The 144,179-nt window shown below is 44.2% G+C and overlaps 4 protein-coding genes across 5 annotated transcripts; 1 reads left to right on the forward strand and 3 right to left on the reverse strand.

Annotated features, from left to right (window-relative positions):
- Window positions 1–16,349: 16,349 nt before the first annotated feature.
- agpat3 (1-acylglycerol-3-phosphate O-acyltransferase 3) lies at window positions 16,350–30,221 on the reverse strand. The gene is made up of 10 exons (XM_037488373.2): window positions 30,009–30,221; window positions 23,023–23,080; window positions 22,677–22,906; window positions 22,069–22,238; window positions 21,784–21,945; window positions 20,589–20,742; window positions 20,406–20,508; window positions 19,945–20,020; window positions 19,558–19,756; window positions 16,350–19,424 (listed from the first exon to the last, which is right to left on the reverse strand). The coding sequence occupies exons 3-10, from the start codon at window positions 22,852–22,854 to the stop codon at window positions 19,333–19,335; spliced, it is 1,134 nt and encodes a 377-aa protein (XP_037344270.1). The 5' UTR covers window positions 22,855–22,906; window positions 23,023–23,080; window positions 30,009–30,221; the 3' UTR covers window positions 16,350–19,332.
- Window positions 30,222–30,941: 720 nt separating this feature from the next.
- On the reverse strand, window positions 30,942–37,164 carry LOC119228601 (pyridoxal kinase-like). The gene is made up of 11 exons (XM_037488375.2): window positions 36,890–37,164; window positions 36,138–36,192; window positions 34,115–34,219; window positions 33,694–33,777; window positions 33,339–33,373; window positions 33,068–33,153; window positions 32,902–32,947; window positions 32,710–32,821; window positions 32,471–32,607; window positions 32,278–32,344; window positions 30,942–32,098 (listed from the first exon to the last, which is right to left on the reverse strand). Exons 1-11 carry the CDS (start codon window positions 36,968–36,970, stop codon window positions 31,971–31,973), a joined length of 936 nt encoding a protein of 311 aa, XP_037344272.2. The 5' UTR covers window positions 36,971–37,164; the 3' UTR covers window positions 30,942–31,970.
- A 2,384-nt stretch (window positions 37,165–39,548) lies between these two features.
- Window positions 39,549–46,769, forward strand: chpfa (chondroitin polymerizing factor a). Its single transcript, XM_037488370.2, has 4 exons — window positions 39,549–40,334; window positions 41,084–41,648; window positions 43,077–43,259; window positions 43,370–46,769. The coding sequence occupies exons 1-4, from the start codon at window positions 40,045–40,047 to the stop codon at window positions 44,630–44,632; spliced, it is 2,301 nt and encodes a 766-aa protein (XP_037344267.1). The 5' UTR covers window positions 39,549–40,044; the 3' UTR covers window positions 44,633–46,769.
- Window positions 46,770–48,279: 1,510 nt separating this feature from the next.
- asic4a (acid-sensing (proton-gated) ion channel family member 4a) lies at window positions 48,280–111,209 on the reverse strand. Of its 2 annotated transcripts, none has more exons than XM_037488372.2 (10): window positions 110,171–111,209; window positions 58,907–59,051; window positions 58,449–58,576; window positions 58,173–58,326; window positions 55,526–55,579; window positions 53,452–53,605; window positions 52,473–52,564; window positions 52,244–52,323; window positions 51,878–51,994; window positions 48,280–51,158 (listed from the first exon to the last, which is right to left on the reverse strand). In XM_037488372.2, the coding sequence occupies exons 1-10, from the start codon at window positions 110,744–110,746 to the stop codon at window positions 50,973–50,975; spliced, it is 1,686 nt and encodes a 561-aa protein (XP_037344269.1). In that variant the 5' UTR covers window positions 110,747–111,209; the 3' UTR covers window positions 48,280–50,972. The 2 variants fall into 2 exon arrangements, with proteins under 2 accessions (XP_037344269.1, XP_037344268.1); XM_037488371.2 differs by having other exon boundaries at window positions 48,281–51,161; window positions 110,171–111,208.
- Between the last annotated feature and the right edge of the window lie 32,970 nt (window positions 111,210–144,179).

A 144,179-nucleotide genomic window follows, 5' to 3' on the forward strand; every position in this document is an offset into this window, starting at 1 on the left:
CCCACAAGACACTTAAAAACAACCCCTCCCACAAGACACTTAAAAACAACCCCTCCCACAAGACACTTAAAAACAACCCCTCCCACAAGACACTTAAAACAACCCCTCCCACAAGACACTTAAAAACAACCCCTCCCACAAGACACTTAAAAACAACCCCTCCCACAAGACACTTAAAAACAACCCTCCCACAAGACACTTAAAAACAACCCCTCCCACAAGACACTTAAAAACAACCCCTCCCACAAGACACTTAAAAACAACCCCCTCCACAAGACACTTAAAAACAACCCCTCCCACAAGACACTTAAAAACAACCCCTCCCACAAGACACTTAAAAACAACCCCTCCCACAAGACACTTAAAAACAACCCCTCCACAAGGACACTTAAACCCAACACTTAACACCCCTCCCACAAGACATTAAACCCGACTTAAAAACAAACCCCTCCCACAAGACACTTAAAAACAACCCCTCCCACAAGACACTTAAAAACAACCCCTCCCACAAGACACTTAAAAACAACCCTCCCACAAGACACTTAAAAACAACCCCTCCCACAAGACACTTAAAAACAACCCCTCCCACAAGACACTTAAAAACAACCCCTCCCACAGCACTTAAAACAACCCCTCCCACAAGACACTTAAAAACAACCCCTCCCACAAGACACTTAAAAACAACCCCTCCCACAAGACACTAAAAACAACACTTAAAAACAACCCCTCCCACAAGACACTTAAAAACAACCCCTCCCACAAGACACTTAAAAACAACCCCTCCCACAAGACACTTAAAAACAACCCCTCCCACAAGACACTTAAAAACAACCCCTCCCACAAGACACTTAAAAACAACCCCTCCCACAAGACACTTAAAAACAACCCCTCCCACAAGACACTTAAAAACAACCCCTCCCACAAGACACTTAAAAACAACCCCTCCCACAAGACACTTAAAAACAACCCCTCCCACAAGACACTTAAAAACAACCCCTCCCACAAGACACTTAAAAACAACCCCTCCCACAAGACACTTAAAAACAACCCCTCCCACAAGACACTTAAAAACAACCCCTCCCACAAGACACTTAAAAACAACCCCTCCCACAAGACACTTAAAAACAACCCCTCCCACAAGACACTTAAAAACAACCCCTCCCACAAGACACTTAAAAACAACCCCTCCCACAAGACACTTAAAAACAACCCCTCCCACAAGACACTTAAAAACAACCCCTCCCACAAGACACTTAAAAACAACCCCTCCCACAAGACACTTAAAAACAACCCCTCCCACAAGACACTTAAAAACAACCCCTCCCACAAGACACTTAAAAACAACCCCTCCCACAAGACACTTAAAAACAACCCCTCCCACAAGACACTTAAAAACAACCCCTCCCACAAGACACTTAAAAACAACCCCTCCCACAAGACACTTAAAAACAACCCCTCCCACAAGACACTTAAAAACAACCCCTCCCACAAGACACTTAAAAACAACCCCTCCCACAAGACACTTAAAAACAACCCCTCCCACAAGACACTTAAAAACAACCCCTCCCACAAGACACTTAAAAACAACCCCTCCCACAAGACACTTAAAAACAACCCCTCCCACAAGACACTTAAAAACAACCCCTCCCACAAGACACTTAAAAACAACCCCTCCCACAAGACACTTAAAAACAACCCCTCCCACAAGACACTTAAAAACAACCCCTCCCACAAGACACTTAAAAACAACCCCTCCCACAAGACACTTAAAAACAACCCCTCCCACAAGACACTTAAAAACAACCCCTCCCACAAGACACTTAAAAACAACCCCTCCCACAAGACACTTAAAAACAACCCCTCCCACAAGACACTTAAAAACAACCCCTCCCACAAGACACTTAAAAACAACCCCTCCCACAAGACACTTAAAAACAACCCCTCCCACAAGACACTTAAAAACAACCCCTCCCACAAGACACTTAAAAACAACCCCTCCCACAAGACACTTAAAAACAACCCCTCCCACAAGACACTTAAAAACAACCCCTCCCACAAGACACTTAAAAACAACCCCTCCCACAAGACACTTAAAAACAACCCCTCCCACAAGACACTTAAAAACAACCCCTCCCACAAGACACTTAAAAACAACCCCTCCCACAAGACACTTAAAAACAACCCCTCCCACAAGACACTTAAAAACAACCCCTCCCACAAGACACTTAAAAACAACCCCTCCCACAAGACACTTAAAAACAACCCCTCCCACAAGACACTTAAAAACAACCCCTCCCACAAGACACTTAAAAACAACCCCTCCCACAAGACACTTAAAAACAACCCCTCCCACAAGACACTTAAAAACAACCCCTCCCACAAGACACTTAAAAACAACCCCTCCCACAAGACACTTAAAAACAACCCCTCCCACAAGACACTTAAAAACAACCCCTCCCACAAGACACTTAAAAACAACCCCTCCCACAAGACACTTAAAAACAACCCCTCCCACAAGACACTTAAAAACAACCCCTCCCACAAGACACTTAAAAACAACCCCTCCCACAAGACACTTAAAAACAACCCCTCCCACAAGACACTTAAAAACAACCCCTCCCACAAGACACTTAAAAACAACCCCTCCCACAAGACACTTAAAAACAACCCCTCCCACAAGACACTTAAAAACAACCCCTCCCACAAGACACTTAAAAACAACCCCTCCCACAAGACACTTAAAAACAACCCCTCCCACAAGACACTTAAAAACAACCCCTCCCACAAGACACTTAAAAACAACCCCTCCCACAAGACACTTAAAAACAACCCCTCCCACAAGACACTTAAAAACAACCCCTCCCACAAGACACTTAAAAACAACCCCTCCCACAAGACACTTAAAAACAACCCCTCCCACAAGACACTTAAAAACAACCCCTCCCACAAGACACTTAAAAACAACCCCTCCCACAAGACACTTAAAAACAACCCCTCCCACAAGACACTTAAAAACAACCCCTCCCACAAGACACTTAAAAACAACCCCTCCCACAAGACACTTAAAAACAACCCCTCCCACAAGACACTTAAAAACAACCCCTCCCACAAGACACTTAAAAACAACCCCTCCCACAAGACACTTAAAAACAACCCCTCCCACAAGACACTTAAAAACAACCCCTCCCACAAGACACTTAAAAACAACCCCTCCCACAAGACACTTAAAAACAACCCCTCCCACAAGACACTTAAAAACAACCCCTCCCACAAGACACTTAAAAACAACCCCTCCCACAAGACACTTAAAAACAACCCCTCCCACAAGACACTTAAAAACAACCCCTCCCACAAGACACTTAAAAACAACCCCTCCCACAAGACACTTAAAAACAACCCCTCCCACAAGACACTTAAAAACAACCCCTCCCACAAGACACTTAAAAACAACCCCTCCCACAAGACACTTAAAAACAACCCCTCCCACAAGACACTTAAAAACAACCCCTCCCACAAGACACTTAAAAACAACCCCTCCCACAAGACACTTAAAAACAACCCCTCCCACAAGACACTTAAAAACAACCCCTCCCACAAGACACTTAAAAACAACCCCTCCCACAAGACACTTAAAAACAACCCCTCCCACAAGACACTTAAAAACAACCCCTCCCACAAGACACTTAAAAACAACCCCTCCCACAAGACACTTAAAAACAACCCCTCCCACAAGACACTTAAAAACAACCCCTCCCACAAGACACTTAAAAACAACCCCTCCCACAAGACACTTAAAAACAACCCCTCCCACAAGACACTTAAAAACAACCCCTCCCACAAGACACTTAAAAACAACCCCTCCCACAAGACACTTAAAAACAACCCCTCCCACAAGACACTTAAAAACAACCCCTCCCACAAGACACTTAAAAACAACCCCTCCCACAAGACACTTAAAAACAACCCCTCCCACAAGACACTTAAAAACAACCCCTCCCACAAGACACTTAAAAACAACCCCTCCCACAAGACACTTAAAAACAACCCCTCCCACAAGACACTTAAAAACAACCCCTCCCACAAGACACTTAAAAACAACCCCTCCCACAAGACACTTAAAAACAACCCCTCCCACAAGACACTTAAAAACAACCCCTCCCACAAGACACTTAAAAACAACCCCTCCCACAAGACACTTAAAAACAACCCCTCCCACAAGACACTTAAAAACAACCCCTCCCACAAGACACTTAAAAACAACCCCTCCCACAAGACACTTAAAAACAACCCCTCCCACAAGACACTTAAAAACAACCCCTCCCACAAGACACTTAAAAACAACCCCTCCCACAAGACACTTAAAAACAACCCCTCCCACAAGACACTTAAAAACAACCCCTCCCACAAGACACTTAAAAACAACCCCTCCCACAAGACACTTAAAAACAACCCCTCCCACAAGACACTTAAAAACAACCCCTCCCACAAGACACTTAAAAACAACCCCTCCCACAAGACACTTAAAAACAACCCCTCCCACAAGACACTTAAAAACAACCCCTCCCACAAGACACTTAAAAACAACCCCTCCCACAAGACACTTAAAAACAACCCCTCCCACAAGACACTTAAAAACAACCCCTCCCACAAGACACTTAAAAACAACCCCTCCCACAAGACACTTAAAAACAACCCCTCCCACAAGACACTTAAAAACAACCCCTCCCACAAGACACTTAAAAACAACCCCTCCCACAAGACACTTAAAAACAACCCCTCCCACAAGACACTTAAAAACAACCCCTCCCACAAGACACTTAAAAACAACCCCTCCCACAAGACACTTAAAAACAACCCCTCCCACAAGACACTTAAAAACAACCCCTCCCACAAGACACTTAAAAACAACCCCTCCCACAAGACACTTAAAAACAACCCCTCCCACAAGACACTTAAAAACAACCCCTCCCACAAGACACTTAAAAACAACCCCTCCCACAAGACACTTAAAAACAACCCCTCCCACAAGACACTTAAAAACAACCCCTCCCACAAGACACTTAAAAACAACCCCTCCCACAAGACACTTAAAAACAACCCCTCCCACAAGACACTTAAAAACAACCCCTCCCACAAGACACTTAAAAACAACCCCTCCCACAAGACACTTAAAAACAACCCCTCCCACAAGACACTTAAAAACAACCCCTCCCACAAGACACTTAAAAACAACCCCTCCCACAAGACACTTAAAAACAACCCCTCCCACAAGACACTTAAAAACAACCCCTCCCACAAGACACTTAAAAACAACCCCTCCCACAAGACACTTAAAAACAACCCCTCCCACAAGACACTTAAAAACAACCCCTCCCACAAGACACTTAAAAACAACCCCTCCCACAAGACACTTAAAAACAACCCCTCCCACAAGACACTTAAAAACAACCCCTCCCACAAGACACTTAAAAACAACCCCTCCCACAAGACACTTAAAAACAACCCCTCCCACAAGACACTTAAAAACAACCCCTCCCACAAGACACTTAAAAACAACCCCTCCCACAAGACACTTAAAAACAACCCCTCCCACAAGACACTTAAAAACAACCCCTCCCACAAGACACTTAAAAACAACCCCTCCCACAAGACACTTAAAAACAACCCCTCCCACAAGACACTTAAAAACAACCCCTCCCACAAGACACTTAAAAACAACCCCTCCCACAAGACACTTAAAAACAACCCCTCCCACAAGACACTTAAAAACAACCCCTCCCACAAGACACTTAAAAACAACCCCTCCCACAAGACACTTAAAAACAACCCCTCCCACAAGACACTTAAAAACAACCCCTCCCACAAGACACTTAAAAACAACCCCTCCCACAAGACACTTAAAAACAACCCCTCCCACAAGACACTTAAAAACAACCCCTCCCACAAGACACTTAAAAACAACCCCTCCCACAAGACACTTAAAAACAACCCCTCCCACAAGACACTTAAAAACAACCCCTCCCACAAGACACTTAAAAACAACCCCTCCCACAAGACACTTAAAAACAACCCCTCCCACAAGACACTTAAAAACAACCCCTCCCACAAGACACTTAAAAACAACCCCTCCCACAAGACACTTAAAAACAACCCCTCCCACAAGACACTTAAAAACAACCCCTCCCACAAGACACTTAAAAACAACCCCTCCCACAAGACACTTAAAAACAACCCCTCCCACAAGACACTTAAAAACAACCCCTCCCACAAGACACTTAAAAACAACCCCTCCCACAAGACACTTAAAAACAACCCCTCCCACAAGACACTTAAAAACAACCCCTCCCACAAGACACTTAAAAACAACCCCTCCCACAAGACACTTAAAAACAACCCCTCCCACAAGACACTTAAAAACAACCCCTCCCACAAGACACTTAAAAACAACCCCTCCCACAAGACACTTAAAAACAACCCCTCCCACAAGACACTTAAAAACAACCCCTCCCACAAGACACTTAAAAACAACCCCTCCCACAAGACACTTAAAAACAACCCCTCCCACAAGACACTTAAAAACAACCCCTCCCACAAGACACTTAAAAACAACCCCTCCCACAAGACACTTAAAAACAACCCCTCCCACAAGACACTTAAAAACAACCCCTCCCACAAGACACTTAAAAACAACCCCTCCCACAAGACACTTAAAAACAACCCCTCCCACAAGACACTTAAAAACAACCCCTCCCACAAGACACTTAAAAACAACCCCTCCCACAAGACACTTAAAAACAACCCCTCCCACAAGACACTTAAAAACAACCCCTCCCACAAGACACTTAAAAACAACCCCTCCCACAAGACACTTAAAAACAACCCCTCCCACAAGACACTTAAAAACAACCCCTCCCACAAGACACTTAAAAACAACCCCTCCCACAAGACACTTAAAAACAACCCCTCCCACAAGACACTTAAAAACAACCCCTCCCACAAGACACTTAAAAACAACCCCTCCCACAAGACACTTAAAAACAACCCCTCCCACAAGACACTTAAAAACAACCCCTCCCACAAGACACTTAAAAACAACCCCTCCCACAAGACACTTAAAAACAACCCCTCCCACAAGACACTTAAAAACAACCCCTCCCACAAGACACTTAAAAACAACCCCTCCCACAAGACACTTAAAAACAACCCCTCCCACAAGACACTTAAAAACAACCCCTCCCACAAGACACTTAAAAACAACCCCTCCCACAAGACACTTAAAAACAACCCCTCCCACAAGACACTTAAAAACAACCCCTCCCACAAGACACTTAAAAACAACCCCTCCCACAAGACACTTAAAAACAACCCCTCCCACAAGACACTTAAAAACAACCCCTCCCACAAGACACTTAAAAACAACCCCTCCCACAAGACACTTAAAAACAACCCCTCCCACAAGACACTTAAAAACAACCCCTCCCACAAGACACTTAAAAACAACCCCTCCCACAAGACACTTAAAAACAACCCCTCCCACAAGACACTTAAAAACAACCCCTCCCACAAGACACTTAAAAACAACCCCTCCCACAAGACACTTAAAAACAACCCCTCCCACAAGACACTTAAAAACAACCCCTCCCACAAGACACTTAAAAACAACCCCTCCCACAAGACACTTAAAAACAACCCCTCCCACAAGACACTTAAAAACAACCCCTCCCACAAGACACTTAAAAACAACCCCTCCCACAAGACACTTAAAAACAACCCCTCCCACAAGACACTTAAAAACAACCCCTCCCACAAGACACTTAAAAACAACCCCTCCCACAAGACACTTAAAAACAACCCCTCCCACAAGACACTTAAAAACAACCCCTCCCACAAGACACTTAAAAACAACCCCTCCCACAAGACACTTAAAAACAACCCCTCCCACAAGACACTTAAAAACAACCCCTCCCACAAGACACTTAAAAACAACCCCTCCCACAAGACACTTAAAAACAACCCCTCCCACAAGACACTTAAAAACAACCCCTCCCACAAGACACTTAAAAACAACCCCTCCCACAAGACACTTAAAAACAACCCCTCCCACAAGACACTTAAAAACAACCCCTCCCACAAGACACTTAAAAACAACCCCTCCCACAAGACACTTAAAAACAACCCCTCCCACAAGACACTTAAAAACAACCCCTCCCACAAGACACTTAAAAACAACCCCTCCCACAAGACACTTAAAAACAACCCCTCCCACAAGACACTTAAAAACAACCCCTCCCACAAGACACTTAAAAACAACCCCTCCCACAAGACACTTAAAAACAACCCCTCCCACAAGACACTTAAAAACAACCCCTCCCACAAGACACTTAAAAACAACCCCTCCCACAAGACACTTAAAAACAACCCCTCCCACAAGACACTTAAAAACAACCCCTCCCACAAGACACTTAAAAACAACCCCTCCCACAAGACACTTAAAAACAACCCCTCCCACAAGACACTTAAAAACAACCCCTCCCACAAGACACTTAAAAAAGAAAAAAAAATCAACAAGTTTGCAACTTCTTACAGTCAAATGCTTTTATTCTTGGACATTAAGTTAATACATGTACTACACTAAAAGAAACAGGTCTTACCGTGAGCTAATTCCCATCGGTTGCAGTGCAATGGCAATTTTCTCACAAGGCTACTTCTGCCCAAGGCATCCTGCAAGTAATAAGACATTACAAAAAACATTCAGAAAAATTTGTGAAACATTGACATCATCACCTTGCACCCTGGCTTGTATTCACACAGGAAAAACTTCCAAATAAATTCTTCAATGGGGGGGAAAGACCTTAATGAGACCATCTGGAAAGATCCCTCTTCCAGGATAGAAATCCTGCAATGAATGTCATGTGTATAGAATTAACATTGTAAAGGATGTACAATACATTCAAATCCTGTAACAGAATTGATACAAATAATTGCAAGTAGCAGGCCAAGTCTACAGCAGGACCACTCCAGTGGCAACCACCATCAAAACCACCATCCACAGAAGCTTCTGTGGAGAGGAAGAGCAAAGACTTTAGGAAAGGGTAATGTTGGCATATGATGACAGTAATATGAATTTCATTTAAAATAATGGTGGCAGCAGCTGGTGTCAGGAAGAGACAGAATTATGATCTATAGAGACCTGCTAGGCGAGAAAACAAAACTCCTGGAAAGAAGCTGAACTAGTGATGTGCATTTAAACATTGGTTTATTGTGGAAGGTGGAAGATGGGCTTGGTGTGTCCTAAGAAGTCCCCAGGCAGTCTGCCTACAACAGCTTAACCAAGGGCTGGTCCTGGCTAACTTGAGTCAGGCCTAACTAAGTGATAAAGAGTAAAGTTTTAATAGCACCAAGTGAAACATTATATCGCATATTAAAGGTTACTAAATTGCTAAACTGATAACTGGGAATATTTCCTGATGAGGTTGCTCCTTTCAAAATCATGCGTTACACTACCATAGACAAAAATAAAAACCATTTATACCGAATTCAAGCGTTAGCTGGAAGATTGACGAATATCATTGAACCTGCTATTAAGCATGCAGTTTGCTGAAAGGCAATTTATATTTAATGTTATTTTAGAGGATTCCATGTGTGACAGTCTAGCCGTTAACATTCAAGCTAGACTTTAAAAACAAGTTCACCGCAAACAGTTAAAGACTGGCAAATTGCAGAGTAAGTTTGCTAAATCAACTAACATTTTATCGTGCAAGGGTAGCTGAAACTTACCTTCTGGACTGAGCAGCGCTTTCTTCACACTTCTAGCATCCGCCTCAACGGAAATCACGTCTGCGGCGGTAAAATGCGCATACGTGCAGCGGAGTATCTTTGGGAAGTTTCTCCTCCCTCATCGTTGCAAGTAAAAGTTTCTTGAAATGATTAGCTTCATAAATTTGCGCAGCAGAAAGTTCTTTACTAATTTTCATTCAGTATGGGCAACAAATTCAGCAGAAATGACTTTAGTGTACCAATTTTTTGCCATTTACTATTTCATGTTACAGTGCAAAGAGCCAAAATAGTTCTTTGGGCCATACAATAGAATCAAAGTTGTGCCACAACTTTAATGACACAAAGACTGAGGGAAAAAAAAAAAGTCTTAACTTTTGCTCAAACGGCTCAGTCCACAGGAGGCTGAAGCTGCTGGACCACTTCTTGGAGGCCCTGAAGCACGAGCCGTTTAGGTTGATGTAGGACCATCCAGAGAACACAACAGTACTTTGCCTGAAAGCATAACAAAGGCAGTACTGAGGAGTCAGTTAGAGGCACATGTTATTAGAGCCATCAAACAGCCTGCCCAACAAGTGTTACAAAACAGTACTGAGGAAAAGATACTAACCTCACCAAAACCCCAAGTCAACTGGAGGGCAGAGGTCATTTCGACACTTCTCACAGGAGGCAGAATTAGCTTGACTTCAGGGAGCCCGTTATGTTCTCTTGACCACCCTGTTTCAAGTCACAACATAAATAAGGAACGCAGCAAGAAAAATCTTGGCAACACTGAGAGCTCCTTACACAGCCCAACATTAATCAGCAATACACACATTCTTAAAACATTGAACAGCAAATAGTTAAACAGCAGATAAAGGGAGCCCAAAAAGTTAAAGACAGACAAGGACATACTGGAAGCAGACAGTTAAGGTTGAAAGACATTTTAACAAGCATTACATAAATACCTGGATGAAGAGCCTAAGCCTCGCCCATCTGCTACCCAAGATCCATAAGCTTCCTTTAACCTTGATGGTTCCGTCATTTGAGGTCGACCACCCATAATCAGCAATCGCAGGTGGTTCCTACAAGATTCCAGAATACATTAACTATTAATCTACAGTCAAAATTAAAGTACAATTGTAAAAAAGGAATACATTTTAACACCAAGGCCCTAACATAGAGGGTGGGGGTTACATTGAAGTGTTCGAATTTCAGAGTCAATATTCCAACAACAGCACTACATTGTACAATTTTGAATATCCATTAAAATGAATCTTTAGAACACTCCCATTTGTCATTGTGGAACAAAAATCATTTTCAGTCAAGATGACGGTTCTTTAAAGCGGTTTTAATTACTGTCCACAGACATGTGCATTTACAGTGCATTTTTACAGGGTACGCACATACAATTCAAGCAATTTACACTACAGAACATACAGCACCATCATTTTAGACTACCAAGCCATTCAAATCATTAAAAGCTTTCCGTTGGCGATAAGAGCTGCGTCCCTGTGGTAGTGTTGTTAATAACCCAAGTCTCTGACGTTTTTGTACTCCACCACTAAGTTTCTTGCCCAAAGCATATGGAACAAACAGAAATGAGTAAAAAAAAAAAAAAAAACTACAATATTAAAAAAAATGAATGGTTACTTTGCCCCCTCACCTAACGGGGTGACTCCACAAAAGGAAGGTCAAACATGTTACACCTGGTTGGCATCTTAATATTCCCCAAATCCTGAAGTTCAGTAATTGAATTGAAATTTAAAGAAGGGAATAGCAAAAATCTTGGTCCGTGTATCGCAGTCAGGGGTTCGCCTTGCTTTTTTAAAATCCATTTTGCATTGCCGTTTCCATTTTTGGGGCCATCTACTTCACCTAAATAAGAGAATGGGGGAGAAATCTGTTTAATTTAACTGAAATGTAAGTAAATACTTTTGGCTAATGCATTGTGTGTATATTGAATGAGAAGTTGATTAACTGTAGGAAAGACATTTATAACTACTGGTAGCACAGGGTGGATTTCCTCATAAAATTCATTATTGAACAAACACGGAGCAACGGGTGACCAAAGTCCCAGAATAACCGAATGGGCATCTAACAAATTGAATTCTACTGGTGACTAGGCCACAGGGCCCTCGCTGGCTTGGATGCGCCACACAAATACAGCTCAAACTAAGGAATATACTGAAGAATTATGTAAAAAATATACCATCAAACTACTGATAATGTGAAGTGCAGGTGAGAGGCCCAATCACCACACTCACCACCACCTGGGTAGCCACACTGTTGAGCCTCAAGCGCTCCTAATAAGAAGCAATTTTAACAATAAGTATCTTCTGGAATTTAACTAATACTACAAAAAGAAAGACAAAACCAGAAAAGAATATAGCAAAAACAGCAGTGGCTTACAATCGCAGCCTGGACTTTGAGCCTCCTGCACCTGGGCCCTGACGAGCTGGGAGACAAACCAGAAGGATCACCAACAGCCAAATCATTTGCTCAAGAACTGAGAATAAAACCACCTACCTGCTCTTGGAATTCTCAAGCCAGAGTGCAACAGCGAAAGAGACAAGCATGCTGACACAGCTTCATTACGTGAAGCTTTTACAGCCTGTCTAATTGGTGAACCAGGAAGTAGGAGGTGCCAAGGCTGACCTGAATCTATAGTAGCTCAGGAGGGACATTTCCTCACTGGCTACACAAAAAAATGATTTATAATGGCAATAATTGATTTATAATCTTACAGGCTGAGCTTCTTCACAAACAAAGATGATCTTGTTTTGCAGTATCACCATTTAGATGATTTTATCAAACGCACCCAGTAACTCGTAGATTAAATCATCACACACAGGTAGTTTAGTCCATTATATCAAAAAAATCTAAAAAAATATTTCTTCAATAATGAATAATTAAATGTTGACCTGCATCTGTATAAGCTTAAAATTCTGTAAGGAGACTGAAATAAGTGTCACTCAGAGGAGTAGGAAGATTGGACCAAATTTCTTGGGGAGAAAAGGAGCTTTAATACACTTCAGAGAAGTTTGTGTTTTCCAATCAGAAGCGCAAAGGAAACACTTATGTCCCAGGCAATCGTGTTTTTACAGACAGAAGGAAAAACAGCAAATTATCAAAAAAGCACATAATTGATTCCAGCTGGGTCACAGGTTTCCCAAGAAAGGTCACCCTAACCCGAGTCCCTGAGACTCACAAATGCAGATCGACCATCTCTCCTCCAATATTTATGATGCTGGAATTCAAAAGTTCTCACAAGACTACCTGTTACTAAAATAATCTGCATTAGAGACATTTCTGCATGATGCTTTTATTACAACTGCTTTCAAATCATTTCAAACATTTAGTCATGACTGCTCTGGTCTTCATCAGTTAGTTTTATAAATCATAGACAAAATGCCCATTTTGGGTATACTTATACACGGTTACAATTATTAGAAATATTTAATGTTGATAACTGTTCTCCTTCTCAAAATGCTAGTCCTCTTTATCTTCAAATATATTAATGACCCAATAAATATTATGAGGGTTAGGGTTTAACAGCAGCCCAATCTAAAAATCAGGAAAAAAAATCAGAAATCAGACACTATAACATTCATTAAGGTATGATTCATTGCAGGACTCCTGTATTAGACTGATTTAGTTTCATTGTTGTGAACTGACATATTTAGAGTTTTTCTCAATTGCTAAGACACAATTCTCACATTTACTGAACTAAATTTTCAGTGACTTTTACGAATGACGCACTCTTTTGGCTATACTCTAAACACAATCTCATTCTCTAAAAACATAAGGCACTGTATGTGCACTTGTGCTCTAAAGCACTGGTGTGATTAGTTTTTTCTGAAGGCTTAAATCCGAATCGTGATTGTCGTACCACAATTTCTAAAACTATTAATACTTGTAGCAAAACCACTCACTGATTTTGCCAATTTTGCAATCAGTTTGCAATTTTCTAACACCCAATCCACCGCACAGCACTCTTTTTGCAGAACTGTAAACACAACTCACTGCTTTACACTCATTTTCTAAATGAACAATACACTCCTAGCAAAAACACACATGTATGGCTATTATTTACACTATTTTCCCAAATGTTTGGCACACTGTCACATAGCAAAACCTTACGCTCAAGAAGCAAAACATTATAAGCACATTGTGAACCTCACACTTGTTGCAAAACTCTACATACAGTGATTTGCAAACACTAAACACACTTGACATACAGGTGAAATTCAAAAAAAGTAAGATATTTCAAGCCTTTATTTGATATAATTTTGGATGATTATGGCATACAGCTTATGAAAACCCCAAATTCAGTACCACTTCATGCTCCATTGCCCAAGAGTCACTCAAAAGCTCAGACCATTGAGTCAGTTCTGGGCAATGAGATTTGAAGCTCAACATGGATTTTTCAACCAGGTTTGCCATGTCATCTGCAAAAGTCACATACACCAACAACAAAGCTTGTTTTAAAGAAGTGGAAAACACAGTGGTTTGATAAACATTTATTTGCATACAGTGTGATTCACACTCAAGTTTTCGTAGCTGTAGATCTGAGAGAGCTGCTTGATCACCATCCCCGCCATGCAGTCAGGTCTTACAAAGAGGATGATGACAGTTAATACATTTCCCTGCACTATAGACTTTTTTTTAGATAATCAGCTGACTGCCACCAGGTGTGTGTTTGGTGTGTATATGATGAGATACCAACAGTGCTAACTCTATACCTTCTATTTCCATTGTGACGTCTGAAGGAGAGCTTTGCTATAGTAGATTGTAAGTGGCAGCCAGTTATCTTATCCTTTTTAAGAGATTAACACAGATTGTAAACAAACTAAATTATTTATTTCCTCATCAAGATAGAAAGGGTCTGCCGTTCATAACGGCGTACTTGGATCTCTCCTACTCCATCTCTACCTATAAAAATATATTAAAATGCCTAGAAACAACCGGTAAATACAATTTAAAAATCCATCCTGATTCTGACACACATTGTGCAAACTTCAGGCAACAAAGACGACTTTACAAGATGACGGCCGTCTGACCGTGAGGGAATAGAAGCATTAATTACTCTCTGGCTAGATGTATGGCTTAACTGCACATCCAAATCCCAACAAGATTTTGAACAAAAGGTCAATACCTTTTTTTCAAAATCTTGTTGAGATTTTTAGTTGCCCCTTTAAATTATTTCAGTGTGAGTATATGCGAAGCGAAAGGGGTCAGGCTCACTCTCATTACGCCTGACGAAGTTTAACTACGACTGAAACACTTTGGCCGTGATCACCATTTGTTTTATGGGCGAAAAAAAACACCACTTTTACACACCTCCTTATGTGGCAGCATCATCTAACACGATCGCCTTGTTCTTCTGTCTCTGTAAATGAAAGGTACATTAAGTCCCATTTACTTCTACGCACACACCAGGGTGATGACACCCAGGATCTGTGTTGCTGATGACTTTGTACTCACTGGGTTTAGCTTCTTCTTCCTCTTCTTCATGGCAGCTCAGTCGCACTGCGAGCGGCCGGTCGCGGTTTGACCTTTTGTTGACGTCCAAAGGTTCTCGTTGCGCTTCTTTCTTCTGATAGTGCCGATGGACCCCTACGACTGGCCTTCAAAACCTTCTTGGCCTCCTTTTTGCTCCTCTCGCCGTTTCATTTTCTAATTTTCTAACCCTCTCTTTGAGCTCCTTGATTCTCTTTTCCGATTCATCATCATTCGATCAAGGGCCGTTTCCTTCTCCGCACACTTTTCCTTAAAGGCTGCCATCTCTTTGTTCCTGGACCCTTTCTTTCACCGCTTCCTTTTCCGTCTCGCTGCTTTGCCTCGTGGCTTCCAGGACGTCCTCTTTCACAACACTTCTTTCACGCAGGCTGTTTGTCATTCCCTCTTTTCGCATGACAACATGTTGGAGCTGCTTGTTCTCCCTCTTGGCCTCCTCTAATCCATGGCCAAGACAGGGTTTGTTCCCCAGAGGAGATATTTGATCCGAGTGTGTCATAAATGGCAACTAGATCCTAAAAGCATGCCGTGAACAGCTTGTTTTTATTTCAGAAATTTGAACATAAAAGCTGGGCACACTAAATGGCGAGAACCCTTGGAAGGACAAATACACAGCTTCCCCAGAGATTCTCTATTCAGGTCGGTGATCTTTCTAGAGAGGCACACAAATTAGAAAACTGTGAATGACCAAATGAAAGACACAAAGCTTCTAATTAATACTCAAGTCAAAACAAATTGACAGCATACCTTTCCCTGTCCTCGTTTCTGCTCCGCAGCCTGTTGGAACCATTCCCTCCATCTCTTATTCCGGACGATAGTCCTACATGTAGAGCTGCGCTTTCATGTTTGACCACTTACACTATACAGACCAGCCAGATCTGATCTGTTCAAACAAGAGCCGCAGTCCTCATGAGCTTATCTACAGCAGACACGTGTTGCTTATTCATGCAGCAATGTTGGATTATAAAACAAAACTTTTGACTGAAAAAATTAGTTTCTCTGGGTCTTTTAAGAAGATAGATCAAGATGTTTGAACAGCAAGTAGCATTCACAAAAGCAAGAGTCACACACTCCGCTTCCTCAGAAAGCATCTTTATTCAGGTTCAAATTCAGAGTTGATGCCACAGCTACTGCATTGCCAGTCTTAAAAAAGAAAAAAAGGAGGAAAAAAAAGCGTCCCTGAGTTAGAATTAACTCGATTCAGTGACCATGCAAAAAGAAACCACAGATAATTACAATGTTGGAAATATGCTGTGTAAGCATCACCTGTGCTGAACTACAGCGTTCTGCCTGTGGCTTTCATCTCAAAGAGTCACTGAAGGGAACTACAGCTCCGAACGTTTGACATCTTCTTACGCTGCAGCTTTTTCCACCGGGGGAAACATTTGGTTGTAGCCTGAACTCCAGGCTCGTCATTCAAAAGAACTACTGCCAAAGAAAAGAATAAAAGAAAAAGGCATTGTTGCCTTTTCTAAAAGTGATCATAATCCTTTACATTATGTACACAATTATACAATCTCTTAACATCCTCTCATACGCCATGTGACTATACACTAAATCTTTCTGACAATTGATTGACAGTTGGGACATTGTGTCAGTCAAAAGGTCTACTACTAAATAACCACCACTGAAATCTCTGCAATTTGACGTCACCATCAGGCTTTTGTAAACGGGTCTAGTTCACACGTCTCACCGTCCTACTGAAAAAATGTGGATGTGTTATTATTAATGACTGAGGATGGATGTAAATGTGACAACGGCTCTGTTGATGGATGAGATGCACTGAGGAAGAAGTTGACTAAAGGTTGATTAAACTTCCCCTGGACTCGCAGTGTGCAAACAGAGAAACTCACAAATACAAAAAGTCAAAAAGAATAAGAGTTGCTGTGATTAAATCCTTTAATTTTATCAAGGGTATTAATTTGAAGAAAACATAAAAATAGCTTTAGAAAACAAAGATGACACAAGTGCCATTAACTCAAATATCCTTGAGCTAAAAGGAAAATCATTAAATTTGTTATGTTTTTTGATTCCATTAGACCACAAATTATATTAATATTTCTTTACAGAATAGAAAACATTCCGTGAAAAATGAATGGTTTTGAATACTTTTAACTTCTCAGCATTCTTGTTGCTTCTGAATGACGCGAAGAATTGGATTGCATTGGTATCTGATCAGATCTCTGGAGGAAAGAAGATGGCAGGCCAAGATACTGAAGCTGTAAACAAACAAGTGAAGCAACTGAACAACCTGAACGGATACAAACGGAGCTTTTTGTGCACAAGAGCAGAATTCATCTCGCCTATTTTCTTTTTAATTCCGAATTAACTCTAGAACAAGCTGCTTGGCAACTAATTCCAGCAACTTGCTTGCGATACAGGAGGACACTACAGGGGCTCAGTTAGCGTCTACATTTCCACAAGTTGAAGCAGCACTGTCTATTAAGGCTTATATGATATCGGTCTGATCTGACAACGCCACACTGAGGGGATGAACACAACAAACTGCTGCTGAGTGAGGAACATTCAAACAAACAAAATGCATGATTAACACCACATGTGGCTGAGGGGGGGGGGGGGGTCTTGCTACCATCGTTTGCATTTTGGACTGGCCATCAACTGGATAAGACCATTGAGCCGGTACTGCAGGAGCCGAGTGAGATGTATGGACAACCAACTGGGACGAGAATACAAAAGACCACAAAGAAGCAACACACAGACAACTTGAAATAGAAATGGCTTTCAATTATTCATTTGCTTTGGTAATCTAACCGAATCAATGCACACTGCTCCTCTATGCCCTGTAGGGGGCAGAGAGTGAACCTTTAAACAAAGTGGACACGGTTTCAAAGTGTATATGGGGGGGGGGGGGGGGGGGGACCCCTTAAGGCAGAGGTTTAAACATCACTACCAGTCTACGCCAGGAAAGAAAACTGATCCGCGGACAGCTGCGAGGCCGCATGGAGACGCTCGTGACCCGATTCTGGAATCGGGCCCCACTGAACGTCAGACACAAAAGCAGAGCAGTGTGCACAGCATTCCAACGCATCGGGGGAGGAGGAGGGAGGCAAGTGGAACAGCGCCAGTGTTTGGACCGAAACACACCAATGCTTTGAAATAATGAATGACAATATGTGAAGAAAAAATAAAATAATAAATCAACCAATCAAATCAATCAATGAGTGCGAGTTGGTAGTGCGAGCTACAAAGGAGACCTGTAACAGATGGTAGGAGTCCTTGATGAGGACCGGTTTTACATTCAGAGCCCTTGCTTTAGTTCAGCAGACACTGGCCTAGCCGAGACGTTAAGGGGCCATGTCACAGAATATGGAGAATTATTTATTTATTAATTTTTTTAAAAAGGACCTTTCCACCCTTGCATTATCTTAAGCATGGGAATGATGCAGGAGTTGTTTGGAGATATCTACCATGACTTCTGGCTGCTACCCAAATACAATGCAGCCGGACTGGATGTCAGTGCTGCTGCTCAAATTATTTTAAATGATACCTGAAATGACGAATTTCATAAAACCATCCTACTTTGATAATCCAATGATCTCAATGTGGTCGGTTTTTACAACATGAAACTGATAAGTAATCAGTCTCAAATGTACATTTCCAGAATAGTCAACATTCCACTCACCACCGTTGTATTGGAGGAGCAGAAGAAGTGTCAGCGGTGTCTCAGACTCAGCGCACATTAAATTAAATCTGCCGGGTACCCAGATTTCTTCTCTTCTGAGACCGGTGAGAAGCTTAACCTCGCGTGTTACCGGGATTTAACAGAACTTGGATGAAGGCGGTGGGATTAACGAAGAAGGATGGAAGGGAATCCAGTGGTGCATCCCCTCTCCCCCCTTTACATGTTTATATACAACAGAGGCTTTGAACCCAGGCCCTCTTTGCTCACTCACAATCTAGTGCCATTAGTATTTTTAATGTACAACAGCTGCATCTCCTCCCCTGAGCACCAGCTGACTCAACGGTAAAAGGGATTTGGGAAAGGGAGAGATACCGAAGAGTGGCCGCATGTGGGGGGAGGGGGGGGGGGGGCACACTTCAGTTTTGTTTCTTGGCCTCCGGGTTGCCGTAACTGGAGCCCGTTTTCTTCACCTCTGTGACCCCTATGAGGCGGCGGATAGCTATTGAGGCTGGGGAGAAGCAAACGGGGAAAAGAGTGAATGAGAACAGCTTTAACACATCATACAAAGCTGTGCATTCACCCATTTTTTATTTTAGCGTTTTCTTTACTGGTCACACCACAAGAGGACGCGGTTTACCTACCTATGATGAGGAAAATGACAAAGCCAATGATGAGGAGAGGGGAGCCGCTGACGACCACTCCACAAGCAAAGTTGATGAGGGGCGAGAGCAGCAGGGTGGCCCAAAACAGGAAGTTCAACAGCGTCCACGGCCTGCGACGGGGGATTATTGTGGGTCCGGGGTACTTGCCTTCCTTTTTGTAGTTTTCCTGCAGGGCATCCTGAGGAGGACGGAAAAGAATAATTGTTTTTGCTTCTGGGGAGATTAAGAACATTTGTCCAGTGCCCAGCTGGAAGAGGTACTAGTCATCAGAGTAGTGTCTGTTCAGGAGTCAACCAGCAAGTTACAGTAACTGAAAGTGTTCCCTGAGGTTAATTAAGGCCGCCTTTAGATTTTGAAATGTTCTACCTTCTCCTGGTAGAGCTTGTGCAGCCAGATTGCACACTCCTTCTCATCAGTTGGTATGTCCTCCACAGGAAAGCGCCTGGTTGTGAAAGACAGAAAACCTTGAGATTTAAATCATACCCTCACTGCAACTAATGAGAGCCTTCAGCTAAAATGTCATGGGACTGAATACAAAAAAAGGACTTGAAGGTGTAACATTGCAACAGAAAATAGATTGTCAAACCACTTGTTGACACTTTCCCACCACTAGAGGGCTCCCTCGCCCAATACTCCTTTACACAGAGGATCATTGAAAGATTTATTTGCAAAGCACTCAAACCCCCTCTAAAGGTCACGGGACAAAATGCAGCTGGTAAGAGGCAAAAAGGCTTAAAATACATTCGTTTCATTTAAAGAAACTGGGTTCAGTTGGCGCTCTGATGCATTATTATTATTATTATTACCACTAGGACGGCGGAACTCACCTCACACACAGGTCAGCTTTGTACTTCTTGCCATTGACGATGCCCAGGAGGGTCGGAGTTTGGTTGTCTTTGAAGTTCAAAGTCACGTCGTACACGGCACTCACTGTAAGAAAGGGGAGCACGGCGTGAGAATAAACGAGTGGTTTGTGAGTGTGGGGAACTTTGTGTGTCTGTACGAGCTACCTGTGCCCTTGAGACACTGCATGGTGGTGGTGAAGCCTTTGGTTCGGGGTAGTAGGTGGTATTTGAGCTTGGGCAGGCCTTTGCTCTCTGCGACCTGCATACTGATTTGGTGCTTTGCCTCTGTGAAGCGGGTTCCCTCGCAGTACAGCAGAAACTGTTATGGGGGGGGGGGGGGGGGGGGGGTAAAGGAGGAGATGAGCTCTTTTTTTCCCTTTGTCCCTCACTTTACACATGTCGATTTGACCAAATGCCAAAATTAAGTCCCCATCTCGCCTCAGTAGGTCTGAGGAAAGAAGCTCCAGAGACTGTGCCATCAGCAGCGGCCTAACGCTCGACTTAAGTTAATTAGATAAGCAGCTGATCTGCCTAATCTAAGGCTGGTAGTCTGGTTGAGTCAAGGAGAAAATCTGGAGACACAGAAAGCGTAACACCTCCAGTAAAAGGTGCTCAACAAAGAGCAGCACCTGCCGCAGCACAAGCCACGCACTCGGTTCAACAGAAAAGAGCAATTGTGCCAGGGGCTGTTTGTACAAAGACGACAGCTCAGTTCATGAAGCTTCGGAGGAAAGGAAGAAAAAAGAAACACGCCCTCCTGTTGAGAGCTTTCACACACACACAGCCGATGTGTGAATATGGAGAAACACAAAGTAGAGCAGAGAAAAACTGTGTCAAAGGGCAACGTCCGCATTTCCTCCCAAAGAAATGACTCAATTACGGTTTATCTTAACGTAGATCTTATTTATTTTTACTACAAAAATTGCACTCTCCAAGTTTAGAGCTGAATATATGAACAATGTTTAAAAAGGGTTAGTTTTTGACAGTCCCAGGTCCTTGGTAGAAAAAAGACCAACGGTAACATACTCAAATGACTTCATGGTTGACCTTTGACCTGCTATCCTCTGTGCAAAGGGGAATTATTACTTTATGTACTGCTTTTGAGAGATCTAATAGACTAATAACAACCAAGTTCTCCTACATATCACTGACAGGATATAGTCCATATAACCACATGTCTGTCTGTTACTGGGTAAGTGTTTGGGGGTTGAAAAGGCACATGATATGGTGTTTTTATTTAACACAATGATAAAGCAGGTTTCAGGACTGGAGGCAAACAGCTGAGCCTCACACACAGCTTTCTACCAACACGTCCACGCTCACCAGAGAAAACAGAGTGTGTCTGCCGCCGTGTACCTACCCACATAAACTCAGGATAGTCTCGGAGCTGGCCCAGTCCCTTGAAGACAGTCTTACGGTCCTCCTCCCACTTTCTTTTGCAGAAGACTATTTCCAGGAAGTACCAAGTCCACCCAATCAAAGGAACCTTCAGAAGCTCGTGCTTGGCAAGCACCTTTGAACTCTAGAGAGGGAGGATAAATATATCTGAAGAGGTTTGGGGGGGGGGGGGGGGGTGTACTAGTAATCCATATTAAGTCTGACAACAAATATTTAGTCTGGACTCATTTATTCGTCTAGTACGAACCCCTAGGATGCCAAATCTTTCGCACATGGTCCAGCCACACAGGAAGTCGATCTCATAGTTGTGGTTGAGGATGACGATGACGTGCTCTTTGCCGAACTTGTCCACCGTAGCCTGTTCAGTGTAGAGGGTGCATTCTGTGCCGGACCACCACTCCAGCAGCATCACCAGCTCTGCTCAAACACAACAACACACATTGTGTGCACTGGGAATGTAAAGAACATTTTAGTATTCATCATGTTGATAAGGGGAACTACCACGTCAGGTTAGTTCCACAGTTTGCTGATTAATACAACATTAACATGCCCCAAATGAGTTGCTCAGAGTTATCACCTGCAGCTGAATGGAGCTATTTTTATGTAAATGCCTGTCTGTTTGAGCCTCGGCTGCTCTCAATTATCCACAGGCAACAACTGCTCACCAAATCGATTCATGCACTTAAATCTACTCCGAGCTAAAAGGGAAATGTAATAATTGACATTAATACAGCAGGTACCAAGTGTGACAACAACCCACCTAGTGGCTTTTCTTCCTCATTCTTTTCTTTTAAATATGAATGCATGTATTGCGTTGAAGTAGAGCCGAAACATATAAAGTTATAATGTACTCACGACTCCAGAGGGAGTAGGACAGCCGGCAGTTGATCTTGCGATAGAGCTGCCTGTTTATCGGCCAGAGGACGCAGGTGCAGAGCTGAATGAAGTTTATGATGAGGCCGCTCACCACAAACACAAAGCCCATCAGCAGCTGCAGGATGAACAGGCTCTTCACGCAGGCCACCAGACCCATAGCTGAGGAGCCTGGAGAGAGGAGTAGGCTCCTTTCTGTACACTATGACGACCTTGGGGGGGACGGACAATGATTGTGTCAACAATCGAGGTGATCGATTTATGTCTTGTTCTGCAGGCTTTCAGCTTTCAGTCATTACAGAAAAATAAAAAATAAACAGCTTCTCACCACGGTGGGATCCTTTTACAAGCCGCGCTTACACGGCCCTTCAGCCAATAATACGGACCTGGTGGAGACAGAAGAAAACAGGTTGAGCCAAATGGTGGAATTCTGTTGGCCAATAGCAGAATGATTCATTATTAAACATGTAGAATAATTAGACATTGAAGACAAAGAGCATGGTTAAAAGATTAGATTTTTAGTGCTTGTCCACGTAATGACCCGAGCACGGCCCTTTACACAAGATGCAGCGCGCACACACACGCACTTGTATATATTGCATGATTCTAGTACAAAATGTACATCTATAGTTTGGTTCATTTGGTAGAAGGGAGCCATGGGGCCAACGTGAGGTTAGACAACCCAAAAGGTCCATCCTTCATTAAAGCGTTTTGCTGATGAAATGGATTATCAAGACTGATTATGACCGGTTCGGTGCGACAGCAGCCCTCATTTCCCATTTCTATGCTACACACTTTACTTTAAACCGATACGCTTTACTACAAGAAAATTCATCCGAAGAATGAAGAGCACAGCAATGACCAATGCTTCTGATGTCCTCATGTGTTCATTGGGGTTATAACAATGAGATATCTGAATGTACAGTGCCAATCAATGACCGGTGATCAACTTTATGCCAGCGACAAAAAACAAATGAAAAAACATCATCGTTAATTCCATCAAAGGCTTTTGAAAGTCAACTTTGGGAGCTCCAGTTTTTCTGCAACAGGTCGAACACATTTATCCTGTTCTGACTAGTCGCACAGCAACAGACTGTAATTCTGCAAAGCATGCTGGGAAAGGCTCCACCTCTTTATGATGCTGAATGGAAAAGGGTTGAGGATCTATATTTGGCATTGGCCACATGTTTAAAACACTTGCATATGGACAAAAAAAGACTGGGTGGCCATTACATCAGCTATTCTTAACCACCATGGGTCATCTAGTGGAGTTACTGCAAGGTACACACAGAGCAGGTTATCTTCAGATTTAGGTTTATCGAAACATCCGCCCAATCAACACACGTCGATAACAGGTAGATAAACAGGTTATTACCCTGTTTGCCAAGAGCATTTCTTTCAAAAGAGATCGTTCGTGGAAAAGAAGGATTGTTCTTGGAAAAGAGTGATGTGTGACAAGTGACAACTTTACACCACTTAAAGTGTGGATCCTACATTTAAATTGGAACTTAACAGACATATGGCCTGCTTTGTTTTTGTTTTTATTCGTTTTATTTTGGAAATCTGAAGTGGGGCTGAAGTTACTGTTTTTGAACTCCTGCATCAGACGAGGTTTGATTTTGATTGTCTGACGTGACGCATGGTTCTGGCCACAGGAGAGCGGATTGCATACCAGCAACTTCTCTCCATCAGGCTTCATTTCACAGGCCACCTAGACACCAACTAACTGTGACCACATCTGCACCAAAGCCCATTAAAGTGTAGGTCAAGCCAGTGTAAAGCTGTTCTCAGAAACTTTTCTAATCCAAGTTGACCCGTTTCAGATCTCTATAGCGATAAGTGGACACCCAATCCATTTCTACCAAGTGGGCCTTCACCTGCTTTGCTTTATGGACACCATCAACTATCAGCGTATGGCTAAAGGAAATCAGAGCTACATGCCGAAAAAGCACAGCAGCTTTGTCTAAATATACTTCAAATGAAACAAATTCAGTAGTATATGAAGTGTAAAAACACATGCCCAAGACCAAGATTGCATAAAATAGTTCATTGAACTATTTCACTGTAGATGGGAAGCGCTTGATTTGATTCACATGAACAAGCACTTTGAAAGTATCAAAATTCTATTCATTCAGTAAAGGAAATTAAACCATACATGCTTTTCCACAGGGCAACAGCTCCTGGGCAAGCAAACATAAGATGTTTCTTAAGCTGTGTGGTTTGTCGACACTCTCACTCGTGCATCATATCCACCACCTGATGGATCTGCTCATCGGTACAAACATCCACAGTTGTGTCTGTAAATCCTGTTACAGATATGACCTTTGTTCGTACTGGGAGAGAGTGGCTTGAAGGGGCAAAGTCACACTGGTGCATATTTATCCTGCGGCTCCTGTGACATATTTAGGAAGGGAGGGGGGGGGGGGGGGGGGGGGAAGCTACAAGACTGAACAAGCAAAGAGGGGAGCGTGACATAAATGCAAAAGCAGATAGGTGACATTTTGTTTTGTTCAGGTCAGTCTCATAGTGAGGAACTGAGCAAGCTAAATGCAAAATACCATTCAATATTCATCTGCATTCATCTCAGCTTTGAGAGAGATTCCCAAACATAATAATATGAACTATGTGCAAATTTCCCCCCACGTTGCCTTCTTTCAGCCTTTTTACAACCGCCACACATTTTCACTCCGGATGAAATGAGGCTTTAATTCACAGTGCTGAGGGCATAGTGGCTCACGCATTCACGCCGCCCCCAAACATAACTTCCCTTTGTAAAATGCAAGTAACCTGCAGCACTCAACACATTTGCTTGGATGATTATGGTTGAATGGTAAAACCATGTCTTGGGGGAATGTGGCATTCTTATCTTCTTTGGCTTCATTTCAATGAGGGATGATTCGAGGATACAGAAAAGGCGGCTCAAAGTCCATTGGAGTTTGGCTTTTTACAGACTAAAAAAATGACACCAACTGTGATGCAAGGTATGAAAGGTCATGAAGGGGAAGCAGAGCCTCTCGTAGCTTTAAACCAGTCAGTAAAGCAAGTCACGAGCACCATCCAACATTTGGTTGACAGTTGTAACAAAGACAGACAGTAAATAGAAACTCATCAGGGGTGCCTCCTTTTGAAAAAGTATGGTTAAAACAATCTCAAAATCGTTGTAATTTATGCACACCAAATTATTTTTACTTTTGGGCTTTTACTTTTACTGAAATAACACTAAACTAAATTGACAATACCTAAACAACTCTGCGGTGGTTAACGTGACTGATTGGATCAGTGCTCTGCTATGGGTAGCCGTTTAATACGAGTGAACAGTAAAAACCTATTTCGCTAAAAAACACCATTAACATTAGGATCACCACTACTGAGCATCACCAACATTATCACACAAACATCAACTTTCTCTGTGCTGCGGCAGAAAAAACAGACTTTAGTGTTGCACATTCGTTTCCGGTGAGGTTTTGAGGAGCTCATAACAAAAGAAGGAATAAATCACTTTAAAAAAAAAACTAAACATTTGATTTGACCATTTAAAAACAAGCGAAAGGAGATCACTGCCTTTGTGGGCCCACCTGGAACCACAAAGATTAGAGACGCTGGCTGGGTTAAAGCTGCTTACGTTTGGACAGCTGCTTCTGCTAAAACCGTAATAAAAGCAAAACTTAGCTCATCTTGGCAGGCACTGCGCCCTGTCAAATCATTTCAATCCTAAAAACGTAATTTGGCTCGCTAAAGGTCTCCCCTATTCTTGCCAATGAGAGTCCTGTGCTGACTTCCACCTCTTTTTTAGAAGTTCTGTAGAAGCCGTCGTGGCCTGGCTGAACAAACTAACTTACCAGTAGACGTAGTAGGCCATCGCCATGATGACCAATGCCCCACAAATCCCAGTGAAGATCATCACAGCACTCTGGTTCAGCATTTTGGCTCCTGGTATTTCACCAAATTAAAGCCAGTATGATAAAAGAGAACATAAAGGAAAGTCCTCAAAGAGCTGTGAATAGTCACAGGCAGTACTGCTTCATCTCCATGATAATCCCACGGAAGGAGAGTCGCGGATTATGAGGAACACAGCCAGATCCCAGATTCCCTTTGGGCGGGTCGACTCTTCAGCGTCAGAGTTCACGACGAGGAAAATGACCAATAAGCATGGATCTTCATTGAGAGCGAGGGCAGTAACCGACCACAGAGACTGAGAGGTTCAGGAAGCGGTGAAACACATGTACTGTAACAGTGTCTTACATGCAGTCGCATCCTCTAATCCAATGGACCAGATTAGGGCTGATTAGCAAGCTATGGGCACCCTGGATATGTCACATGTCATTACAATGAACAAAGCAAAAAAGAAAGCGCTCCCCAACAAGAGGTTGAGTTAGTGGAAGGTGGACGCATCTGTCACGCTAAAGGAACCAATCCTAACTTAGCATTTCTCACCTCACCATAGGCCAACTGTTAGTGACACCCCACCAGGCAGGAGGGCAGGCCAACAGTTTCCTTAAGTGACCTCCTCATGCGTGTTGCCAACTGTGCTGTTTCTTTCTGGTCAAGTGTGATGAGAATGAAATAACCAAAAGCCTGGACATCAGTGATGTTCATTCAACATCTGCTCTCAGTCCATCTGTCTGTCTTGTTGGCCAAACCTTGGGACCAGGGCATAGTGTACAACAGATCTTTACAGCTGAGCCACACGGACATGGCAGGCAGGACTAGCGGGCACGCCTTGGGGCGCCGAGCCAGAGTTAATGTCACATGTAGTTCAGACAAGCCAGCACGGAGATGCAGAAATGGACTCCAGCGTTTACTGAAACAAATGGGTCAAAAAGGTTAGAGTACAGACCTGAGGCCTTATCACCAAATTTAAATGGGATAAAAATAAATGATGGCAGTTCGACAATGAATGTCAGCCATGGTTCAAAGTATTGAGCGATTTCATCATGGCCACAGAAACAGCGTAATGATGAGCACTCAATGGCAATGTCAGTTGTTTGTTTGACCAAGTGTGATATCTTTAAGCCACACTCCTGACTATCACTACAGCCAAAAGGGACTCGACATCAGGGATGGCCAATAGGTTGATTGCAAACGACTGGTGGATCGCCTGCCAAAAAAAATCTAAAAACAAATAATGTAAATTGCTGGCTGACCTAAAATTAGCCTTGCATCACTTTAGCAAGGTTACACCCCCTCCATAGCTCTCTCTGGACTGTGGAGATAGCTAAAGTAAGAGGTGATCACTGATACGGCTCAAGGAGAGAAAGGTGGTGCTTCTTGTTGTAGTTGAGCGATTGCAAAAGGAGCAGGGTCAAGTTAAGTCAACTGCTTGATGTGGACATTTAAAGTTTCTTTGACGTTAAACAGTCCCAAAAATTACATTACGTGTCATTTGGCTGACGCTTTAATCCAAAGTGACTTAAATTGCATTGTAACCCATGCGTTACATTTTGCCTGGGGAGCAATTAGGGGTCAGGTGTCTTGCTCAGAGACCCTTTGACATGGCACACGGGGCAGCCGAGATTCAAACCACCAACCTTGCGCCACCAAACATGATTACAAGGCTAATAAAAACATAGACTGCTAGTGTAGGATTACCTTTTAAAATGGCAAAGGTATTTGCATATGGACGTCTCAAAGTCCTATGGGGCAACACTTGATTACTTGATAAGAGTTAAATAGGTTACTAGGAGCCAACACATCCTTGGGCTTTGAACCAACAATTTCTTAATTGACCAAGTGTTTTATTATGACATCTAAAAGTCAAATAGACACTCTGAGCGGTTTCAAAGTATTTGGGGCCATTTGGTTACTATTGCAATAGGGAACACATTCTAATGTTATTTCATAGTAAACAGTTTCTGTTTGCACTTGGGTTTATGTGGCCCAAAAAGTTGCATGATATTCGAATGACACTGTTTGACATTTTGGGGTATGCGCAGTCCTGTGCACTCCATACAAAGCCAGACAGACTAAAATGCTGTGGACTATGAAGTGATAATAAACGCTATGCTCCTCATTAATAGAACCTGAGCGAGCATTTGATAATTTGGTATGCACGTTAAGTAAAATAAGAAGCTAATGAGCGCATGTTGGCCAGAAGGATTTTTAACATGTTGAAACCTGTGGGTATAGATGTCTGCAGTCTTCTAATTTACAGTACATCATAATCAACATTTTCTGCAGGTTGTATCCGATTAAAAAGAAATGGCCAATGCGCGTGTCTGGTCAGCAGGATAAAAGTGTTATTACCTCCAATACTGAAAATTCACATTTACACATTCACACTTAATGTTGACTGCACTGACAAGCAAGACAAAAAGCATGGATGGGCCAAACATTTAAGGTTATAGTCTAACTTAAGCCAAGAAGACCGTATTGTTAGAACACAGCTGCATCGTGCAAAAACAATATTCAAAAGCATTTTATGATCACTATTTACTAATTAAATACATTTAGACCCATAGACCAATAATCAAAGTAGCATTACTTGCCTGTCACCCACACACACAGACTGCTCACAGACTGCGGACCTAGTTGCTTGAAGTTAAACTAACGCCTGAAGTTGCCACTTGCTAAAATAGTCGCGGACTGGAATGAACTCCAGTGACCTCACGTCGGATGTTGTGGTACGACATCGTAACGCGGGTCAACCCGAAGCCTCCCGTGACGTCACACAGCGGGTGCACAAACGGTTCTCAGCGCGTTATGTGGGTGTTTTTTTTTAAACGAGCCCAACATTTAAGTTAGTCCGACAGGCCTCACGGTTTGATACCTCCGTGTGAAACGTGGCCCGGCTCAGGTGAGCTAATGTGACGAGCTAGCCGGCGTGCACCCTTCTGTCCAACCAGCGACACATGCTGTGACCGCGCCGGCGGGTGGTTGGGGGACAAATTAAGCTAGCTGCGCGGTGAAGTCAAAGTTGCACAAAACGCAATTTTCACCTCCATGCGTCACACCATGAAAACCAGCCACGCGGCCCCGCTCTTGCTTTCAGAGAGAACGAATACGTTGGCGTCAGGTGGCGGAAGCTTTTCACCTGAGCTTAGTGCGCAACTCGCAGCCCGGCAGCACAAGGGCAGAGTGGGCTGCGAATGGCACGGGCTAGCATGCTAAGTTAGCAAACCCGGGGTAGCGAAGTTAACAACTGGATTTCCTCAGGTGGGGGGAGTACGCCGGCGGGTATTTGGACATCCGATAGCAACTTGAACGAAATTGGTCCTTTACAGTACGTGTCATTGGCCTCCTCACCTGTGTCACTTCATGTATGCTAGTTAGGCGGCTAACGTTAGCGGTCAGTAACGGTACTCAGTAACGTCTTACCGGATTATTCACTTGGGAGTCGGTAGGTTCTCGAATAACTTGCTCGCTGCTTCCTCGGCTTCGGGTGCGTAAAATAACTCAGTTAAGTACTTATTTTTCACTTTGCCAGTTTCCCTTAAACGCACTAAAATGGACTTGAAGCGAGTGGCAGGGGCGCTATTGTTTGTGTGTCAAAGCGTCACGTTTCCTCCTCAAAGCCCGTCTGAAGGTGGCATGTCCTACATCCGGTCCGCCCCCGATTCCTTCTCATTATTATTCAAGTAAAATGCGCAATCTTTTTTAAAATAACGGGCGATCTCAAAACGCTGATTAAAAAAAGGAGTTTCATAGTACAAGTATATTTGGTGAAATGATGTATTTTGTGTATGTTACTGATTCATTGTGATTAGATAGTTCAGTTTATAGATTAAGCAAATATATACCAAATATTTTAGTAACACATTTCCACCTGACACGGCCATTAACATGCAATTAGAGTGATATAATTTCCCAGAATAGGTATTGATTGACCTTACAGAGCCCTGGAGTTTAGCCTACACTGTAGACAAAGGGAACACCAACCAGGCTTCCTTCTACTTTTGCGTGCTGTGTTCAGGTTGCAGTTGAGCAGACACATTGGCCTGCCTGGTTATTTGGGTCAATGCCTGCTATTCATACTGTGGATTAGCGTTGACAAAACCACTCTTCACCTGGCCCTAATCACACAATATAGTTGTACACAGTATACTTTCGAGTCATATTCAGCCTCAACCTAATTTAGTGATTATGGGTCTGTACAATGCAAAAAAGTTATTTGTATGGAAGACGTGTGCTTTTATCCAGTTAATAGACTGAAAATGTGTCAAGTAAAAAGAAATATCACAAATGCCCGGGGGACTCATGTCAAAATCTAGCAAGAAATAACAAATTAATAAAATCAAAACACAGCTTCGGTAAAATATGAATCATTTATTTCTGTTGTTATATTCTTTTTTTTCTGTCAGAGCAGCAGCTCGAGGTTTGGCACTTCAATTTTTAACATCCTTGAGGATCAATTATTACATTGGTACATGAAAACAGTCAAAACCAATGTTGTTGTTCTTCTAACATCTTCTAACCCCCATTAAGGCTATAAACAGGATGGTGACTCCTACAGACTCTTTCGTTAAGACATGACAACAGGAAAAGAACAAGACAATGATCATTAGGAAATATATTAAGATTATCTGTGCAAATACCTCAATTTGAGATGATTAAGACATGGATCTAACATGTTATACATCAGCTAGTTCAAGACATCAATGCATAATTAAAAAAGCCGCTGAAAAACATTTTCAGAAAGTTGATTAATGGAATAATTTTAGTCAAAAACTATTCTGATGATTATCATTAAATTGCAATTGCAGTGAAACAACTTGGGCTAAGGAAACTGTAGAGAATACATGTTATTTGCATTAAATGTTTGTCATTTTGTGTGAATCACAATACACATCCAATACAAGTCATCCATTGCAATGCATGTAGAAGGTGATAACACACACAATTGGATGATAAACGGACTCGTCCTTACTTACAGTCATAGCCAAAGCAAGTAGAGGCATGGTCATGCATGCATCTTTTTAAGGGTTGTTTTACACCATTTAATGACGTCAAGGATTGAAGTACACTTAAACTATCTTCAGACCTAAAGCTAGTTGTCTAATGGTGTGTTTTTTTCTATTAAATGGCAGATGCGGTCTACGCAGACCATAGTACACAAACATGGCAGTGATTCCCACTGTTTTTGTGAGCAGAATGTACATATAATCACAGCCCTGCTGAAGGCGCACATGAAAAAAGTAGTTGTACTTCCTCAGAGTTTCTGTCAGACAGAGACACAAAAGTCTTTAATGTGACAATCCTAAATGTGTGTGGCGGCCCGCTCAGATTTGAAGTTGATTTTTTACCAGCAAGATGTCAACGTGCAGGGAAACGCTACCGTCTTCAGCGGGAAGACTTGTGTAAAACGGTAGCGTTCAGCACAACGGCAGGGTTCTCGATGTCGGCTTTGCTCTGAACCATCCTCAGCTCCAGTTGTGCAGGGCTGGGCCTTTTCCCCGGGCCGGCCATCTCTGAAACACCAAAAGAGCAGCTTTGAGAACTCGGGAAATAACGGTCAGCCGCGCAGTACAAAGGGTCATTCTTATCTCGGTGAATGTCCTCTAAATATAATCAACTTATTCTAATACCTAACTATATTGAAAACCTGTGAGATAGCCGAGGAGTTCAAGATAACACGCACGCCCCCTACCGTTGGCATACGTCATGGTCCTCCTAATAACGTGGTGCATGACAGAAGCAGTCTTTTCACAGGCAGTCTGTGGGGAAAAAAAAGATAAGTTGAAAAGCTCAGTGGCGCCTATTCACCGTCAGCATTGCAGTGTAAGGGAAGCGAGACCACATCGCATCACTTTTTGGATTAAACGGCGGCGTGTGCCGCTGACCTTCAGGTCTTCAGGGTGATGGTGGGTCCAGGCCAGCAACATGGCAGCAAACAGGTCTCCTGTCCCCACAAACACAGCATCCACTTTGGGCATGTCCATGCAGATCTTCTGACTGCTTTTGGTCCCATCTGCTTTCACTGCAGTGAGCACACATCCGAATGGAGAGTCGGATCCAGTTCTAGCTCATAAATAGCACAAAGTGGACGTTGAGTCTGGAGAAAGGGGTCCTGGTACTTTACCTATGTTTTGGCTCCCGAGGGCCACCAGGAACTGGTCCCCACGTTTTGATGGCAGGTCCGTACTGGTGAGGACTACGGTCTCTGGGCCCATTTTGTGAAGCAATTCCATCACCTGGAGAGCAGGGGGGTCCCGTTTTAACAATCTTGCTTTTTTGTGTCGACTAAGAGCAGAGCGAGGAAGATGATGCTCACCTCAACAGCATCTTCCTCTGTGGTGATTTTCCTCCCAGTTAGTAGCCTGTGTAAAAAAAGCATACAAATCAGGTATTTACCTGCATTGAATCATGAACAAATGAGTCATGTAATCTTCCTCCATATTAGCTAATAATTCATTGAGGAGGACTGCGAGCGAACTCACTCTGCTTCAAACTGGTTGGGGGTCAAGATATCGGCCAAAGGCACTACTTTGTCCCTGTAGACTGGCAGCAGATACTCTGGAACGTACTGAAACAGAAACATTTACAGATGATGAATTAATTCAAATGAAAAATTTATGAAAAATATGAATGAAATTGCCACGATTTGTTGCGTGTATAGACTTCTTTTAAAAAGGTAACTTTCAAGTACAAAAAGAGTACGACATAGAGTTTTAAATAAAGAAGGAGGAGCATTCCCTGTGAGATGCTCACCATGGCCCCGTGGTCTCCCATGACAGGGTCACAAACTGCGGAAAAGAAGACTTCGAGTCAAGCTTTGGACGACGTTGAGGACAAAGGATAATATTTCAGTTATGGCTGTCGCTAATAATTAATGCTCAGCACAGCAGTAACATTCAGCTGTAAATAATAAATATTCCAAGTGTTTGATTCATGAACAGATCAGTTGTTTGGTTTGTATCCATCATCGACAGCTAGAAGCCCGAAGCTGTGTAACTGCAAATTGCCATTTTAGCTTGAAACAATTATGGATTATCAAACCAGATGGATCAGTATCGGTTAGTCAAACTTGAAATGTGAACAATGTTAAAAAAAATAAGATACTGACCGTACACTAGCTTGGGATTGGCCTTCTTCAGCTCCTGAATAATGTCCACCACCGTCTCCAGGAAGGACGAGTCTCTGCTGTACCCTTGAGGACGAAAGTGTGATGAGGACAAAATGACCCATGGATGCAAGTCTGCTTCACCTCGCTGTTCCATCCAAGTACGATTAGGATTGGATCAATCTGTCTGTGGTACCGCTTAAAGTCAAATCTAGCATAGGGTGACACTGCTACACTGCTGTTAGCACGTCGATAAATGTAGTGCGAGCTGTGCTCCTCCACTCAAAGTGCAGCACTACATCAAGGCTTCCTGCGGCTGCTGCTGAAGGACAATGTGGTACTTCTAGTCTTCTAGTAAAGGGGAGGGAGAAAGAAAAGGCTGAAGACTCACATTTGTATCTCCAGTGATGTACTGTGGACTCACCTGTGAGGATGTAGTCATAGCGGTTGACCTCGTTGAGCTTAATGCCCTCATACAGCACATTCAGCTCTTCTGCTGTCAGTACTTGCCCTTTCCAGTGGGCATAGCCTAGGATTCAAGAGGGAGACATACAATGGGGATCCACGTGGACCATGACACACATTTGCAATATTACATGAACCGCGGTGTGAATCATCTCATGTGTTTTTCAGTTTCTCTGGTCCCCCCCCCCTCCCCCATCTCCGCTGAGGCTCCTCTTCCCTCTCCCAGGACGACCCCAGGGGGGCCTCCACATCGACTGAATGAGATGCCTGTATCCCAGGCCGTCAGCTCGCTTTGTTCCCTCTTTCTCCGCTGACCTAGAATAACCCCCCCCCCCCAAAAGCTGTCCTGACTGCAAAGGATTGGACGGAGAACGGAGACAAAACAACACTTGTGCGTTCTCCATGCTGTTCACGTGGAGGCCAAACTTGACCCTGATGCCGGCAGACTTAGCAAAAAGCTCGAGGCGAAGCAGAGGCAATGTGCTGAGGTTTGGAGGGAAACTTGTGTAATGAAGACTCCATTAGGAAGTGAACTTCTCTGAAAGTATGTTAGAATTAGGCTTACAGTCAGCACCGTTATGTAATTTACTCCACGCTGACTGTGTTGCTCTCAAACAAGAGCAGGTGTTTGGATTTAAGTGGGGAGAATTGGCAAAAGTACATTCTTCACATACTTTGGCACATGGACCTCAGATTATTGTTGTGGAAATAACTAGATTTCCATTTATTTAAACAGAGTAACAATTCTCCGGTGGGGTTTGGGAGAGAAGATGCGTACATGATCAGCAGGAGAAGAAAAAGTACAAAGGTTTGTTTAACAGAAAGTGGGAGGAAAAACCAGGTCTGTGTTAGCAGCATCAGGTCCATGAAGAAGAAAACAATCTGGGAAAAAAGTTCTTTAGGACTTTCCATTGTTAACATAAATTTACCTTTTTTTATTTTTATAAAGGTGTCAAGTGTTTTAACCGCCCTGTTTCACAGAATAACCACAAAAAAGGCCACACTGTGTGTGGGATAACGACATCATATTTAACATTCTGTTTACTGGCATCTTCTTCTGTGCGGTTATCTGAATAAAATACCTTGAAACAACACTGTGTAGAAGTTTCAAACAGAACGCTGAATGCACACAAATGATAAATCATGCCCTGCGTGTCGTCATTATGCTTGAGAGGTTTGGCCTCTACAGCTCCGCATGGTCTGGTTGCACATGACCAGTAGCTTATGGGGTCTAACTTTAGATTACTGCTGTGTAACTGACCTCTCTTAGTGGGTTTGCTGAGTTCTCAGTCAGGTCACCTCGATTCAAACAGTCAAACTGATTAGCGAAAATGATGGAAATCCAATCTTCTTTTGACTACTTGTGCATTTGTAATAGATGTAGTGTAAGCATTCTTCTGTCCACCCCTTGTTGGTTGTTTGGACTCTCTGGTTGTGTGGGTGTGTTTGAGTAGCTTTGGGCAGTGATTAACTTGCTTGGGTTTATCGCTAAATGACCTCGACCAAAAAACATAACTAACCCAGTGAATAAATCACAAAGCCAAAAATCCTTCCTCTTTTAGCGTGTGTTCTAAGAAGCAACAAAAACCCATTTAGTCGCTACATGTTCAAATAAAAAGACGGGATTTTTTTTTTTAAATAGTGGATAATAACTCAATATACTTTGTGCACTGAAGACACTTACACACTGTACAATTTGTTTGCACTCTCAAGTCAATATGCACGAAATATTTGCACCAGTTTAACAACCCTAGATAGTTTCTGTTTATATCTCTGCATTATTTAATGTTAATTTCATCTGTCTGTTTTTTATTTGTTTATTACCAATAGTACCAGGTCAGGCCTTAAGCCATCCTCTGTATAAACTGTTATTTATTATACTTTCTGGTTGGATGCCAAACTGCATTCCGTTGCTCTGTACTTGTACACGAGTAATGACAACCAAGTTTAATCTAATTCAATCTAAAAAGCACTCAGCCAACCTGTGTGGTTGGAGAACTGAACGGAGTTGATGGAGTCCACTTCAAAGCCCAGCACCTGAGAAAAGAGAAAAAAAGCATCTTTAAATACAGAACCATTATGTTTACAACTCTGAGAATTTCAGCCACAGACACCGTATGTTGTGATGGCTGAAGTGTTTTTGTATTTAGTTCACTTCTAATAAAACACATCACATTCTAATAGAGTTGCACAATGCATTCGTTTCTGGGGGGGGGTTCCCTCTGCACTTAAATGACCCCAAAGAGCTTCTGTAGGAAACCTGTGTGGAAAAAAGACCGTGAAATGGGAATGTTTTGGAATCGATCCATCCCATCATTAAACAAAACACTGACATCCTTTGAATGATGCAACCCAATCATGCGAGCAATTGTTCACATGTATGCACATGTGAACATACAGTTTGACCTGATTGATCCCTGTAGACCTGTGCATGGAAACTATTGACTAAATCTCATATATTGGCTTGAAAACCAGCTTTTGGAAGGTTCTAAAACATCGTTTTAATGTAGATTTTAGTGATATTTCTTATCTTATAAATGAATAAAACGGTCAAATAGAGGAAGGTTCCCATGAAGACAAGAAGTCTCACGATCAGGAAGTCCCGCTCTGCGCCACCTGCATTCTCCATATCTATTTATCTCCCGCTTTAGACCCCTTTTTCACGTGTTGTCGCACACGCAGACAGCGCGTAGTCCGGTGGAGCCGCTTGGACGTGTCCTGCAATAATTCTCACCTGCAGAGGGAACGTTGCAGACTTGTTCCCGACGTATCCCCTGACAACATGACTCTGGATGGACAACACGCGACACTCCATTGCCGAGGTGGACTGGACCCGAGAAAACACCGAACGGAGAAGTAAGACGAGAAGAACCCTAAAGCCGCATCAAAAGCCGCCTAACAAACTCTGACACGATGGTATTTTAGCATGTGGAGAACAACTGATGCCGTTGAAGGGCAGAAGCGGCGCAGTGACGTTTTCCGTCAGGCAGCTATAGAGACACCTAAAGGCGGTGCATTCAGCGGCCTGTGAGGAATGTGGGAGCAACTAGTTCTCTCTCTGCAAAAGTGTTCAGCTAGTTGCATTTCGAATTTGAGTGGTTAAAGTTCTTAAAGTTCACATTTCGATTCTGAAAGGAAGTGTGCACTGTTAGGAGTGATCATATTATATTAATGCATATATATGTTTTAGTAATTCATTATAATTGTGTTTTGATCCTTGCAATTATTTGTTTCTACACTAGTTCAGAACAGACAACCCAAACAGAATCTATATTGAGAAATTACATTTTAGTTTCCCGTTGTTCTCCTACACTCTTGGAACACGTTTTGGAGTTCTAGTTGGTTGGGTTCTGCTACCTCACTTCTAAATACATCCAAATCCTATTAAATAAAACATTTCAATTTTGTTTAATGAAATCGGGATCTGCATAAATATACACTTTTTAAAGTTATGGTGATTCAAAGTCAGGGCCTATGACTTTTGACTTTGACAGTCAAAGGTTTTCTATGAGGTTGGATTGTGTATATGCACAAAAAGAAAAACATTTGTCAGTTTCTGTTTAACAGGCATTGTCGCAGTCTCTGTGAATTAGTCCACACATAAAATAATTTGGAAATCCAATATGGGAGCGTGACAAAATGTCGTTCTTGGTTTCTAAAAGATGAAACAAAACCCAAACATTAAGTTTCTTTCTTAGTCGACCATTGTGAAAAATACTCACTCAACGTAGATTAGATTGCAATATTGTACATTGACTGATAGAAAAGACAATATAACATTGTCAAATTAGGAACATAATAATATTTATTCACTCATTGATTTAAATTAATTCCAAATGTTGAATACCATTGTTTATTCGGTTCTCCTTGAATAACCCTGATAGACATTCAGATTAACAAGGCAAGTATCTTAACTTCCACCAGGGGGCACAAGAGAGCTAAAATACAATTTGTGCCTGACTAAGTGCATAAACCGAAGAGGCACTACAGAGGATGTAAACTAAAGCACAGAGACAATATTCCAAGAGAGCACACCTTTCATATTTTCATTACATGTTAGGTGGAGGATGGAGGTCTCAGTAAGATCAGTGGCAGCAAACTTCAGATAAGGACTCAAAAAGATGCAGTTGAAGGATCAACTGCCAAAAAGCATGATTGCCCTGACATCTGGCTGAGGAGAACAGAGACCAGATAGAAAACCGCGGGGGCCAGGTGGGTGAGCTCTAAGCTGAGCTAATCACTAAAATACACAAGAAGCAGCTGCTGAGAGAAACCAAGACATCTGGTACACACTGATTACTTATCTTGTGGATTCTTAGTGATTATTGTTTGGGGAAACTTCAGGTGGGTCAGTGCACTATTGTTCTAATTCGAAGCCCTGGATAAATCATTGAATAAAGTAGTGTGGTGTCAATTGGGTATAGGGAAAAACATAAAAAGAAAACATCACTTCATTGCGTTGTAAAAAGCATAGCACTGCAATCCATGGAGGCTAAACCGCTGAGGCAAGAACAAAACAATTGAATAGAATACACTCACACAAATTATTCAAAGTATATATTGTAAACATACATTGAATGTTTGCTTCGAAATGTATCATATATACAAGCCTATTTTATTGTCATCGTTGCTATATTTATATATATTAGATCCTACAAGACAAAAGTTCAAATTCAAAGAATGAGCTAAAAGCAGCGGTAGTTTGAAGTTCCATCAGTCGTTTCTTAGTGTGGTCTAGACCAGTGATTATCAACTGGTGGGACCCGTTTTTAATGGGTCCTGGGCCTTTGCATGGGAAAATAAAAATTAGAATAAAAAATAAAAATCACAAAAAAATTCCTCCTGTGATTTTATTTTGAAGGGACTTTTTTAATGCAGCGGAGTGTCGTTTTTTCGCCGGCTCGTCCGTCCATGTTTTCAGCAGCGTGTGCCAGGTTGGGCCAAACCATTCTGATATGGGGGAGACATTGGGTTTTTAGGATAATTAAACATCCTGAATATTAAATATAAAATTCATCTTATGAACTTGATTTTGAATAAATTTGAGAGGTTGAGAATATTCCTGGATTTGGGTCGCGGCTTGTCATTAAGGGGTGAGGGTGGGTCCCGGAGCCAGACCAGTTGAGAACCACTGGTCTAGACCACACTAAGAGACTGATGGAGGTGGGAGGTATTGTTGTGCATTCAGTGGTGCCCTTTTGCTGGTATGAATCTGCCAATGAAGGTATTAATTCAGACAGGCATGTGGAAGGTGGAAGACAGTCCCATGATGGCTGAAGTACTCAAAACCTTTAGCCAAAACACACTTAAAAAATAATCCTGCTGCATTACTGTGCAAGTAAAAGACCCTTTTAAAATGAGGGATATGACTAAATGTTATGTATCATAAGTTACGCAGATGACAGTGACAATTTCACTGACTTTATAACATTTGTGGTTCATGCAAAAAGCACAAAGGTAATTAGCTGTGTGACATTCCAGTTTCCGTTAAATTGGAAACTAAAAAACCCCGTGATGAATACATTAGTGTGTACAGTTCCCTTAATGTGACTGCTGTGGACGGACGTCCGGTTCGCATCTCTATGGCCCCGCCCCCTCCTGTTTACTGTCCCTCCCTCCTGCCGTCTGGAACTAGCCCCGCCCCCCTTCCCCCGCTGCTGCTGACGTCAGGCCGGGGGAGGAGCCAGGTAGCAGCTACACTGACACGTAAAGAGCCTCCAGCGTGAGATTTTAAGGAGGAAGTTACACGTTTCCCCTTAAGTTGAAAAGCTGCACGGTCGCTTGGACTCAGGCTGGATGTAGTTGACCCGGTTCTGGTACCAGAGGGCCCGTTTGGACTCGTTTCGAAGCGACGCGGGGGACGTCGGGCGTTAGGAGCCGAAGCACAAGATGCGGTTCTCCGCGTTCAGTTCCGTCTTGCGGTCGGTCGGCCCGGTGGTGATCGGGATCTCCCTGGGCTTCACGTTGAGCCTGCTGAGCGTCAACTGGACGGACGAAGCGTGTCACCTGGACGGCGGGGAGCGGGAGGACGTGACTCTGGGTCACGACGGGCAGCTCAGAGGAGCCCGAAAACCCAACTCCATTTCCACCGCCAACGACGCCGAGTCCGAGGAGGATTTTGAGCCGCGAATAGTCCCGTACAAGCAAGTCCAGCAGGGTCCTCCGAAGAAGGTGTTCAGGTAAGCGCCGGGTGGGCATTGCCTTCAAATGGGGGGGGGGGGGGGGGGGGGCGATGTAAATGGCTTACAGGACGCGTCATTAGAGGATAACGTTTGCAGCCCTTGCAGGTCATAGTTCACCCGCAGGAGATGAATGACAGCCCTGTAGTTCAAACGAAACCTGTGAGGCGTAAATAAGTATAAATCTGCATCAAATTGGCCCCAAAAGTCTGATCTCCCCGCCCCCCCACCCATCTCTCATCTAGCTGCCAACATTCCCTGCCACAGAGTTGAGTATCTGCATTTTGGGCCATGCCTCCGTGCCGAAGGACTTCGGCCTTACATTTTTCTTTTGTAAACAAAAGTTCCTCAGATTTTCTGGATGGAGACCTTGTTTGAGTGTTCGCCCTCACACCCCAAACGTGGTTGCATTGCATCGCATTTCTGAGAAAGAGGCTTTTCCCTGTGGTATCTCAGCATTTCGGCACACAGGGTTTGCAGTCAACCAGTGCCACGTGGGGAATGGAAATTTAAAAGTTAGATGAAGTGTGTGTGTGTGTGTGACGGTTATTTTCATAGTTGTCAATGCCGATTGTTTGTTCAGTTATGAATCAAAACTCAAGTCCCTGCGTGTTTGCTTTTCCAGAGAGCTGATCATTGTCTGGATATTTCAAAACACTCAGAGGGGAAAACTACAGATTTGGTTTGGATCCAAAATGCATTATAGAAGTAGGATTCCCATCAACTATAAGTTCCATTTTTTTTTTCAGGGCTAAATACATAAGCACAGAGTTGGGGATGCGGGAGCGTCTCTTCGTCGGGATCCTGACCTCCAAAAACACCATCAACACTCTGGGCGTAGCTGTCAATCGCACCATCAGCCATCACCTGGACACCGTGATTTTCTTCAGCGGCACGCGCAACCGCAAAGTCCCCCACGGCATGTTTGTCGTCTCCCACGGCGACGAGAGGCTGATCTGGAACATGTTTCAGAACATCAAGTACGTCTTGGACCGCCACATCCACGAGTACGACTGGTTCTACTTCGTCCAGGACGACGCCTACACGGAGGCCGACCGGATCAAGGCCCTCGTGGACCACCTGAGCATGGACCGGGAGATTTACATGGGCCGGCCCCAGGAGTTCATAGGTGGAGGGAAGCAAGGGAAGTACTGCTACGGGGGCTTCGGGTACGTCCTGTCTCGCACGCTGCTCCTCCGGCTCCAACCGTTCCTGGAGAACTGCCGGAACGACATCCTGAGCGCCAGGCCCGACGAGTGGCTGGGACGCTGCATCATCGACTACACCGGCGCTAACTGCGTCAGTGAATACCAGGTGGGCCGAGTCTCGTCCGGGGCACGCGATCATGCTGAGCTTACTTGGCGCTCTTTTTAAATAAGGCACGTTTTTGTTTTTAGTATTTTTTTTTTTTAAACAGTCGCTGCTTCGCTCGTGCTTGGAGCAAATGGCGAGCAGCAGAGGTCAAAGATGCTCGCGGCCGTCACTTCTTCACGGGAAAAAAAAAAGCACTGCGAGGTCTCTGTCCCAGCAGAGAGCTCGCAGTGCCTCCCGGGACGGCGCTTAAAAGTGACCGACAGCTATGTTAAAGTCTAATTACCACTCCAGCACGGAGGTGGTATTTATATTACAGAGTGGACCGCTAATAGCCTTTAGCCTTTGGCCCCCCCCACAGCTCCGGGCAGCAACGTGGAATAGGTAAACAGACAGCAGTTCACTGACGCTTAGGTTCAATGGTGTGAAAATCCCCTGTGGGTCAACATGCTCCGCTCCAGTAATGTCATTAGCATTTAGGGTCAAACAAGCTCTGTGGACGTCCCGTCTCAATGCCCTTTCAGCTTTGTGCTGCTTCGTCCATGCTAAAGTGTGTGTGTGTGTGTGTGGGTTTGTCAACACATTCAAATACACCGTTAGAAGGTTGTCGATGTAAATGTGCCCTTTACAACACACGTGAGGCCGGTACCTTTTATTGTAGTTACGCTTTTGCCACCGTTTCACCTTCCATTTTCTCCCCCCACGGCCACGACTCTGTGCTGGAAACCATCTTGTCACACGGTTGCTAGTGAGTTGCGTGGCCAGCTGAAGTGCCCCTCGGGGGCCAGAGGAGCTCCAGCAGAGACCCCTAAATGAGGGAGGAGGGAGGAGGGGGGGCTGCAGGGTGAGAGTTAAAGGGGCCTGGTGTGGACAGAGACACAGAGCGAGACCTCAGTCTCTCTGTTAAGAGAGAACGTTGATGAAGATTAGGCGAGTTTAATGCTCCACTAAGTGTCCCGCTACAGGCTGTTGCCAAACATTTACCACGAGTGGCCCCTCCGCTCGGTTAAGCTGCGTCTCCATTCTTCGTTCTTTTAATAGCTTGATCAGATTGGATTCACTTTTTTTTTTAAATCGCTCAAGCTCCTTAGGTAACTACTCGGACTGTGTCTTTAAAACTGTTGCTTTTCACCCTGATGCTGCAGAGATCATACTTTATTGATTAAAAAAGGGGGAAAACCCGAGTTAAGATAATTTATCTGGAAAACCTCATGTGACCAAAATGTCTTGAAATTATAAACACTTTGGATTATAGAAAGTTGTTGCACAACAGTAATTATTTCAAAATGATTTTTGTTTTCCCTTCACTATGCAATTAATCGTTGAAACCAGTCTGCCTGCATACCCAAGATAAAAAACAAAAAGCATTCGAAGTTTCCGTCATTCAGGATTTAAGAGTTTCCTCATGAAAAGACTTCTGTTTCCCCTCAGGGACTTCAGTACCACCATTATGAGTTGGGAAAAAACTCCGACCTGGAAAAAGAACAAAGCGAGCCGTTCAAGAAGGCCCTGACGGTCCATCCAGTGTCCGACCCCGAGCAGATGTACAGGCTGCACAGATACTTCACCGAGATTGAGCTCCAGAAGACTTACGACGAGATCGCTAAACTGCAGGTGAGCCGCTTCACGGGTGTCACAAATCGCAGGCGGTTCAAAGCCCGTAGGCGCGTTGCTCGCCGCTCGACTGTCGTCTACATCTGAGCGGCTCTTGTGTCTTCCTGCAGGCGGAGATAAAAAACGTGAGCGCGGTTGCTTTCGAGGGAAACCGCAGCGCCCAATGGCCCGTCGGGATCAACCCGCCCTTTGAGCCGAAGTCTCGGTTCGAGGTTCTGAAGTGGGAGTACTTCACAGAGGAGGAGATCTACTCCTGCGTCGACGGCTCCCCGAGGTGCGAACTGCGAGGCGTCGACCGCGTGGACGTGGCCGACGTCATTGAGGTTGCCGTGGTGGAGCTGAACAAGAAGTACGAGCCCGTCCTTCACCTGAAGAAGCAGCAGCTGATCAACGGCTACAGGCGCTTCGACCCCGTCAGGGGTATGGAGTACACCCTGGACCTCCAGCTGGAGGTCGTGAACCAAAACGGTCACAGCCGCTCCGTCGCCAAGCGGGTCCACCTGCTGCGGCCGCTGAGTCGGATCGAGATCATCCCCATGCCCTACGTCACCGAGGCGACGAGGATTCACGTCATCATACCCCTGGCGCTGCAGCACCGCAGCTACGTCGACCACTTCCTCGAGGTCTTCGCCTCGAGCGCCTTTGAGACCGGCGAAAACGCCATCCTCACCTTCTTGTTCATCTACGACCCGGTGGAGGCGCAGCAGGTGAACAAGAACGATATATTCGCCGGCGTGAAGGCCCAGATAAGTGCGTACGAGCGCAAGTACCCGACGGTGAAAGTCCCCTGGATAAGCGTCAAGACGGAGACGCCGTCGCAGATCAAGTTCATGGACGTCATCTCCAAGAAGCACCCGGTGGACTCGCTGTTCTTCTTGGCCAGCGTCAACACCAACGTCAACTCGGAGTTCCTGAACCGCTGCCGCATGAACTCCATAAACAACTGGCAGGTGTTCTTTCCCGTTCACTTCCAGGACTTCAACCCCGACGTGGCCTACCGCAACCAGCAGCGTCCGGCCGCGGCCGACCTGGTAAAGGACGCGGGCCGCTTCGACCGCGGCTCCTTCGAAGAGGCGTGCTTCTACAACACGGACTACATGGCCGCGCGCTCGCGGATGGCGGCGGACGCCCAGGAGAACGAGGACCTCCTGGAGACCCTGGACATCTTCGACGTGTTCTTGAGGTATTCGGGCCTGCACGTGTTCAGGGCGGTGGAGCCGGCGCTGCACCAGCAGTACAGCTACCGGGCCTGCAACCCGCGGTTGAGCGAAGACCTCTACCACCGCTGCATCCAGAGCAACACGGAGGGCCTGGGTTCTCGCTCGCAGCTCGCCATGCTGCTGTTTGAGCAAGAGCAAGGGAACAGCACTTGACCAAATGGTGGCAAACTCGAGCTCCCTGCTATTTTTTTCTTTCTTTTTTTTTTGGTACTAGAATTTGGGAGCACCCATGTCTGGCCGTTGAAGTGTCACTCGTGACCCGTCGGTGGGGATCGAGGATGGTTTTGGTTTGTTGGAAAAAATAATGAATGCAGTAACTTTCCCAATAGAAAGCGTTCCAATAATGTTTACAATACTTTATGCGGATGAGTTGCTTGAACCAAATGTTTACGCTACTCTTAGTTACTACTTTAGGTCAATTCGGACGGCTGGGTGAGCAGCAAAGCCGTGGCTTAGTCCCGGTTTAGTCCCGGCTTAGTCCCGGCTTAGTCCTGGTTTACTGTGTCCTCCACACATCCAGTGGCCTCGCGGCTCTGTAGACTCAGAGGTACCAGCAGAGGCACGTTCATGTGTAATTAGAATTCCTTTCAAAGATTTTTGTATAGTCTCTGTTGATATACATTAAGCACATTGCTTCCTTTACAGTAACAACAAAAAAAAATAATATCACGTGTTTGATATATCTGCTATTCCGTGTAGTAAGAAAAGCGCATCTTTGTGCCTTGATACTGACCTTTCACAAGCTCACTGTGTAGATCCAATCTTTATGTGACACAATTCGCGCCTTCGGGTGACGCACAGCTGAGGTCATAATTTGAAAAATAGTTTAGCAGAGATATTTGCTCTCTCGCTGTGGCTAAAGTGAGGTCACTGAGAGCCGGTCGCTGGTCTTCAGAGGTCGTAGATGAAGACCAGAGTATTCCAGCAGTCTGTGCATTGACTTCAAGCTTTCTCCACGAACTCTCTTGATGTTGCAAAAACATTTCCAGGCAGGAAGCAAAGGAGAATCCTGAATAATGTGGGGAGGGAGGGGGGAAGATGTATCACCTCTGTGAATGTCTGAAGTGATCGCCCAGGTGAGTCCTCATGAAATAGGATTTATTAGTTTTTAGGTACGATTTGAAATTAAGAATGTATGAACCATCGAGTATAGCGGGGAGTTTAATCACCTTCTGTCACTGTGAAAACACGTGTGGCTGAAGGTTCTGACCGCGGTCACTTCGACCGCTCGCAGTGCAGTCCAATAGGAGGCCTTTTCTACGTTACCGAGTGGCGCGGTAGCTTTACTATAATGTGCAATATTACAGATAGAACAACCTGCTCCATCCTTTTCATTTGAAATAACCTTTGCTGTGAGCGGCGCTTGGTTTGTTTGCCGCGCTGCTGTTCGATGACTGACAGTCCTTTAAAGTTAAGTAAATACACTGTAGCTTCTTCTTCACAAGACCTTTATTGTATTTTACTGACACTAGACACTTTTCATCATTAAATTGACTTTTGAAATACACCGAACGAAGGCATGGCATCTTATTAACTTTAACTGGAGGCAGTTACTGATTGGAAACACTACGTCCACAGTGGTGGTGGTGGGGGGGGGGGGCTCCTCGGCCTCGTGAACAAAGACCACCGAGGTTATTGCTTTTTCCCAGGAGAGCAGAGGACTACGACGCTAACATCCAACGCCGATTGCAAACTGAAGCTTCCAAAAGTAACCACTGTGAAAGGCGGCGGCGTCGGGTGGCGATACGAAGTCGCTGTGTGTATCCGCGGCGTCTCGGGGGCCTTTCTGTACACGCGAGCGGATTAATCGACCCGCGTCGTTAGAGCAGCCACCTTTTTGGCCGCGCAAAGTCTCTAAAGTATTTTTTTCATAACTTATTTATCTGCCATTTCTCTAATAAATTATGCAGATTCTTGAATACTTGCGCACTAACAGAGGATTTCCTGACACTCTCTGCACATGTATAAATATTCTATAGATTCCATTTTTAAGCCTTTTGTAGCTTTATGTACACAGCAATTGTTACTTTATTTTTAGGCACAAAAAACATATACTGTTTCCTACTTTTGTATTTTGTGCTTTGGAAATCCTGTGATTTGACCATGAAGACAATTTAAAAAATATGCTTTCAGTCAAGCAAATCATTCGGCTCATTTTTGAATTTCCATGGATGTTTGGATCAGTTTACATTATGTTGTGTATGGGTACTACTATAACCAAAGCAATATGTTTTAATTAATAGTCATCACATTTGTGTGCTGTAATTTCTAATGAACTGTGAATTATCATTTTTAAATAAACAGTATTCGAATTTAAACATTTCCCTTTTTTTATAGTGTTCATACTGTCCTTTAGGTGTCAGCAAAAGAGCGCGTTCCCCGTGTGCAGCACAGGTGCTGGACCGGTCGGTGAGGTGAGCAGCGCTTACTGAACAGCATATAAAGATGATATTTCTAACCCAAACACCAATGGTTTTACCTTCTTCCCCCCGTGTCGCGCTGGAGGTATTCCTGATGTCTGGGTTGGGTAAAAACAGGGAAAATGCTGCAACCTTAATAATAGCTTTAGTTATTTCCAGGGTCCGTATGGACCAACCACCCCGAGGCATGCTGTTAAACCACATAACTACAGAGCAGATGGAAGTTAATTGTAAGTCATTATTTTGCACTCCCGTTTTACGTTTGATCTCAGAACTTTCTCCTCCCACACAGGGACACGGTCGTTTGAGTCTGCTAGAAACAAGTTTTCCCCTCCATTCTGGGTTCACCTGGAGGATATTTAAAGAAGCCGAATCACGAGTGGCCCATGTGGTGCACAAACCGACTGAGGTTAACCTTGTAGTGTGGAGTGTGTGCGTGAAGAATAAATACACCGTTGCTATGCCAACTGTATTTAGGAGGCACTGGTTTTAACCAATCTAAACTTTAATAGTTATTGTATTTACCATATTTAACATTTATAAAATGTGTTCTAACAGAGGGAATAATCACAGGATCACACATCTATACAAACATGTAAAGCGTTCCTTGTTGCTGCAGTGATGCCACATTTCCCCGTCTGTCAATAATTCCTTGTTAGAAAACGTTTTCCCAAAAAGGAGTTCCTGACAGCTGCGTGTGTCACTCTGCACTCTCTGCTCAGATGACCTCTCCGACCTCTCGCCCCCCCCCCCCGAAAAAACGAAGCGGCTGAAAAAAGAGGGCAGATCTTGGGGAATGAACGCCGCTGGCTGAACGGATGAAACTTTTTAACGGGCGCACACAGCTGCGCATGTGACTGGACGTCATGGGGCTGCGGAACAGAGACCGATAGAGATGTGCGAGAAGGGAGCTCAGAGTGGAGGCCTCCGAGGAATCCCAGGAATGTGAGATAGGCGTTATCAAGCGTGGGGACGTCGTCCCACGGGCCGATGGAATGTACCGCTTGTAAGGTTTTTTTGAAATGCTTTGGTAATCAGAATTAGCGCGGTGGCGTTTCGTTAAGGCCTCTTCTGCATCGACCACTCAAATGCAGCTCTGCGGCGACAAAGCGGGCCGCCATCCATCCCCAACACACCCGCCCCCTGTGTGACTTGTCTGAGGGTAGCTACAAATATTGATGACAGAGGGGGCAGATTTTTATGCACGGCCCGTACTGGATGCCATCAGAGAATGTGATGGGGAACCTTTTGAAAATGTCAGAGTGACACATGATTATGAATATTAAACAGCCATGTGTAGCCCATGATTACTTGACAGGAGGAAGGAATTTGACAGATGGAGGACCGTGGAAACTCATCGTGAGATAAAGTGATGAATGGCGATGCTGCTGCAGCAGAATGCGCCGATCAAAGGAACAGAAACCTTGTGTTGTATTTGATGCGATCCCTTTACAACCGTGATGCGTGGCATGCAGAGTGCATTGTTAAATGAGATGACGCTCGTTTGATTTGTGCAGTCACCTAATTTGATTACAATCAGTAACAAAACAGGATGTGGTTTTATGTTAAGCCCAAACTGCTTCATGACGGCAAATAAGTTGCTCTGATGCTTTGAGGGAAACCCGATCAACGTCTCCATAAATAAATTGTCCTGTGACTTTGCTCTTTTTGTAGCTTAACAACTGTATTGTGACTTAACATTCCCAATTAATCAATTACTGTGCTGATACAGTACAAGGTCAATCAATATCTGTGGTTGAGAGTTATTTAAGAAAAACCACATCTCTGGCATTGCATCCTTTTGGAATGCACTTTCCTGAAGGCTTCTTGGATGACAACAAACAAGAAAGAACAATACCGTAAGTAATATTAAACTGCAGCCCATTGATAAAGGTGTGGGATCGAGAAGTGAGCCCAGTAAACTCTTTCTATAGAGACAAAGGAAGGTGTCAAGTTATGCCAGATTGTTTGGATAATCAAGCTATGTAGATCGTCTTTCCCTGCAAGAACTTAACAGAAGTTGCTTGTTTCCACCTCTCATTTTCTACAGAAGTGCCCGAAGCAACGGATTAAATTAAATGCAGCTTCCAGGTCCTTTCAGTGCTTAATGGGGATCGATCAAAGCAGATGTGTCTTAACATAATAAAAATGACCAAGATGACCAAGTAGCAGCAGATACTTTATCATATTGAGCAAGACAACCAATATTTAAAAAAAGCAATACCAGAGAAATGGCTGTTACGCAAGTAGAGAAGCATGGGAAGCTATAGAGGATTTTATAGAGGGCTGACCTCATTTTTAACCACCGACAGCTGTGAGTGAAAATGAATCCCTGGTTCTACTTCCCCTGTTGGCGTCTGTGCCACTTCTTATCTGACAGTGTAGTGGTGACGGCCATCCAGAACCTTTCCCTCTACAACGAGTTACACACAAAGAAGCTGAACCAGAAGCCTCAGACCTTCTTAAAAGATCAGGCTATGGGAAATCTAAAGTTCCTGCAGTGTCTACGGGCAAATGAGCAGGTACCAACCAACATGAGGATGTGGGAATCAGGGATCCATTTTTTGTTTATTTTCCAATCCCACTTTGCTAACATGCGATGAGACAATGACATGCAAATAGCATGTCATTGTCTCATCTATTGAGGATTAAGTTACCCAGTAAGAATATTTTGGCCTCCAGGGCCATTTCTTTTTATCTAACCCTGCGCTGTCCTAACTCTAATTTATTAGATAAAAACCTTACTATTGCAATAAAGCTCAATGCTTTTTTTGCTCACTAGTTCCATTTTCAAACATTTATTTTTTTCTGCCGAGTCGCATCAGCCCAATATGTTCACTCATGTGTGCAAAATGTTGAAGTGCACAAACAAACACTCACACACACACGCACACACACACACACGAGTATTGATGCCGGGTCTACATAGTAAATTGCTGCTACACTTTTACAGAGGGCCCACAAGCTGAAGCAGATGACTCGGCAAAAAATAAAATTCAGTTTCTTATTGCTTATGTCAGCTCAAAGTGATGATGCCAACCAAAGTGAAGAGGGGATGGTGGGCAGAACTGAATTGAATAAGAAGAAGAATGTAAGAAACGACAATTTCATAACTGAAGATGTCCACTTGTCATCCAGGATTTGCGTCTCTTCTTGGGAAAGCAGGACGCACGAAAAGAAAAAGATGGAGATAATAGTGACGATCCAAACAGTCCGTTTTTGTTATCCTTACAAATGTATTGATGTTTGGCAGTCTAACATATCTGCAGATTGTACGTGTAAGTATTTGCTACAATCATGAGCGCTATATTGTCATATAAAAGTCATCTCTGAATGTATAAATAACTCATATTTATATTACATGGGTTACATATTAACTGAATATAAACGACAACCATTGAAACAGAACTTTAGAACTTTCTCCTTTTAAAGTTGGACTTTATGTACAGGTACAATGCTACTTTCTAACACCTTTACCACAAACCAGACAAAGTGTATCATGTGGAAAGATGCTGCTAGATCTAAAGCAAAGGTCTACAACCTAAATATATCCCCTCATCCTTTAGATGGACGGAACTCGAGTGAGATTTTCTAAGTACTCTCACCTGGTATATAATATAAAACATATATATATTATAGCATGTCTTTAAATAATTACATAATGGCTTTTCATGGTACAGTGAGTTTTCCGTGATGCAACAGTCGGAGGAGAGATAAATGCAGGCGGGGGAAAAAAAAGAAATAAAAAAATCAGAGACGCTAGCAGAATAAATAAATCATTGGAGTTTACGCAGTCCTCTTGTCCGCCCGTTGCCATCGTCTAGCGGCAACTGGTCCTGATGCACAAAGTCCAGAGGTGTCCCAACCAGAGAAAAGAAAAACAAATGTCTGATTTGTGCGTACGTATAAGTGCTTCTGTTAGCAGCACCAGTTTGGTGTTGGACTTTGGCTGTAGCTTTTCACTGGTGACAGCAAAAGAGCGACAGAAATTGCCAAGAGGGGGGAGGGGGTCTGAACATGGACGTTAATTAAATCTTTTGGTGTCACCAGGACCGGAAAATGGCGGGTTGGCTCTAGCAAGCGAAGTCCTCGAAAACCCCGTGGCGCCCGGCGTGGTGGTGGCGTTGCTGTTGTTGTTGTTGCTGTTGTTGTTGTTGGTGGTGGTGGGGGTGGGGGTGCGGGACAGGGTGGTGGCTGTTGGGGAGGATCGTGTTGGCGTACGCCCCCTCCGGGTGACTCCGTGACGTGTCGTTTGGCTCCTGCTGAAGGCGTGTGGGGGAAAAAAAAGACAAAACACGTCGGCTTCAACATCACGCTTCAAAGATCCCGTGTAAGGACACATGTGACAGACCTGAAATACAACTTATATAAAACTACATGGATCAGAATAATCTGTGGACGAGGTCATTCAAAAGCCAGATGCGGCTGAAGCACCGTGGCCATGCTGCAGATTCAGTACTGAACACATTGGTAATTAAAGGGAAATTCAACATTTTGGCAAAGGCTCATTCACCTTGAGGGTGAGATCAATAGATTGATATCAATCTCACATCTGTGTGCGCAGCTGGAGGAAATTATTAGCTCCGCTTTGCAAAAAGAAAGGAAGCAGAGAGGAAAAAGGAAGCCCAACATTTTTTTTTAAATGATTCGTTTGTGTTTTTTTTACCAGTTTTTAAGTGACTACTTTCAGACTTTTTTAAGAGTGAAATTCCTGTTATAGTTTCAGTATGTTGTGTGGAATTAAAACAAAGTTGTGGTTAAATGTGAGACAAGAAGTCTTCTGTTCAGACACAAGCAGAAGGAAGATGTGCAATAACAAATCCAAGCTGCAGGGGGGGGGGGGGGTGTGCTTTGCGCTGTGGTTGAGACTAATTAGGAACAATACATTACTCAGTATTTTTTAAGGTAGGTTTTTTTTTCCCCAATGCAGTGACGGTACCACGGGGCGAGTTACCACAGAGTGCAGCGTGTGCCTTACCTTTGCTTTGGAGTCCTCCAGACCCACTGTTGCAACAGTGCTGGTCGGCTGCTTGTTCTTGTTCTTCTTGTCGTCTTTCTTCGGCCTCAGCAGACGTTGTAGCCGGTGCTTAATCATCTGGTTTCCCACCCCCCCACCCCCCGGGAGCACAGCACAGCGGCGAGGTTCGAAACGAGCGACAACGACAAGACGGAGACGACAGACGAGGCAGAGTCAATAGTTTGATGTCTACATTACTGTCCCTGTAATATAGTCTCAAAAGTCAGTATCATCTGTAACATATGCATACATTTTACATTTTTGCCTAATTACATCATAGCAATTTCTGGTCCCACATTGTGATTGGCTGGATGTGTGTGCGCGTACCTCATAGATATAATCCACTATTTCTAAGACTGTCAGGATGCTGGCTCCAATGAATAAGCCCATCTGTCCGCCAATGTCACCTGAAAAGAAGAAGAAGCACTTGAGCAGCGGCACGTTGGACTTGGTGTCATTTCGGTTTGATGGCAATGTTGATGAAAAAGCAAGTGCAGCCGCAGCACTCTTCATTCTGCCACGGTTTATTCAGCAAAGAGGGGAAAGAAAACCTTACCCAATAAACCTGCGACGTCGTAGGCTTTCTTTTGCTCAATGGTTTCATAGTTGAGAGCTTCGAAGAAGATATCTAAGACCAGGAAGTTGTCTCTGGAACAACACAATGGGACGTTTTTTATGATTCACAACAAATTCTAACATCCTTTGAGGAAAAAATACCAGTGCCAGTCATCTCTCTGCTCACGGTAAGTTGCCATGACGGGATTGTCTGGGCCTCTACATGTAACCCGTGATTCTGAGCTAACGAGGTGCTGCTCGAAGTCGCCTTAATTGAGAGGAGGAGAACGGACGCTGCCACGTCTCTGATCTCGCTCGGGTTTACAACGTTTGGTAAACAAGTGTTGTGAGGCATCATGAGCTCTTACCACACAGAAGCTGAGAGAAATGACTGTGTAAACACATTGTAAATGCATTAAATCTATTAGTAGACAGTTTAATAGAACATGTAGCACGGGATTAACAGGATTTGTTCATTACACCTCACCGTGTTATAGAGGGATTTACCTCATTTTTATGTGTTTTTTCTGCTTCACACCCATCCTGTTTAAATATTGTTCTCTTCCACTTGAATACTTGTGCGATCCCCTTCTCTCTGCACCTTTGGAAGTACACAAAGAGTTCCCAGGTGCCCCCTGGCTGCCTGTGTTTTTAAATTAAACTGTGCATAAGATATATTGGCTGCATTTCTTCTGCATTTCACACTGTTTCCCCCTCAGAACAGACAGGAAGTCACCTAAAACATTATTACTGCTTCCTAAAATCCAAAAATTTACACTGATGAACATATTCAATCAAAATTCCAAGAAGATTCGCCCAAAGGCAAAATAAAATAGAATTGTTTTTGGCTTATATCCATGACTGCGTGTTTGTTATCAGCGACTGTAGGTCAGGAGTTTATGGCCCCTTTTTCATTGGGCCCACATCAGTAGCCGCGTGGGGGGGGGGGGGTTCAGACACGGTGAGCACTCCCCTCGTACCTGATGTAGTCTTCTGACTTGTCGTATTTCCTGGAGAGATAGCGAGCGGAGCCCTTGCTGGGGATCTTGACCATGGAGAGCTCTTTCCCGTAGCGGGTGAGATTACAGGGCGTCTCGCATGGACACGTGTCCCCAGTGTTCTTCTGGAGCTGCGCTGCAACACACGACCCAAAACGGGCGGTTAAACGGGAGCAGACGCGGTCGGGCTTCGGTCGTGACCTCGAAGCGGCGCTCGCTCTGCCGGAGAAATATCACACGACGTTAAACAGAAGGAAGAAGCCAACTCAATCTGCAGCAAAGCACAGAGTGTGAAAGTAAAAGGAGGGTCGTGGTTTTTTTTTGGCCACTTGGTTGCAGTAGAACATGCTGTAAACACAGCCCTTGTTTCTCACTACTTGGTGGTCCAGGCTGATTTCATCGTGGCGACAGTGAACCAGACCGGTAGGACCAAAACAATTGGTGAAAAGATGCTAAAATGCTCAATAATTCTAATACCACTTTGGAGTCGGATGATAATCACCTTGTCACTGTGTTGGCAACCCTTTTCACATCCTCATTTCATCCATTGTTAAAATGAAATGAAAAGAAAATTGGTGCAGCTCCAAAGTTCATTTACTTAATCGCACAACCCTATAAATGACAGCAAACAGGCCTTAAAGCTTAGCATTGTATATCAGACAGGTAAACCATAGCAACATGATTTATGGAACATGTTTCCGTCTGCAAGTGGCCAAGGGAAGTAGTATTTGTTCTGATAGCATAATAAACGGATTTCCCCCCTAATTGAGACGAGTAGGTCTTCTCTCTAGGTGGCATTTAAAAAAATAAGAGTTTTCAAAGGCCAGAATGTACTTATATTGAGAAGGAGCTCTTGGCTCCAAGCATCATGAAGTCATTTTACTTCACTACTACTTAGTGTTTTTCCGAGTTGCGAGTGTGAGGGTGACTCTGAGGGTGAACTAATTCGCTACAGCCTTTGAATGAACAAATAACAGTTTGCAAAATAACGAAGCGGATAAAATGTGAAGTGAAAAAGTCAGGACGAGTCAGGTTTTAAAGACTTCTCCAGCAGTGGTTTCACCGCCTTAACAGAACCACGTTATATCAACAAGTCAATATTGTTCTCGATATATGAACACAATGATGTGTGTCTTTTAGGGTTTCATTTGACAAACAACCAAGGAAGAAATGTTTACAGCCTTTTCACCGCTGCATTTGTTCAAAGAATAAATAATAATGTTCAGTAAAGGTGTCTGAAGGCTTTGCAAAACATTCACAGACTTAACACCCAATTAACTTGTAGACGTGAGTTGCTCAAACGTTAACAAATCAATTTCTCCACCCTAACTGACACGTTGCCATATATACAAGAGAGCAAATAGCTTTTCACAATCTCTCCTTTCAAATTCTTAAATGCCTTCAGTCAGGACATGAAAGGAAAGAAGGAGCTCTGAAAACAGTTATTAAAAATGTACGACGTATTCTATAAGCACAGGGGCACATATCGTTTTATCTGATACGGCAACCAAAAGAAGTCGTACGATATGAATATATAAATGATATTCTAATTAACTACATCCCCTGCAGGGTGAATGTATTCTTTAATACAGGAATATAGCCCACATGAAGATGCCTCACTCAAGATGTATTTAAGATTAAACCAAAGACATTTGAAATGGATTCAAATACAGCAATGAGACGTCATTAAAATGCTGGCTTGTGTTGCTGGGAAACGATAATTATATGTCTGTCACGACCATGAAATGCATATTTCTTTTCCCTTTTGACTGTGATGCCTTTGAAACCCAAAGCGCTTTTGTTCCTTCGAGGTGTCTGCAGGGCGGGGGGCCGGAGCCCCAGCCGAGGCCTCAGGGATTGTTTCAATGTCAACAGCTCAACAAAAGTCACTCAATCACAATGAGGGAAAAGTATTTTTGAAAACATCACGTGCAGGTATCTGTGTCACGGTGGAAAAACATCCATATCATGTTTACTGAGTGTGTTTCCATTTCCCTTTCAAGGGGGGGCGGATCTACTGTAATGAGAAAAGAAATGAAGGAAGATTGTTTCTTACCGAGTGCTCTATCAACACAGTTGATTTTACTGGGAGGGCAGATAGCTGCGGTTCCTGCAGAGGAAGAAAACAGTAAAAAATGAGTCAGATCAATCTGAAGCAAAATGATCAGTGACCCGCGTCCACTGCACCGAGGAACACCCCCCCCCCCCACCCACAGCTTATCAGTCATCTCCAAATGAGGCCGAGCTGACGGAGGGCGGCTTCTATCCACCACGCAGCACGGGGGGCGCGGCTCGGACGCCTGACCTAGAAATGGAGCGCCCCGGCTTCACACATAACACATATTTTTAAAAAAAGCAATCAATGAGTCATTTCCCCCTCAGATGAACATATCGCCCGGTCCCTTAATGGCAGGTATTCATTAGGAGCACAATTCATTTGCAACATTTACAGCGTTCGTCTGTCTGCGAAACGTTTCAATTCAATTCAATTCATTTTATTTTGTATAGCCCAAAATTGCAAATTACAAATTTGCCTCAGAGGGCTTTACAGTCTGTACACAGACGTTTATGGGGTTAATGTTTTGTGGAAGTCTCCTTCCCAATTAGTGTTTTTAATACATACCTCTTTCAGCTGGTTCTGATTTATTCTGTTGTGGAAATAACTTTTAATCTTTTTGTGTATTGCTTTTTTGGGGGGTTTCGGATTGATGAAAAGTGGCCAAGTGGCCCCTGTGTGCTGTCCACAGACACCAGGAAGAAGAGAGACTTAAAAGGCTTTTTTGGTGGTCATCCAAACATAGAAATAGGGCGGAATACTGAAATATTTATCCTGAAACAAAGAATGAAGGAAAACACAGATTTGCTTCTACACCTTCCAGTTCAGGATTTCTGAGTAAAATATAAAAGCTTTTATAAATAGCTCAAAAACGAATCACTTGCTTGACCAAATTATGGGAATCTGTATTCATTTTCATGAGGCTCAACAACAGGGCCTTTTGATTTAGTGTCTGGAGAGGACAGGAAACACAAATAAAGTAGTAGTAGAACCAACAGACTGCGAACAGATGTGGGACTTTCTAAACATTACAACCACAGATTGCTGCCATTTCAAATTAAGACTGCGAACATTTCCAGGGGAACAAATAAATCCCAATGTAAACCGTGTAAGGCACAGAGCTCCTGGTTTACACACTGGACTGAGCCATAAAAGGATTTTCAATTCACGAGCTGCTCTCTCACTCCCCCCCAGGGCGAGCTTTCGAATCAATCACTCCCTGGAACCCCTTGAAGGGGTTTCAGCAGGCTTAATATGCAACAGTAAATTTGATTCACCATTGATAAGTGCAGGGAACTAGCTCAAGCTTCCCTCTATCCGACGGAAGCTCTCCTCTAGATCTTTACGGGGGGGCATACGGCCCGCAAAAGCCTCCGCAATTCATTGCATCTGATATCTGAGATAATTAATGTAATAAATATAAACACTGGACACGATGGATCATCAACACCCAAGCAAAGACCGCGTGAGACCGAACAAACGGAGGAGTGGAGCGAAAGCAGTGAGATGTTTTCCCTTCAGCTCGATGGAGAAGTCGACAGCCACCTCGGCTTGCTTCTGCCCAAAATCCTGTCAAACAGTCACGGGAGCAAGCGATGAGGCAATAGCTGAGTTACAGCGGTTTGGGGGTTAAAACGCCGTCTCCACCTGAAATCTCTCACGCTGGGTTGTTTGTTTTCGAATCAATAGACTCCCTCATATTTTCAGTCATGCAAATGTCAGCTGCGCCGAGTCCATGTGGAAGACCGTGTTTTGAAAATGTTTCATTGATATTTCAATGATGTCACAATGATAATAGCGTGATGGAAATCTGATATTGGAATAGCCTTTTCTTTATTTTCTCTTATTTTTATAGATCAAACACTAGAATAATTGCGTACAGGACACATGGCCTCATCAAAAAACATTTTTTTTCTTCATCCTTAAATCTCTTGGTAGGAATGAAACGTTCTCTGTCCTACATCTCTGGAATCTGTTGACATTTGAAATTGATTGTGTATTCAAAGCAGTCTCTCATTTTACAAGTCAATATTTAATGAATCCTTTAAAAGCAAAAGCGGTTTGCAGACCATCTTAAACTTGAAACTAAACTACACAACCAGGACTGATGAAAATAAAGTAAAAAAACATCGAATGGGCAAGCTGAGATGTACAAACAAATGGATCCAAATACCCATTGAGACTTATAGTCTGAAGAGTCCCCCATCCAGAGAGCCACCAGCACGGCTGAAGGGCATTCCACTCCAAATATCGAGCACCAAGGTCGGGCATGTGGCAGCCTAAATTATGTCTCTGCCTGAATTACTCAAGTGAGCAGCAAAATAATGACTTGTTTTGCGCGGCGTGTCGTCTGCAAACACCCGGATAGCTGCTCTGTTTCACTCACGCTACACCAGACCATTCCTCCAAACAGATGGAAACGCAAAGCCTTTCACAGCGTTTTAAACTTTTAGATTTTTCCCAACGTGAGTCTGTGCGTTTACCTTAATGACGCGTGGGGATGTCACGACCTTGACAGTCGCCACGTGCCGCTGTGCGGGTTTATGCTGGTGCGCTTCTACAACCACATGAACCCCCCTCGAGTCGCTCCACCAATTCCGTCTTTACGTTTTCGACTCTGCGTGCAACTTCCCGCATGGGATCTTACCGGGCATGTGCACCATCCTGCAGCCGCACACGCGCAGCACCTCGTTGGTCTCGCAGAGCAAGCGGCAGGCACTGATGCTGTATGTGTCGTATCCCGGGAACTTCTCCTTGCTGGCGGAGCGGCAGTTCCCCCACGGCTGGGGCAGGTAGGTCAGCTAAGTACACACAGAGAGTTGTTAGACCTCAGTCCGAAACCACCGTTCGTTGTTGTGTGTGTGTGCGTGCGTGTGTGTGGTAGGGGGGGGGGGGGGGGGGGGGGGGCGTGAAGACGGCCTACCCTCTGCTCCTGGCATGAAACAAAGGTCTGGAAGCCCGGAGAGACGCCGAAGCCCAGCTGGTGGATGAGGGGAGGCTCGTCCTGACTGTGGATCTGAACTCGGATGCCGGCCTCCAGGGACGTCTCGTCTTCGCAGAGGCAGAGGACAACGGAATTACAGATGGCCGCCTCGCGTGACAGCGAACCGCCAGCCATATTTCAGTCACGTTTGAAAAAGACGGCAGTGGGGATTAATATTGTGTGACAGCTACAATGCAGACACAAATCTGAGGTATTGTGTTCAGATATCTCCTGTTACAAATCACATTTTCCAGGTTGCAGGCATACAATCAAAATATGCATTATTTACAGTTTGTGAGCCAGGGAAATAGATGCAAGTTATTTTAAAGCCCCAGCAGAGTTATCGCGTGCTGTAGCATATGATTGGATTACATTGGACAAATAGTTTTGAGGCTTACTTGTCTCTCTCCAGATGGGCAGATACTCATCTTGCTGGATATCCAACATGATCTCCAGCCCGTTTCCCATTCCACCCTGCTTGCTTTTCCTGGATGTTGTCCTGTTACCATTAAAGGTGTAGCATTTCCCGTATCTGGTATAAACCTGGAAGAAGAATAGATTCCTATCACGAACACCACCAACGGTCACAACAAAGTCCACACGCCTCGTGGGGCTCTGCACTGAAGGCAGAGATACGGAGGGAAAAAACATGGATAAACAAGCCGATGGTCTACTTTGGCAAGTTACTGAATACTACTAATAATACTTTGGATGCAGTCCGCTGGCTGGCTCGGTCCCTCCTGGACTCTGAGGAGCTGTATTTGAATTAATTCCCAACACGCAGCACATGAAACCCAGCGCAATAATGCACGACAGTGCTACCATCCCACTGAAATATCAAATGGCATAATAGATTATTTAATCTTCCTTCATGAGAAAGACTAAAGACTAAAAACAATAAGAGAGCCGTGATGTCACTATCTATCAGAGGAGGCGTCCCTGCGGGGGACACATCTTGTCTTCTCTTTGTTTACCCGTTTCGTCTAAACCGCTGCGCTGCAGAAAATGTTCGTTTTATGGATGATTTATCTGGTAAAGGGACAAAATGCAATCTCAATGGGAACAAAAAGGGACTGTGGATCCACTTGCAAATCATGTTTTCTTTTAAATAGATAGCTAGACAAAGAAAATCTTGAATAAGATTTAATCAGTAAATACGTTAAATGTTAATGTTAAACACTAGTCTAAGGGGTCTTGGCAATTGGTCAGTGACAATATTTGGCAGCTTAACATCAATAATTATATTTTGGTGCTAAAACATGTCTGGCTTTAGAATTTGCTTTTTGGGTGAACATCTTTCTCCTCTCTACACAAAACACGTCTTTTTCCAGATAGGAACACATTGGATTTGTTTCGATCAGAATCAAAAAGGACTGAGATGAGAGCATTAAAGCCTAAGAAATCACAATGTCAGAGGTCAACCGACGCGTCGCCGGCAGCGAGATAACAATCGAGCCGAGAGGAAGCCAGACGAAACCATTAAAGAGACGCTGCGTTCTCCAAAACATCCACATCTGCGTCCCAGCTTTGATATGAGGCTTGATCCGGCTAATGAGCGCTGTGATGTCTAAATAAGGGACGCCGGCGGAACAACAGAGACACTCTCATTTAGAGACCACAGGGTGTATTCACATCTGAGACGGTCGGAACAACAAATCAAAGTCACCGTCGAGAGGTTCGGTCCAGTAATTCCCCGGGAACAGTCGGCAATTTAGCAATATCCACAACAGTGATTAGAGCGAGGAACGAGGACCGGGTACCAAAGCTCGCGCTTGTTTGGAAGCAGACCTGTGTTTTACACAATAATAGACTCTGAGCCTTTTGATCTGAGTGTGTGTGTGTGTGTGTGTGTGTGCACTCGTGTTTGTGTCGGGAAGGGTTTTTCGAGTGCATCAAAGTCAGTCGTAGTTAAGGATTTGAGAGAAAATGGCTGACACAAATATGGATCCCGCCCTGGGCCTCAGACAGGTACAAAGGGGTTCTCAAGGGGTGAAGAGTTTTTCGGTCCGGGTTCTGCATTTTGTAGCAAAGAGTAGAATATTTTCACGGCCGCCGTGATTAGACAACAGGAAGTGGCGAGGTGTGTGTAACCTGTGCTATTAGGTCGAAATGGTTTAATTGCTTATTTGGTTGGCGCCGAGCAGTTGAGGAGGTAACCTGCACTCATAATTGATCCCCCTCCTCACAATCATTGACACACTTAAGGCTCCGCTGGCAGACTTTATCTGATGGTGCAGGCAAAGGAGGATTTCACACTAGAACGACCAAGTGGCCCCCGGGTTCCACTCCGAGGCTGCAGAGGACGCCGGCTTTCTTTTTACAGACGACGTCCCCGGAGACTACGGGCGCATTTTCCCCCCATCGTCTCTCCCCAGGAAGTGGTTTTAAGGCAAAGCTCGCGCTGGTTTGTTGCTCTGCCTGTGAAGCCCCCCCCCCCCCCTCAAACACTTCTCTGTCTGCGCAATGCATTTTTCTCTTGTTACGTCTCGCACTGAATTTAGCACTGAATTATATATATAACCCTAATTTGAAAGGACAAATTGGTCCACACAAAAAAGTCTCCATGTTCACCGGGTAACTATTTTCTTGTGTAATTGTGTTCATAACGTTTGGAGATGAAAAGCAAAAGAAGCTGAAAAAACGTCATAAATATTCTTGTGTTAACGATGGACCACATAGAGACAATAGTGGCAGCAATTAACTGGAATTCAACCATCGCTATAGTTTCATTTACACAGGGACACTTTTTCCTTGAGAAGGCGTTTGGTTTTCGGTTAAACCGCCTGCAAATGCACTGTTTAGCTTCAGGCTCAACACGACAGGGCTGTTCCCCGGGAAAAAAGAAAGAAAAAACCCCACTGTACCTGAAGAAGTTATTTTTGTTAACCACAAACTCACACACCTGGAGAAGCCTTTCAGACATCAGGGAGCACTGGAGGTTTTCTGAGTCTCATGTCTTACCTCGTCTCCTCTCGTTATCACGAGTGTCAAAAGGCTGAGAGAACCTCTGTAAAACTGTCTGAGGTCAAGCTGTGATTCCAGGCAAAAAAATAAATAAATCAAACAAGATGGCTGCACTTAACTTTATGCATTAAGATGAAGCCCTCATCTGTTGCTGCAACATTTTATGCAACATTTTATGAAACAATATCCAACGTCACACCGTTTTCACACGCAGCAGCTCATCAATCGTGGCGTAATTGTCTTAAATGTCAATTCACTGTGTCTTTCGGCCGTGTTCTTGTTTGATATTTTATCTCTCTATGCTAAATGTGATAAGAGAAGCCCCCGTGACGTGTAATTCAGAAGCCCTGGTGGGGAAAAACCCCTTTAAGACCCTCTTTACGGCCGTAATCTGACAGTTTCCCCCCCTAGCACTTCTTCTTTTAAATAACCTGCAGGAATCACTTCAGTGCTTCTCCGGAGGACATCCATTTCCAGTGTCACGGCGAGGCTCTACGCGCACGAGGAGGGAGGATTTGAATTCATTTGCGGGGCGGTGGTAGAATAGACCGCAGCACTGACTGGCTGCTGTAAACCATCAAAGCAAAAAAAAACCTTGATTACATTTTGATACGAGCTGAGAAGGGACCTGTTATTTCTGAATGTTGTTGAGGTTAATGAGCTACGCTGAAATTATCTCTCTGTCGGCCACTTAATTAATCTATTATCAACTTCTATGAAGACAACTTTGAATGCTTTCCTTTAGTTACACTTTCGGAGAAATCTCAGAGGAAACACTGTTGGCTGTGAGAAAATAGAATTTCATCCCATTGGTCTTGTTCTAAAAATAAACAACCTCTATGGCCGTCTGTGACAGGGAGGGACAATGGACAAAATGTCATTCACGCACAAGTCATTCGCATGAAAGAGCTGTTTGGAAGAAACTGTTCTTTGTGTCCCTACCACAAAGACAAATCATTAAAAATATCAATGTTACATTTACAACACAGCTCAAAGTGAGCAGGTTTACATTTGGATGGAGAATCTACATAGGTCATTCATGCAGTTTCAATGCTCAAACATCCCTGTCAAATAAATAAATCAGCATTGCCATGACAATGCATACATCTTATATATTGCATGTGACACGGTGTCCCTATTTCACCCCACCAGGAGGAAAAAGTCACAATGAGAAGTCTAACATCTGAAAAAAATGACCCTATAAACAAACCAAATCTCATGGCGACCCTTATAACACTTGAGTATGAAAGCGGCAAACCTCTCGTTCAGCAGAGTTGAGCTAGGCCTGGTTTTATTGTGCTTTGCTAATTTTGTTTGGCACAACCCCCACAGTTCACTCTCCCCCCACCTTTTTCAAACCTACCTCTGTTATGTTAACAGAGGTAGGTTTGAAAAAGGTGAATAAATCTACCTTCTTTAACTGCCTTACACGGTTTTATTTCTTCATTGGGTGTCAGCGTTATTGTTTCCCCCTTAACAGAAGGAAACATAACAGGGGTTAACAAAAAATAAATAAAATAGCAACACATTTTAATGAAATACAATCGCTCAAAACACTGTAGCCTCACAAGTGACTGCAGAGTTGATTAAAAAGTGATTAACAGCTTTGTGGGGATGGTGTATTACAATGCCATTAGATACAAGTGAAGCAACGTGCTAATTCAGGGTGTTATCTTCTGTTATCCTTAAGTCAGGGTAAATAATCCTTCCACAGCCTCAGTCTCTTCGGGGAGAGGACCTTCTAGTGGTCTACAGGAATCCACAGCAATTCTGTAGAGATTCTAGCCAAGAAAAAACGATGAGTGATGTGTCAGCTGGTACGTGTAAAAAAAACGTCAAAAAGTAATAAGTACTGATTGCTAAATCTCACTTCTTCTCACACATCCACTGGTTGAGCAGCAGAATTCATAAATAATCCTCAATCCAACGTAAATGCACATACAGTAAACATCACCATCGCCCCCTTCTCACACTTCAGTAAAAAAACTAAACATTTGGACTGAACAAAGCAGCGGCTGGGACGTTGAATGTTGAACGTTCTGCACCATTAACCTCCGTGTGAGCGCCGGGCCCCGAGGAGCGCGGCTCCGGATCGCTGCTCTAAACATTCGCTGGAGTGAGATAAATGTGATGCAATCAGAGGGTTTCAAAAAATATATATAATGCCGCGATTCCCGCCAATCACAAGAAATGCAAATTGCGAGGCTTTGGGCAGGACGGGTGATCCGAAAAAAAGGGGTCGTCTGATTATTCGGCAGGGGGGGGGGGGGGAAACGTGACCTTTTGCCGATCAAACCCGGGGCACCGACCCTCCGCGTTGTATTGATCCAACGCTGATTCAAACTCCAAACCTGCGGGGCATGGAACTCGCCTCGGTTCCAACCGCCCCGTACGTGCAGTTGCCTCAGCTTCACAAAATAACGTACATTAACGCGGTGAACCCCCCGGCGGGTAGCGACCCCGCGGGGCTGGTTTCAGTCGTCAGTGTGGGGGAGTTCTGACTCATCTCTCCGCCGCCTTTCTGGTTTCCTCAGGCAGAGCATCAAAATAAGTGGGGCACCAAAGTCGGAACATTGCACTCAGCAAACCTCTCTCTCTCTCTTCAAATGTTAGTATTCCCGTTTCTTTCTACACCCCCCACCACCACCAGCTCACCTCCCCCCCCCCACCACGCTGCTACCCCTGCATATCCAAGCATCCTCGGCTAATGGAGCGGGAACAGAGATGCTCTCGAAAAAAAAGCAGGGGTTGAAAATGGACAGGCTCTTCAGCTCAATACAGCGACTCACAAATAGAACGGCAGCACTCTCAGAGACGTGGGAGCTTCCTTTTGAGGACGCTCTGTTCCAACAGCAAAGGGGCCGAGGGGCCCGCCGCTCTATGAATGTGGGTAGAAACCATGGCGGGGATCATTTGTTTGGATCACCGCACCGAAACGGTGCCTTTAATCAGTCTTTGCGTGTAATTGAAATGAATTTTTTCCTGCCCGGCTCCAACCCAACAGTGAATCGTTCGGAACACTGGTTCTCATCGTCCACTTATCGATTGACCCGCATGGGGACCTTTTTATGTTAAAGTGACAAATATACCCGCATAATGCCTGACATGTTCCAGGCGCCCTGTGAAACTTTTGGCACATCGATCAGGGTCCCGTCCGTCGACGGCGGGGTCAGGCAACTGTTTGCATGCTATTTATTTATCGGGGGGCCCAGCGGAAGAAGAGCACGCTACAAGTGAGCCAAGCACGAGCCGCTATTTCCACTTGGTCTCGTTTGGCCCCCATAGTGCTGATTGGTCATTCGGCCCGTCGCCGCCCTTCGGCAGGAGCGAGCTGCTCTGGGCGCTGCACCGGCAAAACTTTCCTCGCCTCGGGGGCATTTGTCTAACTGTCGACTTTTTGTTGTTTTTTCCTGCAGTCATTCAGATATTCGGGTTTAATTAAGGATCTCATTTGCCGGGCCTTCGATCCCACGGGGCACCCCCCCGCCCGTCCGCTCGCATTCTGGTGCCCCGCCAGGGGGGGGAAGAAACACGGACACTCCCCTACCCGACCGCCACTGAGGAACCCGCCGTCACAGTTCCCCAGCCAAACTTTTTGTTCTTCAGTATTCATCAAAACCAAGAAACCCTGCTTTGGTTGTTTTCCTTTCCAGGGAACTCGGGGGAAATTGATGTGTGTGGGATTGGAGCCACATGTTCGGCGTTGATGAAACTGCTGGAGAGGAAAAGCGGGATCTAGTATCTCTCGACATGAATCATCAATAGAGAGCATGGTTTCCCTTCAGAGGTACGAGAGAGATGCAAATAAATATCGGCCGCAACTCTTGTCACTTTCAGACGTGTTTTTTTTTTCCGTGGAAACCGAGCACACGCATCAACTTTTACAAATGCTTGTGATTGCATGTACCCCCTAAAAAAGGGAGCTGCTGCAAAGGTTTATCTTCCTTCTCTTTGAGAATAAGACGTCTAATGACCACGGACTCCTAATGCAACGCTTGCTTTTTTTCACAAGATGGTGCAATAAGTGCACACACATGCCCATTAACTGACTCACTAATTCTGCCCGGGGAGAGCAGTAGTGAAACGATATTTGCCTCTCGACCGTGTCTCACGCTACACAAACCGTCCAAGCAGACAAGTCCGATTTAGTGTTTCTGCTCAGGCGGAAGGGGCTTGGCGACGGTCAAAAGAAGATCTCCCAGTGCGTTAGACTGAGCCGGGTCGAATAGCGCCTAAACATGCCCACTTCGATCTGCCGTCCAATCACAGTCAAACGGTCAAACTGTCCAGAGAACGCAGCAGTGGAGCTCACCAGGCTCAGCCTACTCTGTGGAACGGAGGCCGCGAGGCTCTGCTCGGAGCCCGCAGGAGTGGTAGCTTTGTTACAAAAGGGACCGGTGATCTTGTGACAGATTAAAAGTTAAAAACGTTGATGGGGGGGTTCTTTCACCGGTGTGGTGACCTGAGGCTCTACTAAGAGGAGTAAATGCCAATCACGCTTTTTTTTCCCAGTAGTTTTGTTGCCTTAACCCAGGGGTCCCCAAACTTGTTCCTGTGATGGCCAGATAACTTTTCCCTTCTCTGGGGGGGGCCGAGGAAAAGAAAAAGTGTGACGATTGCACTGGGTGCCTAAATGTAAACATTTATTGTTTTCCAGAGAGCCACATATAACCAAATAATAACAATCCGGGATCTTCACTGAAAATAAATAATATCACTTAATGAAATAAATAATAACCAAATAATCTTCTCTGGGATCTTTACAGAAAAAATGAAATAAATAATAACCGCCACCATTGAACAAACAAATAATCGTTTGACCACTGCAGGTTAAATACCCTGCATTCTGAATCAACCTTTTCTCCATTATTCCCTTCTACTTCACAGAAAATCATAATGCCCCTCTGGTATTGTTCAGGGGGCCGGGCCAAATGTGGAGGCGGGCTGTATCCGGCCCGCGGGCCTTAGTTTGGGGACCACTGACTTAACCCATCTTCCCGTGAGGACCGAAGTTTATCTTTGAAATACGCACATTTAGTAGTGAATGTTGAATAACTACTCGGGAGGCCACTGATCGAGCCGCTCTGATTGAAAGAGTTGTGAAGTAGCAGTGACAAAAGTGTATGTGTATGCAATGAGTATTAGGCTAGATGATTCATTTCATTAATTGGTGACTGCCTTGTTTTCATTCTACTCCACGAGCTCATCCCACTATGCCTCCAGCATCACCAGACATCTAGTCTCTATTCCACACTTCTCCTGCCTCTCTCTCTCTCTCATCTAGGACTGTTGTTGCAACTACAACTGCTCTCCATTGGAGGTCGGTAAAGATTATAAGATCATTTGATGCTCCTTTAATGGCAGGTTATTACAAGTGAGAGCAGAGGACTACTGTAATCCCCGTCTGCAGATCAAAGACAGCCCGGATCTTTGGCCTGCTATTAACCGAGTGGCTGGATGCCACCTGCACAGATGTTTGGCATGCGGGCCGCAGGTCTGTCAAATGGGAATCATGAGACCACAGGACACCTTCCAGGAAGCATCTGAGGCTCCCCAAACTTCAAGGTCTGCAAATTGGATTAATACTTTCATCAACATAGTTTCCACAGTAATCAATCAATCCTTTCCCTCTTTGCCATTAGTGTATCTAGATTTTTTTATATTTTTTAATATTCTCCAAAACAAATTCCACAGATTTCACATCTTATTCAAACACTGTTTGGGAGTTCAGGACGCCGTCGCCGCCTCGCTTTCAAATTCAAATTTTCCATCAACATTACAGACACTTTTGATACCCGAGGCCACGGAGCTCAGCGTGGTTCAGAGAGAGTTGATGTTGGGCTGAGCGCACATCGGTTGTGAACCATCCCAGGCTCTGACTGCCAGTCACAGAAGGTGCCTGTGATCGGGGGGGTACTGAGACGTTGGAAAGGGCTTCCCAGCCCAGACTGTCAGTGCACATTCGATCTCCTCGGAGTCTACTCACACTTAAAGCTGTCGGTTGTTGTTGTTGTTGTTGGCAAAAGACTCGTGAGTGAGCCGTTGGAGCTGTGGTGGAGCTCGAGTTGATTGTCGCTGAAACGTTAAGCTATTTTCAGGGAGACAGAGACAAAGAACGAAATAAATGCCGCAATCGATATCACCCCGCAGTGGTCACAAAGCCACTTTGATCCGGGACGCTGTTTTCGCAATAATGAGACACTGCTGTCCAACACAGTCGCAGAGGGAAAAAAATGATAAAACTTTGTTAAGTCAGTCGGTTCCAGATCGAGACTGAAATATAATCTCAACCACTGTCGCATCGTCTGGCGTGACATTTTGTACAGACATTTGTGTTGCCCAGATGGTGAAATCTGTGCTGATCTTAGTAATTTATCATAAAGTCTCTCTCAAGTGACTCAACGTGATGATGCTTCCGTTCACACCATCCTCCCCCAACTAAACTGTGAACCCTTTGTATTACATTTTTATTATTTGTCAGTGAATAAAATGACACAATTATGGACAACGGCGGAATGGAAGCCAACACAGCAGCAGGAAGACGTGTATTAGCAACTGCACGGTTTCACGCTTTCTATTTAGTTTATTATTATTATTTATTTATGCTACTCTGCGAGCTGTTACGTTAAAGTTTGTGTTTAGAAAATAAGGCATTTTGTTCAAAATGGTGATTTAGCAATTGTTAGAACTGTAAAGTCCTAGTAATGAGCTTTAGTTAATAATACAATCAGTATCTGTAATATGTTGATAACACTATAAAGTTTTTAAAATAAAATAATACAAATGTGCATTTCAAGACATTAATAAAGATTCAATAAAGCGTATTCACATAGTAAATAGTCTTTCTTGCTTTACTAAAATTAATAGTTACATACTTTAAATGATTCAAAAATATAAGCCAACAGTTATATGTATATGGAGCGGTTTCCATTCATTAGTCAAAAAAGTATTTTTCTGTCAATAAAAATATAAGGAATTGTCTTTTTCCTCCAATGTAGATGGCAGTATTCATTCTGGATTCATGACTACGAGACAACACTTTAATATATTTAGTTGTGTCACAGGTGAATTTGGCTTCAACATTTATAATAGGAAAATATCAAGCGCATGCATTTTTTAACACCCATTTGCTCCATGCGGATGAATTTGTGTCGAATCAATTTCACAGGTGGTTCCAACGACGTTGACCTTGTACCGGGCTGCTCAGATCTTGACTGAGTTCCATTAACACAACGCAAAGCAATTTCATTGCATGTAACGCACACAAAGCCAACCCTGATGGCTCCAGTGATGAGAACGTCTGCAGGCGAAGGTGAGATGATATAATGCAAACACTCCACATGTCCATCACACCCCCCCCCTCCCCCCCAAAAAAAAACATTTCAAATATGAATTTAAATTATTACAGTTACGAGTGTGGACATATAATTAATTTATCCACTACATTTTGGTGTGACATCGTGATAATTTCTCTCGCTGCGAGGTCAGCTGCACCCTTCCAATACACACAAACACACACATTTTATGCCTCCAGAGTGTGTAAGTCAGATGTTACAAACGGATGACTTATTATAACAAACAACAAAGCCGTAAACCAAGAACAGAAAATGGTGACTTCTGCAACTCTCCTTCGAGATCTATAATTCACTTTGACAGGTGTCAGAAACCGAGCGTGTTTATTTCCGCCGCGCCGTGACAACAAGCAGCAAAATATCCCTCTGAGGACATCAGAGGCCTTAACATCCACGGTCGGTGGATTCTGCACCATGCGCGACATGTCATTAGTGAGCGTTGACACCATGGAGATGACTAAATGATGATAACAAAGGCCCATGCATCAGAGAGTTTTCAATGTGACGAAAAAGTGAAGCCCCCCCCCTCCACACAGAGCTCTCTCTGTCTCTTCTCTTCACAGAGTCTACGGACATTTTACTAAACACGAGCTGCTGACTTTCAGTCATAGCAGAGCAGAGATTATCACCGCAGCTTGAAGTGCGAGTCGGGAATTATTTTCTGAACTGATTTTGGTGACATTTCACATGCGGAAAAAAAGGTAAATGGAGAATTTCCCCCCGAAAAGCACACAGAAAAAAAGAGAGCAGTGGAAAATGAGTGTGGCCCTTGATTCTCTGTGACTTATTGTGTGATGAAATCCTGCTCACTGTCTCTCAGCTCCACCACGACGGCGGCAACCAGAATGTCTCTTAACTGATGGTACAGCGGTCGATGCATCAGTGTGTGCATTGGGATGAAGAAGTCAACGTCAGCGCATTCCCCCCCCCCTGAGGGTGGCCCTCGTGCGGCGGACGAAGAGCCATCAACTGGACCGACCCAAAGGGGAACGGCGCACGGCCCGATATTGATGTCTGAAGGGTTGCCTCTTGAAAGCCAAGGACGGAAGATCACTCAGGCGACCACGTCCCTCGCCCCCGGTCGCAGCCGAGAACACTGGTTTCCGCCCGTGGTGCCGCTCTGAAGGGCCTTTTTCAGACACAGCGAGGGAGGAAACAAACAGCGAGAAGAGGGGATCATCTGTCGCTCTACGACTTGGCCGTGCCTTCCCGTGTGCGGAGCTGGAGATAAAACCCGGCCTTAGTTTTAATTAAGCTTGATCAAACATTGTTAAGGCTCAATCCGTAATGCTAAGCTGAACAAACCCAGAGGCTCGCCCCCCGGCACACATTTTTCCTCCTCAAATTGACTGATGCTGAGGTAGACGGCTGCAACGGTGAGGCAAAGCGCCACGTAACGGTGTAGCGTGTGGCTTGCAGCCAACAACCAGATAGCAACAGAGCCTTCAGTCATGTGACGACGAGGGGCATGTCCAGTGCACAGTGACGGAACATGAGTCTATGAAGATCACCTAAGTGATCGACACCGTGTACACCGTGTACATGAGGACCAAAAGTCAGCCATTGCTCACCGCTGAGGATCAGAACATCATGTCGCAGGCAAAATGAACGTATTTATTGCGTGATAATCGGGGTCTGTGGCAGAGCGGGTCAAGAGAGCAGACTGAATGAGGAGCTACGCACCAACTGCCTACGGGCTTCAAAGAGTCCGCCAGTTGAGTTAGAGACGCGTGCTGAATACTGCTGTGTTGAGAGCGAAAGGAGAAACTGGTCCAGCTCAGGAGACCCCTAAAGTGCTCAAAATACCCAACAGCGATGAGATCTCTTTCACCGTAAAGGATCTAATAAGTGTGTACTACCTTTCTCAGACATCATAAGATGAGGGACAACACCAGGTGAAGTGGGTTCATTCTTTTGATTGAAATGTATGTTTGGTGCATTCACAAGCTTATAGTGTAAAATATTTGAGAAGATGTCACGTTTCACAAAGCAGGTTGTAGGACATGTCAGAAGATGAAAACATTCCTGTTTAGGCAGGATGGGAGTAGAGATATTTTCCTTAATGAATCGCAGTTATCTGACTCCATTTATGTAGAAACAGGAAATTACTGATTGGGATCCCTGGTTGTAATTGTGAAAACAAAGGCCTGATTAAATCCTTGTGCAGAAGACACAACCAGAAAATGTTGTTCATTCAGAAGCAATGATAAATAATATGAGAGACATACAAAGATATTAGCAGTATTGTCTGACTTGCTGGCTTACAGATTCTCCGGACTCCACGAGTCTGGTGAAAACGAACCAAAACGAAAAACTGTTGTAAGATGGAAACTGGATCACTAAACTAGGCGAGTCTCTGTGACAATGGACAATTTTCAATACAGAAATTGTTTGGACTCCTTTTAACATGTTGACTGCACATACTACATGTCCTACTACTACTCCCTAGCTGCAGAAAAACAAACAAAGCACGCAGTTCAATCAGGAGAGACTCGTTTAATAGTAATACAATAATTTATTCCACAAGCATAAAATATGAATTGTGCAAGGTCTTTGGCGATTGGACTCCATCACGAAGTACTATCCCCGAAGGCAGGGATAGTGAGGTCCAATAAGCCCAATCCCCCTGGAGTCCAGACACTGGTGGAGGTGGTGTAAACAATAGCAGCAACCTGATGACGAACCAGGAACAACGCTGATGCCAACTGGAGGTGACAGGGGTGGAGGAGGGTCGCTTCAGCTACACGCTGAAATGACAGCTGACAGCCAACAGAGAGGAGAACACTTTTAAAGATTGACAACGACAACGTGATTGGCTTAAGGAAACCGTGTGTAGAATCTGATTGGTTACTAAAATGTGCCCGCCTCCAATCAGCTGATAGAGTAATTGCAAAGGAGGCGAACAGAGTCAGACTGGTTGTCTTCCTGACTGAACTTGCGCTTAAGCTACATTTCAATCAGGAGAGACTCGTTTAATAGTAATACAATAATTTATTCCACAAGCATAAAATATGAATTGTGCAAGGTCTTTGGCGATTGGACTCCATCACGAAGTACTATCCCCGAAGGCAGGGATAGTGAGGTCCAATAAGCCCAATCCCCAAAAGACATTTATTTTCTACGAATAAGTAAATAAATAAATACCTTACCCACTGCCGTAGTGAAATTCCTAAGCAAACGCCAAAAGTTAGTCATGACTGAAGTTAAACTTGCATGGGTTGATGTCAAAACAGAGGTAAGAGATCTGGTGAGTCAAAGCCCAGAATAGGACGTCGCAATGGACTGCCGATCGCCCACCGGGTTTACCAGACTGAGACTTAGAAAGAAGGTTACCTGGATGGGTCTTACGAAATCGGCCCCAGACCTTGAAACTTGTGTTGCCTTGCTGGGACTTACGCACTCGGCCCACAAACTTAGGATGATGTCATCTTGCTGGGACTTACACCTTCGGCCCTCAACATGGCAACGATGACATCTTGCTGGGACTTCCACATACGGCCCTCATTAGAATGATGTCACCTGATGGGTCTTACACATTCGGCCCCCGCCATAGTAAGATGACATCTTGCTGGGACTTACACATACGGCCCTCACTTGACTGATGTCATCTGCTGGGTCTTACACAGCCGGCCCCCTCCATAGTAAAGATGACATCTTGCTGGGACTTACACATACGGCCCTCACTTGAATCATGGCATATGGTGGGTCTTACACACATGGCCCACAAACTTTGCATGATGACCTCCTGATGGGACCCTACGGCCTCTCTTCCAAGGGACACTAAGGAACCACGGCGGTCCACTGTAAGGGGACGCTGAAGTGACCTCCCCACATTGCCAAGGGAATACACCACCACCACCAGTTATATGCATGATTGCCTGTTCTTTTACCGCTTCAGGGATCTTGCAAGTACCGTGTTATGGTCAGGCTGGAGGAACGTCGCAGCAGCCGCCGCCGCCGACCACCGCCCTGTCAGCGGTGAGCTTGTCACTCACTTGGGTAGCTGCTGCAGCTCTAGCCCTTATCTGTATTGAGCGTGTGTAGGACAGCCTCTAGTGGAGCTTTGAGCATGGGCCAGGTCCGGAGCCGCATGGGCGGCGATAGGAAGTCTGGAGACGGGAAATTGCAGCGACATTTCGCAACCTGCCAGTGACTCGTTCCCGGGGTGAGCGCTCAGAAAACGCAGGTTAGATCTACCTCCAGTGCCGGTGCGCAACCTGCGAAGATAGGGGGGGTTTAAAATGCTTAACAGTAGCTAAAGCAGATAGCAGCTGCCATTCGACGTGCTAGTGCAGTTGCTACTTCCTAGAACTGCAAACTTGTCAAGTTGAGCCAGATTACAGAGTCTAACCCTCGGGCGTGCAAGGACTTCTAGGGACACGAGAGAAGATCCCCTGCCTATATTGTGGGAACCATTTAGTGCTGCAGCACCCTGCATGAGGAATACTGCTACATCGGCAACCACCCAACGAAAAGAGCTTTCCTGAACCCAACTTACCATCCTCGATGTTTGTGACTGTAGGGGTTGCCGCAGTTCAACGTCCCATTAGTGGCAGGGATGAAGAGGAGATACCTTTGTTTATAGTTTAACGTAGCTGCCCCTAAACGAATGCCTTGCGTACTGTAGATACTAACTTCCTTAAGTGGACCATCTAATATTTCAGCCAGCTAAGAAAAGAATTTTAACCTTAGTTGATATTAATGCTGCACTCTATTGTCACACTAAATGCAATCATCTGAAGAAAGGAGGCCATGGTCTAGCCAGCTGTGGCTCTGACTGAACCTCCCCAAAAAAAGATGGCCTGCATTGTCTCAAGTTGCTGATCAGAACCGCTGTTGTGGCGGTTACCCTAATCATATGAAACCCCTGCCATCCACGCTCTGTCCGTGCCGATCCTGTTGCCAGATTCAGTTTGCAAAGACGCCATGTCCTGCTAGCAGAACGGAAACGCAGGTCCGCCTGAGATGAAGCATATGGCAAAAGAGCCTCTCACTCTAACGCAATCTCTCGTCAACATGCTGCGAGTGTAGTTTAGCTTGCATGGTGCTGCAATGCAGCTCCATCTTACGCGCACTTGTGTTGATGACTCGTCCCAATTAGTGTTCCTAAAGGGGCCTGCACGTGCTTCAAAGAACTTCACTGCCAGCACAGTGGAGCAACGTCCCTTGTTGAAGACGACCCAGAGAACGACGTCTGGTGTGTGAAAGCCGTTTGTTTGTTCATTTGTTTCCGCTGTTCGCGGACATATTTGTCCCGTGTTCTCCTGCAGAACTATCGGACCCCTTAACCAGCCACCCGACGTTTGCAGAGATCTCCCGCCATGAATTAGAGTCCCTATGGGTGTCCTTGTAGTTTGCCAATGACTGGTTGAATAAGTGGTCCTATTTCCACATTACTTCCGACAGAAGCTATTCAATCTGATTAATCGCTTAGCATCCTTTAAAATGCCGGTATTATGCGAAAAGGATGGATGGAAAGGATGTTAGCCAACCAATCGCATCCCGCAAGAACATCGTTCGCAAGAGGGTGGAACCAAGCACGCCCCTGCGTTTCTCTGAAAAGCAGGACCATAAACTAGGCTTTAGGACCTCCTACCCGAAGATTTCTTGCTGCCGCAATGACTGTTCCATGTCCAAAGCAGGTGGTTGACGCGTCGCTGACAGGCCATCGGCGCTGGGTAACCCAATGCCGCACGGCTAGAGAGCGCAGTTGACTGTCGAGAAAGTAGAGTTCCTTGAAAGCTTCCTGTCCAAGTTGTTATTAACTTCTTTTGCTTGAAAGCCTCGAAACCCATGTACCTGCATACAGACATACCATTATTTATTTTATTCTATTCTATTGCTAGTGGTCCTGTAGTGTATTTATTTATGCTATATGTTGAGGATTAAATATAATCATGCATGCTCACGCTAGACTGCAATTACACTTGAACAATAATTGAATACTAATAACGAGTGGAGGCTGTGTATGACCCGGAGCACACAAACATGTTGATAAAAAGGCTGCACACACTCTCAGGGTCACGTCCATACATGGGACGGGGTGACCATGGCTCACACGCAAAACAGCCTTAAAATGGAGTGAACCTGTTGCTAAAGAACTGCACGCCCTCCCAGGGTCAAATGTAGATAAAACAGAATATTGAGACCAACATGTCTCACACACACAAACTGTCTCAAGTATGCAGTGAACTCATGAACAACAGGAGACGTGATGATCCGAGAGCCTGAAGGGATAGACATCCCTGTGCTCCAATGGGGCTCTCCGAAGGTCATAAACAAAGGAGCTGCCTCCATCATAGTGAACCAATCAAGAATGCTCTTAAAGACTTTATATTCCGAGCGCACTTTGAATTAAGCGCCCTTTCATTGCTGTTGCTAGACAGATTGAAACAGGTCCGTGCACGTATGACTGCAGGACTGAATACTCCTGTCACAAATACACATTGTCATATTGCTTTGATTAAAGCCTCAAGTCTGGTCCTTGTTTTGCGTTCACGACATATACATTATCTACATCATAGCCTATAGAATAGTCCAGGTGAAGCCGTTATTCTGCTATGGTCGTGTAGAGGATCCCTTCCTTGTAGTCAATGCGGTGGAGTGGGCCTGAGGACTTTGAAAGTTTTACGGTACTGGTGGCAGAACGATTACTCCCGTAGTTCGCGCTGAGATCGCTACCCAGCTCCGTACGAGTCTAGCTCATGCTCCCCCTCAGGGTATACATTACATTACACCGCAACAAACAACGCCAGAGCTACGTGCTCCCCCGTGGAGCGGTACTTTAAACAGTGCTTTACTTAACCAGACGCTGCGCTAGCATCACATAGAGGACGGCCGGATAAATGCTAACCGGGGTATAGCTTTGCATCGCGGAGCTTCAGCTGAGCGTGTCGTTACGTTAGCAGTTTAACGTGGATGGGGAGCGTCGACTTGCCTTACCGCGTGTTAGCCTTTTGAGAGGCTGCTATGCTGCTTGCTGGACGGAATGCTGCGTGTTTCCCAGGCGTTGGAGATGAAGGAGATTCCCGTCCTCGATGTCCCGCAGTAGCTGGAGAGCCCGTCCGGGGCGTAGCGCTCTCCCGGTTAGCCCGCGTAGCGGGTGCTTGTCGCTCCCTCAGAGAGATCTAACGTAACCCCTTAACAACAACCTGACTGTTTACGCCCTGGCTCTTAATAAAGCACTTGTAGTTTGGCTTCTTACTTATTTGTACTCTCTTGCTTCTTGTTCTGTACCCTCTGCTGAATGCATTTATTGTGCCATTGGAACATAATGGTCTGTTTCCGATTCACTCCGCCCGTCTGCCAGCTGTGAGCCTCACCCACTCACACCTGGGCAGAGGAGGCTTGGTACCGCGCTCTTACGTTTAGCATGACTGCTTCCTGCTCCGCCTCGTAGGCGAGCGCTACTACGCCGGTACCTCGGCGGGCTGCACGACGGCTCAGATTATTGATTTAGTTTCTCCACAATCGATCATCGTCCAATCGGAGTTTGGAGTTTACCGCAAGACTTTGGTGCCGGACCCGCTAATTGAACGCTTTGCTTTGCTTCGCTTCGCCTCGCTTCAGCTACACGCTGAAATGACAGCTGACAGCCAACAGAGAGGAGAACACTTTTAAAGATTGACAACGACAACGTGATTGGCTTAAGGAAACCGTGTGTAGAATCTGATTGGTTACTAAAATGTGCCCGCCTCCAATCAGCTGATAGAGTAATTGCAAAGGAGGCGAACAGAGTCAGACTGGTTGTCTTCCTGACTGAACTTGCGCTTAAGCTACATTTATATTCCTTGAAACAGGAATTAGGAAACATGCGCGACCACATGAATAAAAAATCGATATATTGCCTGACCGTCAGTTGGCCATTTAGTCGAGGCGGTAAAAAGCCTTTGGCTCCGGTTGAGCATCTTGAATTGAATTAGTAAATTACAGGTGCATGTACTGGACTTGCAGGTAGCTGCTGAGGGATCATTTGTACAGAAACGGTGACGCAGTGAAGGTTATTTTGTAGGCTTTGTTGCCACATACTTACTCTGCACATCATCTTTAAAAGGTTAATCTGACAAATTAGATGGTGACACTACGATGTGATAATTAAAGATAAAGCACATCTTTTTTTCAGCAGGGGAAGGCCCCTTGACGACATTTCAAGAAGGCAAAAAAAAAACAGAAAACTTGAGTGTAGCCCCTCTGCCCCGAAACAAGTTTTTTTTATCACCTCATGCTTTCAGTTTATTGTAACACATAAATCCTCTCTGTATCGTACCTGAGAACATCCACATCTTTGTTTTACCCACGAGCTCTGGCCTCGAGTCACCAAACCCTGACCAAAGCATGGGTATAAACAGATAAATACGAGAAGTTGACCCTGCTGAAATCCCCAGTTTAATTAATGCTAGGTCCCCTCTCTGTAATTTGAAGTCTTCTTTATTAGAAATTTTAAAAGTGCTCACCCCAGGGACGCTCCAAGTCGCAAGGAAATTGTGGCACAATATGTTTTTAATTTCCCAGGAGGTCCTTGCACAGCAACTATTTAACGATGGATAAGCTTTGCTGAATGAAACTAAAAGGTATGCTTATTTTTTTCTTCTTCTGTCTTCATGCATGACACTTACATGAAATATTCTGCCTATAAGCTTAGTGGTACTTTCTCTTGGTTTCTACTGGGGCATCCGCTGTAGTGCAGATGCAATATAACTTCACAGAATGGAAATCCCATTAAAATTATTTTTTAACAGCCTTACAGCAGCACAAAATACTTATTGTCCTTGATGTAAAAAAACAAAACAAAAAGAGTATTTTGTGCGAACAAGAAACCATGGAAAAGTGCAACACAATCTGTAAAAGGGCAACGTATAAACGTTTTAGACGTACGATAGGTCTCACTTTGTTGATCTATAGTTTTCATAAGGAAGTTTTGCTTAGTTCAGAGGTTATACTTAAAAACTAATTCATACTGCATATTTATGTTAGCAGTTCTCGGATATGACCAATAATTTAGCAAATAAACAATCACAAGCGCTAACTCTGAATTAGTGTAAATCTGCTGGAAACCACCTGTGGGCCGACGTCATGTGACCAACAGGCCGACCCAATAAAGACACTCGGTGCACCATCCTCAACGCAAGTCAAACAAACCAAAAAGATCAAATAACACATGCTTATTTATAATCAACCTGGGAAAGAGCAGCAAAAGAAACCCAGAATCATATAACTAGAATGTTCAACATTTGAAAGGTTTAATATTTGTGGTAAAGCCAGATAAAGAAGTAGCTCAAAGAGATTCAAGGTCGAGGCTTTCCAATCGCTTTGGCACTCATAAAGATTTCATTTCCAAAGGCAGCATAATTATCTTGAGGCAACTCATGCAGTATTTCCCCACCTTTTTTGTCACACTGACCGGCGCAATCAGCGAGGCTCAACTATCCCTTCATCTGCATCAGTGATGGAAATAAAGTCTAAACTTAGTGCTTCAGGTTGACCACGGCTGCCCGACGGGTTTTGGGTCAGAGAATGACTTACATCCTAAAGGGCAATTTTATTAAGGCGCCTATTTCCCAAAGCCTGGACGCTGCGTCAGGTCCGTCTCTTTGGTCCTCAGCCCACAGTTTGAGGGACACATCCGTCTCCTGTCGCTGCTGCTGCTGCCTCCACCACAGAGCCCGGTGATGGAGGCGAGTGATGGAGGCGGTGCAGTCTTCTGAAAAGGCTTTATTCCACCAGATGATCTCAAGCTCAAGGACTTTCTTATTAAACATGTACAGCATCTTTTTCTTTTTTTTCTTTTTTGCAATCCATACTTTTGGAAGCAGAAGCGGTATGTCAATCATGATTTGAGCATTTAGGCTTTTTCGGGAAGGTGTGTGTTTACAGATGGATGTCGTGGCGTCACTGTTCACAAAAGCCTTAGCTCAAGTGTGCGAGTTGTGAGCCCGTGTTTGGGGGAAGACGTTTCAGAGAGAACGAGCTGAAAAATGAACCCCCTGGTGATTTTATTTCCCTTCTATTCCCAACTAAGCAAACACACACCTATCTACCTTTATATCAACTTATATCAACGCGTTTGGACCTCTAACTTTTTAATTCTCCAGAGTGTCCTGTGAGCGATTATTAAAAAAACAAAAATAAATAGGGCCGGAAATGCTTGGACGAGGATATAAATGATTTAGCTTTGCTGGACAGTGACCGTGTGGCAGTGAGCTATTTTTACTCCGGTTCAGCATCTGCGGCGGTGTGACACGATGTCAACACATGGCAGAGTCCACACACTGTCTCGGGCCTCGTGGTCTCCAAGTGGGAGACTTTGAGAAGACAAAAGCACCGACGGGCCGCTCTCTGGTGGAGTTCTGGTCAATTGCAACCCCTCGCGCTCTTTTTGAAGTACTGTCACATTATGGAATCTTGAACTTTGTGAAGCGACCCCCCCGCGCGCCCCCCCTCTCCTCCTGAGCTCTGTCGAGTGGACGGGGTTTTCTTTTTGTTTGCTTTGATGTTGAAGCTCTAATGAGAACACACGACTACGTACCTGTCGGGAAGAACCACACTCAGCAAAATCAGTAAGCTCCTAAGCAGCCGTTTGAAGTTCCCTCGCCACTTCCCTCCGCTTCTTCACATTGTGATGTGGTGGGATACTGTCTTCTAATGTGCTTGTGATATACTGCTTGTTCCTCAGGATGACACAAATCGATTGGTATACTAATCCGGGTGTATCCAGCGGGGCGTTCTCTTATCCGGATGGATTTTCACACACTAACTTAAAAATCTGTTGAGTGGTCTTTAGGGCTAAGTTTCTTATTCCTGTCAGAAGCAAATGGGATTATACGCAATACTTAAAAGTTTCACCCACTTAGAAAGTCATCTAAAAAAAAAGAAGAAGAAGAAACTAGAAAAAGATTCTGTTTACATTAGCTGACATAGTGAGTTTCAGTAAACGAGCCTTCTGTTTTCTCATAGCTCATTGAATATGATTCCACCTCAGCCCGGATTTCCTTTGGACTCTAATACAACATTTTTAAGTGTATATATACACATATACATATATATATATATATATATATATATATATATATATTATGTGTGTTTTTTCCCAAAACTTTACTAGACAGACTTGCAGCTACAGCTCCCGCACTTTACACTGCGTCGGCCCGCTCTGAAGCTGTAATGAGGACAGGTGTGTTGACATCAGAGTCAGCTGTGAGCGTCCCATCCTGGAGCGAAAGAGTGCGTCTGTGTGTGCGTCTGTGTGTGTGTGTGTGTCTGTGTGTGTGTGTGCGCAGTGTCAGGCAGCCGAGGGCACAGAGGAGACGCCAACGTTTTCCTGGTTCAAAATGCAAAGTCCCCCCCCCCCTGAGTTTGACGCCTTGTTATTTGCGTCGCCGTGAGCGATGCGGGTTAATTGTCCAATAAAAAAAAGTATTTTTGCACTAACGGCGGGCTCGGTCGGGCTTTCAAACGCACCGGTGATTATGCTCATAACGGAACATGTTTGACTTGAATCCACTCCTCTGTTTGCCATCGCTGATCCTCTCACCAGAACTTCTTCCACATTAAGGGTGTTTAGAGCCGACGTGTCCCCGCCTGCTCCCTCCTTTTCCATCTGTTTACCACTCCGACGCCGCGGTTTGTTGCTCTTTTCTTTTTTGAGAGGATGAAACTAAACACCTGATTGATGCTAAATTATTCCTCCCGATCCTTGAACCGTGCGTCAAAAGCTCAAATTTATGACTCAACTCACATCTAAGAGGGCTTGATATCCGACGTTTGTCGCAGAGTAAAGAGCTGGCGTGTAATTGAATTGAAAAGCACAAAGCCAGTGGTAGATCGCCGCTGGAAATTCCCAAAGCCTGCAGATTTGAAACCAAGTCACGACCCCCCCCCCCCCCCGCCCCCCCCGGTAGCCATAAGTGCCATCCAAGTCAAATCCCAGTTGCTTGCATGTCTCTCTCTCTCTCTCTCTGTGTCAAACGAAATCCAAACTCCCCCCATCAGTCGTGGCGGTGGGCGACACGATCCTTGCAACTTTTCACATCCGTCTGGGGATTAGAGGCATACGGTTTACGCCGCCCTCGCCAGAATCCAGGATAACATTTTTTTTTTTTTGATTCAGCAATTTAAACTAATTTCAAGGCTGGCTCTGTAGCAATTTTCTGGATCAACGGAATGTCATAGCTCACTTGGTCACTAGTCCTCTTATCGCAGGTACCTAACACAGGGGGATGCTTTGCTAATTGCCTGGTTTTGGAGAGCAGGGAGTCGCCCTCTCCTGCGTCTTGGCCTAATGTCTGACGGCCTCCTGGTTTCTGCGGATGCCTGAAACCTGGATGGTGGTTGTGAGGTCAAGTGGAGGTCATCGGTAAGACACGGAGTGCCAGAGAAAGCATTTTGGGGGTAATGGAAGGGCCCCGATCTGTCTTCTTATGTTTCAGCTGGCAAGGAGTGAGCAAAAGCAATTTCCTACATCACCACAACTGTACAAATGTACAGTGGCAAATGTCGGAGGAGAAAAGGGGGAGGTGGGCAGATAAGGGGGGGAGAGAAGGACACCGTGGCGGCAGTGGTGGAGGAGAGAGGTTAATCCCGCCTTTTAATCTGTGGAGGTATGGGGAGGCCTTATCTCTGGCGCCTGCTGCCGCTCTCCTTCAGCATCCAGCATCCCCGGCTGTCTGACATCACTCAGCGCTGGGCTGTGGTGAGGAGGGGGGGGTTGCTGGCAAGTGTGAAGGGGGGGGGGGGGCATCGTCCCACCAACCCCCCACACGCCCCGTTTCTGTATTTCTATATTTGTTTTGGTGAAACTGCGATGAGGGAAGGACTCGTCGGCCTGCAACCTGACAGGACTTGTTGGCGAACCGAACACAGCTGTCAACCGCCCCCCCCAGGCAGCGCGGAAACAAGAAAAAGTCACACAAGGAGGGGGAGGGGGGGGGGGGGGGGGGGCATACATTTTTGCTAGCATGTTGACAAAAAAAAGTGCAACGTGGATATTGGTATTCAGAGCCACATCTCATTGCGACTCACGGCTCTGATTAGTAGACGACAGAGTAACGTGCACGAGGCCTGAAGCTCGGCTCCAGCGTTAAGAAGCAGCCTCCAGGACGAGGGGAAAGAACACAACTGCCTCCTGGCGATGACTTCCACTTGACCTTACGACCACCATTTAGGTTTGGACCTCGGATCCAGCGAGCTTCTCTGGAGGGTGTGACAAGCGGTGGCCCTGATGAGGGGAAAATGCAGCGTGTTACTGTATTCGCTGATTTATAGGAGCAGTTATTATAAAAATCTACATAATGAAGACAACTTCCTCGTTCATTTGATTTCCCTCACTGGCTCTTTTATATCCGTCCACTCCAAATTTCCATTGCATGAATTTGTGGAAATAAAATGATGTAACAGTTGTGCCTTTGCTTAATTTGTTCTTTCTATGGTCCATTTCACCTTCAATGAGGATTCTTAATACTAACCGTCGATATACATTCATGCTCATTCAACATGTTATGCACAGATTTATAATATTGCGTTAAGGGAGAAAGAAAACTTTGAGATAACAACGCAGTGGGAAGCCATTGGTGGATTTAGCTGAGGTGGTTACTCCAGTATAATAACATTTCTAGAATAGTTCAAATGTGCACAACAATTTCTAACACAACATAAGAATGATGGCAGGGCAGATGCCCTGTTTTGGACCAAATGTAAATGAGCTGCCATCCAGGGTAATCCAACAGTATATTCATGCAGCAAAATGATGCGACCCTTAGCGATGATACTGAAGAAATAAACAGACCGACAAAATACATCTGCATTCCAAGCCTCAGGTCACAAAAACAATTACCAGAAAATCCATTAATACACATACAGCTACCTATTCTTCTAATGACTATTAATGATAACTTTCTATTGACCCAACTCTGTTGTCTGTTTGGCTTCAAGAAAAACTTCCTGTTGTCGTTAGAGAGCAAACGTGCAATAAAAACAGTGGTTATGCATCAGAATGTGCGACGCGCCGGACAGACCGGTCGATACTGCATTTGTTTACACAGACGACCTCATTCAAACATTCCTAACGGCGCCTTTATCTACAATTTCTCGAGGTGATTTCTCTGATATTGTTGCTGAGGGAGTTTTAACAGCCTCTGAGCCTTTTCATAAAAAAATGAGATTGGCAGATGTGAAACAATAACCTCGGGACTGTTGGTGTCCACAAAGACGTCAGTGCACTGGTTTGCGTGTTTTTCACTGTATTCGGAGAAGAAGCAGCAACGATTCAACACGAGCTTGCTGTCAGATTTAAAAGCAACCCGGGTGCCTTCAAATGTCCAAATTAGCGCGAAGACGAGACATTAGCGTGGTCATAAAAATGTTTCCCTGGACCGTAAATGTGCACTGGTGGAGAGGGAGAGCAAAGACAGCTGTCTCCGAAAGGGGGACTGTGCTTATCAGCAAAATGACCTTGGGTCATTCATTCAAAAGGCTTTAATAGCGGCGCGAGAACCGAAGCAGTATGACATCTTTATACAGGCACCAACATCTTTATTTTTATATTTTTTTTAGGAAGGAGGTCAAGGTGGATGGATGGATAGTAGGGCCTTTGAAGCAGGGGGGGCATCGCCAACACAGATCGCGGCGTCTGATCTACTGACGCCGCGTATCGTTAAGCCACAAACCCGGACCTTCCCGGGGATGTCGCAGGGCATCAGATGCAATACACAGTGGGGGGAAAAGAGCGTGCACATAAGAGCATCACGTTGCAGGCGGGCTGGTGGCGGCGGCGCCATAGCGACGGCAGATGCGTACTGGAAGGCGGCGGTGCTGCTGCTGACGATGCAAACATTCAATAAAAGGGGAATAATCCAACGTGGATTTAAGTCGACGCCAATCTAGGATTAAAAGTGTCAACCAGTGCCACCACTCAAACCTCAAAAAATGTCTGGTGAAATGTCTTTGCATTTTTTTTTTGAAGTGTACTTTTTTAGCACTAATGTGCGAAGTGGGGAACGATTGACTTCCCTTTTCTTAAAGCTCTCACGAGCGCCGTAGGGACAGGAAGAGGGACCATGTTTACAGTTTTTTTTATTGTGGACTGTATTATTTTCCTCCTCCGTGGCAGGCTCCAAGGAGCTGTGTTAATGCACAGTTGATGGCTAATGACCTGTGTATTAAGTGATCATGGGATTTTAATGGCCACTTATCCCTGGCTGTCAGAGGCAGACCGAGAGCTTCGTGTGGAGCTGCTGCTGCTGTCCGTCTGCCGAATGGAGATCTTTGTGTTCTCCCCCCCAACCAAACGCACAGGCGTTTAACTCCTCGGACCACCCGGGTCATTGTTCCTGGGGGCCTGCGTCGTGTTCGTAATCAAAGCAGCGGACCTGTTGATCCTTGTTTTTGAACCCGGAGCGACAACACAATAGCTATTAGCTATTAGCATGGAGCTAATGTAATCCATTATTCCCTATTTTTTTGCTCTTATCGAATTGGACAGGCTGCTCATAACGGAAGTTTATAATAATTAACAGTGACTGCTAATATAATCAGCCATCAGTGTATTAACATTTAAACAACAAAGGCTCTATCAGAGCAAAGCATCGTAATTATAACTAAGTCCTCCTACTTTCATTTACAAGTTTTACTGTTAGGAATACAAATGACAAAAACTGATGAAAGCGTGCCCTTTGGAAATATGAAATGAAAATTGATTGGGTGGAAATCCTTGTTGTAAGAGAGTCCCTGGTATCTGTAGAGAATAAGCCTTTCCACTATGTATGTGGATCATTGGCTTTGCAATGGAAAAAAAAATGCAAGTAATGAAATGTTTTTTTTGTTTTAATAGCAAGAATATTATTTGTTGTAAAAAAAAACGAGCCGGTGAGATTAGAGATTTGCGGTCCACCTTTGTGCTGTGTATCGAAGTAGAGGTAAGAATACATTTTATCTCTCCTTTTCCTCTGGAAAAGCAGCTTCCAAAACACATCCAACACCCACATAACTTCGATTTAAGGTCTGCACCACGGCCTGTAATATCATACGCTAACATCTCACGGCATCCTGCCCCGGTCTTATGTAACTGTTTGGTGTGATTACCCCCGGGGGCATCAGTCCTCTGTGAGCTCTTGGCTGGAATCCCCTACGGCAATATCATGCATGCCGGCTCTTTTTTTTTTCCTATCTTTTTTTTTTACATAATGGCGGCTGGGTGGTCTCTCGCCTCATGTTCAGGCTCACATCCATCTGAGATCAGCCATTGACGTGCATCTCTTCGCTCCGCATCAATTCATTCCTCAGATCAATGTATCCTTCTTCTTTTTTCATCTTCTTCTGGTGGCAGCGCGACACCTCTCCTCGTGCCACATTTTAAATGCCAGCGGTTCCATTGATTTCCATTAGCACAGTTCACATCCCGGGGGTGGGGGGGGGGGGGGGGGGGGGGGTCGGGGCCACGGGCCCTGCCGGTGAGGATGTTTGAACACACAGATTGTTTAACACACTTCACTGCCTTTCGATATTACTGCACGCTATGCAGATCTGACCAACAATGTACTCCCCCCCTCGGTGACCTTTGTCGGCCCGAGCCAACGACCTGAAGAGCAGCTCCGGGCATCGGGCCTTGGGTCCATTTGGGAAAAAAAACAAAAAAAATAAAGGATGATGGTTTGATTCCCCGTAGGATGGCGGAGGAACCTCTTCTGAAGGCACACGGCACTAAGAGCTACTCGGTGGTCCAGGGGACTTGCTTGAATGTCACGTTGGATCACATCACGCGTACCGAGGATAAGGTCAGCATCGGAAACACGGAAGAACGCAGCGGCTTCAAGGACGGCGCCGAGCCAACATGGGAGTATTGTTAAAAAAAAACGCCGCTGTCTCGAGGATAGTTGCACTTGGAAACCCATTTAGAAGTTTCTTAGCGAACGGAGCAATAAGAGGCCCAGAATATGTTGTGATTACTCAGAGCAACGTAAGGTTTTAATGGCAACAGGTGCACGGGACTGTGTGACTGAGTTGTACTAAACTGATTATTATTCAACAATAATGTAGCTGGATACACTAATAAAATGAAATTTATGAATAAAACAAGATAACCACAGACATGTAAGCATAAGGATTTGTACAATAATGACTAATAATGTAAAAATGAAGCACTTCATTAGTTCAGGTGTTGGATTTAGATTCTTGTGACATTATTTCCATAAAGCACACATTGATTGACATAAACAGTTGTATGTGATAATGTGGCATTGATTAATATGGCCAATGTAAAAAACATTTGAACTAGTCTAAAAAGACATTTGTATAAAAAAATGTTGTGATTGCAATAGGTAATAATTAACTGCAAATATTAAAAAGCACAGCTCAACAAAAAAAAGCAAAAACTGGCCTGAAAATGAAAAACATCTGAAACGATTGCATGAGTTTACGGAGTAAAGGCGGTTAGTTCCATTAGTTAATTAGTTAGTAGTCGTATATTGGTCCAGCCCACAATAAATGCATGAGATCGATTCACCAATTATGGAATAATAATTTCTATGTTAAAATTCAATGTGAATTTACAGAAAATATCCAGTCAACAACCATTGCTCTTTTATGCACATGAAATGCAAAGCAATCCCAACTCCTTTTGCAGCTTTATCCACGCTGCCGTGAGCAGGATCATTAAAGCCATTCATAAGATTGCTCAATCAAATAAATCCCAGCGGGGCGCTTCTCTTGTCACCTGGTTCCTTCCTCCGACCGCTTTTATGACGAGGATGCATCTGAAATACCAAATCCGAGCACATAGCACCGCATGCCTGACCTAGCCCGTCTTCTCGTTAAATGTCAGAGAACAAGGCTAAAAGAAAAAAAAAAAAGGGGCATGCACACTTAAGCTCATTTAGATATACTATGATCTCCCCGGCCTGCAGCGGTATTACCAGGTAGCTGTGGAGAGAATTTAGCCGAGGAGAAAGTCAATGAAGTGATGATGAAAATGAGTCCCCCGACGCGGCTGATTGATTTTTTCAGTGAAAAATGGCAGGTGCGCGGGGAGCACTTGTCTGCACTACACACATCGCAGGAAGGTATGGGGAATCGTTCTCACAAGGTGTTCTCACGCTACCTGAATTTATCTTAGGGTGTTTAGTGCAGTGTGCCTTGAATTGAAAAGGGAGTTGACCTTGACTGAAAATCTGAACCAATTGGATGAATTGTTCTTGGAGACATTTGTGTTATTTTTTTAATTTTTAAGGAGGAATTGGGGGCCTATTTTTCAATAAGACAGAAATTAAAAGGTCTGTTCCGGGGAGCTCAGAGCGATAAACCTTGCAGCTCAATTATTCCAAATTGATACTACAGCCAAGTGATTGAGGGTTAACTACAGCAGACAACATTTTTATGGAGTCTGTAGTCATCCATAATTATGGGCCTAAACTGTAGCATCGTCCATCGATATGCAACCGAATAAAGGTGGTTCTCAACTCAAGTAAGTAGAAAAAAAGGACCGAAGCATATTAATGGATTCGCAGCCCTTAATTTGCCTGGGACTTCATGGTTTTCAAAATGCACGAAGGCATAAGGGAAATTTTAGGTTTAAATAATAGCCGTAATAGCGTCTGCTGTGCTGGCAGCACAACGACTACTGGATGGTTATTGTTGCTCTTTGTCACAATAGAAGCTTGAAACACAAAGAAGAGAACTACATGAGGTGCACCTGACGTGTTAAAGCCCAAATGTGCCGTGGCTGAGACCTTTCCCTCAGAGGCCCGGCTTATCGCTGTCACAGTAAAAAAAAGGAAGTATTTGCATTATCTTTGTGGCTATTTATTATTGCCATTAAGTTGGGGTTTGGACAAAAATCAATTGGTGAGTTTACATAAAAAACCAGATTGTCCTACTTTCCCTACGGTCAGCCGCAGTAAAGGCTGGACATAGGGAGGTGAAATCAGAAAGTATCTCTAATGGCTGCGTCTACAACGGTCTTTCCAGCCGTATTCTTCTTCTCTTTTTCAGGGGGAGGAGGTGAGCGGTGGAGGGGCGGCCCGCGAACAGATGAACAGACGAACCGATGGCCTTTTGCTGTGTTTGACAGGACTTACAGCCCCGGCCAAGACGGTTCTCGGCTTCCCAAAAGACACCAGTCAGCTGCTGGGGGCCAATGTTAATTAGGGCTTGTCAGCAGAGCAGCCTTTGAAAAAAAAGGTCAGAGAAAAGGTCAGCGTGCTGTATTGTAATTATTTTACATGTCGGAACAAGAATCTTTTTTTCTCTCTCTCTCTCTCAGAAATCTGACACCAACATGATCGAATCATCTTTTTGGAATTTGTCTACAAATAGAAAATGGAGCTTCATCCACACTGATGATAAAACGTGATTAGTTATTATTAAGGTCTGAAAAAGATATGTAACTGTTGTGACATACTGATGACTCAGCACAGTCTTTGTGATGGATGGGGAAACTGTAGAATATCAGCTAGATACTGATATTGATGGAATAGAATGGAAAGTGTCAATATTGGGGGCCGCGTTTTAACTCTCTCTCTCTTCCATCTGTCTCTACGTGAGTGTAACTTCTTATCATCACTGTGTCATAACTAGGCATCCAGTGGAGGCTCTTACCTTCATGGTTTTGGTTAAAAAACGACCTGCTGTGGGTAGAAGATGACACGTGCGTCACATATTCACTGTGCCTAGCGATTATGTACATGATAGCATTACATTTCAAATGAGTTCCATCATGAATAGTATTTAAGTCCCTTTTGGGTTTATATTATAACACGTTTACATGCTTTTCAAGCTCTCTTTAAGCGAACCTTCTGATAACGGCCAATCTGCACTGATTTGTGTAGTGTAACTTTGCAACCGTAATAGCAAATTGTCAGATGGAGGCCGTGTGTTCTGATGTGAACACACGGGACATAGATAGATACGCCACATCTGGATGGTTTTTTGAATTACACGTTTCCATGGTTCTGGGGCAGAATGGTCTTATTTCACAGGTTCATGGTATGTTAGGCACTCAGGATACCCAGCAATAAAAGAGTAGGTCATTCCGCTTTAACATATATCAATTTCTATTTCTGTTGTGTGCTGAACCGGCGGCAACATCACCGTGAGGCTGCTAACCCACAATGCATCAGGTGACACCCGTCTGCCCGTCCCATTTTTTCCTCGACCCACTCCTGTCCATCCTCCCCGGTGGCGTCGGGTGTCCGTTCGCTGCTTCCACCCCGTCAACCAGCCAACATCTTGGCATTGGATTGGCCCGACCCGACCTCCAGCCCCACGGCTAAACAGATTACCCCCCCCCCCCCCCCCCCCCGCCATTCCCCCTTTCCACAGACGGGTGGAGACGGGTAGAAATGACTGTCTCTCTTTGCTGGACATTCATCACACCTGCTTCCTCCTTCTCGAATCCACTGACAATGTAGCGGAGATAATACGACATTAGAGTCCTCACCTTCATCACGCTGACATTCTGGGACGCCGCGTCGGCCCCGAGCTGCTGTTTGATCCCATTTGATCACATCTTTAATCTGTGTAAACAAGTCAAAGGCCAGCGCGGTTCAGGAGGACGGGGCGGGGGGGGAGACGGGAGACACATTATTCAAACTGAAGCACGTAGCATGCCGGCTGAACCAGAACGGAGATTAGAGTGTGTCGCCGTGTCTCGCACGCGGCCGTAGGAGGAGGGTTTTTTCCGCCACAATCGATCCAAGTGTCCTCACTCAAGATTTCTTTGTGTATTTTGCAATCTTAGGCTTTACACGATAAAGACATATGCAAATAAGAGACATTATACTACCTCTGTAGTGGAGTAACTGATGTGTGAAAAAAGGTTCAGTTTGCAAAGCAAATCCAGAATCCTGGTTCCATGCAGCGATGCACGATGGAGGAGGCTGAGGATTGGTTGGGAGAAGAATATGGATGGTGCAAAGCGCGGCTCTCCATCTCTTTTATGTCTGTTGCCTGCCACAGTGAGCATTTGCCTGTAATGACTAATGGCCAGGATGTGGATAACAGACATCATAACAACCTGTGACGCATGTGGACCACTATTGTGTAATATTACATTTGTTATATAGGCAATTTTAAGAAGTAAATTCTGTTCCAAGACGACGTTATGCTGACTGTTATTTTATGATGTCTTAGTTTAACGCTGAGAATTAATTCAGATATTAATATAACTAGTATGCCCTGTTGTTAATATTGTTTCAGGATGACATCGTTTCCTGTTGAAACAAATGCAAAGGTCGTGGGAGTGTTTGTGTTCTTTCCAGCAAACGAGACCCGGTGCAGATGTGGTGAAAGATGAAGTACGGAAGATCACACGCATTCCCTCGAAAACTAAAGCCCACAGCCCAGATTGGTCCACAAACCCCCGCCGAGGCTTGACAGTGCATGCGAGTTTGGCATATCTACCCAAAAGCACTCTACAATATTTCACCGACCAGAAATGGAGCGAGCATCTTTCATTGAGCGACACGGTGAAATGAGAACATCAGTCAGAGCGCAGCTTCCGTTGGAGATTGTCAATTTGTACAAAGTAAATAACAAGCGTGCGCCGCCAGTTTCAACACTTAATGTGATGTAGTTTCAATTCAAGGTGGATTTCTTTGCCATATTGAATATGGGAGCATTTACAAGAGTATGACCAATATTCATATATATTCAATGAAAATCAATTTAATATTTTAAAACGCCTCGTCCTAAAAATACATTTTGTCAGCCTTTTTGCTCGGTAGAAACAGCTGGATAACCACTGGATGCAATTCAGGGACTTCATTTTTGTCTTAAATGAAATAATAACACAATAAAATAAATAATGAATAATAGGTCTGTTCTATTATAGTAATGCATCAATCCATATATCCACATATATTTGAATAATTTCCAAGGGGCAAAGAGAGTAACATTTGAATATGAAGGCTAGTGCCCTGAAACATGAACATCAAGCCACCGTTTCATGCTTTATTTGTAAAGGTCAGTCCGGCACATCGACGATGTGCTTATTATATCTGTCTCAGCGACAATCCGTTTTAAAATGACCTCATTATGTTGATGAGCGGATCATGTGCGGCCCTCCTTAGACACCGTCGTGTTAGACCTGAAGAGATACTCCAGGTGTGCCAGCTTCGCCATGACGCAATATTCATTATGTTAAAGCCCCCCCTGTCAGGCGGCCTGATCTCCTCACAAGGACCATAAACAGGCGAGGCTTCGGCCTCCTCCGCCCTTTCTGAGCGTGTCGGGTGTGTCTTGAGCTAACAAATAAAACCTTTTCAAAAAAGGTTTTATTTGGGAAATCAGAACAGATATTTTGAGGGGGGGTTTTAATAAGCCTTTATCTGCCTATTTGAGACGTGTAACCATTGTTTTTTGCTGTAGTTACAAACATGCCAAACAACAATGGGACAATAGGAATTACATAATGGCTGTTATCTCTGTGAGGCAGGATACATGGCGAAAACAAACATGGAGGACAAAAAGGACAAAGCCAATCTTGAGGTGGAAAAAAAAGTATTTTGGCTCAAAAGTGTAGAGTTAAGATGGCTTTACAAAGATTAGAGATTATACAAAAGTTCAACTTTTTAAATTGGAAAACATCATACTTGATTTATAGGCAATGCATTAAATAGCATTTTAAGCTGAGACAATCTTTTTTCAAATTTCTTTTATATGCACAACACAGAAATAAAACTCTCCATTATCATTATGTCTTGCTGGACATTGTCCAAGATGCAGGGAGGGAGATGCTCGTCTCAACACAGTTTAAGGCCGAGGAAGAAGAGCCAGTCGGCGACTTCACCTTATGACAGACTTTGAAAGGTTTTATTTTTCAGAATAATATTATACAAAGTGCTTTCACATCCTCACTTACCTTCCAGTAACACTTTGAGTTGTTGATGTGCAAAGCCTGAAGAAAAAAACCTCCCATCAAAATCACATCAGAAGCTTTCAAGAAGTATTGAATTAGTATTCTCAAAATGTTTTTCCACCTACAGCTTGATTGATTATTCACTATTTATTTTACCCAGTTCCCTTTTGCGCTTTGTTTGGGCTAAACCATTGTGTTGAGTGAATGCTTTCATGCAGAACATGTAAGTGGCCACCCAAGTTCTTATTGATCAGTCCGTAGCAAACTAAAAGATCAGGCGCTCACAATCTTTTGACAGGAATCCAACGCAGTGAAGCCTTGACACTTATCCCACTGGGATCTGTGCTATTATACGGCTCGGTATGACGGGCCGCTGCTACGCCGGAGGATTTTCCACAAATACCACCAAATAAAGTTTGCAATACAGAACTGCTCGGCGCCGCGGGTACGAATACACGAATGGCTTCCACGTTCCTGATCGTGAAGAACCCAGCACATCCAGAAGGTGGAGAGAACTGAGCAGGCTGCGAGCCAAAGTCATGCAGCTGCCGCATTTAATGCAGATTTCTTTTTAGAAGACTTTGTCGAGGGCCACCCAGATAATTCTGACCATTATTAACCTCCGGCTGACCCTAATTCCGCTTCACAATCCCCCGGATTCTGAGGATTAATGCTGCATTTAAATAATTAGGGTCAGCAATGGACAAACACCACGTATATAAGCCCCGGCTGACATGACCGCTATTGAATTTAATAAAACTGTGCAGCCACAATGAGCTGTCATCCTATATGGAAGCGCTGGATGAAGATGTGGAGGGAAATGACGCGTTGATTAGTCTGTTTTATGCAGCGAGCTGTTCTGTTTTATCACAGCCTACATGTGCTAAAGGGCATTCATATGAATGTATAGATGTTTTAAAGTCAGTTGTCGGTGCGCGTCGTAACAATAATGCAATGGCAATGTACCGGAAGAAGAAGACTGCGAAGTAAGAAAAGAAAAGAGCTTTGTAAATGCTTAATAAGGGAAAAAAATCCATTTGTCATGGATTGTACACAAAAATACCCAACAAGGTGCCTTTTTGTAGAGGACACATATAAAAACACCAAGCCATAGGAACAAAAGCCTTCTTTAGAATTGAAACAAAGTGGCTAATAGCCGCCCTCATTCACGGTAGCAGATACAGTAAGGATGGAAGCATCTAGTACTGAATACAAAATAACCCCCTACATAACGCAAGGCGTCATTTCCACCTTCATCCATTGCACTGAATCTCATTCCACACCTGCTGTTGGTATTTTGGTTCATTCTGTGTTAAATGCCATTCAAATGTGATCCACATCCAAATCGAAGTTCAGTTTTCTGTCCATTTTCCCCTGAAAAGAGAATAATGCACCTCGGCGGCCAGAGAAGAGAAAGAGAAATGAACCATGCATCGCAAAATAGAACCCATAAATCTGAATAATACGTTCAGCTCTTTTGGAAGTGGAAATTGCAAATATTGATCACGCATTATAACGTGTAAACATGTTTTGTAATGAGCCCCCCCTCCCCCCCCCTTTTTAGTGGAGAGCATGTCTCCCTTTAAAGCTTCGACAGCACAACGTCTGTGTTAATGTTGTGTGGGTCAAAGTGAGAGGTGCATTTGCTTTCCTCTCTCTCTCTCTCTCTCTCTCTCTCTCTCCCTCTCCCCCTTCTCCCTTCGGTCACGTCTTTACGTCTCCACGGTTATGTACTCGAGGGTAAAGTCGCCCCCCCCCCTCCCCAAGGGCTCGAGCCGCTGACTGAGGGACGGGAAACAAATGTGAGCCTTCATCGCACCGGGCAACCACATAAACATCCGGCGACCCCGGGGCCGCGCTCTGAATTGCTAATTCGCCTGTGATGAGGGAGACGGGGAATGTATTTTGAAAGGGGGGGAAACCATGTGTGTCGCAAGTATACCCCGGCTTCCATTTACAAAGTCATCAATTCAGTGTGTTTTTCACCCCCACCTCTCTCCCCCCTCTCCCCCCCTGCTTTCAGACAGAATGGACAGGTCTTTTTTTTGTTTTTCTTCGTTTCCAACAACATTGATCAGCTTGTGTGCTCGGATATTAGAGGCAAAAATGATCAGCTCTGCCTGGAGAAATGGCTCAGTGCTGGACAGCTTTGATTGACTTTCCTAGCATGTGTGTGTGTGTGTGTGTGTGTGTGTGTGTGTGTGTGTGTGTGTAATGTTGAAGAACAGAGAAACAAAAGGCCAAAACGGGAGAAGGTGGGATGTCTGGCCCACTCAGTGTGGGCTGTAAACTGCTCGTTTGTTTTTCTATTTTGGGTGAAGCGCCGCTTCGTGTGTTTCATATCGGAGGGCGGAGATCCGAAACAAAAAAAAAGGTTAAAAAAAAATACTGTAGTAGAGCAACAAAATTGCATCGCAAAGACATGACAGCCGGGTTTTAGATCCACGTCTTATGAATCAGGCCCAACATCTTCATTTACCAAACTATGGGCGCTTTATTTACTCACTAACTCGGGGGGCTTTAATAATGCAGAGGAAGAGACGTGAGGCAACACTCGTGCGTGCTCTGCAAAAAACAGTGGTTTTTGTTTTTTTTGTTCGGCCCACTCGGCGCCATGGTCACCAGTTGCAGCCGATAATAATGCCATTTACGTTGGGATCAAACATTCATGAACCCACGATGAAATCATTTCTACTACAGTATATTAAAAAAAGACTTTAGATTCTGCCCGAGAATGATGACTTTTCTTCAGCATCAAAGTAACACAGCTTTAGTTGTCTGTATATCCAGCTTACAACATATTTAATCTTGCATTACTCGAGTGATCAGTTTGAAGCGTTCATGGGATTCCTTAAGGAGAAATAAGATGGAATATTCATCTCACGATATTACACTCAATTAATTTCTAGCCCCAAAGTGACAGACCTCTTGCTCGACATAGTTTGATCCACATTTAGGTGTCGGCCGCCATGGTTCTCCTTCCCGTTTTACACAAGGGGGAAGTTTCCCCTTGATGATGTCAGATCCTTAACCCCGGCCCTTTAAACACTTGGTTATGATTTGTCAATGTCCGTAGAGTCAGAATCCAGTGCAAAGATCCTCTCCAACGGGTCTGCCGATAGCCCCTCGGTCACCATATTTGAATAGAGTTAAATCTCTGTTGGTGAAGGCATCGCCTCTTCAATATACTCTTTATGTGCTGGTGTTTAAGCTGTTTCTATCTAGGAACTATGGAAAATGCTACATGAATAGCCTCTGCACAAAGCAGACTAAATGTGAAACTAACCTAACTTGTAAGCACAACACAATGACATCTCAACACTAGAAATACTTACATTAAACCGGTGATATTTATTGTAATTGACTCAATATTTTAGTTTTTTTTGTTTACCTGCAAAAGAATAGTAAGAAATGCTGAGAAATGAAATGTCCATTTATTACCATCATTCCATCAAGGCCACTATGCAGGCGTTTGTGTTAGTTGGTGTTTGTTTGTTGGATGTGGATGGAGTTAAGATGGAGGAGGACAGGTGGTGTCTCCCGGGCTGCCGGTGCCTCTGGGGTTCTTGTGCTCTTTTGTAGGATGTTAAAACCTAATGGACCTAATTGGCGTGCCGGGCTACGGTCGCTCGATGGATGTCGGGGACGCAGAGCAAGAAGCATGGCGATGTCACTGTATCGGTTCCTGTTAGTGTGAGTCATAGATATCCAATGTAGGTTTAAATTGAATGAACTCAAACCCTGATGTTAGAGTGAGTCACACTGAGCAGTAATTAAAACTTCAGACCTTAAATGATTTTAAGTACATTAATAAGTACAATTTGATGCTTTATTACCATCCACAGCCAGTTCTAAATGCCTGTCAGACAATATATACTCTTCAGCTCCTCTCCCTCACATTTGATCAAAGGTAAATGTTTGATGCAATCAACAATGTGAGTGATTTGACACATTTTGATCCGAAGAACCACCATCCTGTCTGTAAATCAGTCTATTTCCATTCTACACCAGCTCCCTCCTTCTAGACTAATGGCAAACGATCCCTTGTGGTGCAGCATCTTTTTCCATCTCACTGCCAATTGTACAGGACATCTTTCACATTCTGTCTCTTCTTTGACATTGTCCCCTTTGGGTTGCCAAAGCAGGCTTGGAATACACAATACGTAGGTGAATCTTCACACCTGTGTGCGAGCGGAATACTGATCGAAAACATGGCGAACGCGTCAGACGTGTTTCTCTAATTTCCCCAGCTTGCAATTTGTGAGCATTTGTGCCCACCTTCAGAACATCGTGAATGGCGGAAAATGAAAATGTTGAGAAAACGCATCCTTAAATAACCGTGACCTCATTGCAAGGGATGATTACATGGTCGTGGCCGGCCTGTGCGTCGGCGGAAGAAATTCAGGTACCTCCATGCGAAGTAGGGATGCCACGTTCAAGGGATTCTAAAGGGCATTTTAGGCATCTGCATGCAACCGCTGGGCTGCTGCGGAGAAACCAAACAGAATGCAAAAATAATCAAGCATCCACTCCGTCCCACTCTAATCTCCATGACTTTCTGCACTGTGGCTGATAAAGTCCATTAGAGAGAAGTTAATATATCGAGACTTGACACATTTGGCCTCTGAAGTAAAAGCACCCCCCCCCCCCCCCCCCCCGTCACACACACACACACACACACACACACATCATCAGTGAGATGACGGCAAGAATAATGAGCAGCACATACGGGAGCAGTCCAGTACACAAGGCAGTAAACAGGCTCAGTGCATGATTCAGAACAAGAGATCTCTGCTGAGGGGGGGGGGGGGGGGGGGGGTGCAGCGCGGCCACAGTCTCAGTTGAAAATATGCGAATATGAGAATGAGAATATGCTTTTTACGCACAGATGTACTTCAATGACGGGATGTGAACGCAAACATTTTGCCCTTTAATACAGGCGTCGGAAGATTTGCTTTCATTTCCTACTAAAGTCCGGGCTGAGAGGAGCCTACATCCTGTAGTAGTTCAAAAGAAGCCTCCTCCCAGTAGACTGCACTTTGCATCAAGCCGAGCCCTGGTTAACATTCAAATCATGAGCCTCTTGGACAGCTTTAAAAAAGAAATGTCAGGTCATTATAGATCGCAATTTTTTATTTTTTTGCCAGGGTGAAAAAAACACGAATACATGAAACCTTTATTACCCACAAGGCCGAGCACCAACAAAGGAACGACACCTTTGGAATAAATCCTTTCTTCTCCTGGTTTACTGGTCAGATCACACCCTGGCCCGACCCCTTCTCCCTCTTTTACAAGTTCCTGGGCCTGTGGTGTCAGGGTCACTGCCTAATCACATTAGGGATTGATCAAAGTTGCAAAAGCAAGAGAGGAGGAGCAGGAGGAATTAAACTTCCAGCAGAACATCTCAGCATCGTGGGCCGCGTCCCACGCCCCCCCCCCACTGAAGGGCTTGAGCGGCGGGCGGTGGACAGGCTGCTCAACATGTTGTAATTCGGGGGGGGGGGGGGATAGACTACAGAGCCGGGGCAAATCCGGGCTGCATGAGGCTGGGGCCCGAGATGGATGAAAGTATGAGTCGAAATATGAGATAAAACACTGCTGCGGATGTCTCGGAGGTCGCTGATCAAATGATCTTGACCTTCCAGACTGTGGAAGAAATGGTTCACAGGAGTCAGAAGCTCCGAGATTTGTTTGAATTCACGCTCATATCGGCCCGCGGTAACTCAAACTCCCCACGTTTACAGTTTGTCGTTTCTAGAAAAGCATTTTCTGTGTCATTATTTGGCTGAAGAAAAAAAATTCAAACCTTTATCCGAAAAATAAAAAATAGACAATTATGACCAGTGGTAATTGGTATATATATTGCTGTCCGCCTGCAGCATCAAAGCCGGACAATTGCACGATGGCGGGTAGCTCGCCGCTAATCGGTCCTCACAAAGCCGTGGCATTTCATCTTCTGTTTTTTTGCGCTGCCTGGAGGTTCTGAGCAACTGCAGCTCTTTGGTTTGATCACTTTTCTCTGTCCCTCTGAATCTGAAATAGAAATGACACGACTTGCCTTCGGGAGGGAATAACAACGCCTCCCACGACTTTTCCATTATATGATCATGTCCTTCTTCTCCCCTTATACATCATGACAACAATACATTGTTCCCGTGCTAAGCTCATTTGGAGTAAAAACCAAAGCCTGAACGAGTAAAGAGCTCCATTATTATCCAGGCATCACTGATGATAAAAATATATCAGCTAATGCGGCTGCATTGTTCGAAATTGAAGGCTGGCAACTTCATTTCTTTTTGCAAAGGGGACTACATCCACTTGTGCACGTTGATGGATCTGCTTCCTGTTCCTCACAGTTCCCCCCGTGTGAGTGTTCTCCGGTGCTCTCAGTCCGTCGCCATGTTAAACCTGGTTACCTATGGTAACCATAGCCAGGCTCTTTTTATAACCAAATGGTCACGCAGCTCAAAACGTAAGCTTATTTATCTATGACACTAGGTATGGCAACAGGGTACCTGCAGAATGTTTGAAGTCACAAGCTTCGTGCCCTCAAAACACCCACCCGCGCCTCCTGGTCTCAAACACCGCCGCGGTACTTCCTCGCCGCGTCCTGAGAGAGTCCCTCACAGTCACATGTCACTGGCCCCTCAAGCACAAGAAACAATGAGTGGCTTGTTTTAGGCACTTAAACAAAGGACGTGTCGTTTTCACAGGTGACCACAGGAATCTCTTTTGAATGGACTGACACATAGCGTCAGAAGGTTTAGGTATGAGGACCAGTTGGTCCAGGCAATGGAATACAAGGTATACTATGAGAGCTCCATTGTGACACTAGAATATCAACAAACAGCCTTCTATGCGGTGTCAAAATAAAACCTTGTCTAGATTTCCCCTCTGCAGGTGGGTGTGATGCTGATGATGCAGTCCATGATGATGAAGTCCATGTGAATGATGATGTTTTCCTCACTTGGTTCCTGATCAGTCACAGTGACCCTGTGATAAAAGCACCAAACATTCGTGATAAGGAGTCACAGCCTGCTGTGTTCATACTATCGTAAGACCTGGCAAATGGTTAATTCTATTTTCTTTTATTTTGGAAATCCAGGTTAAGCGTGTTGATACCGAAATCATGTTTTACAATTCATGACTACAATCTTTAGCACATATAAATATATTTTTACATGCTGCGCATCCATTAAATGGATGGAACAAAACTGTCATGTTAATGCAGTGATTTACTTAATTCAAAAATGGTGCTTCTTACCCAAAAAGGCTGATGACTTCTGGTAGATCGATAGATAGAAGAGAAGTACTTAAGAAGTTTTTAACAGCAAAGGTACAGAGTACCAGACATGAACATTTTCAGTGTGAAAATTAAAAAATATATGCAATAGAATAAAATTAAAAAGATAATGCACAAAATGCATAAAGGTACATACAGTAAAACAAAAGTATATACAGTTGGAATGGAATAGCTATTAAATGAACTAACAAAACTAAATAATATATATCCATAATAAATGGAATTTCAGCACAGCGAGACAAATATTCACCAATACACTGGATGGTCTAGGAATTAATCTCTAGTTTAACTCCATCCCACTGTGATTAAACTATGAATATCAGGTCTAACACATTAAAGGACAATGGCAAGTACCCTAATCCAAAAAAAAAAAAATCCACATGCAGTTCCTGACTCCCTTCAGAAAAGCCTCTGAACATATGGTGACATTTTTCAATCAAAATACCTTAAATATTTTGGCCGATAAAGGGCGGTATTCTAGGGAGGTCATTTTGGGGATGGGAATCCCATTAAAACACCACCAGTCACCTCCTTTTTACGCTTTGTTCCCCGGAAGCCTGCAAGGCTGCAGAGGGCCGTCTCTACGGGGCGTAATGGAGGTGGTTGTGAGGGACGGCGTGCCAGGCGTCTCATATTTCCTTCCTATCAGTCAGTCATGGTGCCATTCCCCGACGTCTGGGGCATCAGAGTGGCTGTGAAAGGTTTTGCTTCACATTGTGGAGCCATGCAAAAAGAACAAACTGACACCCACGTTTTATCTTAATGAATAGAGGCTCCATAAGAGGCCCCGTGTTTACTGACTACGTAGATATCTAAAATCTTTGAATTTGTCTCCTCAAACAGATTATCGCCGCTGTTTCTTGGGCTCTCGTCTTTTGGTAGTTCACTGCTCTGCTGAACGTGTTTACTTATCCGCGGGGGGCACAATCAAGGGGAAATTGCATGTTCATGGCGCAGATAACACAGACTGGCCACCAGCAGGAGACACTTTGGCTGAGGCCAATTTATCTCAGAAGCAAACTGTCACGCGAGTCTTTCGGTGCGAGTATTCTCTAAGATTACAGCGTCTTGCTGGGTGTACAGAATTCGGCAATAACCATTCGCCTTTTAAGATTTTTGTTGCCTCTGTACACTTGTCTGCACCTCCAACCGCTATCTCCCACCCCGGAGATCTTTAGCGCTGGTGGAGCGGAGCAGGCCATCGTGCCTCATAACGAGCACGCGGTGGCCCACGAAAAAAAGGCACGTCCTTTCCAATGAAAATGAGGCCCGGCGTTCTCTACGTTCATGAAAAACAGACGCTCCCGGGAAGGCCGAAGCCAAAATCGCCACTTCAAATAGGGGGGGAGAGAACCTCAAACAGCCCCCCCCCCCCAGCTCCTCGCTCTTTTGTCCGCCAACCAACCGGCGCGAGAACCGTCTAATGAGATGCTAATCCTGGCTTCTTACGGCGGCGCTTTTATTTATTCAGTGGCATCTACTCTGTATACAGGCCGATGTCTGGTGATGATCAGGCCACGGTCCTGCATAACCTGCGTCGGAAAAGAGGCCCGGCTAAAGGTGACCTCTGAGTGTGAGCGTCAGCTCTTTGAGGATCAGCTCGTGTTTATTTTTCACCTCGTAGCTGAATAATCGAGATTTGTAAATTGGATTATTTAGAGGATTAAGACACGTCACCAGCTTTGTTGTCTTGTTGACAAAGATATTTGACGAGTTTCATTTGTTGATTTCTTTTTTGATTACTTGTTATTCTGGTAAAAGTTAAGTTGCATATAAATTATTTGGAATGTAATTGATTGTATGAATACAGACGTAGTTTTTGATAGAAATTTGTTTTTTTTCCTTCTTCTCAGAAGCTTCATGAAAGCTACTGACTTCCTTTGCAAGCTGAGTCAAGCACAGAGGAAATGGACCAAATAATGACACGATCTGGAGCACTCGAGCCTCCTACAGCAGGTGGAAACACGGGGGCGGCGGGGGGGGGGGCTCTACATTCTGCCTTTGGAGCCAGCTGGTCCTAAAGCGGGACCGCAGCCAATCTCACTGACCGCTCTGCTTCCTGCGGAGCTGTTTCAGCTGAAGGAGCCGTGGCCGAGAGGTGTGGCGCCGTCTCTCTCTCTCGCTTCGAATCAGCTTCTTTTTTTTTTCTCCCGGGGCTTTACGACACTCTCCCCGGGTTGGAATCGTAACGTGATCATGCCCACCGCACTAATCAATATGTTCACGGCGCACTTCCAGCCCGAAAGGTGTCCTAAGGCGAAGCTCGGGCCACCAGAGATATGACGACGCCAATTAGGCAGCAGCGACACTCTTTCTTGGGCTTACTAACACTGAGGCCCAGAAGTCCCTCAGTGTCATGCTAATTAATGAATTATCATTACCTAAACGCACTAATTAGTTAGTTGGTTTTAAGGGCATGTTTTCACAAAATAACTTCCGTCATGGCAGACAGACCAATTATCTATGAATGTCCTGCTAATTCCTTGTTGGAGCAAAAGCAGTGAAGGTAAGCGAGCAGGAACAAAGGCACGGCGGTTTGTGACATTCATCCCTTCCGTGGACTTTCAAGATCCGTTTGGAAAGACGCTGTTGCCCTCTTTCCTTATTCTCAAAGTGAATGTCAAGGACAGGCGTAAACATCCGTGTCGTACCTCATTACTGGTCAAATTTATTCTAAGGAGATGCCCTTATCACAATGATTTGTAATTAAATGGATGTGACTGCAATTTCCAAAATCATCCCAAGTTCTTTTGGGAAGGGAGGGGTGTGAGCTTTTTTTCGTTTCTTTTTTTTCTTCTCCAGCCATGATGCATGATAAATGATTTTCATCTCATTGTAAGATCACACAATCACAGTTGGAGTGGGTCTAATTATAGGAGCCTCCCTTGTGTTGGCATTAAACTACAGAAGCAAGCAGACATCTGGTAGTAAATGGCACATTTAGAAACAGTCCGTGGCATTTTACAGATGTTCCTTCTGCACCGTTTAAAATATGTCAGGACACGCGTTAAACTCTTTTTGAGATGAGATCGAAAAGGGCAAGAAAGTGTGACTAGGGAGTCAAACCCTTAACTTTACATTCCCCCGTTGTTAAGGGCACCTCAAAGGCCACACGGGGCCTTCAAACGCAGAAAATCCCCAAAAGAGAGGAAGGTATTATTGGTTAGTATTGTGTTAATGTCACAAAGTGCCAACTAACTTAGGTTGTTTATTTTAACACTCATAAGGTCGACTATTGTCTTTATTTTAATGCACATTGGCTCTGGCTTCTACTGCATAATAAGTGACCACTGTATTCAAACCCATTCACAGAAGCCCACAGTACAATCAGAAAAGCATGTAAAAAGCGGCGTGGGCTCCAACATCACCTGGTGAAAGGAAAGAGACGCTTAAGACAGCTCTCGCTGTTCTATAATGTCCAGGTTGTTTTGCCCCTGTGTCACATAAATACAAGCATTTTATGGGGTCTAAGTACAATCTAGAACATTAGGCAATTAATGGTTAAGGAACTCCTCTCCTGGGGCAACAGTGTTAATCGGAGCAATAGGTCTCCTTCCTGCTGGATCAATGTCAGCACAAATTTCAGATTGCTTTCCTGATGTGCGCCAAGTTATCTGTGATTCAGCTTTAATAGGTTATTGAACGGAGCCGCCATTTAGGGAGCGCGGCCGTATTTCACGTTATTGACAATCAAATGCGCACGACTTTCTCATTAGCATGCATTAGGAAAAAAACAGAATAAATCTTGACTACACCATTGGGGAACATGACTGGAGTTACACGCTTGTTTAAACAAACAGTGGCTCGCTGTCACGTGAGTAATGTAGGTAAATACAGCCTGACAAGACACTACACTGGACAAAAAGCTCTGTGTTAACTGAAGGAGAAAAAAAGGGATGAACAGAAATAACGGTGGGTTTCTTTCCAAAAAAAGAAATGTTGCGTCATATATTTATAATGATAAAACAATCCACAATATCATGTTGCATGTTGCAAGAGTTTTTAGTGCATAGGTCTAGTATCTGCGTCACACAGGCCAAAAGAGGTTTTGATATTTGTTGACCAATAAATTGGCACCACTTTGTGTATCATTTTCATATCCTTTACGTTTACACTGAAGCACACACACACACACACACAAACACACACAAACACACGTACATTTAGATTCACACGACCCGCTTTTGCAAATAACTACGTTGAAAGGAGACCTGGGCTCATGGTGGGCGGGACCCTCCCGCTTTAAGCAAGTTCATTATACTTTAATGCATTTGCTCTGACAATTTCTAGCGCCAAAATGAGTGGTGGATGACATTTCAGTGCGACTAAAGGTCAAGTGTCTTTGTCAACATGGACAGAGCCCTGACAAACGAGACCGCAAACACCAGGCGAAGGATTTACAGAACACGCACCACTCAACATGCACACAACATGTCTGAGAGGAAGGAGGTCGTTTATTCTGCTTGGGAGTGATAATATCCAAGGGTCCTCCACACAAGAAACGGCCTCCTGGTTCACTATTAGGAGACCATAGGTTGAATTATTCCTTATTTTCTATATCAAATTGTTCCCTAATCCTGGCGTACGTAATTAAGGTGACCCGACCTCGAACCCATTTCAGAGAGAAAGCCACGCGGTATTCCTGGAAGCCACGGTACACGGAGGTCTGTAAAGGTGGTTTACAACCCAAAGCCATATAGGTTCAGACAGAATATCACACCTGTCATCACACCTCAGTGTTTATGCACTACAGCTCAAAGCTTGTTCGCTCCACTGCATCCGGAGAGGGAAAAAGAGAAAAGGGGATGTTAAAAAGCAAGTAGCTTTTTTCAAATGTATCTCATGGAAATGCAAATAAATAACACAGCCTGTCCTGATTTTTCATCGTGTCATTAGAAAGCGTTTTTTTCTTTTTCCGCAGAACACTTCTCAGCTATTATTTGCTTCTTATTTGTCTTTGATATCGTGAACCAATTCAAAAATATTTTGAAGAATATTGTAACCACAAAAAGACGCTGGTTTTGAACATTGGTTTCCTGGTTGCAGGTTGGGTATTTTTCAGAACCATGTTTGTTTTTCAGCCACACCCATAGGCCTGCTCTGAATATTGCAATCAAAATGACTTTGTGTCGTGGACACGCCATCGAGTGACAGCGGGCTGGTTGTGTGCAGTGTGTGTGCAGTGTGCGTGTGTGTGTGTGTGTGTGTGTGGAGGCCAGCTGTAAATAGCAGCGAGGGGCCCAGGAAAATGCTTGACATCAGACGTAATACGGAATAAGGACCTACAGTCCAGCGCGGACCAATGCCAGCGGTAAATATTCACCGTGACATTTGTGTTGTTTGGGATTTTCATCGGCTGATTTCCGGGCCGCTGACATTTCCATCCAAGTCACACTGGCCGGTGATTTCTGCATTTCAGATCTATTTGAAAAACAGAAGAAGATGCAGCGGGAGCTGGAACAGACGCTGTGAGGGAGTCCTGTTCTTGCAGTGAAGACGCGTCATGACACATGTTTTCTATCCCATTGGCGTCTGTCAATCATTAAAGTGTTGAAACACGTTATCGCAGCAGCTGAGGTTTGATTTGAGTTTCTAATGGCCAGGAGACATTCAGCACTTAAGTTCAACACTCTCTGTCATGAACTCAAAATAACGCCGTCTCATTTTAAACCTCTGAATTCTTCTGTGAGTGATGCGCCACATTCGGGATTCCTTGAAGATGGATAAAACATTTCAAGGGAAGTTCCCATGAACCGCAAATGAAACTGTTGAACTGAACTGATCTACATTGGAAGGTGTCTCCATTTTTTTGTCCACGTCTCTCATGTGCCGTCTCCCCCAAAGCAATTAAAGCGCGCGAGTGCGGGGGAATGAGGAAGCACGAACCCATTATGTGGCGGTGGCCTAAAAGCGAGCTCGGTTAATTTTTCAGAGGAAATTCCAGTCATTTATTCAGAGACGGGGAAACGTAGCAAAATAAAAAGCTCACATTGGAAGAAAAGTGTGCGTCTACAGTGTGCTCGCCGAAAGGCTCCCGTAATCTACGTCACCTCAACCGTGTCTGCTATTCACCGTTAATGTCAATGTCAAAAAATAATAATAAAAAGGGCCTTAGTGTGACGGAGGTGGAGTGGTGCTTTAGGTGTAAAGCTACGACATGCATACGTGTACCGATTCAAGGGTTGTGTTACTTTATCCGAACAGAAATGCGAGTGTGTTTCCTTATTTTTGACCCGGTGGAATGGTACTGTGGGCAGCGCTTTGAGTCGGGTTGACGTGTATTTGTTTGATGGGGTCGCTGAGGCAAATGGAACCTTTCAAACTCATAATACGGCCCCAAATTGTAAATGCCACAACAATTTATTAGCGCGGTTGATGTGGAGAACATGTGCAGCGCTCCGGGAGGTGATTACATACGTGTCGTCGCCCCAAAGACTCTCTAACCTGTTTCTATTCATTCAGAAACTAATTCCAATTCGGCCAATCTTTGAGTTTGTTAGATTTCGGAGTAATCTAACCAGGCCCAAGGGTGCAATCTCCATCAAAAGTCCCTGTTGGTCTATATTATGTGGATTCTAATTCAGACGGTGCCTTATTGGGGAACTTAAAACATCAATCGTCTACATGTGAAAAAGAAATCCCTATATTTTAATCTGATTTTAAATTTGATTCAAAAAGCTCATTGCCTCCCTTTCCCTACAACGTCTAAAGCTGTGAGTCATCTCGTGGTGCTCGATACTTGCACTGCCCTTTAGGAAAAAGGTAGACGGTGTATATTGATTGATTTGCCCTGGATGTACGCTAAAACAAACAGATATCGTGCTCTAAAGATCAACTTCTTCACACAACTCTGCCGGCGTTAACAAATTTCAGCCGAGGCCGGGTCCAAAAACACGGACACAAAGATAATTAGTCACAGCGAGCTTGGGGCAGTGAGGGCAGGGAGGCGATCTGACTGAAGGATGTATTGATCTTGCAGAGAGGGAGGGGCACCCAGTCAGGAAGTCATGATCAATCTCGCCAGCCAACTCTCTCAATCTGTGATGAAACCTGTGTGTGTGTGTCTGTGTGTGTGTGTGTCTGTACGGGGAAGCATTCTACGCTGCACACACTCCAAATACACACGTCTGCGTGTGTATTTGGAGTGTGTGTGTGTGCGCGTGCAGCCACATTAACACTACGGACAGCTGTGTGCATGACTTGTCAGAACAAGACAAATGTCTGTGTGAGTAAAAGACTCCCAAGGGATACAGGAGGGGGGGGGGGGGGCTGGTGGCGGTACCACAACACCCAAAGCCTTTATCATTGAGTTGAAAGCCATCTCTGAGCCGGGCCGTCTGACCGAGCGCTGCAAACCGTGGCGCAGTGAGAGCTTTAAAAGCAGTCGAGGGAGTGATAAAGGAGGTAAATCCCCCCCAAATATAAGCTGTTTGCATATTGGTGTGAGCCAGTGTCCGGTCACAGGTGGGTTTTCATCTGATTAGACAGTGGTGATGCATATCGGAAGGTTCAGCCGACCATTTGCACTGTAATTCATCTTCCTCCGATAGGAGCGGGAGGAGGACAAGGTGGGAAGGAGTGCAGTGGGACTGGGATGTAAAAGCTGCAGTCCCCCCCCCCCCCCTCCCCCCTTTAAGCCTTGAACGACAGGGGATCGATGTTAAGTTATTTATTTTTACGTTTTTTGAAAAGAGGTCGAAGAAAACAAACAAGAAAAAGACAGCACAAATGTTGTTGTTTTTTTGCCCCCGGGTTGCGTAACGCTGCTCAGACTCCCATCAGATACCAGGCAGCACGCTGAGCTGCACTGGAGCTGCAGACGGCTAATTGACAGGCCGCTGGAGACGGAGCGGGTCCAGATAGCCGGTCACTTTCACGCTCCCACACTTGCGCTCTCCCCCGGGGAGGGGGGGGGGGGGGGGTGTGAGACCCACTACAGTCATCTGCACGTCAGTCATCTGCACATTGAGGACATGTCATTTCACTCAAAAGCATCCTCACATATATAAATATATATATGTATAATTGAGAAGCATGTGAGTTCTTGCAGGACTCGCAGACTAGCAGGCGGGATGCACGGTGACGATCACACTTATTTCTGCAGGCGCTCTGAAAAAAACCCACGCGGCGAGCAAGAGAGACTGACGGTTCTCCTGGAAGCCAGGCAGGAAAATACAGAACTTGTTTTACAATTGAAGTCAAAGCCGGGTCCCCGGAGCGAACACGTCGCAGGTCAGGTGACTCATCTTGGTTCGACAGAATGTCGTTGCGTTTTCTGGTATCATCCCAACATGTAAAAATCTGTCTCCTAGCTTCGACCGCATGCAGCCACCCACTACTCTGTGATCCATCTGCTTTATTTATATCAACTCAAAATAATGTAGCTCTAGCGCCATTTATTCACAGCATTGATTTACATGAATGTGCTATTACTACTACTAATCCCAGTACGAAGGGCAGAAGGGTTTCAATTATCTACAAAACACACGATAGTGACTTTAAGCAGTGTAATGAGCGCCCAGGTGCACCGTCCCCGGCCTTCGTCCCCAGTAAACCCGGCCGTTATAGCTCCTCTGACATGCCACCCTATAGCAGTTTAGTTCTCCCCATGAATATATGCAGAAGGGTTCTGTCCTTGCTGAGAGCAAAATCAGATAATGCAGCAGCAAACACAGCTGAGAGTCAGAGCAAACCAATTCAGAGCTCTGTTTGAAGAAAAAAAAAAAAAAGCCAAAGGGCTCGCTGCTCATCTCTGCGACAGCACAACACAATAGATGAACAAATATTCAGTGTTGGACGGGAAGAGAAATAATCTATTTATTCATAGCTGGTTGAATTAGCTTTATCTTCTGTGATTAATCCAAGTCAATAATGTAATCTTTAATTATAAAGAATGGCCTTATTACCTACGTCAAATAATCACGCCGGCCCATAATGCAGGAAAGGCAAAAACAAATTTCTCTGCTCCGTGATTATGTATTTTCCCACCATTAATTAGAGCACCCAGACGATTCGGTTCGGGCCCTGAGTGTTGTATTTATTTAAATCTTTCAAACAGTGATTGCACAGAAACCAATTAACGATTTTCTGTAATAAACTTATAACTTAGAATTGGAGGACATTTTTTTTTGCAATTCAAGTCTTTTACAGCACACAGTTGAGGTTTTAATAAAATGTGCTATTCAAATGTAATGATGAACTATTACTTAAGTAGAATTATGTTCATTTTAAGCAATCGCTTGAAATTATTTGCACAATAAGTCAAATGGCATCGCTCTACTGCACGGGAAACATTGTGGGGTTTTTGGAAGAAGAAGCTTCAATGCCAGAAATGATTTCAATTATATTTCATCATGCATTTTTCCCAGAGAGCCCCAAATCCATGTAGCTATTATCAAAATGAAACACCTGGAGCTCCCGGGATAATCAATCGAAAGAAAACACATTACGAGAAGCCGTTGGTGAAGGGGGGCCCCGCGAGAGCCGGAGCGGTCAACAGCCCGTGTGTTTGGCTCCGTACACGCCGCCGTGTGATTAATAGCGGGGCCGGGTGTCCTCGCCATGAGCCGCCCGCTGCGTCGCTGGCTCGGGCCCCCCCCCCTCCCCGGGCCCCACCCGGGCCCCGCGGCTCACCGGCCCGTCCTCCCCAAAACCAACTCGCAGTTTTGTTTCCCCCACCAGGAGTCGGGGAGTAAGTGGTTTGTCATGCGTGGAGGCAGCAAGTAGCCTGTAACAAATCTAACTGACAGCCCCCCCCTCGCCCCCCAACCACACAACACACACAGACACACACAGACACACACACTAAGTGCAGATCACACAGCCGACAGAGGGGAAACAGCAGCTTCGGGGATTTTCAACTGGATCTTAATCTGTGATGAAGTCACAGGTGCAGGAAGCTCCGGAGACAAAAGGGACAGACTTCCTAAATGTCAGCATTGTGCGCTATTTAACGTGCTCGGGGAGGTCAGAGTGTCGCGGCACTAGAGACGCAATATTCAACTTTTGACTGAACTCTGTCAAACTTCTCCTTTACATTTCCTTTTGCCTGATAGAATTTTTCCTCATTCTCACAGAGTTTCTTAATTCTCACTCACTTCAAGTCTGCTTAAAGACGAGTTAACACATGAATGCACTATTAGAGAGTCCTAATGAGACACAGGGAAATGTCTTTATTCCACATGGAAGGCCACGGCGTGCCGTCCGTGTGATCTTTAGGTCTCAGGAAGGTGAGCATACCAATGTTCAACATCCCCTATTAAGACTTGACAGCAACACTTCATCATCTCTAAAGCAATTGCATATTTCTGTTCCTGCAGCAGAGATCCATCTCCTGCAAGGACAGTGCCTGGAATAAATAGTGCACAGAACACAAACTCTTCCTCTTTCACCTGATCCCCCTTTCAATCTCTCTCTCTCACACACACACACACACACGCACACACACACACACACTCACACACAAACACACTTTGCCTCTCTCATGAAAATTGTTCATTGCTTTTAGTCAATCTGGCTAATGCAAAAATCATGTATGTCTGTCTCTAAATATTTTATCTTAACAGCAGCAGGATTGAAATACAACGTTGAAGACGCATTACGCCCCCCCCCCCCCTGGTAGAGAGAGGGAGGGAGAGAGGGAGGGGGGATGGGGAGGGGGGTAGAAAGCAGAGGAAGAAGAGACTCGGCTATTTGCGATGGCAGTTTGTTGCATGCAGTCTGAGCCGCTGGAGTTGGAAGCGACATTAAAGCCCAGTTTGTCTCGGGGAAGAAAAAAAAAAGTACACAGGCAACACGCACGCGCGGCTCGTCTTCTGTTCTCCTGACGCGAGAGGAGCGCGCGGGGGGGGGGGGGGAAGCCCCTGTTGCTGCTTAGAACTTAGCGAGAAGAAAACAGCTCGGCGACGGAGCTGAAGTCGCGCGTCTCGCGTCGCGGGGGGAGACCGCGCGCCACGCGCCCCCCCCGCCGGAGACGAGCGCGCGCGCCACGAGCATTCATTTCAATTCCCCTCGCCTCAAAGTGCTCACTTTGCTTCTTTTTCTTTTAGAGTTACGTCTGTTTGATTCCTAAAATACAAAAACATGTTTCTCCACAAAAAGCCCCCCCCCCCTCCTCCCCCCTTACGCGCGTAACGCGCTGAGAGACAGAGACGCAGAACTTTGGAGGAGGGAGGAAAAAACAACAAACTTTCCCACTCACCACGGAGAAGTCCTCCACCGAACAGTTGTGTCCACTGAAATTGCAGCTCTTGAGCATCTCCTCCAGCTGGTGTCCGGTCCTGTTGAAGATGTCCTGCATGTCGGGGGCCGGGTACATCAGGTCGGTCGGCTTGTGGCCGTCCTTGTTCTTCGGCGGCAGACCCGTCAGGTTCGCCAGGTGGTAGATGTCGGCGTCGGTGAGCGCGGAGAAGCGAAAGCGGTTGATGTTGCAGATGGTCACGGCGGGGAAAACCATCTCCGGGCTCGCCTCCTCGTTCAGCGCCGTGACGTGCGGGTGCTCCAGGTAGGAGATGGCACACTTGGCCGCTTGGTAGAGGAACAGTGCCAGGGAGGTGAGGAAGGCGAGAGCCCACAGGGTCTGCCGGATGCCGAGGCGCCCCGAGACGAAGATGTGGTTAATCCCATGAAGAGAGCAGGACTTGGCAAACACGGCCAAGTCCTTAGCCGGAGGTGTGCAGCTCTCCTCGATCAGGCTCTCCCTGTCCCCGTCCTGCTTGCCTTTCTGCTTCTCATCCTCCTCTGCAAATTTGATTTTGCAAACAAATTCGATAGGCATGGGGGCAGCCAGGTCTGCGTTTTGGGTGCGTTCTTATTTGGCAGCTATCTCGCCCGGATCACTTGTCTCCTGTACTTCGTTAGGCTTTTTTGTTGTTGTTGTGGTTGTTGTGGTTGTGGTTGTTTGGTCCTCTGAGCAGGAAGCAACTCCAGGAAGAAGGGCGAATGGAGAGGAGAGAGTTTGATGCTGCCTCTCCTGGTGCTGATGCTGCTGCTTGTGTCGCCTCGGCTCCTGGTGACTGGAGCGCTGCTGCTGCTGCTGCTGCTCTGAACGCTTGTCTCACTACTTGATCAGCTCACACAGTCCTCGCTTATCAGCAGTAATACAGCTGTCAAATAAAAAAAGGGAGAAAGAAAAAAAGAAAAAGAAACACCCTTGCACACTGCCTCCGACCCACGGATGAAAATGCAGCATTTTGAGTCGGACTAAAATAGGCACAAGCTGCGCTTAATAATTCATGAGAAGGTAACGTTGTGATTATTTCCTCCTCACTGGCGTGAGTCGCGACCCCCCCCCCCCCCCTCCACCCCCCCTCCAGGGTCACCCTGCAGTCGACATCCACCCTCCAGCTTTTAATCCACTTGTTTGGAAGGCTTTTATACATTTTAAGCTGAATAAAGTTGGTGTCAAAAGGTTGTTTTGCCAAATCACCCCCCCACCCCAATGTTCAAATCACACGACTCCTGCATGAATTCCCTCCTGATCTGCGCCTGGGTGCCGCTGAAAATGTTGAAATGAAGTATTGATCCGCCTGCGTCCCTCCACGCTTTACATCGTGCCTTCAGTGCTGTTAATGGCCCCTTTTACAAGTTGCCAAACAAAATTATGCAAATTGGAGACTGAAATGGGAGAAGCCTATAATGCATGTGATGCCCCTTTAAATGCAATTTGTTATGCGGGTCACATTCACATCACAAGGGGTTGAGACCTCGAGAGAAAAGGCATGTTTAAAAGTGAATTGAATCGCAAACAACCAGTGCAGAGTGGAACCCAAAGCAGCATCAGAAATGCACAATAAAGGGTTTAAAAGAAGGTGATGTTGACCTGTAAAATACTTTATTTCTTTCTCATTTTTGTTGTAAATAAAGAATCATCTCTGCATAATACAAAAATAATGAGCAAACATCCCCAGTCTTTTTTTGGTCATTTTATTGTTGTTATTTCAGTGACTCAGACTTTTTATTTTTTTATACTTTCTTTATCACAGGATAGTTTTTAATGGTGTGTTCTTCAGCTAGATAAACAGAGATATGGAGGATATTGCCTTTGCTTGATGGAAGCGAACGCGTCCATGGTCCTGGCTAAGCCTCTGGCGGACGCCGAGGTCCGCAAACCACCGAGTGTTTCATGTAGTCACTCCCAGAGGATGCCCGGGCTTATATTTACAGTCTCACAGAGGAAAGGAAAAAGCCCACAGTCCACACGCCACGACTAAATGCCAAATGTGAATAAAAAATAAAAAAGCGGCCACATCTGGCACATGAAAACCATTCAAGGAGTGTGCATGGCATTATGTTTGTTTGTCACAGCCAACACCCGCGGCCTGTTTCGTGTTTGATGCCCTACAAAACAAAACACAATGGTTTAAATGACATTCAAGTTATCATTCACACTGACAATCATGTCTCTATTTGCAGAAAATCATAATACTGTTATATGTTACAAGGTTTGTGTTTTCAAGGACACGTCCAACACAAGTAATACGAATTTAAACCAAAAACACAAAAGTTTGTTAATCTAATGTTTTTCGATGTGGCAAATTTAATCTGTGAATCTAAATTATGGAATGAAGGTTTGAACCTAGTTAAATGTTTGGAGGAACTGAGGGATGTGGGCCGGTGATGATAATGGGGCAGGTGCATCATCTCGTCCAAAAGCTCCATCTATCAGACGCCTCTGTGGTCAGTTGCTTTGATGTAACTGCAGTTTGGCGATATAAGAAGCAGCTCGCTGTCCCAATGGCGAAGGGGGGTGGGTTTGTTATTTGAAAATGCAACCGTTAAAACGGAATCTAACCCTGCAAACTGTTCTGGTAGGTTTTTTTGGGGAAATTTGTGTCCATGAGCTGAAGCATGGAGTCAACTTACATCCTGGTTTCTCCAATCAGGATACAACAAAGGTTCCAGAGTTCCTTGGAAAATTGCGGTGCAAACAGATATGCTAATCTCTTGCCAATACTTTTCTGTTTTTAACTGGGCTATTTATAGAGTAAATAGTATATATTGATCTGTTAATAAAAATCAATAGTGTTTTGTTTTCCACCGTTGGAAAGCAAAAGTCATTAGAGTAGTCGGGGCAAAACCTTGTGTTTGCTTTGGTTGAAAGACAATTTCATTACATATTAATGAACCGAAAATCCCTGATTAAGCAGCTCCAATGTTGAGGTCACTGTCACGACGGGCAGTGGTTATATACGGATTCGTTAACAATACATTATGGCTAAGATGTGGTTTGAACGTCACCCCTTTTACCTGCAGGAGCATTCAAAATGCAGCACGCTGCTGAACTTTATGTGAGCGAAAAACATACAAAAATACAAAGAAAAAATTTGAATGTATCGAAATGAATGGCACCGTCATTGCTCCCCAGATCCATCAATTAAGAGTCAACTCCCTGTGAGTTAATCTGACTTGTGGCAACGAGTTCATGCACGTTTGTGACCGTGACAACTACTATTTTCCAGATTTTTTCCTGTGCTAAAAAAAGACTAATAATCAAGCAGTCTTGAGAAGGGGTGATGAATGAAATTCGTGAATGTACGCCGCTAGAAGGGTGAAGGTGTGGAGCGTCACCGGGTCACAGTCTGAGGCGAGAGAGGAGCAGCTTTCATCTCTCTCACATCTATCTTATAATGTTGTTCTCACCAACAGACCATCTATGCATGATAAGCTTTCCACCTGATTCACTCAATTGGGGGGAGCTATTGCCTTGATAACTGGATCCTCTGCAGAAGGAAAAAACAATCTCCATGAAAGTAGTTTATTTTCCCTATTTAACCACATGTTAGGATGAAATGGACACTTAGCGTATAGTTGAATATAAAACAAAACATCCCAAAATGTGCTCAGTATATTCTTAAATGTATCTGATCATCTCCATCTTCTGAGGAAGACTGTGACATGCAGCATTCTCTAGATGTTTTTTTTTTATAAGAAAAGGCACCTGCTAAAACATTTGTTAAAACAAGCTTTGTCTACAAATACAGATTAAATGTTGAGAAAGGTTCATTTTCTAATGTTTGAGATACATTTGATCTTTACATGATCACCAATAAGGAATTTTTGTGTTTGGGCCGGTAAACAAACACCTGGGACGAAAAAGTCTAGAGTGAATAATATATTGATGTGTTCCTCATTTGATCATTTGTTACTTGTTTGTACATCAAGTGGTTTATCAGTCAAATATAAATTTCAGATAAAACACATATAAAAGACATATTATTAACTGGACAAATGTCTTCTTTGATGATGCAATAATAATGTATTTGCAGAAAGGGTTTTTGTTACTCCATTTTGAAAAAGTGCAGGAAAATATCTTAAAAGGATGGAACATACATAAGGACAATATTTTAAAAATATAGCATCTCTTCTAAGGACTTTTCAAAAATCGGATTAACACGGCAGTTCCTGCAGTAACTGTATAGCAAATTAAGTTTAAACCATTCGATGTCAGTTAGTAATAAGCTTCACTAATTGATTCGCTAATGCTCTTAATTCAACTTGTTAAATGCAAACCACACATTTACAACGTACCTCCTGAATACCCCTCCTCTCCCTTCCAAACGCTCCCTACCGTGAGCCGCTGAGTGCAAAAACCATGGCAACACCTGGCTCAGCGGTCATCCATACCATAATAACAGTACTTTGGGGGGAACGGGAGTCAGGCGACGCCCCGGGGGGGGGGTGGGGGGGGTGGGGGGGTGCTGCGGATTTGCACTCTGAGGCTTTGAATTTCAGACACTTTCACGGGCGTGCTGGAGAACTACGGTGGCCTTGAGGTAACGTGAACGTGACAATCAGTCAATCAATCAAACTTCCATTTCAGACTCAAGCTCCAGACAGCACAGAGCGAGATGACACGTTTGATTTGTCCTCTCTGGGCTTCTGTCCAAACATGACGCAACACGGTGTACTCACTGTCAAACATAGAAAGCGCTCAGTTATTACAGAGGCCTTCAATGTTTTTCAGGGTAAGGTCCCCCAAACTGATGGCGAGATGGAGCAGGGACCCCTATTCTCACGTTGGATGTTGGATTCATGTTAATGTGTATTTAAAGACAATAAATACAATTAAATAAGTGGAAAAAGAAATCTTGAAAAACAAAAGAAATTGTCTTAGAGACGTAGGGGGTCCTGCAGAGGGGGGACCTCCTCTTTTAAGACCTTTAGCATAAATTTGAGTTTTTATTTTGCATGTTTCTTTCACTATTGTGTTAATTGTCATTAATGTGTTGTAGCCTCTGCTACCTCAGCAGTCACACAGGCAGGTATCTCCTGGTCACCAGAGAACATGACTCTGTGGAACCAGCAGGGGAAATGTCATATTTGCATAAAAGCCACAAAATATTGTATTTCTTGTTTTTCTCTCTGTTTCCTATCTGAAGGTGTGCAATTGGCTGCAGACAGCAGGCTGCTATTTGGTCCACCCCCCCTCCAGCCTCCTTGAGCTAATAAAAGAGACCTCCGCTGCGTGAGGGGAACTTTAGATTACAATTTTACAATCTAATGAGGAAGTGCCCTTAAGTGAATTAAATCAATTATGTCTGTGTTCCTTTCCTTCTAGTGTTTTATCTGCAACTCTATCTGAAATCTAGAACCCACGTCTTCATGTTATGAACATTTACTTTTGAGCATGAAGGCCCATGTGTGAATTGAATTATATTTTTTCCATATGCACCTTCTTCTAACAATACAATGAATGTAATAATCACCCTTGTGGCTGAGGCTGTACAGTATAATTATGTTGTGATGAAAATCCCAAAAGTTCCTGAGACTCAGTTGTTTGAGCTGAGCAAATGTGTAAATGTACGCCTACATAGATATGCATATGCCACCGTAAAGAGCAGTGCAAATGCAAAAAGGCGTCGTCATCACTACGCAAGCTATCAGTTTACTTCACATGAGGATGGCATCCTTAGCCCCTAGAGCCCCTTTGTAATATCAGCCATCTGTGAGCTGCACTTATGACATGGTGGTGACCCATCAACACCCTCACTGACGGTCATATTCTAACCAAAACACAAAAACAACACCACTCGGTGACAGTCATTCTGAATGCAAAACTGCAATAACATCAGGAACCATTCACTGACCAGTCGCAATCCATTCAGAGTCAGTCCCAGCGCGTCGCAGTTAATGCGACTGCTGTCGTGGCTCTCTAACATGTAACATAGTTTTTTTGGTCAGTGCCATCATCATCTCAAAAGCTGTTCCCGTGATGTCACGGGCTCCTTCGCCCTGCTTCGCTGGCGTCCTTCTGTCCCTCCCTGCAGCTGAAAGCACGGGACAAAAAAAAGAGGAAGGGCCGGTTTCGCTGCGTGCGACTCCCCCGACTCCCCCGAGGCCGCCTCATGTCGGCGGGAGCGTTTAGCGTCTGGTGCAGGGGCTGCGTTTGAGTCTATCTGAGGCAAACAATCTCCCTCTATCATGAGTTTGTATTAAATGTTTCAAATGAGATTAACATTGAATTTATACGGCATCATCAACATGACGAACGCAGGGTGGTTTCATTTTTGTTTTTTTTGTGACCAGCGCCACTTGGGTGCTCTCGTTTCGCACGCAGATGGTTGGTGAACGCCGTGGCGCCCTATTTCAACGCAGTGAACGCACCGGATCAAAAAGAGAAAACACAGCTTACGCTGTACGAACGTGTCGCTTTTCCAGGGAAAAGAGAATTCAAAACACTCCTGCGAATGATGGGGTTACAGCCAAATCAACCAAGCCACAACACTAACAAATTACTACACAAATGACGACGGCTACTTGTTGTTTTTATCTTCTACACAGTGACGTTACCCGTGAACTGTCTGCTTCCTTCCTGCTGAAACTGCTGCCACAACAACGCACGGCAGTTAACGGTCGTCAGCAGATGCAGACTGCATGCTTTCATCGCAGTAAATGCTAAGTGAACTAGTACTTCTAGAACACTTTACCAGCCTTCCAAACCACTCGCAGCACTTTGTGTCATCGTGTCATCATTCACCCATTCACACACACACGGTGACGGGAGCCGCCGAACACGCCGCCGCCTGCCCGTCAGGCGTCTGACAGTCACACCATCCAGTCACAGCTACAGGAGCCATTAGGGTTTAAGTGGCACGGGGGGACACGTCAACATGGACCAGCGGAGCCGGGGGGGGGGCCCAAACTGCCGATCCTCTTAATGAAGGGAAAGAAATCCAGCTCTTCGTTTTGAAACAGTAATGCAGTATTAGTACCGTAAAACTTGTGATTTTGAATTAAAACGGTTGAGGCATTTAAAATAAATAGAAATATAGCATCCCATCCGTATGTCAATAGATTGCTCTGTTGCTCATGAATGATAGGATGGTTAAACAGCATTACGCGCGGTGCGACAGAAGGATCACGGCCCGCGCAAACCCACGCAGCCTGAATGCCGTTTCCGTGGCGATTAAGCGGATTCTACGGTGCATCCCGCAGAAGGGGAATTTGGCGGCTTTCACTTCGTTGCAAATTCAGAACACTTGAGTTTTGCAGTAGCTTTAATCACTATGAAAATGCCGAAATGACTGGTGTGGCTCGCTAGGTGCCATATCAGCTTGCATTAATGCTGAGATTGGACATGGTGTGGTTCAGTAGCTTAGTTCAGCCTTGGCGAGCACAAATTCTGCTAGCATGTTATAATAGCGGATGAAAGTCAGAGGTTCCAGTCCCTGATGAGAGCTTTCATTATTAGGGGTGAGCTATCTGCTGAAGGACCATATGGACAGTCATTTTTTTGTTGTATATGTAGGAACACACTGCCCGAAGGGATGACAAAAATATGGGAACTTGTGCAGTGGACTGAGGAATTGCCAGGCTGTGCACATGAGCGCAAAGGAGCAGGGTTCACTGTTTTCTTTTTATTCTTATAGCCCTGAGGATCACTTCTCTTCAAGCTCACACTGCTGCTTTATATGCTATTGCAACATATTACTCATACACACCCTTGAGTTTATGTTTAACTGTGTAAAAAAAAGAAAGTTAAACAACGGATGTGACCTCTGGAATACAGTATGTGTCAGAACATGAGGAGGGCTGAATTTGGTGTTAAAACTTAACTTTGGCATCAAATATTTACACAGAAGGACTTGAATCTGTACTCGCATCAGTAAAACATAGACAGAGCTGCATTTCAAGTTATTGATGTTTTTGAAAAGCAACTTTTTTTTAGAAAGGCTCTTAATTATCGACCTGCAAAATTGCAAGAATTTGCCTTTAAAGCTGAAGGTCACAGACACAAAGCAGGTAACCGACGCTAGCCTTTGCTTCCTCCTCCTAAAGTGATTTTTGCATGAAAAGTGGCTAAATGTCACCAGTTTAGAAAACATTCAGGCGAAACATCATCAATATATGTTGTGTGTTGTAAATGACAAATTAACTTTCTCAAAGCTCACTCTCCCTTCTCCTCACAGAGTTCACGGTGTCAGTTGTTTTTTCTTCATTTAGCGAAGCTGCAATAGGAGGAAACAGGAAAACTACTCACTATTTAGACCGACTGAAGGATTGTTAAAAGCATACGGAATCATACCACATAGGGAATGACTGTTTTTTTTGCATTCAGGAAGGAGGCTGTGACAAACACCGGCCGACTGCCCGGCAACCAAGGTCATGGCAAATGTGCAAATGTGACCTCACATATCAAGAGATATTTGAGAAGATTGATGTTAATATTGTGTCGTTAAGTAGAATCCTGTTCCTCAAATCTAATTGGAAAAATTCAAATTTTCGTTTTTTTTCAGAGATGCTACTTGCTATTTTTAACAGATATGACTTTTAGTTTTTTGCTCAGGTTACCAGGTTCGGCAACAATGTGCCTGTTGAAAGACTTCAACTGTGCTTGATTTATATTGTATATAAATGAATTTATTGTTGTTGGAATATGTTTCTGCTTTGTTGTAACCTCTCTCTCTCTTAATTCTTGACCTAAATGAAAAATACAGAGCTCTTTGTGGAATCGGGTGGATTTCATTGCGAAATCCACCTTCGCTCACATTGTTTTGTCCATTTTATAAAACCCAGTTTCTCCCATTAACATACAATTAAACAGATTACCCTGGGAAGCTTTTGCTGCCTTTCCAATACTGGATTATCTGGTAATTATTACTTATTACTTGGTTAGAGAAACCTGACGAGGCAAACTATCATCCTCATCATCATCATCTACCTGTTAACATTTGATAACATGGCGCCGAGTGAGGCTCCTCAGCACTGGACAGATGCTGACTTGTTATTCTGCTCACAGCCTGTCAGTGCAGGACAGATGGGATGGGGGGGGGTGGACAGAAAGCCTGGGAGGTACTGCTGACCCTCTTCCTCTCCCCATCAGCTGTACCAACAACATGCCACACGCTTCACAGGCCCGACCCAACCTCCATGACAGAGGTTCACCTGCCCTCGAGCCCTCTGCCAGATGTGGCTAACAGCCCGCTGAAGCCTGAACAAATCCCCCTGCCGCCGGGAGACTTCTCTTTCATTTGCGCTGTGACGTGGTACGAACAATGGCATTAATAGGTATTTTAAAAATACTATGAGGGAATAAAAAAGATTCTTAGATAGCCGGAAGAGAATAGATGCCTGGCACTGAGCTACTCGGTGTAAACATGCCTTTAGGGTGCCTTTTAACATCTGGCCAGGGACGGCAGAATCAGAGGGGCCCGGGGTCAATCCCAGCTGGCGTCCGGCGTGAGACAGAGCGTGAGACAGGGAGTGAGACAGGGCATGAGACAGGGAGTGAGACAGGGAGTGAGACAGGGCATGAGACAGGAAGTGAGACAGGGAGTGAGACAGGGCATGAGACAGGGAGTGAGACAGGGAGTGAGACAGGGCGAGGCGGTGGTGCTAACCACCAAACCACCAGGACACCCGTTTCTGCAGAATTACTTTCCTGAATTTCAGCAGACTCAAATACAGAGAATTTCTATTTTAAAGGTCAAAATTGATGCAGAGATGTCCTGACTTTTAGTCTCCAGCATGGGGGCAAAGTCCCGAAACACTGGCGCCTACATTTTCCTTAATAAAACACAATAGAACTATTCACTAGACTCACCTTTTTTAACTTCACAAAGCTCACCCTGTTGATAAATGGTCAGTTAGTTAAATAGCTAAACACAATGCAATGAGTTCTACAGGCAGACAATGCTGCTCATGACAAGTAACTTGCCCTTTACGTGTCAAAGGGAACCCCGTTATATTCTCTATATATCTATGTCCCAACCTCTAATATAACTGCAGTGCCAACGTTAATCTGTGTTTGTGCATAGTATACAGAGTTCCAGGGAGGTGATTTAGAGGAGGTAATAAAGCAAGTGTCCCGGTGCACCGATGAAGGTCACACGCTAAAACCTTTATTCTTCTATCAGCTGCTCATTAAATTGACTAAAGAGCCTCTTGCATCACGTGGTCGTCTTTCTTCCTTGTTGTTGTTTTTTTTTCTCGAGTACCAACCTAAAGGTATTTACTGTGAGCTTCGCTTTGCCTGAATAACATCCGCCGCTATGTGACATTGGCTTTTTGAGATTTTGGAAAACAAATGGGAGAAATACTTAAAAGTATTGCAACCAACATGCGTATATAGTGAGTATGTTTGATGAACCCAGAATAAGCAGCTGCTTATCCGCCCGCTTCAAAATGGTAAATCAACAGTATGCAAATTGCGGGGCTGATTACGGAAGCGACAGGCCGAAAAAAATTCCTCTATCAGCAATTAACGGACTCACTCACTACTCAGAGGAGACTGTCACTGCCTTTGAGTTTGGGAAAACTCAAGGTGTAGTCTGCAGAGAAGGTGGTCTTCCACCTGAGATAGATGATGAAGGCATCCGGGGGCTTCGACGGCTCCCGACGCGAGATATTAGAAGTCGAGTAAATCAGGTGATGTTGCTGCATCATCCCTGATCAATCTCGCCCGCTCAATACGTTCCGGCTTCAGGCATGATATCGGAGGGACAGTAGAGCCGGCATGTGGTCATTAGCATTAGGTGAATGATTGGCTGACAAAGACGAGGTGGTGAGGCAGAGTTGGCAGGTACAGCAGGGGCAACAGGGGGGGGGGTGAAAAGCATAAATATAGCAAAACGGTCAGCCCAAAAATAAGGACAGATACATTTTCACATCCGCCACATGCTGTGGAGACGGGGACTGATTAGTATCTCTTTTCGAATAATACCTCTCTCTGGGTCAGTCGTTCATAACGAAATCTGGCTGTTCACAGCAAGACGTTCGGTTATCGGAGAAGCGCCTCACACTGCTCAGTCGCTCCATGAATGCGCGTCGATTCTTATTTTGTTGTGGAGCAAAGATAAAAAAAAGCAATAATCCTCTGTATCAGAAGTTTATTGCCATGGCTTCCTCGGTTCCTCAAAGAACTCTGTGAAATATCAACACTCCCTGCTACCAGTGGCTGATTAATTCATGCAAGAACCCTCCATGTCAAACAATAAATAAATAACGGATCAGGATTAACACAAATAGAGAACAGTGGTATACATGTTTTCATGATCCATATAAATTATCGACAACAAGACAAAGTTGGTGGCAGGAAAAGCAAAAGTTAGATACAAATGACGAGACATTGGAGGAAACTTGGAATTACAGATACTGTTTGACAAGAAAAACCTTGCACTTAGCACTGCAGTGTGCACCCAATTTATGGGCTTTTATTTTATATTCTGAGAGGTTTGTACATTAACTTCAGCAAGGTATTACTACACAGTGAGACTCATTTATTATATATATTATTTCATGTTTCAAAAAGTTGAAGGGTGGAGGCATGTATTCAGTTTAGAGAGTTGTCCATCCAAAAAGTATATTTCTGTTCATTAAGATCACCAAAGTCTAAACTCCAATACAGTTACTGAACAAAACAGCTGATTTCACTGATTAGTTCTCGTCTTAATCAGTGAAATTGAGGAGTGTAGTTTAGAATGGAAAAAATATTCTGTCCATGCAACACTGTTGGCTTTTCCTGCTGTAAATCATATCTTCACAGTTTCAGAATGAGAAAATTCATCAAATTTCAAGCTGTGGTAAAGATGTGGTACACTTTATATGTTGAAAGTTTGGTGGATTATAACTTTGTGCTTTCTCTGAACTTTTTTTTCAATTTACCATTAGCACTACAAAAGAGACACAATCACCACTGAGTGAGTTGGTACAAAAGCCAAAAATAGAGAGGACCACAAAGAAAAAAAAAAAAATCAAATTTTCTCACCTAAACAAGACTGCCTTTAAATCAAGGGAGGGCGAATATTTTTTAATCAAAAGCTATTTTGCCTATGAATCGATGGAGGTTCCTTTGACAGACTGCCGCACTAATAAGATCAGCACACTGCATAATGGCATGTGACCTTTTACAGTGCTTTTGGCTTCGTCTCCAGATTGGAACATTTAGCTGTCGCAGTGGCCAATTATTTCTCAGGTACCTCCTGTTGTGCGGGATAATAACACTTAATTAGCCAGAGAATGCAGGGCGGGCACTCGCTCCCCCCGTTGCCTGCATCGCTCTGTCTTTCCCTGTCGGAATGGGGCTCTCCGACAGGGTTGTGCAGTAAGAGTCAATCATGTCCACTCGACTGCCTCGGCACTCACCTGCATAGCGAGGGGTCCGCGGGGGGGGGATGCTGTGCAGTCCGGCCTGGCCATAATCAGGGTATTCACAGGTATCGGGCTTTCAAGGGACACGCGGAGGTCAGATCAGCTGGCGGGGACGGGCAGGGCGAGGGGCCCATCTGCCTCTCTGGCCCCCAAAGCCACTCGCATTATCATCACCGTCATCATCATCCTAAAGGACGGACACATGGAGAAGAGACGGGCCAGCACGGACACCGAAATGCCGCACAACCTGTGGCTAGAAAACGGTGTAGACTCCTGTAAAATGTGAAATGAGTTAAATTCGTAGATTCGAGATTTGCTGGATATAAATTGCCTCTCGACAGCTCTCCACCTGTTGGGTGGCTGCAGCAGCGATGGCAGTGCAACAAACAATGGCACGACGAGAGGCTGTTTACCCGAGGAGCCACCGGAGTGTGGGCGCTGCACCTCCACGGCGATGACACGCATGTAAAGCAGACAAACTGCCACCCAAACTGTGTCATCAACGCGAGGAGAAGCACACGGCGGCATTACTCCACCCGCACTGTCCTCACATAGCCTCATGAATGAAAAATGAATGCTTTTAGTAAGTGGTGATGTGTTAGTGTGAGGTTGTAAATGACGACATGTGTGTTCTTTATCGTGACTAGAAGACAGCAGCGTGGTGTGACCTTCCATGGCCCGATGGCTGAATCCGACGCACATTCCGCCTTTTGGAATGAGGTAATCAACCGTCTTTGACCAGGCCAATTGCATAAGGGACGGTCAGCTTGTTTTTCTCATGAATAAAGCAGGGGCGCTTTACTCTTCCTGTTGAGCTGCTGTGAGCTTCCCATTCAATTTGTGATGTCTTCGTCATGCTGGGATGCTGTGGGGTGTGTGTGTGTGTGTGTGTGTGTGTGTGTGTGTGTGTGTGTGTGTGTGCAATCATCCGGTCGACATGAAGAGGTGGCAGACGCTCAGAGTCATTGATTGTGGAGAGAATCCCGGTTGTTTGGCTAGTTGTGGAAGAGTTATCCCTGAGTCCTAATTGCCACCGCCGTCTGGTTCCCTATATTTAGTCTTAGTTGCAATCCGTTTTGTTTTGTGCTTCAACCCTTTTTCTTTTTTTTATTAGAGGTTGACGATGGCTATCCACTCTGTTGCTGAAGCAAGGTGCATCAGAAGTTTTTTTTAAATTGTTTGCGGCTAAAAAGGAACAGGTTGATTTAACGGACCAGAGACACTCTTGAACATGAAGCAATTACACCCTCAGAAACTGTGACCACTGCTCTACGCAGAGAACAAAAGGCCCTTAGGATCCGTTGACCAAAGGCTATTTCTTTCCAGCGTGATTTTCAGTCACGGTTCCTGAAGCTTTGAATGTGAAAGCGGTGCTTTCTCATGGCAGCCAGTCTTATTATTTTTGACAAACAATGCCCCGGTGGCACAACAGTTTCTGCATCCGTACAGCATCGTGTCACAATCACCTCTTGAACGTTTGGTAAAAAAAAGTTTTTATCCTTCATTCTTTTGGGGTGATTTCATTTCGAATGTGTTTTTTTCGTTGCAGCATGTAATAATTAAGGCTGGCATATACTACTGTTTGGTGTTCCATGCATGCACCTTTACCCCCCCCACTCCTCAAAAGTTACTAAAAATTTCAACTGTGTGATGAAGCGTCTGTCTAAACAATTGATAATTGATAAATATTCAGACATCTTGGTCCCTGTGCCACACACTCGCTGCTCATCCATACAGCCTTATCTGTCGCTCCTCTGCGCCGCGCTGCTTGACTGCATGCAGAGTGCAGGGGCACAAAGCCCTCAAAGGAGCTCAGCTCACCATTTTGAATAAATGCTGCATACACACCATCACATTCTTTTGCCAGAAATGCATGCGTTCCATGGACTGGTGCGTTCATAATAGCAACGGTATGTCCCTCCCTCTCTATCTCTATTCCTCTCTCTGTCATTGTGCCTCACGTAATTACAAATATCAAAACCAAATGTTGGAATTGTTTGTGGAAGCCCTAGAATCCACCTTCAGTTGCCCTTGCATTATTTATCTGTGCACCGTTGATGAATACAGGTTGTTACTTTAATGCAGAATGAAAGGCAAAACTTGCGATGGAGAGTGTTGAAGGTCTGCTTCTTAAATCACATGTTGGGCCCAGTAGTTCCATGATTTTGGGAATTGCGAAAATATAATTTAGCAACTTTATTTATTTATTTCACTGTTCTAATGATACAACAAACAACCGCATGGACATTTTTCGGTTCAATGGCTTTGTCTTTAGTTTAATGTGGTCTGTTGTTCGACTGGACATTTTTAATTTGTGGCTCTCTCCAGGGTTCAAAACTTGACGTAACCCTTGACCTGTATGTTTATTTGTAAAACAACTTCTCCAGAGAGTTAATTACAAGTATTACAGCATCACGTTCAGTCCTTTTATCCAGCAGTGTGGGAATTTAGCAATTACTGCTCTCAAGCAGGCATCCATATAGGTCTTCATAAATAGCAAGTAAAACCCTTTGGACCTTTGCGACACAATTGCATTTTTGTTATTTTTTGTGAAAATACTTCCTGAATTTTCATATTACAAGAAGATGACCCACGTCCATATTTAAAAGGTCAAACACAGCCATATAATACCGTAAGCCTCAGTTTTCCGCTCAACTTTTCTATTTCGTGATTTAGAGTTATTTAACATTCATCACATCTTTTCAGCCAACCCTGGGCTAAAAAACCGGGCAAAGATACCATAAATTGCTTAACTGGACACATTATTTCCATTTTGATGTGACCACAGTAAAAATCAAAGCCTTAACAAACTAGACGAAGACCGTGGTCTTGGTCAATCATTATAAAATACTGGCAGACGGCAGGGCTGAGATCAGAACAATGGAGCAGCCAGCCAGTAAATGACTTCAGTCAGTCATCAATTACCCATGTGGGAAGTACAAAAGCTACCTAATTACATTTAATCTCGACTTTAGATGTAAAACAGGAGGTTAACATAATATCACTTAGGCATCTCCACGGTTCAGTGATGCCAAATGACTGGGCTAATGAAAGCCAGTCTGCTTCACTAACACCCTCTGACTGGTCATTTTTTGCAAGACAAGGCACTCCTGAAAATCCAATTTTCTGTGTGCTTGGTTTCTTTTTTTATGTCTATTCACTTGTCATGTCTCGCGTCAAAGAGATGATTATTTTTTCACCGTCTTCCTGCCTCTCTCTAAATCTCTCATTTACAGCAGGTACAATACGTGGATGGGGCAAATCCTTTCTGCATGAGCTACTCTTCTGTGGCAAGGACTTGAAAGGGGAGGAATGAGTTCCGGGGTTTTAAATATGTCGCTGTCATAATCTCAGGAAGTAGGACTTCGGTACAGTTAAAAACAGGGAGAGTGAGAATTGAAATCATCTGGGGAAAAACCCTCCACGAGCTGCACTTTAAAAGAGAAAATAAACAATGCTTTTAAACCAACATCGGGAATTTACTGTATACAAAGGCAAAAAGCTGCAAGTGAACTCCTGCACAGTGTCCCAATAGTGGCCACATCACAGTTGTACATCACCAGGAGTTATTATGGTTGCAGCTTGTAATGGGTCTGGACAGGTAATGAGGGAATGGGCCGAATGTGACAGACAAATGGCCAATTTTCTCCCCGACCCTCAGAAGGCCTATAACATTCTCCCCTGTGCTCTGTGCTTTCATGAGACACATTGCATGACTTTTAGGCAGTACATGTCTAGGAGGAGGGACCACAGAAGATGTATCAAAAAACAGCACATGATAAAAATAAAGAAAAAAACTGCACCAGCAGAGGCCTTGTTACAAAGAATAAAACCTCTGCCAGATGTAGCAGTGAGTCGTTGTCAGATGATTACCAGAGACCAGTGCGCCGCGGCAACCCAGGGGCATTGGACATGGAACTGCACAACGAGGGACATACCACCCACCGTACACATGTTTATAAATGAAGCGGCTTGCCCCCGACGCTGACATCGACGCCTGTCACTGAACCCGTTCTAATGAATCTTGATCAGGCAACATTAGGATGGTTCTGACCCCTTTATAAAGAGCAGTGAAAAAAAAAAACTTTGTTAACTTGAACTGGCTTTTGCGTGAGTTGAAGCTTCGTTTATATTGTAAATGCAGATTTCATCCAAGTAAAAGCAATACTTTCACCATTTCTGTGTGGCGTGTCACTGAAGATGGTGTAGCATATAGAAAAGGGTTCATATGGGAGAATCATTTTCGGTCTCGTGCAATGACTTTCGAGGAATGGTCTTGTTTGTGTATTCATTTCATATTTATTTTGCATCTGAGCTTTGAAGGTTACGGGGAGCTCAATGTGTTACCTGCAGATAGAGCCGGTACGAATGTTAAGCCAAACCGGCTGCTGGCTGTTGCTTTATACTTAACGTACAGGCATGACAGTGGTCGAAAATCATATCACTTCTCCAGAAAGAAAGCCAAAAAAAGAATAATCCCAAAAGTGTGGAACTATAACTTTAAGAATCTGGAAGCGTTTGCTGTCATGTCCAAGCCATTAATCATCGGCATGAACTTATCAAAATCAATCTGGGCTCCTAAAATGATCTGTTTTTACCTCAAAGCTCATCTACCTTTGTCTGTTGTTCCTCAGATAACGTATCGCTGACCTTTTTCAGAAAAATCCCTCTTCCTGGCAACTCAGATTGGACTGAAGAGAACAAGATAAAGAAAGAAAAAAAAGGGTCTCTGCTGACACCTTGTTCCAATTCTCTGCTCCAGCTGCAGGCTGGTGTAAGCCTCTCGGGTCAATCTGCTATTTAGTAGCAAACAAGAACCAGCAGATTTCCATTCAACCCCTGCGAGAAACATTCCACTAGACTGCGATCTGGATCGAGGGCTCACAGCTCGCATCGTCGAGGCACGTTCTCATTCAAAGAAGTGTGCACCACCGCCGGCATCGGGAGGGTCGAGAGCTCCTGCCCTTTGAGCTGCGTCTGTTCCAAAGTGCCCTATTTTTAAAACCTTTCTCCACCTGGCGTATGCCCCGTGCCCTAATGGGACACTTCCAGTGCTTAATTTTTAACCTGTCACGTCACAGCAGAAGGGAACTCGAGAGGTCCAGATGACCCGAACCGGGCATTTTTTTTTTACATTTTCACCATCTGCCCTTTGGAGAAGCTATTTGTTCCACAGACATGGGAAACCAAACATAAGGGAAACGTGTTTATTGCATAAGTTAATAGTGTTTATTTGTTAGGTCAACAGGGTTTATAGCTTAAGTTCATTTTAATGGAAACATCCACTGCTACAGAAAAGCAGGGTGCGATGAATTGTGAATACTCTGTACCTTAAATACAGATATTTTTTGTAAGTAAAAGTACCATCAAATAACTCCACCAACAGCATCGCGGCCTCGACAGCCTTTCGCTGTTATGTAGTGCACAACATCTTGTTTGACGTTGCTTAATATTTTCCTCATTATTAGTTGTGCCACATTATTGACGGGAGAAAATAAAAGATGAATGTGTTTTTGTGAACCTCTCCCCCAGTTCAATGTCCACTGCTTACAGGCTGTTGTGCGTGTGAACAGAATACTAATGGGACGTGTGTCGAGGAGCCGACAAAAGTGAGGGAACAAAAGCCGCCAAATGTCAAATGTCAAATTTAAGTGAAAAGGAATTGAACACTAATACAATGAATATTTATATAAATATTCACTGTGCATGTTAAATGTAAATAAAAAATTTTTTAAAGCTTTTTTTTTGTGGATTAGACTTATCCATTTTTTTAAAAATACTTCAAAGATGAAAAGACACTTAGTTACATTTAGTTACAAACATCATGACCACAACTTCTTAAATCAGTTTTTAACTTCGAGGACGCACCATAAAGTGTCAAAGCATTCAAAGCGACATCAGAAGTTAAATCTGAAAGTTTCATGTTGGTACCGGGACTCCAATCAGTTATCTTGCTATTAGCTGTGCTGTCCCTGCAATGTCTAGATTTTTTTAATAAAAATAGCTCATATTATCACTGTGTTTCACGGTTGACCAGACTTTTAAAACAATGTTTTCAATGAACAGTAACCAATATTCAATGATGGGGTCTATAATGGCAGAAGGCTGCTTATGGGGGGGATGCAGCATCCTTCTCAGTGTGGTAACATGTGAAAGTGTGACACCTTTTTCAACTGCACTTCTTCAGTGCTCTCATGGACTCACACTAGAAGCGGCATCACATGACGTGACTTGCTCCTCGACATGCACATAGACGTTAAGCCACCACTGCAACCACATACTATTTATAGTGTAAGTTCTGTTTTTTGTGTCTGATCTTAACGGTGGTTCTGGCGGTTTGAGCTGGTCCGTGCGGGTTTGTCCTCAGGGCAAAACAATTAACCCTGAGTTTCTCCCGCAAGCTGTGCCTGCGGTGTGTGAATGGATCATTAGTACCAAAGGGCAGGTGGCTCCTCACATGGTAGCCCCTACTATCAGTGCATCAATGGGTTCAGAGGCGTCCTCAGAATACTAGAAAAGTACAGTCCACTCACCTTTGAATGTGGAGTCCGTAATGTTCTTCGTTGCATTTTGTACAACTTGGACATACGTCCTTACAAGGTGTAACTGAACATGTAAAATCAATGTTCCAGCTCAGATCAACTGTTCGATTGGGGAAATTACAACTGCTGTGAGCTAAACCTCTGCTTTGGGTAAAATGCCAAGCTGCCCCGGCCTCGTGCTGAAAAAAGAAAGTTATTGCATTGCAATATTATTAAGATTAAGATTAAGATACCTTTGTACCTTACCTTTGTTGTGGGTTTTCTTCAGATACATAAAAAGAATGAAAGAAACTGCAAGCTATGAAGAAAACAATGAAACTTTGTTTGTTTTACTGTATCTGAACCCACTGTGAACTGCTCACTTGAACCTTGGACAGGTACTTTTCACTTTCGACGTGTTTGCTTTCCATTTAGGATCCACTTTACAGGAAGCACATGTTCACAGCCTTGTCCTTCTGTCTTTTCTACATTAAAGCTTGAAGTGGGGAGAAGAACAGAGGAGTGACATAAATCCCTTTATATTCTCATTAGCACACAAAAGGCCTCTAATAAAAGGTTGACCTTCACAGCAGGGTTTTTTTTAGGGAACCTGCAGTTTTAAAGTCAAAGTCTTTATGCCAGATAAGCAGTAGTGCATTTTAATCCTCCCTCTGCCGAGTGGGGCTTCTGGTTAAATAACTGCCTTTTCACCTCTTCTCTTTGTAGTGGGGATTTCTGTTATGGCTCTGCTTCTTTTCCAAAGATCCCCAAGACCTCAGATCCACACATTGTATATGCACATTGTGTCAAGCTTAAGCTCCCGCTCCGAATAGCCTTCGCGGGCTAAGGCAGCCGGAATGCGCCGTGTCCGTGCCGTGAACCAATCCTCATTTCCGTTGGGTTCAGATTATAAAAACATCCTTTAATATTTCTGAAGCCCCATCTGTTTATACAAAAGCTGCTGTTGGTCAGTTGTGGTTAAATCTCAAAACTAATCATCTTCTTTTTTTCTTTTTTTTCCTCCCCTCGCTGAGCCTGATGCCCCCTCCAACGTGATCTTTTGTATCGCTTGGTGTTTACCAATCCGATGTTTCCAAGGCAACAAGGCATTAAGCGAGATGCCGGGGCCATTTCGACTGTAGCATTTCAGCCCGGTTAATCACTCATTGAATATGTAAACACGCACATACTGACAGGTAGTGACAGGTGGGTTTATTATAGTCTGCCCCATTATTCTCACCTTGCTCTATATGCTTTAATAGGAAGTAGGACACAAGTAGTAATGCTGCTTTGGTCATTCCCCCCCCCTTGAGGGAAGTGATCTTCATTCACGGCTCACATGTGACGCTTGTGGATGAATCAAAACTATTTAAGACATCTACTAAACAGCAGACCCCCCCCCCCCTCCCTCCGAGGCATTAATATGTGCTTAAATTTTCCTCTTACTCTACTCCCCTACAACGATTGAAAACCTCTGAGTCCCTTTTTTTTTAAACGTCCTTGTCAAATGGAGATTTCCCTGGGACCAGATACCCAAAGTGTGACGCTGTCAGTACCCATCAAGCGGAAACAAAAGAGAGGACGCCGGAGCGTTAGCGTGCACAGCATCTTAAATTGAAGATCAGGTTGGTTTGACCTTTCTGCCAGTTGGTGTTACAGGACGCAGAGTCACAGCCGGGCAGGATGACGAGGGGGCCCCTCGGTCCCCGGTGACTGGCGCACTAATCTTCGTCTCGGGCGAAGACTCTTGACACGAGGACAGCGCCCGACGGTACTCGCCCACGGACATCTCTCCTGGTCTCACTGTCGGGATGAGATGCTTCGTATGGGAGAAGAAACATTTCAACGACTACGTAGATACTGTCAAATCCTTGTATTTCATTAGTCTTTGGGAATAAGATGCACCCATATAATATCATATAATGTTCCCATGACATAAGTGTCATGTATAAAGATGGTTTTGTTCTTGATGAACTGTATAGCGTTATTGTTTTTAGTTGTACCTAGGAGGAAGAGGGCACGTATAAATAACACAAGTACTGACAGGGAAATGGTAAATGGACTTGTACTTTTACACCTTTCTAGTCTTCCAATCATTCAAAGTGCATTTACGCTACGTGTCATTCACCCATTCAAACGCGCTCACGGGGCTGATGACAGGGGCTACCAAGCAAGATGCCACCTGCCCATTACGGCTCTGTCATCATTCACACCCATTCATACTCGGATGGCACTGCCTTCCAGGAGCAAATTAGGGTTAAGTGTCTCTCCCAAGGACACGTCGACATGTAGTAGAAGAGCAAGGGTTTGAATCGCCAATCACCTGAATCAGGGACGACCTGCTGCGCAATGTTTTTTAGAACATTTTTAGAATATTTTTTGGGGTGAAAACCCAACTGGTTTCCCTCAAAAGACTAAAAGCTATTTTTGTTCTTCCTGGGATTTTTTTAGAAAACGAGATGTATGGCGAACTCTGGTTTTGGTCGTCCCGTATTTTATTTAATTATCCTTCAAATTATTATCTTTTTTTCCTTTATATTTAGATATACATTTTCATCCTTTTGTGCTGAGGCACAGTTCTTCGGATCGTGGTCGTATTGTAACACCAGCCACACAGCAAAGGTACGGATGGAGAGAAATCACAAACCAAACACCTGAACTTTCACCTTTTTTTCCACTTAAAAAGCTGTAAAATCCATTTTAACAACATAACAACCCAATTTGGGTTTTCTCAAGTGCTTCATTTTCTCAATCAGGCACTTCCAAAAGGCAACACTGGTCATTGTAAAGATGTCCAAATCTTTTGATATACAATAACAATTTTACTACCATTCTGAGATTTATTTTCAGCTGCGCTCACAACATATGATTTGGAACGTGTAATGAGAAGGTGTGATGAAAGGCAATTAACATTTAGAAGCGCCCTCCTAATTTGAAATTGCCGAGCTTTGTATAACTTGGCACAGTGCAAACATTTAACAAGGTCCTCATTGAAATGGATGAACGTGAAGGATGTGAGAGAGTAAATGAGATTGAACACTGTCTCTGTATTTCACTTATTGATATCGCAAATGCACAAAGCAAAAAATAAGTATTTTCAATTATTATGTTTAGCAATAGCGAATAAAACACCCAAAACATTTTATGACAATAAACAACTATATGTAAGATCTTTTTTTTTAAATGGTGAGGGAATTTTCTGCATTCTGTTTAACGTTTGTCGGAAAGTTCAATGTTTCCCTGTAACGGTGTAGTGTGCAGTCTAAAAGTGATGTATTTTGCTCAATCAGGGGGTGACAAATTAGAGGGTAAGATATATGGACTGGTCCGCCCCACGGTGCAATGCGCACGCGGTATTCGCTGTGCACCTTCCCCCCCGATGCTAAGGCCTTGCATTTCGGCAGCCTCGGATGAGCAGGAAAGTGCAGAGAAAGCAGGAGGCACCGCTCTATGAATCTGTACCACTTGCATCCATCTCGTTTTGACAGAAGCGCTTCCAGCGGAGCTCATTCCCACGTCAGACGCTGCTCTTTGGTGTCAACAAGCGAGGATTAGTTTTCGCCGGGACGCAAAACTTCTCGAAGGGAGGGAGTAAGGGAGTCCAGGGGCACGCCGTCCTCCTCTGCCCATCGTGAAGGACGTTTTCCCTCTTCCCGACTGCCCAATCAATCAGCCTCCTGCAGGGTGAGGGAGCTTCCGTGTCCCTGTCACAACAAGCGCGATTGCCTCGGCTGCGGCTCCAGCAGAACGACGAGCTCTCCGCGGCTCATAATCGGCCCTCAAGCGAAAAAGTTACTGTCTGTGGAAATGAATGAGGAAGATTATCATGTATATTTTCGAATGACGTCGTATGATCTTATTTGAGTTCAAAACCTAAATGGCATTCGGCGATCGGAATCCGTCACATTTTCTACTGTCCCTTTAACTGTGATGAACCTCTGCTAATTGCATAATGACCACCGTCAGCTCGCATTCAGCCACATCTCGCCAAACTTGGAGTTTTACCTACAGACACTATATTTATCCATCTAATGGCACTCCATCTGGGCAACTGCAATTTTCCAAGAAATTAAAAGCCTGCAATTTGAGAGCTTCAAAGTCTGAAAGGGATTGCGAAACACGGACTGCCGATTGCCTGAAAATCCTTTTCTCACTTCATCTTGCTCGAGTCGGATTTGATGGTAGTTATTACAACCAAAGAGAAAATTGGTCAGCAAGTAGAGGCTGAAGAACTAAAACACAGTTTATGTACTTTCTTACACAACTGAATGGCAATAGACGAGTGTTCAGTTTTAGTGGTAATTTAAAACTTATATGACTGTGGATTGATACCTTACATAAATACATGAGTAATTAATTACGTTGCTTTCGAAATAAGGTCTTCATTAAATAGTTTTAAAATGGTGTTCTAATTCTGCACGGTTAAAGTGGCTGCTATGGGGACGACGCCTCTCTTCATGAGAGAAACGTGATCTCGAGTGGAACTGATTCTCTGCGGCCCAGTTTAGGTCTGCCATGTACCTGTAAATAATTTTAAATACTGCGCCTTTTGCACCAGATACAATCCATCTAAAGCAATACAATGGACGGCACCGGGATTTTATTACCTTCCTTTCGTTTGCTTGGTTTTGAATTAGAAGTCTTTTATCCGAAGGTGCTGACTTTGGCTGTAGCCTATCTTAATGGAAAATGTCATGAATTTCCATTCACATCCGTCAGAACTTTTGAGTCCATTCTATTTCAGATTCATAAATCAATTTCCTTTCCAAAGATACATTATGAAATATGAATACCAATGCCTGATCTCGAAGGTGTGGAGGGCGTCCATTCAGCATCTCTGTGGGAATGCTGGTTTGATGTGTAAAACCGTGTTGGCTGTCTGACCTGGTCCATGTCAGAGATCCTAGACCCACCTGCTGCACGTCCTCTGATCCACACTCTATCTACTTTATCTACACAAATCCCAAATAGACGTGGATCTGGGCAGAGCTTTTGCTTCATCAAACGAAATTTATAATCTGGGCTAAACACCTACGTTTTAAAACACTGATTCATTGGACTGTGAATCTAGTTTAAATGACTTCTGCTCCGGCTGTAGTGCGAACCGAGCTTTGTGAGGTGACACAAGGTGTACGGACTGGCACGACGCGAGAGACCCGGGAAACAAAGGAACATTTACAAAAGGGAGAGTGGGTGCTTTTAGTGCTATTTCTATCCTTTTTGAATCAAGGTGAGTGATGTGAAGCTGTTGCTTGTCTGCTCTACTCAGCCCCAGGCACCATTTCCTTTCCTCTTTTTAAACATTTTTTTTACACCAAATTGTGAAATGAGAGATGCAGAAGCTTTTGCTTGGAAAATCTTATCAACGATTTCCCCTCAAATAATCGCCTAAGTGCAAAAAAATAAGGAAAATGTCTTGAAAAATAGAGCATAGAAGTAGCGCAGATTATAGAGGGAAACATTATCCTGTTTGTTCGCCCTGTTCCACTCTGGCCGTGGTACAACTGTGAAAGTGTTCTGTTTGAGAGAAGGCAATAATCCAAAGGTTTGTGCAGGCATCCGATTATTAAATATTTCATTTTCAGCTAATGTTACTACGTCTTACATGAGGGGGAGGGAGGGAGTGGGGGGGATAAAAGACTACCCTAAAGGTTTTTTGGAATCACCGAGAGATTTTGCTTTCCTTTCAGACCTAAAGGAATCCAAGTTGTGCTGCGCTCCCTGAAAAGAGAATTATGGCCACATAAGTGCAGTTTGTTTGTCCTGGTAATAATGAAAAGAAAAGCTGAAATGAGTTTTCTGGGGGTGGGGGGGGGGTGTTTTTGCTTGGCAGTGCATGTTATACAGAAACGTGACAGCGAACCGGATAACCTTTACCGCATATCAGACGGCAAACCCTCTTTCATCATGGGGAGAAAAGGCAATAGTTGGCGCACGTCGCTCCAGATGCCTCCACACGCCTGTGATGATGGGTGGACAGAAAGATCAGGGATAAAACAAGCGAGCCGCAGGAGTAATATTCCCTCCGAGGCTCTAATATAATGGTCTGGATCTTAGCTGTGATGGATTTCGCTTTGACGCTGTGCAAAGAAAAGAAAATTTCCACACCATCCAGTTTCCATCCGTGAGCGCAAACAAACGCCCCGAGACGGCCGGAGCGGCTAGTTTATTTGTTTCACGTCCGTCCTCCGCTCCCCGTGGGTAATAGTTTGCACAGTCAAGTGTCATTGAATAAAACAGACAAACATTTAGGCCTGAGCGCCGCCTTGACTGTAAAACAGTCTCTGAGACCGGGCCGTATCGATTTCTTGTCCCGGGGGCACACAAACACAGCAGCGGGGTGGAGCGCCGTCTTTATCTGGACTTTCCATCGCTGTAGTGACTGATAGGAGAGGCCCTTTGCTAACAGGTCTGTCCTCTGCATACAGTCCGTGGGACAGCTCGGAAGCGGCTTCACATTGTCTCCTGCCGCCGCGCCCTGCCAGACCCGTGAGCCCCGCGGTTAGAGTATTTGACAAATGGGCCGATGCTATCTCGCTCAACAATACATCGACTTCGACAAAAAGCAATTCGCGGGGACATTTCGGTATTTATAAATGTCAACTTAAGTAAAAGCTAAGGTCTGCCACTGAAAAAGGTTTTGTAATTAAAGGTCAGCATTGTGATAGAAGCTATTGGCTTTTTTTTTTTTTTTTTCAAACCATTCCATTTTTTTCCAATTTACTTTTCCCGCGCGGAGCAAAAGCCTTAAAAACAATCTGAGATTAGAAGTAAAGGTCTGCATTGCAGGAGGAGTCCAGAAAGCGAAAAGAACACTGCAACAGTTGCTAATTTTAAGCTTTCATGACTGCTAACGGAAGGTGTCACTGAGAATCTCATACATTGTTAAAATATTCCAAATAAAATTCTCAGGCCACACACAACGTTATTATTTCTCCAGTTTTCCAAGCTATCGACGTCGGGGGGAGAAAGACCTGCACGTGAACTCTCTGATCAATTTGCGACGGTGACCTTCTGAGTGGATTACTGCTCTGGCCGCTGGATGTGTGTCCGTCTACTGCCCATCGAGTTTTCCCCCCCTGACGTCCCGGGAGCTGTCAACGGCCCAGCAGAGAGTGACGGTGTGTGTGTGTGGGGGGGGGGGGGGGGGGGACAGCTCCATTGAGTACTTCATGTGCGCAGAGCAAGAAAAAAAAGAAATAGAAAAAAAGGGATGAAAAGTCAACGAAGGCTTCAAAACCCCAATGATACACCTGTTTCCAGTCCGGTAACATGGCGACAGATGTCACACACGGCGGGTTATTAACTAACTTCTTCTGTGTTGGGACCCAGAAGAAACAAAAGTCATACGTGGTGGCTTTTTAGTGTTCAGGGCTACGGCTGTTTTCGATTAAATCGTGACACTGAGTGAGCCAGTCTCACAGTAACTTTCGGGCCAACCCCCCCAGTCCGCCCCTGCATCTTACCACACGTCACATTAAACATATCTAACCAAAGGGCAATGCCACAGTTACAGTTTGTGTTGTTTTGTATTGTTGTGAAAAGTGTCATTAGGGGGTTGTAAACGGGTTTGGGGGAGGGGAACACAAACAGCCCCTAATTTGCTCGAGCCTTGAATTTAAGGGCCAGGCGCCGCTCGGATTGTCATTAATTTGAGCCAAAAAGAATCCTGATTAATCATAATATTCATGAGGCTCCTGCGACGGCGTGGGAGTGACCCTGACTTCTCCCTCAATGTGCTTATGCGAGCCCTGAATTCAAGGAATATCAAATGGGACACAGTCCAGGAGATCAGGGGCACAGACATCCGTCACACGTCTTTGGGCTGTACCAACTCACTGGAGACAAAAAATATCTGACTTTTAGCGGTCTTCGTTATGTAAGGTACTGGCCAGATCCTGGGAGGATGCAGGAGTGAGTGTGTGTGTGTTTGTTTTTGGCAGTAAACAGAAAGATGAAGATGAATAGATGGACAGCTGAGAAATGAAATGACCTGAAAACTAACCTCTCAGTAACATTTACTAATACTGCTACTAAAAAAACAAACCGGCCCAGTGTGGCGAATCTTTTCCAATGAAAGTAGCTGGCAGCACTCGATCCAAGGATGACTAAATCCTGGAGGAGAGTCGCCAGGCTTCCCCTCAAAGCCCCCACAATGCATCACTATGAATGTAATAAAACCAACATGGCAGTTGTTATTGTCCTCACAGCAGGAAGTCTCCGATAACGAGCAATGGTAGGTAGCCCTCCCAAGTGTTGATGGTTTTATTATAATGCTGTGACAGCCGAGCAAACGAGCAAAGAAGCTTTTTATGATGAATCAAATCAAGCTGAAGCCAATCAGGACACTTTTTGCTTGGTGCCCACAATCAAGTTGTAGTTTGCTTGAACGTCGGCGTAATTGCATTAAACACATGAAATTGTTGGATTAAAATGTCAGTAACATGAACCTGGATATAATCTGGTGACTAGTAAGGCACCACTGGGCCGGATGTACGTGCACGCTGTGTGCATAATATTAACCTCTGATTATATTCAATTAAGAAAGTCAGAGAATATTTATGTAATCAGTGACTGACTGATTTGTGCATCCAGTGAGAGTAAAGCAACTCGGTTCATCATGAAAACCTCACATAATAAAATGATAACAAATTCAAACACTCAGTTTGGAGGTAGCTTTTACACAGTTGTTAAGTTGACCCATTATATTATATATATTAATAAAAAAAATTCTTCATGGAAAAGGGACACAATTGTTATATTAATAGCTACAAACAAAGGTTCTATTAATTATTGTTTTGGAGCCCAGTCAGGACCATCAATCACTGATGGTATCGTCCGAACAAAGCATTTAATACCACAGTCCAAGTTCAATAACTAATATCTGGCTGATGCAACTGAAATGTGAAAAACGAATAAAAAAACAAAACAATCCTCAATTATTGTTGTGTGGGACTAACAGTTTACGTCTCAATTTGGAGTCCCAAAGGGTCACGTTGAGAATGGTGTTAATGGGGAGTGTTACTCATTGGAGCTATCGCATCTGTTCTGCTCTGCTTCCCATTTCAGTCAATTTATAGCACTCCAAGGGAGGCACCTGATGACCAGATAGCCCAGCTCAGCCCTTCTGGAGGTTCACGTTCTGCAGCTTCAGCATCGGCTGTCAGGGACATTTAACAGTGAATTTGCATTATTTATGAGGCTACCTTTGAAATGCTTTCCTTAGTTATGTTTGGAGATTTCCTTACAGAACCCGTGCAGTCTACCGAAAAACAAAAGAACACATCAAATCAAAGGAACAGAGCTCGGTGTCTAAACAAATTGAATTGTGACACAGTTGCTGATTGATCATGTTTACCTCACCCATCTCACAACTCACATTACGGATAAACGAGTTTTAACCAATTTACAACACTTAAAGCGGGCCGGTTTCCTTGGTTACTTTTTTGCCCAATCACAAGGCTTGATGCCCGTCCTCACCCCCCCTCCCCTCCCCCCCCACCGCTCAGCCGATAAATGGCAGATTAAGTTAGGGGACTTGGGTAGATCCATTCTAAATAGCCCTGGGTTACACTAAAACAAACAAAATAAGGCAAGAACTAAATTACCTTTGTTTGTGCCTGTGAATGGTATCACTCAAAGTCACTTTCATATAGTGCAACCAGGGGAAATCCTCCCGATTGTCTGTGGGGTTGCTTAGTAAGGCCAAATACATTCCCACAAAGTACGAAGGGTTTGCTTGAGCATGTATTTGTTTCTTCAAGAGATTTAGTGCACCCAGACACCAATCTGTCCCAGTAATAGGCAGGTGCCATTTAGCATGTAAGAGACTGAAAATGCTGTGTCACTGCCTAGTGATTGATACCAGCTGAGGCTGTAGATTATGTCCTTTAATATATGGATACATAAATAAGGAACAATTTAGGAGGAAAACTAGACGGACAAGTCAGAATTTTCTGGATTTGGTAAAGCAGATTTTAAATAAAAATAATCGAGAATACTTGGCTTTCTTTTCTTGTATGCGTGACTAAATAATATTTCCTTTCCAAGTAACCAGTAATCAGGTGCTCCCTTAGCATCTGGCAGAATGATGAATTTTCTCATCGAATGCCACACTGAGGTGTGAATGTATTTAACAAATTGCATTCAGAATCTAATACATTTTGAGGAAGGGCTTGCTGAAATTTTGATTTACCTTTGCATTTGTAATGCAACCGTGTGAAAAGAAATAAAATGTTATTTCTTAGGATGTGTCCCGTATTGATGACGCTACATGATTTGCATTGTATGGAAAAAGCCACAGTGACTGTAGCAAGGTGTACCCACCCTTTATATCTCACTTACTGGAGAAAAAAACTAGAATCATGAGCTCATAAAGATACATTGGAGTGGGCTGGTGATGAAAGAGGCGATTAAACTACGCTATGGAAGCTGTAATATCCTACGTCTGGTCGTGTTTTCTGAGTGCCCCTAAATACCAGAGGAAGTAAAAAGGTGAGCAATAAAGCGAGAAATGAGGATACGAGACAACGTATGCAATGTCTGTAACTGAGCTGTAAGTGAACATTCAGCGATATGTGACATATAAATAGCAACGTCTAACAAATGCATCCAACATGCAAGCTCCCCCCATTTAGCCATGTGAAAAAGATGCAAACGGCTCTTACGAGATGCCTTCGCTCCTACTCACACATGACAGGATCATAACGGACAAACAGGGAGGAGAGACAAGTGAATCGACTATTGTCGAGTAGGTGGTGTGAATCTGCGTCGAGTATGTTGGGAGGATGCGAGACGGAGGAGAAACCTCCATGAAAATGAAAAGGGGAGAGAGAGAGAGAGAGAGAGAGAGAGAGACTGCTCGGTACTGAGGGGACGTGGCTGTAATGCAACTTACATGTGACAGCAAGAGTCGAGATGAGATGGATTTACAGCGCCGGACAGTATGAGCATAATATTCAGACACACACATGAAAACACGGGCCACAATAATGACAGCGGTTTCGCAATTGTGCTAAAACAAATCGTTATGTGGTTCGTAAGAAAAAGACCAACAAGCTGGTATCAGACAACAATTACCAAAATGGTTGCATTGATTAATTCATTGATACAACTGTTTGATCTCTCCCGTATTTTCCTGAAAATGAGCTTTTAAAACCTAAATGCCATTTAGCAAAAATACCTATATTGTGCTCTGTGTGCTATTTTTATTTTGCTCAGCATCATTTGCAGAGTGAGGGATGACTCCCTGAAAGCCCCTTGCAATGTCTGTCTGCTATGAAGAACTCTGATTGCAATAATATGCCAATGCTCCGAAAACCCCCCCAAAAAAAACAACAAATGTCACAGCGTGGCCAGTGAAAAGGGGCGGACTGCACTGTGACGTCATCTTGTTTTTATTGAATGAATCCCCGATGAAAATTTGCCGAGGAGAAGGGATCTGAGGACATGAATAAGTGAGTAAAAACAAATCCGTCTGGCCCATATTAATCAGCTAAATGACTGTGTATGAGTTGCCCTTTAGAATCCCAGCTGTCCCCTGGGGAAGTGCTGGCTGTTAATATTTAATATGAACACGTGTAGGGTCGCAAATCAATCTGTCCTCCAAATTAGCTCAAATTAATTCAATTGTTGGTCAAAAAGCCATCTGATTAACGTGAGGTGGGGTGGGGGGCGGCGCAGGGGGGGGGGGGGTGTATTCAAACTGCCGTTGTCACGGTGACTCCTCGCGTGTAACATGATGGAGTTTTCCTTTCGCCGAGAGAGAGAGAGACGTTTGTTCCATCTTCAATGTGAGCGAATGTGGAAAGTCATCCCGTTGCGTTTTTAGTTTTTTTGTTGTTTTTTTTATTGTTGTTTAGGTGACAAAGGGCCCGCTGGTCCTAAAAGGGTTGTTCCGCTGCCCAGCTCAGCTTAAGGGAAGCATCCGGGCCGGGCCGCCTGTTAAGCAGATATTTGGGAGCCGGCGTCAAGGTGGCAGCGCATCATAAATATGTATGTACCCGAGGCGCATCACGGAAAGCAATAAGACATCATCATCACAGAGATCACCCTCCTGTCACTCCCCTCTGCAGTGCCCATTAATAAACACTGACAATCGGAGCCCTTGACCTGCCCCTGCCTCTCTGGAGGGGGGGGAGGAGCAGAGAATCCCGATTTCCCCAATGGCCTCGCCCAATGCGCTCCCTCCTCACAGGGGGGTGAAGCTGGAAGCTTCTTTGTATCTTTCGATGGAAAGGTGGGACGGCATCTTCACTGAGGACCCGTGTCGAGAAACATTTAACCGATGGATCGAAAAAACTACAAATTAAGAACATTTGGGCTGAATGTGTTTAGGGGAATGATCAAAGTAGGTATGGAGCTATTGGTGAGTGATCAAGATTCTACAAAAGCAGCCCACAGTGCAAGAAATAAGTATGTATTGATCCACTAAAAACTATATATATATACGTATATGTCTACCCTCCCCTGGTTTGTTTATCTTCAAAAAGACAAGATGGCAGACCCTTTGAGTTGATTAGGCAAATGCTCATCCGAGGTATTTTCGGTTATCACATGCACTCACAGCATTTAGACTTTTAATGAGTGTCTGATTTGGCCTCGGATACGCTTGTGCCTCGCAGGCAAACATGAGCTCTCCGACCTCCAGGGACGCCTCGTGTGTAGCACAGGACGGAATAAAGGAGGCCTGTGGTTCCCCTGCATTTTGGGTTTAAATGTTAATTCTTATTCTCTTTAATAGAATAAGTCAGAATGGAGAGCACTATTTGTACTAAAAATGTAAAAACGTATTTATCTCATTTTCATTGGAAATGGTGGTTTGCATGTTCTGTATAACATAAGAGCGTGTCAGTGTCATTTCAAACACATGTACAAAGGTTGTTTAAGTTGAAATGTGCGTAATAAAGACCATTCATTTTATCAGCTGATACAAGCCTCATTGATATATTTAATGTATTGGTATCGGCTTATGCGTTTTCCGGAACATCTGAAATTTGATGCCTGTAATGTTTCACAGATCATTGTAGACAATAGAGTTTACATTTTTGCTTATATATGAATACAAATCACAAGGGATTTACTTCAGTTCTTCAGGTGGGCAAAATGTAACAGAACATTTCAGAATTCCTGAGCAGAATTTCACACTGCGTTTTCATTCACTCAAGGAGAGCAAGTGTCTCTCCGAGTTTAAACAAACAGCCTTGATGGTGCGACAGGGAGGGTTTTTGCCTCCAGGTAGCAGAGGCATTGCTGAATGAACAGGAGACCTTTCACACAAGAGCGGTTCTCCTCTGCCTGTCTCAAAGGATTGTGTCTGTGTACCTCCCAGCAACAGCAGGCCTCTCCATCAAAGGTTTTGGTTGAACTGCTATCATTATTATTTTGCGTTATTAAAGATTACGACCGAACTGAACAGAGACATTTCATTTATTTACAGAACATTACTAGAGAATGTGTCCGGACCCACCGAGCCGACACCGAAGAACAGGAGCAACAAGGCGACTGTCACGTCCCTTCATCGTGTGACTTGGCCATAGACCCACTTAGTCGTTTTTTGGCCATCAAAAAAAACAAAAAGAAAAGTAGGTCTGATTGTACATACAAGTTCCCAAAGCCTTCAATTTAGTCAGAGTAGGCAACGAAGTGTAGAGAGTTTAGAGAATTCCTGGATTTGCTTCACTTGTCAGAACCAGTAACTGGCGCCTGGTCTTGGTCGAAAATATGCAATTTAACGCACTGCAAAGCCCACAGCTGATTGCCAATTGGCATGTTTTGGCATTTCAAATATGCACACATTTCAAATATACAAGCCTACCATATCCTACTATGCACTATGGATGAAGCTGATTAAAACACAGAGTATATGTCATTTCTGGGAATACGAGTAATTCTTTATAGCGAGGGTAGGCGATTTCACCGAGGAGGCACGTGTCTTTTGGCTTCACTCTTCTCTCTCTCTCCTATTAAGCTCTGATTTATGGCTTCATAACCATAATTGCTGAAGGGCAGCTGCGGCGTTGAATGATTCAACTGAGTTTCCAGGGTGTCAACTGCATCACCTGCTGTTCTGCTCGCGGAACGAGACATCACAGGTAGCGGAGCGCTGATGAACGGCACCATTCGCATGTGGGCTGAAGTGGAGCAATACCTCAGAAAGAAGTGACGCGAAGCGGAGGCAAACAACACAACGTATCCCTTCGATTCGAGCGATTCATCTTGAGTGAGCCCCCCGCCGGACCCCTTCTGCATACACCCTGTGATTTAGAGAAACTTAATAAGATTGCTGGATGTGTCCTAATGGGAGTAGAGGGATGCAGGAGATGGGTGCCTGTTGTGCGCTGTCATTTAGATGTACATTTAGGTACATCTAATAGAGATGTGATGGAGTTTTCACGTTACCTAGCAAACTGTTGGCATCTCAACAGCCCTTCTGCCTTCAAAGGCTTCCCTGGTTTTGCATTTCAAATGCAATCACGGCCAATTCTGCCCTAATTTATTTGAGTGACAGGATGACAGCGGAGCGATGCCGCCAAAAAAACACCAGTTCATCATGTCGTCGCTCCGCATTCAAAAGATACAATCCAGAAATCCAAAGTATTTTTTATAATATAGTTTTATTATAGTGTTTATTTCACAAGATGAAAACGTCTGCATTCCAGAATGGCCATGAAAAATATATTGAGACAATTTTCAACTTTAAACCTCAAATCTTTTAATCAACTTCCATTCTGATCACTTATTGGTCCTTAATCAACCTTCCTACTGATCTATTATGACTATGTTACACCACTGTAATGTGGATATTTCCACTGACACAGCATATTAATGCATACAACAACATACAACTTCATAAATTGCACATGTGCTTAATTGAAAAAATTCAGTTTAGTCATGTTAGACCATGTGAAATGCATTAAAAAAAGTATTGAAATATCTTGAGTGAACTGCACTTAGTAACCAAATGATGGCTGTTTACGCCTTCAGGTGAAAGGGGTGAAAGGACATGGGCCAAACAAAGCAAATGAAGCAACAAACAGGCATGAGGATATCTTTTTACATCTATTTTGGGGATATAATGAAAAATACCATTAAGGCCTG

The sequence above is a fragment of the Pungitius pungitius genome, chromosome 10 (genome assembly GCF_949316345.1).
Source record: "Pungitius pungitius chromosome 10, fPunPun2.1, whole genome shotgun sequence".
NCBI classification, from domain to species: Eukaryota; Metazoa; Chordata; class Actinopteri; order Perciformes; family Gasterosteidae; genus Pungitius; species Pungitius pungitius.

Excerpts from the sequence above, each read along its gene's own strand:
- agpat3 (XM_037488373.2), bottom strand. The coding sequence starts at position 22,854 with ATGGGTCTGGTGGCCTGCGTGAAGAGCCTGTTCATCCTGCAGCTGCTG. Across the intron at positions 20,021-20,405 it reads AAAGCTGACCTGTGTGTGAG|GCGCTTTCCTGTGGAGGACA; the intron begins GTGAGTTCCGCC and ends TTTCACAACCAG. Across the intron at positions 19,757-19,944 it reads ACAAGCTCTACCAGGAGAAG|GATGCCCTGCAGGAAAACTA; the intron begins GTAGAACATTTC and ends CGTCCTCCTCAG.
- LOC119228601 (XM_037488375.2), bottom strand. The coding sequence starts at position 36,970 with ATGGAGTGTCGCGTGTTGTCCATCCAGAGTCATGTTGTCAGGGGATAC. Across the intron at positions 34,220-36,137 it reads TCAGTTCTCCAACCACACAG|GCTATGCCCACTGGAAAGGG; the intron begins GTTGGCTGAGTG and ends CTTGAATCCTAG. Across the intron at positions 32,345-32,470 it reads ATCACCCTGAAGACCTGAAG|ACTGCCTGTGAAAAGACTGC; the intron begins GTCAGCGGCACA and ends TTTTCCCCACAG.
- chpfa (XM_037488370.2), top strand. The coding sequence starts at position 40,045 with ATGCGGTTCTCCGCGTTCAGTTCCGTCTTGCGGTCGGTCGGCCCGGTG. Across the intron at positions 41,649-43,076 it reads ACTGCGTCAGTGAATACCAG|GGACTTCAGTACCACCATTA; the intron begins GTGGGCCGAGTC and ends GTTTCCCCTCAG. Across the intron at positions 43,260-43,369 it reads ACGAGATCGCTAAACTGCAG|GCGGAGATAAAAAACGTGAG; the intron begins GTGAGCCGCTTC and ends GTCTTCCTGCAG.
- asic4a (XM_037488371.2), bottom strand. The coding sequence starts at position 110,746 with ATGCCTATCGAATTTGTTTGCAAAATCAAATTTGCAGAGGAGGATGAG. Across the intron at positions 59,052-110,170 it reads CGGTGGAGGACTTCTCCGTG|GTTTATACCAGATACGGGAA; the intron begins GTGAGTGGGAAA and ends TTCTTCTTCCAG. Across the intron at positions 58,577-58,906 it reads GCCCATCTGGAGAGAGACAA|ACGAGACGTCCCTGGAGGCC; the intron begins GTAAGCCTCAAA and ends GCCTCTGCGAAG.